Source organism: Triturus cristatus, chromosome 2_2 (genome assembly GCF_964204655.1).
Source record: "Triturus cristatus chromosome 2_2, aTriCri1.1, whole genome shotgun sequence".
NCBI classification, from domain to species: domain Eukaryota; kingdom Metazoa; phylum Chordata; class Amphibia; order Caudata; family Salamandridae; genus Triturus; species Triturus cristatus.
The window spans coordinates 836,290,406-836,434,584 of NC_140582.1; the positions used below are offsets into that span (position 1 = coordinate 836,290,406).

Below are 144,179 nucleotides of genomic sequence, written 5' to 3' on the forward strand. Positions count from 1 at the left end.
CTTACTACCACAATTTCATACATACATACATGTAAACTAGTCTTAAAAATAATTATAATACAATTGTTTTAGGAAATCTAAGAGTGTTAGACATGGCATTCTTGGCATGCTTACCCCTGTTTTGTGCCTCTACCACCTGTACTTTTTTACTGTATGCTGATCTTCATTTTTACAGGTTTTTTAACTTAGGGCATTTTACCACTGCTGTTCAATGCTAAAGTGCTAACTGCTTATCCATGATTGGCATGTTTGATTTAGTGGTAAGTCCCTAGTAAATCAAATGCCCCCCCTTGGCCTGTACTTTATTGTGGCACCCACATGAGAGGCTTACCACTGCAGTGCCTGCAAGTGCAGTTTTAAACTGCAATGTCGACCTGGCAAGTTGCCAGGCCAGGCCCAAACCTTACCTTTTTAGTACATGTAAAACACCCCTAAGGTAGGTCCAAGGTAGCCCCCTGGGCAGGTTGCGGGGTATGTGAAAGGTGGGACATGTATTTGTGTGTTTTACATGTCCTGATAGTGAAATACTGCCAATTTCATTTTTCACTATAGTTAAGACTATCTCTCTCATAGGTTATTATTGGAGCTGCCTTGTAACCCTTTACAAGTGTAACTTTCAATTGGGAAGAGATAGAGATTTAGGTTCCCTGAACTCCTGATTTTAAACTACATCTTACTGTGAAGGTGGTTTTTAAATTGTGTCATTGAAAATGCTACTTTTAGAAAGAGGGCATTTTCTTGCTTTATGTTAGATCTGGGGGTCTCTAGTTGGCAGGGTAGGTACCACTGTCCAAGTAGGGACCCTTGCTTCTAGTCAGGGAAAGGGGGATACACTGTTAAGATAACCCCTGCTCACCCTCTAGGTAGCTTGGCCTGAGCAGTCTAGCCTATCAAAGGCAATGTGTAAAGTATTTGTACCAACACTCACAGTAACACAGTGAAAACACCACAGATTTACTCCACACCAGTTTTAGAAAAATAAGGTATCTTTACTAAAAACTTCACAAGACCAAATACTACAGAAAAACCAACATACAATTAAAAAGGTTACTTTAAAGATAGTTCAAGAGTTTGCAGAAAGTACTCCAGGATGTAAAAATCAGTGTCCTGCACAATGCGACTCTCAATGAACAAAATGCGACACTCTCGTGCCCAACAGTCAGCCAATCTGCACACAGGCACACAGGAAGGTTAAACAGGAGAATAGCTACTTTCTAAAAAGTGCTATTCTCACACAGTGAATTTAAAAACCATCTTGCTAAAAAGATGTATAATTAAATTCTGAACACAAAGATACCAAACTTGGATTTTCTATCTTGCCTTTAGGGGAAGATAGGCATGTAAACACCCTCCCCCATTCTGTCCTATGGGCAAGATAGCCTCTCAGCAGTGAAAAACGAAAATGGCTGTAATTCACTACCAGGGCATGTTACCCACCTCAGTACATGCCCTACCTTTCAGATACACTGCACCCATCCCAGGGGGGTACCTAGGGCCACCATAGGGATGCCTGACATGTACAGAAAGGGAAGGATAAGGCCTGGTCAGTGGTTGCACTGGCCAGGTCGACATGGCAGTCCTGGACTGCACATAGGCACTGCAAGCAGGCCTAAGACATCATTTTAGGGCTACTCCTGTGCGTGGCACAATCAGTGCTGCAGCCCACTAGTAGCATTTGAATTACCAGCCCTGGCACACTCAGTGCACTTTACTAGGGGCTAACAGGTGAAACAAATATACCAATCATGGATAACCAATCAATATAACAATTTATACAGAGAGCATATGCACTTTAGCACTGATCAGCAGTGGTAAAGTCCCCAGAGTCCTATTGCCAACAACCACGGGTCAGAAAAAATAAAGGAGGAAGAAGCAAAACGTTTGGGGATAACCCTGCAAAAAGGGCCATTTCCAACACTTTACCATCCTGTACTTCTGCTTGCTTGTGGAATACACATCTGGTTTAGACTGGCAGTTGGGCTGTTTCTGCATTCAATCTAGACAGTCACACACAGAGAGCTGAGGTGTGTCCAGCATATCCTAATTGCCAAACACCAGGCTGATGTTCTTTCTAAGCTAGATGGTTGGAGGAGTTGCCACTGACACCTGAATAGGGCTGTGCCTGTCCTCTTACAAAGCTGTCTCCATCCCCCTGCAATGTCTCTTCAAAGGGGGAAAAGGGAAATTCTAAATCAACATGTTTAGAACACTTCAGGACTGAGGACTGTGTCAAGAAGAAAGTTGCTGCTTTTGTGTGTGAGCTTCTGGAATCCTAATTATCAAGTTCTCCAAGGGATTTTGTGTGCTTGCCTCATGTTGGAAGTCTCAGGGCCATCAAAGACTTCACCTGCAACTCCCCTGAACTCCCCTGATGGGAATTCTGACCTACAAAGTGGTGCCAACTCTAGTTCTTGGCCCTTGGAGGTGGTTTTGCTGCTTCAAGGGCTGAAAATCCATGCATCACTGTTAGAACAAGGGGTATCTAGTTGGCTGAGGTAGGTACCTTAGGCCAAATAGAGATCCTGGCTTCCACGTCAGGTAAAGGAAGGACACCTTCTCAGATAGCCCCTGCTCAACCCCCTCGGTAGCTTCGCAAGAGCAGCCAGGCTTATCTTCAAGGCAAGTGCGTAAAGTATTTGCAACCACGCTCTCAGTAACCACAAATGGACTCCACTTGAGTCTCATAAAAACAAGTATATGTTTATATAAAAAGATATACGATGAGACCACACAATATAAATCCAACATATACGTATTTGTAATAGTCCTCCTTGCCGGTTATTAGGCCAGCCAGCCCCTGTGGGTTCTGACGATATTAATGCAAACTTCTAGATGATCCAATGTAGTCCTAATGCGATGCTATGCAGTTCGTAATGCAGAATCAGGCACTTCACAATGTAAAAATAATGCAGTTTGTTATGCAACAATCAAGCAGTTCGTAATGCAGATATAATGCAATGCGTAATGCAACAATCAGGTAGTTCGTAATGCAGAAATAATGCACTGCGTAATACACTAATCAAGCAGTTCATAATACAGAAATACGGCAATGATAATGCAACAATCAGGTAGTTTGTAATTCAGAAATAATGCAATGCGTAATACACTAATCAGGCAGTTCGTAATACAGAAATACTTCAATGCGTAATGCAAAAATCAGGTAGTTCGTAATGCAGAAATAATGCAACGCGTAATATGTTAGATTTTTGCGTTTTGTTTAGATAAAAATACGTCATTTTTCCAAATTGGAGTGCTGTCCATTTGTCGTGTTTTCACTGTGTTACTGTAGGTTTTATGTATAAATACTTTGCACATTGCCTCTGTGATAAGCCTGACTGCTTGTGCCAAGCTACCAGGGGGATGTGCTGGGGTTATCTTGGGTGTGTAACTTCCTTACGGGTCCCTACTTGGATAAGGTGCATACCACTGCCATATAAAGACCCCCATTTCTAACAAAGACTAATAATATCAAGCATTTAAGCTGAAAGTTTAAGTAATATACAATGTAACATGTTTTATTTGCACTAGTTATTCATTTGCTATGGTGCATTACAATGAAAGCAACAGAGATGCTAAGTTTCATCAATAATATTTAGGGGAAAGGAGTTGGCCTAATGGCTAGGGTGCTCGACCTCGGACCTGGGGAACTGGGTTCGAGTCTCAGTAATGACGCTGAACATCCTGTGATTGTGGGCAAATCACTTAATCTCCCTGTGCCTAACAAAAAATGAATGTGTGTCCTCATGTAACGTAACTGGTGCTATGTAAGGCACTCTGATACCTGATTGGATTCGGGTCAAGTTCGCGCTATATAAAACTCTGAAAAAAAATTAAAATACATATATATTTGCACAATCATGTGCAAGACTCATTTGCTACAGAGATACACTGCTTCCTATTCCTAATCTTCCATTACCAATTTGTTAAGGTAATCAGTTAATTACATGTTAAACTCATTGTATCTAGATTCTTCTATTTCTACAAATCCAAGCACACTTTACGGTGCTGGTACTTCAACTTTTCAGTGTTGTTTTTCTAGACGTGTGAAAATGCACATTAGAGTTGTATTGTCAAAATCATTTTTTATGTCATGTTAAGAATTAATAGGTTTTATGTGGCATCACACACAATTTCTTCTCTTATCCACCTGGAGAACCTCAGCATTGATAACATCCTGGCAGACATCAGAGCCTCTACCATTCATTGGTCAGGCAAGTCTGGGATCTTATAATCTTAACCTATATATGTCATTAAATATTTCAATAACTTGTTTATCTCACTTTTTATACCTGTATGAAACGTTAAGTGTTTTCTACTGGTGGTGTTTGTTTTTCTTTCTTGTATGTATCACTAATGCCTCAGTATTTATGGTCATATTGTTGTTCATATATTGACTATATTACTTGAACTTAATTGTAATCTCTATACCTGCTTGACCTGGAGATTCTATGGAAACACCTACTACGTGATCTTGGGTTCAGCAGCTGACCTCACAGGGATCTCCTGAAATCAATCCTCGGTGGCTGGAGTTGGTGAGTTCACATAATAATTCCATACATGAACCAACATTTTATTTCATATCTTTCTTTTTGCTCACATGGTGCGAACTTTATCATCTATCTACAGAACAATGTTTATTAAACTACCGTGTTGAAATGTAGACAAAGCTAAAATTGATGTACTACAACTGTTGATATCCTCTTCCAGGTACTGGGATTTTAAGCTCCAGTACCTGGAAGAAGATATCAACAGTTTAAGTACATCAATTTTAGTTTTGTCTCCATGATGAGTCTGAACCATTTCACAACCAAAGGATGGCAGGAAATCTGAGGAGAGAATCCACTCCTCCTTCCAACAACAATGTAAGTGACCAGCACTGCTCCACAAAAAGTAGAGGGGCAGGACCTGCTTGAGGCGGAGGCAGAAGAGATGGACGAGCAGGAGGACATTGTTGTCCCCCACACAGAACATCTCCAAGAAGGCCGCTTCACAGCCGAGCAGCAGTCTTCCTCCTAAGTCACTTCTGAGTATTGGCAATCCTGAGCCATTAGCTAGGCAGCCACATGTGAGAGGTATCACCCTACTTGTAAATACGGTCCTTGTGACAGCTGACACGTATGAATCAGTATTTAAACATTTACTTGTAATGAGGTCCTAAGTTACACAGTTCGAACCTTGAGTTCTCATTATTTTAGTGGTAGGGAACACCGGAAAACAAATAAAAAGTAAGCAAACACAGTCCGCTGTACCTAAATAGCAATGAGGCAGTGTCTCTGAGAAAGTGCATTATTGTATCCATGGTAGTAAGCCTGCCTCATGGGTTTTGGGTTAGTAGTGCTTTTCTTATCAAATATTGCTGTCTTGTGACCCAGGTGTCCTAAGGCTCTGCACATGGTCGCATTTTGGCTAAAACTCAATGTCAAAAGCCAGTTTTACACTTTGCATAATTACACATCATGTTGTCGAAATGTTGCATAGTTGTTCAGAACCCTCATTTTTAGGTCTCGCCTTGCTATCGCGTAAGCGATCGCAAAGCGAGACTATAGGGGCTTTTAAAAGTGCTCCCAAAAAGCGGATTGCATGGCTAGCACGCGCACAATCACGCGCTTGGTGCCGCCATGCACTCCGCTTTTTGGGAGCACTTCAAAGAGTTCGCTCCCTCGCCCCCAAGCGCGCGCGCGCGCGCCACGCTCCGCCGGGCTTGTTTTAATTAACTTCACACGTGGCGCCCATTTCCTAAGCGCCGTGCTTTCAACTTTAAAGCGCCATCTCCCCGTAGGCTGCCCTTCCTCCCACCACCAAACACAGGCTGCCTATGGAATTCACCTTCAACTAGTGTGGCGGCGCGCGGTAACTGTGCGCACAGCCGAGGAGTGCTCTGGCAGGCTTGGCGCCTGGCTCAGCTGTTGTTACAAAGTAACAAGTTACACGCGGGCACGGCGCACTGAACGCCGCTCGGGATTTCGCATACAACTTTATTTAAGGCGGGTCGAATCGGGTCCTCTTTCCTGCCGCCCGAGGCGCAGTCAGCACAGTTCCCAAGAAAAGCTTTGGCGCACCGTTGTGGGAAATTTATTAATCACAGAGTCGAACCCACACTGGCAGCTGAGTGAACTTGGTCGCTGGATTGGTTCTTCAGCTGCAGCCTCAGCCTGTACATAGCACACCGCAGCCCTTAGGTTTAAAGCATGCACTGAAGCTGTGTTGTCATGGGCGGGGCCGCACAGAGAGTCCGAGTTGTGGGCACCAGCTACCAGAAGGCGTGTTACCACTGAAAAGAAGTAAGTGCTGCTTGCAGTGCGTGTTCCTAATTTTTCAACTGAAATGCTGTGTGATTACTGACTTTTTTCCGAAACAAGTTTTAATTATCTTCGAGGCCGCTTGTGAATGTCTTCTCTGTCCCTATGTTTTGCTAGGTGTTTTTATCAGAAACTGTTGTTGCACTGCTCTCTCTGAAGGGTTCTGTTTCTGTAAAAATTTATTTTTTTCCTGTTGGAACAGGATCATCAATCAAGTAAAGTTGCTGTGGGGGCGGGGAGCGAAGCCCGGAACGAATGGTCCAAACACCGTAGTATACAGTTCCCAGCAAACTCTATGATCTTGAGTTCAGCAGGTTGCTCAAATTACATTAATTTGGAAAGCGCCTGTGAGCCCTCCAGACTCCCTTATGCTGCAGTTGCACTTTGCCGGGCTGCCTTCTCCGCCCTCTCTCTCACACATGTGCCTGCCCTGGACTTTTCTTTTAATAATCAGCACTGTCGCTTTGTTCAGTTGGACCAGCCAATCCGGACCGGTCATTACTACATACAGCTCCTAGAATACATTACGTAGTTAATGAAAGTGATTCGAGCAGGGTGCGTGTGTGTGTGTTAATTAGCAAATTCCTTTTTGGCAGAGCGCTATCAGGCAGCTGGTGCTGGTTGTACGGTGTGTCAGATTATAACAAATAGTTACTTACTGTGCTATGGCCAGTCTCAGACCTACGTTGCCCCTGCAGGAAGAGTGTGTAAGTCAAGATCTACTGTTGCACTGACATGCTATGCTATGAAAATATTTTTGCTGACGCAGTCACGTTGCTCAAATGGGTGTAATTTCAGATATTTGTTTCCCTCATCTTATCTGCTTGATTTTTCTCGTGAGAAAGTGTCACTCATTGTCGGTGAAATGTCACTCATAATTACTCTAAAGTTATAGAAATGTCACACATACCAATCTGAAACCTTGGCAGCTATGCTGTCCTCTTCACGCCACACCCAGCCCTGCTCACTACCAAGGTACAGGATTAGCAGAGTGGGCCAGGTCACTGGGATACTCGGTTTTCAGTACTGGCTTCTTTATGATACATCAGTCAATTCTGGCAACTGTACTTCTGGTTCCGTTTAATTAAACCAATTTGATGAACGAACGTGACACCGACTTGTAAAATAAAGATATAGGACTGTTTCGAGGCGTCATTGAGTGGTCTGGTAGTTCTACACACCGCCTACAACAAACTTTTCCCTGCACAGTGAGGCTGACAGTGTCACCTGTCAGGCTTGAAGCTAGTCGGGCTGGGGCAGAGTCAGTCTCATGTCAGGCAGCGGGGCCCTCTTAGAGCTGCGATAACAGAAATAACTGCGGATTTCGGAAGAAATATTGAATCAGTCGAAATTGGAGGATTTGGTTAGCACCACCTCCAGTCAGTTTCTTACAGGTCGTTCTGGCTGGTTAAGGGTCAGCCTCATGCCACACGGGTGTGAAATGCCAGTCGGGCTTCGGAGGAGTCAGCCACACGGAGGCCGCCCCCTGCCGGCCTTTCACAGACTGCAGCCTCGCAAGGACCATCTCCCAGCTGCTGGCAGGAGAGACCAGTCCGTCTCGGCGCCCCAGGGCATCTCTCCAGAGGGCGCCTATTTATAATCTACAAGCAGAACATTTTTAGAATAAAACTACAGGGCACGAGCCAGGGTGGTTAAAAGCTATCCTTCCCTAACCACCCTGAGGTCTGTGGTGAGTGGGTCTGTGCCAAGGGCAGGCTCAACTGGCAGATCTGTACCGCAGACGGAAGGCGCTGCCTGGTGATACGGAGAAGGGGGGAGCACTTGATAACAAGCATTTGCAATGCAATAGGTCTCGCATTTTCGAAACTTTGACCTATTAGTATTGTAAATGACAATGCCTTCTATTATTGCACGTTTTTTAATCACATAAATAAAAGGCATTGTCATTTAAAATGCCAATAGCTCAAAATCTCGCAATTGCGAGACCTATTGCATTGCAAATGCTTGTTAACCACGCATTCATTAAATGAATGCTTGTTAATGGCACCTTTGCTCCTCCAAATATCAAGCTGCAATAGCACACTGTAGTGAATACTTTTCAGAAGAATGTTGAGTTGCAAGGTGGCCTATGGGAGAAGTATTTTGGTCTACATTGTGATGACCACGTAGTGCTCTCACCCTACCACAGATTACTACGCTTAGGTGGTGAGTGAAATTCTAATTTTCTTGCCAACATCTCGGTTATAGGTGTGACCTGCTTGGCAAGTGTTTTGTTGTTGTGCATGATGAGTAGTGGAATGCATGCCTCGTGACACTACGAATGCATAGTTGAGAAAGATCTAGTTGTACACGCGGTTGACCTCCCATAGATAGATGAGCAGTGGGCCCTGCCTTGGATAGTAGAAAGTTGCATTGTGGGTAAGCAACGGCACAGTTTACGCTTTCCTGAAATAAAAGAATGTTTTTTTGCTTATTTGAAAGTCTGATATCAGAAGTACTGTTCAAATACGGTACCAGAGTTATGTCTAACTGAAAGATATTTGATATTTTACATGAACTACGACACATGCATTTTTTACAGAATTGTAAAAAGTAAATTATTGTACCGTCAGACACAGATATTGCACTACATAAAGTTGAAAAAATGTTGCTCATAACTTGATTCAAAGTTAGTTGTATGTACAGTAAATTCAACTGCTGCCACTGTGTAGGTAACCGAGCCAAGTTCCATAAACAAACTGTTCCCTTTTACAATCAAATACTTTTTTCGAGTTAAAGCACACTGGCACCATCTGCTGGACTTGTAAGGAACAGATAGCTGTATATGTCAGGACTTTCCTTAGAACTATACAAGTATACTGCTTTTTCGAAGTCAAATGTTATAATAACATTTCTCTCGCATACCATCACAAACGAACTTGTAAATCCCAACAATACGATAAAAATATGTAAGGGACATAATGCATATTAAACTAAAAAACTTGCTTTTGAAACTCCGGCCTTAGAATACTGTCCTTGCAATGGCCACTGTACATTGTAGCACTGTAAAATCACAACGATTTCACCATTACCCAAACATTTTAAACATGTTGAATATCTGTACTCTTGAATATGGCTATATACATATATGTATACTTTCCGTTATTCCCTGGACTGCTCCAAATACGGAGACGACCCCAGTTTTAGTTCTTAGCGTTGCTTTATTTTGCTTTATTGCTCCGTCGCCATAACACGTTTCGGCTCGTCCGAGCCTTGATCACATGACATGGCAGGATCCGTTTGGGAACATTTTTAAAGTGACAGGTGCATTGTGAACGATTGACATTTGAAATCATAGACATAGAGGAGTATTGGACAGAAATATGTTATACACTTGAATACCTTATATTGATGTTGTGTTTCAACAAAATTTGCAACAGTAATACCTTTTCAAATAATTGTTTTGAGAGTCTGTTTTCAATGTCTCACATACATGCTTGTTGATGAAACAGTTGCCATATAAATTGCGCGTGATACGTTTGTTGTATCATGAATACAAATTTGAATAAATGCATATTGCCTTTCAATTGACAACACCGTACATCAGAATGAAATGTACATATAACTTTACACTAACAATGCAGAAACTGCATGACAAGCACCCCATCCAGAAAAAAGCCGTAGAAGCGTCAATTATGGTTCCAGAGTGGTTTTTATTCTTTAGCCAAACAAACCCAACGCGTTTCGGTGTCTGCCCGCCACTACCTCCTTCTCTCCTGAAAAGAGGCACACCAACACCTACTGAAAGTACTTTCAAGCGCTTTATTCCCCACAAAGATAGGCGCACAGGTAATGCAATATACCAACGCATTTCAGCACTTCTGAGCTTTGATCACAGAAAAAAAGCTTCTCTCTTTCAAATGACCACGTGATTTTTGAAGATGTTAGTCACATTATCTCTTAGGGTGCGCAATTAAAAACAGAAGTGCCTATTTATTAACAGAAAGCAGCATAATTATATTATTAAAAAAACAATGTCTCAATGCTGCAGTCCAATATTTAAATTCATTGTTCAATGCGCATTTCCTCTTTGCAAACCTGCATATCCATGCTATTTTATCTCCGGGTAGCGTAATCCACTCTTAAAGCCAGCAAGTGGAAACATTCCATCTCGTTTCCCTTGCCAGCTCACACTACAGTTTTCATTAGGATTATTCTATACACTATAGTGTCCTTGGGAGCCTCAGGGAGTGCCCAAGGCCCCCGCAGCCACTGCTGTCTCCCCGCATACTGTGGGAGGCTGCATTGCTCCCTCCCACACTAACAAGCTCCTAATGCTGCTCCCTATTCGTTCGAGCAATATTTTGATCAGTTTCTCTGCCTGCATCAATGTTGACAGGGAAACAGATCAAAAGTCCAGTCCCCTTGGGCAGGAGCTTTTTGGAAAATCCTGCCTGCTGGGATTAGACTTAACTAGTTCCCGCTTGACGGTAGATTTGAAATGCTCCTGACAAGTAGGAGCAAACACGTTTTTCTGCCTGTACGATTGTGGGCAGGGAAACCACAATGTCCTAGGGTTAGGCTCCCCGGGACATAGCTTCTGAGCAGGCCCTGGGAGATGACATCCCCATGGCGATTAATGGACCAGGGAGGTGGGCTGCGTGGCCCCCTCCCCATTTATTTAAGTTTAGCAGCTCCGGGGATGGGGTGCCAGGGGCCTTTAGGAGCTCCGGAGGGCGCCCTGTGGCTCCCTCCTCATTTTATAACATTTCATGGGGTGGTCTACTCAGGGCCTTTTGAGTCTTGGGGAGGGTGGACGTGCGGTCTCCTCCCTTTTTTAATACATTGTTGCCACTGGGGTGAGCTCCCCGGGGCCATTAATGGCTCGGGTAGGAGGCCCCCCTCCCCTTTATTTATAAATGTGTCCCTGGGGGATGGGGTTCTCGGGAACTCTGAAGGCTTGCGGAAGGGGGCCCTGCAGACTTCCTCCTCTTTTTTTGATGATGATGGCCCTGAAGGTGGGCTGCCTTTGGCCTATAACTAAGGAATGCATCCTGGCTGTCATTTTTGTTTTTGATCCCATGGAAGTCTCGCAGGATCTCATAATTTTTGCTGCTTTCTTATTTTTTAGCCTGGGGGAGTCCCTCCTGGTCCCCTCATGGGATCTTGGGGGTTAGGGTATCCCTAACATGCCTCAATATGTCTTTTTTTTATACCTTCAGTAGAGGTGACTAAATTTCCGAGTCTTGTAATGGCTGCCAGCAATATTTTTCTCATGATGCTATCAGCCACTCATAGTGCTCGCTCTTGCAGAAGTCTAACTCCCATGGGGGCGAGATGGCCCAAGGGAAATAAAGTCCCCTGGGCCAATCAGAATGCTCTGTTTTTAACTTGGCTCTCCCGCACATTTCTCAAGACACTTGGGGACCGTACTGCCCAAAAATACAATATTTTTTACTCAAAATTTCTCAAAAACTACTAAATGAATTTACACTAAATCACCCAAAAACAATTTGCGGACCAAAATCTAGCTTCCTTCCGAATTTGGTATAATTCCGTTGAGCAGATTTTGATCGAGCCTTGTTTAAAGAAGTCTATGGAAAAATAATCTAGATTTAGAATTTTGGGGCCCCATTTTGTCTCAGTCCCAGATTAATGGATCACCCTGAAACTTTCCAGGAAGGAGCTATGGTGGACGAACTTTTTTTATGGAAAGTTTTGTGAAGATTTGTCAAACTGAGCAAATCAAAAAACTCTCTCTCTCTCTCTCTCTCTCTCTCTCTCTCTCTCTCTCTCTATCTCTCTCTCTCTCTCTCTCTCTCTCGTGATGTCATCAGAGATGTCATCAGTGATGTCATCAGTGATGTCACTGCCCATGGCATGAACGATGCAATATGTGACATCATCAGCAGTGCATTGCGGGCGCGCGAGTTATAGTTAGCAGAACTAACTATAACGGAGAATTTCTATGGTTTTGTAAGAGTGAAATGGCCAGCTAAGTATAACACCCCTGAAACCTATGTTTTTTTCTGTGAATTTCTAAGGTTTTTTAAATGCTAATTTCTAACTATAACGTCTCTGAAACCTATGTTTTTTTCAGTGAATTTCAAAGCTTTTTTAAATGCTAATTTCTAACTATAACGTCTCTGAAACCTATGTTTTTTTTCAGTGAATTTCAAAGGTTTTTTAAATGCTAATTTTTAACTGTGATAGTAGCTATACCTATTTTTTTGTACTGATTTTCTACAGATTTTTAACTGTTTATTTATAAATATTTTATTCATTAAATAACATTATATATTCTTCTGAAAATTACAAAAAAAAAATAAAACTGAAATATTGATTAATTTTCTTGTTTTCATTTTTTATTTTAATTTATTTATATTATTTTCTTTAAAAAAAATTCAAATTTTTTTCAGAGCCGCGCACTCAGAGCGTACACATCACGGTGGGTGCGCACATTCTAGCCGCCATTTTAGAAAAGTCATGAAGGATCCGCGTATGGTGTGCGACGGCTGCGTGTTTTTCAGTTACATCATATTCATTTAATATCACGTGATGTGCGCGATTGGTATGCGACCAGTCTGCCACTCCTGCTCCCGCACATTTGCGACACATGCGCATTACAGTACGAGATTTTTGCGCGGTTGTGGGTCCCGCGTGACATCATATACGTGCTGGGGCGCGCTGGGTGCGCAACTCCCGCAAAAAAAAATTATGTTCCAAAATGATATGTATGTGTCTTTAATATACATATTAGGGCAAGAGATTATGTAAGATATTCATATAAAAAATAATATATTTGTACTTATAATAAATGTATATTATTTTTAAATATATTTTCGCGAAGTCGGGTGCGTGCATCGTGAGTGCAGAAAACCAGGTCAGCAGAGCTGCTGTAGAGCCAGAGAACCAGGTCAGCAGAGCTGCTCTAGAGCCTAAGAACTAGGTCAGCAGAGCTGCTCTAGAGCCAGAGAACCAGGTCAGCAGAGCTGCTGTACAGCCAGAGAAACCAGGTCAGCAGAGCTGCTTTACAGGGAGAGAACCAGGTCAGCAGAGCTTCTTTTAGAGCCAGAGAACCAGAAGAGCAGAGCTGCTCTAGGGCCTAAGAACCAGGTCAGCAGAGCTGCTCTAAAGCCAGAGAACCAGGTCAGCAGAGCTGCTGTAGAGCCAGAGAAACCAGGTCAGTAGTGCTGCTTTAGAGCCATAGAACCGGGTCAGCAGAGCTGCTTTAGAGCCAGAGAACCAGGTCAGCAGAGCTGTTGTAGCACCAGAGAACCATGTCAGCAGACATGCTGTAGAGCCAGAGAAACCAGGTCAGCAGAGCTGCTTTAGAGAGAGAGAACCAGGTCAGCAGAGCTGCTTTAGAGCCAGAGAACCAGGTCAGCAGAGCTGCTCTAGCTGAAACTGACTGACTGACACTGACTGATTGACACTGACTGACACTGATTGACTGACACTGACACTGACTGACACTGATTGACTGAAACTGACTGACTGACACTGACTGACTGCCACTGATTGACTGACACTGACTGACACTTATTGACTGACTGACACTGACTGACTGACATTGACTGACACTGACTGACTACTCTCTACTACTCACGCTCTACTACTCTCCACTACTCTCTCTCTACTTCTCACTCTCTACTACTCACTCTCTACTACTCACTCTCTACTACTCTCTACTACTCACTCTCTACTACTCTACTACTTTCTACTACTCACTCTCTACTACTCACTCTCTACTACTCACTCGCTACTACTCTCTACTACTCACTCTCTACTACTCTCTACTACTCACTCTCTACTACTCACTCTCTACTACTCACTCTCTACTACTCACTCTCTACTACTACTCTCTCTACTACTCACTCTCTACTACTCTCTACTATTCACTCTCTACACTCACTCTCTACTACTCTCTACTACTAACTCTACTACTTTCTACTACTCTCTACCATTCACTCTCTACTACTCACTCTCTACTACTCTACTACTCTCTCTCTACTACTCTCTACTCCTCACTCTCTACTACTCTACTACTCTCTACTACTCTCTCTACTACTCACTTTCTACTACTCTACTACTCTCTACTACTCTCTCTACTACTCACTCTCTACTATTCTCTACTACTCTCTCCTACTCTCTACCACACACTCTCTACTACTCTACTACTCACTCTCTACTACTCTCTCTCTACTACTCTCTCTCTACTACTCACTCTCTACTTCTCACTCTACTACTCTCTACTACTCACTCTGTACTACTCTCTACTACTCACTCTGTACTACTCACTCTCTACTACTCACTCTCTACTGCTCTCTACTGCTCACTCTCCACTACTCACTCTCTACTACTCGCTCTCAACTACTCCCTATTACTCACTCTACTACTCACTCTCTGCTACTCCACTACTCTCTCTTACTCTCTCTACTTCTCACTCTCAACTACTCTCTCTACTACTCACTCTCTACTACTCTCTCTCTACTACACACTCTCTACTACTTGCTCTCTACTACTCGCTCTCTACTACTCTCTAGTACTCACTCTACTACTCACTCTCTACTACTCTCTACTACTCACTCTACTACTCACTCTCTACTACCCACTCTCTACTAATCTACTACTCTCTACTACTCTCTCTCTACTACTCTCTACTACTCAATCTACTACTCACTCTCTACTACTCTTTAATACTCTCTCTCTGCTGCTCACTCTCTACTCACTCTCTACTACTCACTCTCTACTACTCACTTTCTACTACTCTCTACCACTCTCTATTACTCACTCTCTACTACTCTCTACTACTCACTCTCTACTACTCACTCTCTACTACTCACTCTACTACTCTCTACTACCCTCTACTACTCACTCTCTGCTACTCTCTCTACTTCTCTCTACTACTCTCTACTACTCACTCTCTAATCTATATTTCTCGCTCTCTACTCTCTACCTCTCTACCTCTCTCTCTACTACTCTCTACCGCTCTACCTCTCTACCTCTACACCTCTACCTCTCTACCTCTCTCTACACATATGCACATATATATGCATATGCATTTATATATATGTATGTGTATATATATATATATATATATACCTACATTATCTACTGGCGGTCGCCAGTAGATAGTTATAGTTAGGACCGTGTTTCCATAGGAAATCTCAAAATTCTATTTTGAATAACTTTGACGCCGGTTGACGAATCTTCGCGAAATTTTCAAAACTAATGGGGCGCTCCGCTCAGCTCCTACCCTGAAAGTCTCGGGGTGATTCGTCAAGCGGGGGCCGAGAAAAAGGGGGGGTCCCAAAACGCGTTTTCCCCATGCATTTTTCCATAGGACCTTTAGTCGCAGCTACAGCCCGAACGGCTGAACAGAATTACGTGAAATTTGGCAGAGAGGTGGCTATAAGGTCAAGGAAGTGCCTTTTGCAGGTCTGGTGTAAATCTGTTCAGTATTTCCTGAGAAAATAGCATTTAAAAGCATATCAATATCTATACGGGCGCACCGTGCGTGCACGGTGCGCACACCCTGCCGTGCGCGAGCGCAATTCTGATTGGTTGTTAGATGTCTGTAAACATTCGAATCGGTCGAAACCAGGAAGTGTCGGCCGCCATTTTGTCTCTCGCAGTCTGAGGGGGTGAAAAAAAAAGGTGGAGAACGTGAAAAGGGGGCAGAGTGGACAGTTCCCCCAAGGGAGAAAAAAACAATTTTTTTGTTTTTTGTAAAAATCACGAGGTGCGCGCACCTTGCGCGCACGGCACGCACTGCGCACCTCGCGATTTAAAAAAAAAAAAACATTTCACGGTGCGCGCACGGTGAAAAAACCTGAAAAAAAAACCAATTAATAAATACATAACTTAGCATTTAAAAAACCATACAAATTCACTGAATAAACCATAGGTTTCACACACGTTATAGTTACGAATTAGCATTTAAAAAACCTTGCAAATTCACTTAAAAAACCATAGGTTTCACACATGTTATAGTTAGCTGGACATTTCACTCGTAAAAAAACAATGAAATTCCCCCGTTATAGTTAGTGCAGGCAACTATAACTCACGCAACCGCAATCCTCTGCTGATGACGTCAGATATTACATCACTGATGACATATGTGTCTTTATGAAAAATAAATATTTGTAATATATGTATAGCTAAAGATTAATGGAAGAAGACATGGGTAAATAAGTGTCTAAATACAGTGATGTAATATCTGACGTCATCAGCAGAGGATTGCGGTCGCGTGAGTTATAGTTGCCTGCACTAACTATAACGGGGGAATTTCATTGGTTTTTTACGAGTGAAATGTCCAGCTAACTATAACATGTGTGAAACCTATGGTTTTTTAAGTGAATATATATATAATCTGCATATCTATATAAATATGAATGCATGCATACATATACATATATGCATACATATGCATGTTATGTACATGAAAGTTTGAAAAACACTAGTAAAAGCAAAGCTAAAAAGCCACCTGATTGCTTTTACTCAAACGAGGGCGAGACCTATTGCATTTTCAATGATTGTTTACTTTGGTTCCATCAAGAAGGCATTCAGATGTGTCATACATTTGCTATAAATTCTGAATGGTAGCACTCTAGTTGCTCATTAGATCACTGTAGTAAAGCTACTGCTCACCAGGGAAGTCTGCTGCTGGTATTCAAAGTGCATGTTTCAGTCTGCATGTCAGAATTTTTTAATGAAATAGAAGAGGATTTGAGAAGTCAAAATGTGCCCTAATTTTTCTTTCTGCAGCACTAATCATAATTTCTATGGCAAAATGAACCCCCTCATTTTGTTCCTTTGCAAATTAATTGTTTTATGAGTTACCACTTTATTCCAATCAAGATGGCTTCCGGTGTACCATACGTTTATGATAAGTAGGACTGTTAGCGCTCTAGTTGTTCTTTGGAACACTCTGGGAAGCTGCAGTAGAACACAGATGAATCAACTGACAGTCTCTGCCCTTGTTCGATGTACATGTTTTACTGAGAATGTCAGACTTCATTCTCACATGACTGAGAAAGTTAATGTGAATTTACAGAAAATATGCTCTCAATTTAGCTTATAGATCACCTTCCAAACCTCTGTGGGAAAAGCATGAGAAAATAGTTTTCCCTCAAACATGATTCATGATATCCCAGCAGAAGGCTTTTTCACATGGTAAAATCACCTTAGAACATACCACAATTCCTACAATGAGTATGGTACCATCAACAAATGATTTATAATGTAACTAAAGTCTTAAAACCTTCTATTAACTGCAATGCTTTTTAATGAGGTGCTATCATGTATATTGGTCCCAAGATGGCTGCCAACACTTCTTGGATGAAGTGCTGACAGCCAATCAGATCTCACGATGAGATGTGTGGTTAGGCTCCACCCAGATATATATGTGATTTTACTTTTGATTTTCTCAGGAACTACTGAATGGATTTACACCATTTAAGCAAAAGGCACGACTCTGAACCAAGGTCTACCTTTCTGCCACATTTGGTGTAATTCCGTTCAGCAGTTCGGGCTGTAGCTGCGGCTAAAGGTCCTATGGGAAATTGCATGGGGAAAACAAGTTTTGGGACCCCCATTTCTTCTCAGCTCCCGCTACATGAAACATCCCGAGACTTTCAGGATAGGAGCGGACCAGAGCTGGCCAAAAGTTTAGAAAATTTCGCGAAGATTCGTGAACGGGCGCCAAAGTTATTCCAAATAGAATGTTGCAGATTTCCTATGGAAAATAGGTCCTATCTTTAACTACCTACTGGAGACCGCCAGTAGGTAATATATATATATATATTGTAAAAAAATACCCGAAAGCTTTTGAAGATGCACTCGACAGATGTTTCGTTTTGCGGCTGCAAGCAATTTCATCCAGAATTAGGATTTATTGAATTCGCTGACGCTTTTTTCGAGATGGCAAGCCTGTTCCTCACAGGCTGCATGGAATGTGTATGGGAGGTTCCAATCATTCATTTTATACATGCTCTGCCCCACAGTAGGCTACGTTTAGAATGTTTGATTTTTAAGGCATGATGGGACTTGTAGTCTATTTGGAACATAGTATTTTCCTTCAGTAGGCTCTATTACATTCTTCACAGTAAAAGCATGTTCTCCCCTTAGTGGGCCTCCGGATTCGTTGCTGACCCAATTTGTCCCTCTTCTGTGCTTCGGTTAGGGCGTGGACATCGTTCTCACCACGCAGCCTCGCATTCTATTAAGCGATGGTGCAGTCTTCCACGGCAGGGCAGCCATGCAAATTCATACTGTAAACAAATGCCCGAAAGCTGTTGCACATGCACTCGACAGATGATTCTTTTTGCGTTTGCCAGCAATTTCATCCGGCATTAGGATTCATTGAATTCGCTGACGCGTTTCGAGGCAGCAAGTCTCTTCTTCACAGGCAGCTTGGAATGTGTATGGGAGGTAACAATCATTCATTTTATACATGCACTGCCCCCCAGTGGGTTACTTTGAGTACGTTTGATTTTTAAGGCAGATGGGACTTGCAGCCTATTTGGAACATTGTATTTTCCGTTAGTAGGTTCCATCACATTCTTTTCATTGAAAGCATGTTCTCCCCTTAGTGGACCTCCAGATTCGTTGGTGACCCAATTTGCCCCATCTTCTGTGCTGCAATACGGGCGTGGACATTGTTCACACCACGCAAGCCATGCATTCTATTAATCAATGGTGCAGTCTTCCACAGCAGGGCAGCCCTGCAAATTCATATTATAAGCAAATGCCCGAAAGCTATTGAAGATGCACTCGAGAGATGATTCATTTGCTGCTGCCAGCAATTTCATCCAGCATTAGGATTCATTGAATTCGCCGACGCGTTTCGAGGCGGCGAGCCTCTTCTTCACAGTCAGCTTGGAATGTGTATGGAAGGTTCCAATCATTATTTATTTACATGCACTGCCCCCCAGTGGGCTATGTTTAGTATATTTGATTTTTAAGGCATGATTGGACTTGTAGTCTATTTGGAACATAGTACTTCCGTTTAGTAGGTTACATCACATTCTTCTAAATAAAAACATGTTCTCCCCTTAGTAGGCCTCCGGATTCATTGCTGATCCAATTTGCCCCACCTTCTGTGGTGCAATACGGGCGTGGACATCGTTCCCACCACGCAGCCTCGCTTTCTTCTTGGTGATGTTGCCGTCTTCCATGGCAGGGCAGCCATGCAAATTTATATTGTGAGCAAATTCCCCAAAGCTTTTGAAGATGCACTCAACAGATGATTCATTTGCTGCTGTCAGCAATTTCATCCAGCTTAGGATTCATTGAATTCGCCAATGCGTTTTTAGGCGGCAAGCCTCTTCTTCACAGGCAGCTTGTAATGTGTATGCAAATTCATACTGTAAACAAATGCCCGAAAGCTGTTGCACATGCACTCGACAGATGATTCGTTTTGCGTCTGCCAGCAATTTCATCCGGCATTAGGATTCATTGAATTCACTGACGCGTTTCGAGGCAGCAAGTCTCTTCTTCACAGGCAGCTTGGAATGTGTGGGAGGGTCCAATCATTCATTTTATACATGCACCGGTGATGGTGAAGTCTTCCACAGCAGGGCAGCCCTGCAAATTCATATTATAAGCAAATGCCCGAAAGCTTTTGAAGATGCACTCGACAGATGATTCATTTGCTGCTGCCAGCAATTTCTTCCGGCTTAGGATTCATTGAATTCGCCAACGCGTTTCGAGGCGGCAAGCCTCTTCTTCACAGGCAGCTTGTAATGTGTATGCAAATTCATACTGTAAACAAATACCCGAAAGCTGTTGCACATGCACTCGACAGATGATTCGTTTTGCGTCTGCCAGCAATTTCATCCAGCATTAGGATTCATTGAATTCGCCGGCGTGTTTCGAGGCGGCGAGCCTCTTCTTCACAGGCAGTTTGGAATGTGTATGGGAGGTTCCAATCATTATTTTTATACATGCACTGCCCCCCAGTGAGCTACGTTTAGTATATTTGATTTTTAAGGCATGATGGGACTTGTAGTCTATTTGGAACATAGTACTTCCGTTTAGTAGGTTCCATCACATTCTTCTAAATAAAAGCATGTTCTCCCTTTAGTAGGCCTCCGGATTCATTGCTGATCCAATTTGCCCCATCTTCTGTGGTGCAATACGGGCGTGGACATCGTTCCCACCACGCAGCCTCGCTTTCTATTAGGCGATGTTGCTGTCTTCCATGGCAGGGCAGCCATGCAAATTCATATTGTGAACAAATTCCCGAAAGCTTTTGAAGATGCACTCGACAGATGATTCATTCGCTGCTGCCAGCAATTTCATCCGGCATTAGGATTGATTGAATTCGCCAACGCGTTTAGAGGAGGCAAGCCTCTTCTTCAAAGGCAGCTTGTAATTTGTATGCGAGGTTCCAATCATTCATTTTATACATGCACTGTCCCCCAGTGGGCTACGTTTAGTATGTTTGATTTTTAAGGCATGATGGGACTTTTAGTCTATTTGGAACATAGTATTTTCCTTTAGTAGTTTCCATCACATTCTGCACATAAAAAGCATGTTCTCCCCTTAGTGGGCCTACGGATTAATTGCTGACCCAATTTGCCCCGCTTCTGTGCTGCAATACGGGTATGGACATGGTTTCCACCACTAGCCTCTCATTCTATTTAGCGATGGTGCAGTCTTCCAAGGCAGGGCAGCCATGCAAATTCATATTGTAAACAAATGCCCGAAAGCTTTTGAAGATGCACTCAACAGATGATTCGTTTTGCAGCTGCCATCAATTTCATCCGGCATTAGGATTCATTCAATTCGCCAACGCGTTTAGAAGCGGCAAGCCTCTTCTTCACAGGCAGCTTGGAATGTGGATGGGAGGTGCCAATCATTCATTTTATACATGCACTGCCACCCCAGTGGGATATGTTTAGTACGTTTGATTTTTAAGGCATGATGGGACTTGTAGTCTATTTGAAACATAGTATTTTCCTTTAGTAGGTTCCCTTACAGTCTTCACATCAAAAGCATGTTCTCCCCTTAGTGGGCCTCTGGATTCATTGCTGACCCAATTTGCCCCTCATCTGTGCTACAATACAGGTGCGGACATCGTTCCCACTACGCAAGCCATGCTTTCAGTTAAGCGAAGGTGCTGCCTTCCATGGTAGGGCAGCCGTGCAAATCCATATTGTAAACAAATACCCAAAAGCTTTTGAAGATGCACTCGACAGATGATTCGTTTTGCGGCTAGCAATTTCATCAGTAATTAGGATTCATTGAATTCGCCAACATGTTTCGAGGCGGCAAGCCTATTCTTCACAGGCAGCTTGGAATGTGTATGCGAGGTTCCAATCATTCAGTAGGTTCCATCACATTCTTCACATTGAAAGCATGTTCTCCCCTTAGTGGGCCTCGGGATTCGTTGCTGACCCAATTTTCCCCATCTTCTGTGCTGCAATACGGGTGTGGAGATCGCTCCTACCACGCAGCCTCATATTCTATTAAGCGATGGTACAGTCTTTCACGGCAGGGCAGGCGTGCAAATTCATGTTGTAAACATATGCCCGAAAACTTTTGAAGATGCACTCGACAGATGATTCGTTTTGCGGCTGCCAGCAGTTTCATCCGGCATAAGGATTAATTGAACTTGCAGATGCGTTTCAAGGCAGCAAGTCTCTTCTTCACAGGCAGCTTGGAATGTTTGGGAGGTTTCAATCATTCATTTTAAACATGCACTGCCCCCCAGTGGGCTACGTTTAGTATGTTTGATTTTTAAGGCATGATGGGACTTGTAGTCTATTTGAAACATAGTATTTTCCTTTAGAGAGGTTCCATTACAGTCTTCACATCAAAAGCATGTTCTCCCCTTAGTGAGCCTCTGGATTCATTGCTGACCCAATTTGCCCCTCATCTGTGCTACAATACAGGCGCGGACACCGTTCCCACTACGCAAGCCATGCTTTCAGTTAAGCGAAGGTGCTGCCTTCCACGGTAGGGCAGCCGTGCAAATTCATATTGTAAACAAATACCCAAAAGCTTTTGAAGATGCACTCGACAGATGATTTGTTTTGCGGCCAGCAATTTCATCAGTAATTAGGATTCATTGAATTCACCAACACGTTTCGAGGCGGCAAGCCTCTTCTTCACAGGCAGCTTGGAATGTGTGTGGGAGGTTCCAATCATTCATTATATACATGCACTGCACCCCAGTGGGCTATGTTTAGGATGTTTGATTTTTTTGCCATCATGGGAGATGTAGTCTATTTGGAACATAGTATTTTCCTTTAGTAGGTTCCATCACATTCTTCACATTGAAAGCATGTTCTCCCCTTAGTGAGCCTCTGGATTCATTGCTGACCCAATTTGCCCCTCATCTGTGCTACAATACAGGCGCAGACATCGTTCCCACTACGCAAGCCATGCTTTCAGTTAAGCGAAGGTGCTGCCTTCCACGGTAGGGCAGCCGTGCAAATTCATATTGTAAACAAATACCCAAAAGCTTTTGAAGATGAACTCGACAGATGATTTGTTTTGCGGCCAGCAATTTCATCCGGCATTAGGATTCATTGAATTCGCCAACGCGTTTCGAGGCGGCAAGCCTATTCTTCACAGGCAGCTTGGAATGTGTATGGGAGGTTCCAATCATTCATTTTATACATGCACTGCCCCGCAGTAGGCTACGTTTAGTATATTTGATTTTTAAGACATGATGGGACTTGTAGTCTATTTGGAACATAGTATTTTCCTTTAGTAGGTTCCATCACATTCTTCACATTGAATGCATGTTCTCCCTTTAGTGGGTCTCCGGATTCGTTGCTGACCCAATTTGTCCCATCTTCTGTGCTGCAATACGGGCGCGGACATCGTTCCCACCACGCAGCCTCGCATTCTATTAAGCGATGGTGCAGTCTTCCACGGCAGAGCAGCTGTGCAAATTCATATTGTAAACAAATGCCCGAAAGCTTTTGAAGATGCACTCGACAAATGATTCGTTTTGCGGCTGCCAGCAATTTCATCCGGCATTAGGATTCATTGAATTCGCCGGCGCATTTAGAGGCGGCAAGCCTCTTCTTCACAGGCAGCTTGGAATGTGTATGGGAGGTTCCAATCATTCATTTTATACATGCACTGTCCCCCAGTGGGCTACATTTAGTATATTTGATTTTTAAGGAATGATGGGACTTGTAGTCTATTTGAAATATAGTATTTTCCTTTAGTAGCTTCCTTCACAATCTTCCCATCAAAAGCATGTTCTCCCATTAGTGGACCTGCGGATTCGTTGCTGACCCAATTTGCCCCATCTTCTGTGTTGCAGTACGGGCGTGGACATCATTTCCACCACGCTGCCTCCCTTTTTATTAAGCAACGGTGCAGTCTTCCACGGCAAAGCAGCCATACAAATTCATATTGTAAACAAATGCCTGAAAGCTTTTGAAGATGCACTCAACAGATGATTCATTTTGCGGCTGGAAGCAATTTCATCCGGCATTAGGATTCATTGAATTCGCCGATGCTTTTCGAGGCCGCAAGCCTCTTCTTCACAGGCAGCTAGGAATGTGTATTGGAGGTTTCAATCATTCATTTTATACATGCACTGCCCCCCAGTGGGCTACGTTTGATTTTTGAGGCATGATGGGACTTGTAGTCTATTTGGAACATAGTATTTTTCTTTAGTAAGTTCCATCACATTCTTCACATTAAAAGCATGTTCTCTCTTAGTGGGCCTTCGGATTCGTTGCTGACCCAATTTGCCCCATTGTCTGTGCTGCAATACGGACGTGAACATCATTCCTACCGCACAGCCTCGCATTCTATTAAGCGATGGTGCAGTCTTCACCAGCAGGGCAGCTGTTTAAATTCATATTGTAAACAAATGCCCGAATGCTTTTGAAGATGTACTCAACAGATGATTCATTTTACGGCTGCTAGCAATTTCATCCAGCATTAGGATTCATTGAATTCGCTGATGCGTTTCGAGGCACCAAGCCTCATCTTCGCAGGCAGCTCGGCATTTGTATGGGTGTTTCCAATCATTCATGTTATACATGCACTGCCCCCGAAAGGGCTACGTTTATTTAGATTTTTAAGGCATGATGGGACTTGTAGTCCATTTGGAACATAGTATTTTCCTTTAGTAGGTTCCATCACATTCTTTATTAAAAGCATGTTCTCCCCTTAGTGGGTCTAGTGATTCATTCTGAACTAATTAAAATTCATTGGGAACAAAGTTCACAACCGTATTGGAGCACATAAGATGGGGCAAATTGGGTCAGCAACGAATCTGGAGGCACACTAAGGGGAGAACATGCTTTGAATGTGAAGAATTTGATGGAACCTACTAAATGAAAATTCTTTATTCCAAATAGACTACAAGTCCCATCATGCCTTAAAAATCAAACGTACTAAACGTAGTCCACTAGGGGGCAGTGCATGTATAAAACGAACAAATGGAACCACCCATACACATTCCAAGCTGCCTGTGAAGAAGAGGCTTGCCGCCTCGAAAAGCATCAGCCAATTCAATTAATTCTAATGCCGCGTGAAATTGCTGGCAGCCGCAAAACAAATCGTGTGTCGAGTGCTTCTTCAAAAGCTTTGGGGCATTTGTTTATTATATATATTTTATCTACTGGCGGTCGCCAGTAGATAGTTATAGTTAGAACCTAGTTTCTATAGGAAAACCATTTTTTGATTTGCTTATAACTTTGGCGTTGTTTGACAAATCTTTACTAAATTTCCCAAAAACTTCCTCTTTTCAGGTGAGCTCCCATCCTGTAAGTTTGGGGGTGATTCCTGAAGGGAGGGTGAGTAAAAAGGGGGGTCCCAAAACGTGTTTTTTCAATGCAATTTCCATAGGAAACTTTAGACAAGGCTACAGGTCAAACTGCTGAACGGAATTATGCCAAATTTGGCAAGGAGAAAGGGTTTGGTCCAGAAAGCACGCTTTTCGTTTAAATGGTGTAATTCCGTTCAGTAGTTTTAGAGAACTATCAAAATTTACAGATATTGATATTTGAGAATTCTGACATCTGATTGGCTGAAAAGTTACGAGCACGAGCGTGCGACTCATTGGCTGCGAACTGTTGAAACTAGGAAGTGTTGGCAGCCATTTTGTGACTGAGTTGAAAGGCATAGGGAAGAAAAAAGCGAATAATTGTATAAGAGGGTATAGTAGGAACACTGTGGTCTTAGTTTAAGCAGTCTGTACGGTGCAGAGGCAGGGACTTTTAATGTTACTTAGGCCGTGGAAATAACAACGGTGCGCGGTAGTGCGACAAGGTTGTGTAGGCTCTGGAAATCCTGTCGGGAAAACAATGTGCCGTATTGCAACAAGCAGTGTGTAGGATGCACACACAGGTAGTGTGAATGTGCAGTATTGCGGCAATGTTCAGTAGGCAGTGTAACGTGCACACACAGGTAGTGTGAATGTGCGGTATTGCGGCAATGTTCAGTAGGCTGTGTAAATCATATTGGGAAAATAAAAATGCGCCGTATAGCAGCTTTCCTTTAATATAATGCGCAGTAATGTTTACTTATAATGCAGTGTTAACTTTTATCATGGACTGTGTCTTTTTCTTAGATGAAATGTAATATTATGTGAGGGGGCGTGTTCTGTTCCTGTGCCCGGAACAAAATTAACATTTAATTGGCCGAGGTGTTCCAACAACTAGCTCAATGTTCATTGGCTGCAAACCATTGAAAGTAAAAGTGTTGCCAGCCATTTCCTCCCCGTCCACTGAGTAGCAGGGATATCTGATTGGCTGACTTGTTCCAAGCAGGAGCTTCCCAAGGTTCATGTTCGTTGGCTGCGAACCATTGAAAGTAGAAGTGTTGCCAGCCATTCAATCTCCCTCCGCGGAGCACAGGGACATTTGATTGGGTAACATGTTCCAAGCAGGACCTTCCCAAGCTTAATGTTCATTGGCTGTAAACCATTGAAAGTAGAAGTGTTGGCAGTGATTCCATCCCACTCTGCGAAACATCATGGTCATTTTATTGGCTAAAGTGTTCCGAGTACAAGTTTGCTCATTATTTGCTGGGAACCGTTCACTGTTGTGAACCATTTTGTGACGCACTTAAATGGAGTACGGAAAAACAAAGTAGTAGCGGGGAGGGTAGGAACACTATTAACTCTGTACAGTGGTCACAAGGTGGTGGGCAGGGATTGTGAAGGTAAAAATAGTTTTTTATATATTTTAAGGGCCATTTATATAATTGGCGTGGGGTGTGGAAAATAACAGAGTGTGTTCCGGTCTTCTTTTTATTTAGTTTGCAGGTGGGATACTTCCCAGGAGCACTATTTACTTATAATGTGGTGTTTACTTTTCTGACGGGGAGCTGTGGTTGCGCAGCAAAAATTTCAGTCTAGGTTTGAAACTGTTTTTATTAAGCAATTACAAATATACTTTCTTCGGAAACTGAAGCTGTATATATCAAAGAGGTGACAAATAAAAATGCAATTCATAAAATATCCCTTAAGCGTGGCCACACCCTCCCTTTTTTCCTGCTATAGTTTGTAAAAGTGTTGTCCCATATTCTTGATAATATAAGAGGGCGTGACTTACTTTTAGATAAAGTAGAAAAGAAGTGCTACAAGAAACACTCCCACACTACATCATCTGAGGTCAGAAGAACAATAAGAAGTAAAAACAGTTAAACACGAATGATTTAAAAAATAAAATATTTTATAGAGTTTTATATAGCGCAAACTTGACCCGAATCAGGTATCAGAGCGCTTTACATACCACCAGTTGCATTACATGAGGACAAGTTAGTTTTTGTTAGGCATGGGGAGATTAAGTGATTTGCCCAGAATCACAGGATGTTCAGCATCATTGCCGAGACTCGAACCCAGTTCCCCAGATTCGAGGTCGACCGCCCTAGCCGTTAAGCCAACTCCTCTCCCCAGACTTTATATTACATTATATTACATACAAATGTATAATTTTTAAAAATTTCTATTCTGTAGAATTCGGGAAAGTTTGTTGTAGTGCTTAGAGGTCGCTCACTGCTCCGCTAACAAATCACGTACTCCTTTAGGAACATATAGGATAGTAATATAATTATATACACTACTGGTCTTATATATTCCATAGGGAGAAGGTGAATAGGAACCGCAACAGAGAAAAATAGAAATACCCCCCAAAAAATGTAGGGTTTATCAAATATATTCACTAAGAAAGTATGCAAACTAACTTTTTCCAAACTGTAATTTCGAAAAATATTCTCACTGTGAAAATATCTGATCAAGTAAGTTATACAGGTTAGTAAGCTGTATTTCAGATTGGTTACTCCTGGCGGCGATAAATCTCCACTTCCTGTTGTGTGGAAATATGACACTCTATTACAATATACAGAGTATCACTGATGTCACACAAAAAGGAAAAGGAGCATAAACTCATGAATACAAAAGATCAATAATGAAATACTTTTCAGCGATGAATATGTTCAGAGCTTCTTTTCTCCGGGACTTCGAAATCTTTTATCTTCGCGACGACGGGTCATAAACTCCTCTGAGATCATAATGGGTGGTTATTATAATATACATACTCACACTATATGATCCCAAGGGGGAAACAGACTAACACCAAGAGGCTGCTGACATTACATATAAATTATTAGTCTTCGCGTCGACGGGTCATAAACTCCTCTGAGATCATAATGACTGTGAATATTATAATATACATATTCACAGTATATGATCCCAAAGGGGAAACAGATTAATACCAAGAGGCTGCTAACGTTACATATAAATTATTAGTTTTCACGTGGACGGGTCATAAACTTCTCTGACATCAAGTTCAGTGTCAATATTTTAATATACAAAGTCACACTATAGGAGCTCAAAAGAACTAGAAAAGGAACAATGTTTGCTGTATTCTGTCTGTATTCTGTCTGTTTCTGAAAACAAGCTGCTGACGTTACATATAAAATAGAAGTGTTTAAATATTGACAAATAGCTACGTATTATAAATAGCTACTATGCCATAATCAAACAACTTACAACTCTGGTTTTGTTTTGTGGCCGCAAAAGAAGAATCCGACTCTAGAAAAGAGCACCTGCATCACTGAATGGACAAGCGTAAATAACTCACAAAAACTCATCAATCAACGGCGGTGGTTTATATACTTTTTGGTTATTCAGTAGTCTATGGAAGGAAGATGCGGCTCTGCCTATTTAGATATCACGCTTTACAGTTGACATGTGCTCAAGTTTTAACTGTTTAACTTGTGCACGTGTTGGGAAAAGTTACAAAATGTGAAGCGGTAAAGGTTTCGATTTCGATCCTAACACGTATAAGGTCCTTAACATGTACATAGGTTGGAGAGCTTAAAAACTGTTACCCGGCAAACCGTATCATTTCCATTCTCATGACTTCATACATCTATTAATTGCCGTAATTCTAAATAGAAGACATAAAAAAAATTATCTTTAAAAAAAGACGTGCTAATATTTCTCATCACTGTGGTTTTAAATAAAAAAAATGCGAGCATTGGTAAAGCGTGCAGCTACCCCTGGAAAGGTGTGCCGGCGCTCAGAGGCATCGGAAAGATTAAGCAAGGTATTGCCCACAGTGACATAGTGGTGGGCTAACGTGCCGGTGGACCTGGGAATCGAACTGTGAATGCTCTTTTTAGAAGTAAGGTATCATAGCTGCTGCGTCACACTTTTTCCACACTTATATGTTATTTACTGCTAATTAAATTTCAAACATAGTTAAATTATAACTTATAACAGACTACTGTTACAGTTAGACATTGTAATTAGAAATTAGCATTTATAAAACCTTTGAAATTCACTGAACAAACCATAGGTTTTACAGACGTTATAGTTAGAAATTAGCTTTTAGAAAGCCTTTGAAATTCACTGACAAAACCATAGGTATTACAGACATTATAGTTAGTAATTAGCATTTAAAAAACCTTAGAAATTCACTGAAAAAAACATAAGTTTCAGGGGCGTTATAGTTAGCTGGGCATTTCACACGTACAAAACCATAGAAATTCCACCGTTATAGTTAGTTCAGCTAACTATAACTCGCGTCCCCGCAATGCACTGCTCATGACGTCACATATTACATCATTCATGGCATGGTCAGTGACATCACTGATGACACGGGTAAGGTACATAGATGACCTTTTTATTGTTTGGTGGGGGAGTCGCTCCTTGGCTGAGGAGTCATTACCTCACTAAACAAGAACAAATGTAATTTACAGTTCAAGAGCCATATCAGTGAAAAATCAGTAAACTACTTAGACCTAGAAGTAACGCTGTGTTATATGCAGCTTGCCATCACCCCAAGAGCCAGGTGAACAATATCCCATATGAGGAACTATTGCGCCTTAAACGCAACTGCTCGACCCAACAAGATTACCAGCTAGCAAGAGAGGAAGCTTTGGGGAGATTCAAAAGGAGAGGCTACGTCAATTCAATTTTAAAACAGGCAAGCACCAGAGTAGACAAAGTAGAGAGAAGCAATCTATTGGTTGCCAAAGTTCAAGACACTTAACACACGGGTTGACGCACTGAGGTGACAATTTGTCGGTTTTTTTCACTTTTTAGGTCATGGGCTTATGTAGAAACGACTTTGGTGTTTCTTTTTAAACATTGAGCTGCAGGTAAGACGTTAGCACAATGTGTGTGGTTTGAATTCAGTGTCTTTGGGTCATTTAGTAAAACACAGCTTTGTCTTTGTTTTGTTTCAGCAAGTGTTGGTCCTGATGAGAATCCCCGTATGTATGTGGAGGGATTCGAAATGCGTAGACCTTTCCGCTTTTGGCCAATCTATTCTACACAACAGAGTGCAGTGTTTCACAACTATGTTAATTTATGTTTGTTGATGGCCTTGATGTCCATTTACTGCATTTAATTATCGCCTTGTTATAAATGATGTCCATTGAGTATGTTTGATTAGTGTGTCTGAGAATTATATGTGGTTGATTGTTTTATGGAAGTGGTGGTGTTGCGTAAATGATTAAAGCCAGTATATAAGAATGTCGATGTAAATGTTGTAATGTTGTTTTTTCTTCTGATGTGTCAAAATTATGTTTTGATAACAGAGAATAATTTAATGTAATGTGAGAAAATATTTTGGATTAAATCCAACTGAAAAAGTGGTTGCTAGTGACACAGTTTCATTCAGTTCACGGTCTAATTTCTAGTAGAGTTAAGCGCAGCATTGGCATTTTTTTTGTTTCTTGAATGATATTAGGCTTGGCCTTGCTGCCATTTAGCCAAAACCCGGGATTGTTTTTCAGGTTGTCTAGCGGGTGCATACCCGCAAGGTTGGTTGTTAGTAGAAATTGCAGTTTTAGGAGTAGTAGTCTCCTGTGGGAAGCGGTTATATGCTGCGGGTTCCCAATTTGAGTATTTAGTGTTAGTTTGTTTTAATTTTGTTGTTTGAAAGGAAAGTCAGATTGTTTGAGTACTTTGTTTTGTTCGTCAAAATTATGACAGATCGTGACACCTTTGCATACAGTGAAGAACACATATTGAAACTAATAAATGACCCACCATTGTTTGCTTCTGCCGCATTGAGCGCAACAGCTAAAATCAATAATGAATCTGACAGATTTATAAGACTAAAAAAGAAACAAATTAGGACAGACTTACATGGCCATTTTCTAATAGAACATTTGAGGGCAGGAACCATCCCAGGAGGTCTCCAGATACGCAATGTACCAGTTATATTCACGGATGATCCAATTTACAAAAAAGGTTATAGTCTGATCGAAACTAAATGTAGTAGAGATTTAATGGTTCTCACCGTCGAGACGGCACAAAGACTTTCTAAACAGCAATTAGAAGAAATAGCAAGTCTAGAAATTGACATCAAATCCAATCAACTCATCACGGATGCAAAGGCGCTTTTAGAAAAAGTGGAAAAAGAAATTCTAGAATTCAAAGATTATTCGATTAATCAAAAAGGGACTAAATTCGAAAAGGACAAAAAGAATTTCTCATTGGAGAAAGTCTACCCTTATCTTCAAACCGATTTCTACTCGAGACCAGAATCACGAAAATTTCTTCCTGACTACCAAGGTAGATCTAGAAATAATTTCATCACTTTCTCAGAAACATCATCTTCATCCAGTGGAAGTGATACAGAAATTCTAATACCCGCTCGGATTTTAACAGACGAGGCAATTTCCAACAAAACTTCCAACAGCAACCGTATTTTTTAGGAAGAGGCCAACGGAAACCTCGAGGCAGGTCCAGATATACCAACCAGCCATGGGAAATGTCGACAAGGTGTCACAACTACAAGAACTGAATATATCTCCGATTTTCAATTTATCAGAAAAAATCCTAACAGATGTGGAATTTAGTGTATTGGAGAAGGGTTTATCCTTCGTTCCAACAAAGGTGACCAATTTCGTCCAACTAAAGACAGAATTTATTGAGTTTTGCCGAAAGATACGCCTAAAGACCTTCTTTTCAGATAACCCAATAAGAGACAACATAGAATCAACAGGACTAAAGAAGAAATCAATGTTCTGCCCTCCATCAGCAAAAATCCCTAAAGAGGTAATTATGTTTGAAAAAGTTATTTTGTCAGCCATAGCTGAAGTTGAAAAACAGAAAAAGAGATTTACTAAACCAAACATCACTAGAGTCCAGAAAGAGGCTTTGATAGATCCAAAAAATGATTCATCTATAATAATCAAACAAGCCGACAAAGGCGGATCAATTGTCATCTGGGCAATAGAACGATATACAGCAGAAGTGAATAGACAACTTGCGAATGAACAATGCTACAGAAAGATATCAAAAGATCCTACATGTGAATTACAAGGTAAACTTTTTAGCATCCTTCAAAAAGGATTCGACCAAGGTTTTTTAGGCAAAAAGGAATACGAATTTCTGAGAAACAAACATCCTCGCACTCCAATTTTTTATGTACTACCAAAAGTGCATAAAGATCAAAACTGCCCGCCAGGAAGACCAATAGTCTCTGGTTGCGAATCATTAACAGAACCAATCTCGAAATTTGTAGATTTCTTTTTAAAGCCATTCATGCAAGAGGTCAAATCATATTTACAATATACTACTGACTTTCTAAACAAACTAGAGACAATGGAATTGAAAGAAAATACGCATTTTCTAGTCACGCTAGACGTGACATCATTGTACACGGAGATACCACAAGACGAAGGATTGGCGGCATTAGAAACATTCCTTGACAGCAGACCTAAACCTGAAACAGTCCCTACACAATTCATTATGGAATTAGCTACTTTCGCCTTAAAAAATAACTACTTCTGTTTTAAAGATGATTTCTTCTACCAAATAAAAGGCGTCGCAATGGGTTGTCCCTTTGCCGCAGAATTAGCAGTTCTTTATATGTCTAAGTATGAAGACAGATTCGTGCACAATAATAACTCCTTTGCAGATTGTATTGGAAGCTGGGTCCGGTACATCGACGATGTTTTTATGATTTGGACTGGAGAAGAAGACAAACTACAAGCTTTCGTCGATTGGCTAAACAACAGAACACCAGACATTAAATTCAGTCTGAACTACTCCAAATCTAAAATGCCATTTTTGGACGTTGAGGTTTATCCCACTGATGGTTGCCTAGTTACTACACTGTACAAGAAAAAAACAGATAGAAACAAGGCCTTACACTATTCAAGTAACCACCCACGAAGTCTAAGAGATAACTTGCCTTACGGGCAATTTTTGCGAATTCGACGAAATTGTTCATTCAAAGATGAATATTTTTTTCATGCAGAAAACCTAAAGAACAATCTCCTATCCAGAGGGTACCCGAAAAAACTTTTGAAGAAAGCAATCAAGCGAGCCTGGTGGACCCCACGAGAAGCTCTATTGGAAAGAAAAGACAAATCCAAGACTGACAGGATTGTATGCGTGTCAACCTTCGGTCCTACATCTAATTGGTTCAAAAAGATCATTACCCAAAATTGGCATTTGATCAAGAATCTGGACACAACATTAAAAGAAGTTCCACTATTTGCTTTTAAGAAGGACAAAAGCATTGCAAATCAGATAGTGCGAGCAGCACTACCCAAAGCAAAAGGCCTTAACATGAGAAATTTTTTGAGCCTTCCACCAATACAAGGACATCACAAATGCGGCATGTGTGTTTGTTGCGAATCAACCATAGAAGAAAATTACTTCACACACAATGGAATCCACTGGAAACATGAAACCTTTTCCAACTGCAAATCTAAATTTGTGGTTTATGGATTCCTCTGTCCGTGTAACAAGCTATATATTGGTAAGACAAATCAGGAAACTAGGCTCAGAATTCAGCAACACAAATCAAGAATCCGCAAAAACGTACAAAACGCCCCGTACAAATTGGCACCTAAAGAACCATACGGAAAAGGAATTAAAATGTACTATCATCTCTAAAGTTGAGCAGGACTATCGAGGTGGCGATTTGGATGCCAAACTACTAAAAAGAGAAGCAATGCTCATTATAAAATTCAATACGTCTGTTAATGGTTTAAATGAACTTTCTGAGATTTACAATCTGTAATTTTCTCCAGTCCTGAACCCGCTGATTAGACCTTATAAAGTTTTGTCAATACTTTTTTTTAAAAAACGTAATGCAAAAACTACAACTCCCATGAGCCTTTGATTGCAGTGATACCCGAGATCCGGGTTGTTCAAATAGATGCCGGAAATGATTGATTTTCACCCAAACCACCACGGCGTTTGAGTGCCGGAGTGAAGATACATGATCAACTACGATCCCTCTAAGGTAAGACCATCCACCTTTTCTGGTTCCGATAGCAGAAAAATGTTGTATCTACTCGTGAAGACTAATTCCAACGGATTCATCTCCCGTTTTTCGTTCCACTAGAATCGACATAAGTAATTGCAGAGGTCGCAATTCCACTAAGGGCACGCCGAAAGAACGCCGCGAAAAGATATTCTATTGGTGACGCCATTGATGCACTATTACATAGAAGCACAGCAACTGAAAAATTTTAAGGTTTTGTATGCTAAACGGACAAAACCAGTACTTCACCACCATAACAGCTTGACAAGTAAGATCTGCGGTTTTGACTGTATCATGACAATAATCACGTAGCTGCCTCACTTAACACAAGGGTTGACGCACCGAGGTGACAATTTGTCATTTTTTTTCACTTTTTAGGTCATGGGCTCACGTAGAAACGACTTTGGTGTTTCTTTTTAAACATTGAGCTGCAGGTAAGACGTTAGCACAATGTGTGCGGTTTGAATTCAGTGTCTTTGGGTCATTTAGTAAAACACAGCTTTGTCTTTGTTTTGTTTCAGCAAGTGTTGGTCCTGATGAGAATCCCCGTATGTGGAGGGATTCGAAACGCGTAGACCTTTCCGCTTTTGGCCAATCTATTCTACACAACAGAGTGCAGTGTTTCACAACTATGTTAATTTATGTTTGTTGATGGTCTTGATGTCCATTTACTGCATTTAATTATCGCCTTGTTATAAATGATGTCCATTGAGTATGTTTGATTAGTGTGTCTGAGAATTATATGTGGTTGATTGTTGTATGGAAGTGGTGGTGTTGCGTAAATGATTAAAGTCAGTATATAAGAATGTCGATGTAAATGTTGTAATGTTGGTTTTTCTTCTGATGTGTTAAAATTATGTTTTGATAACAGAGAATAATTTAATGTAATGTGAGAAAATATTTTGGATTAAATCCAACTGAAAAAGTGGTTGCTAGTGACACTGTTTCATTCAGTTCACTGTCTAATTTCTAGTAGAGTTAAGCGCAGCATTGGCACTCTTTTTGTTTCTTGACTAACCCTGTTCAACACAAGCCGCGACACGTGGTGCCACTAACCCTGTTCAACAGAAGCCGGCGACACATGGTGCCACTAACCCTGTTCAACACAAGCCGATCCCACATGTGGAACTGTGTCCTGAGTCCTGAATGGCAGTGACCCCAAGTCCGTGGCAGCGACCACAGCACCAGACTCCCTTTGAACAGTTAGGCATATTTCCATATGCAAGGCCGGCGACACGTGTTGCCACTAACCCTGTACAATACAAGGCACGACACGTGGTGCCACTAACCTTGTTCAACACAAGCCGATCCCACATGTGGAACTGTGTCCTGAGTCCTAAGTGGCAATGACCCCAACTTCGTGGCAGCGACCACAGCACCAGAATCCCTTCGATTAGTGATGCGTATTTGCATATGGAAGGCTGGCGACACATGGTGCACGTGGCTGTGGGCCCTTGCTGACCGCTACCTCTGGCCTACACTGCGATCAGCAGGGCTCACAATTCAGATATTGTCACGATTGCAGATGACGCAGTAGGCAAGAGACATTGCTCCCAGTGCGGCCCGTCCGCACCAAAAGCATCACAGGCTCATACACTTCGACAGTGTATTCTATACATATTTAATCTTTTCATGAGACGCCTACGCTGCGGTCAGTAGGGCTCACAATTAAAATTTAATCTTGATTCATTAATTACAGAGTCCACTTGGCAAGTAACTATCACAGCCCTAAAACCTACATAATATCCTTTTAGTATCCTTGCTTCAAGAACTTTTTTTTATCTCAGTTATAGCTTTAGTACAATCACCAAATTCATCTTCAAGTGCAAACGAACGCTCAATAACAGTCTACACTGCCGGCTGCAGAGCTCGTAATTCGAATTTTGGACATGTGGTGCCACTAACCCTGTTCAACACAAGCCGCAACACGTGGTGCAACTAACCCTGTTCAACACAAGCCGTTCCCACATGTGGAACTGTGTCCTGAGTCCTGAAAGGCAGTGACCCCAACTTTGTGGCAGCGACCACAGCACCAGACTCCCTTCAGTTTTATTTGTTGTTGTTTTGTTTAAAGAAAATGTTTTATATGTAAATCTATACATGAATAAAATTCTTGTTTGTCCAACCGCACAGGGACAATTCCGGGCCCAAGAAGGTTGTTGGGGGTATGTTGGTAATGTGGGAAGAGGGTGCGTTACCTGCTGATGTGGGGAGAGGCAGCGTGAAAGGAGTATCTCTCACTGAAAGAACTCCGGTATGTTTTCAGAAATGCCTCGGACAGATGCCAGCTGACGGACTGAATCAAAAAATGGCTTTTCAATGCTTATGTAGTGTGACTTATGAACAGTTCGCACCCACGCTCGCAGAGGGATAACTGCGGCCCGCAGTACTACGAGCCGTCCGCTCTCAAAGGAATAGCAGCGTACTAGCTCACAGAGGTACAGGCACAGCTGCGAGCCGACGGACTGGCTTCTAAAGGCATAGCTGCGAAGTGGTGATATTGGGCAGAGGGAGCGTGAAAGGGTTATCTCGCACAGACCGAGCTGCAGTATATTAAATTGCCCCCGGGACCTTTCTTTTATATTTTCACTCCATGCAAGAAAGTGCGCTTTCTGGACCAAGACCTTTCTCCCTACCAAATTTGGCGTAATTCCGTTCAGCAGTTTGACCTGTTGCCTTTTCTAAAGTTTCCTATGGAAAATCCATTGAGAAAATACGTTTTCACACCCCCCACATAGCTACCTGACGCAGGCATACTCGCTGTTGGTGTGCAGGTTAGTGCTCTAGTTGTCAACATGTCACGGCCACTCCCTGAGGGCAGGTTTGCACACACACCACACCCATCCGGCACATGTGTCACAGCCATGTGACCATGGATGGCAGACGCTCCACGGGTCTCAATCATAAAGAGTCCATGAAAAGTTGCGCAGAGGGTTAGTCGCACACTGAGCTGTATGGGCTCTCTCTCTCAATCTCTTCCTTCCTTTCCTTCTGTCTCTCTCACTCTCTCTCACTTCTCCCTTTCTCACTCCCTTTCTTTCCTTCCCTCTCTTTTTCTCTCTGGCCTATTTTTCCTTCTCTCTTTCTCTGTGTCTCACTCCTTTGATATGCGTATTACACACGTCCTTATTTTGTGCTTTATTTTCCAGGCTGTCGTCGACATTGATGGACCCGACAGGAGTCTTCCACCTTGTTGTTTTGTGTTGAGTTTGTGAAATTCAGTTTATCCTCTATATGTACGTGAACGGAAAAATAAAGTTTACATTTTTTTTTAAAATTCAATAAAGTTTTTGGTTTAAGTTTAAGTGCTGTGTGACTCTTTCTCGTTCTTATTACTGTTATTTGGTGGTGTCCACCATGGTGTTACATTTTGGGGCAGTTATCGCAGGAATACTGGTGATGTCTGCAGTTTTCATCAGCTTCTGAATACTGTGTTAGATTTATGTCAACTTTAGTTGCATTAAAGTGCTGATAATGAGATGCAGAGTAGGCGTTCCCATGCAAAAACACATGAGGTGCACCTTTGCGATTTATTCTAAATACTAAAATACTGTATTGAATTGCACTGTGGTAGTGGGTGCATTTACAGTGTACACACAAAATCACTGAAGAAATCTCATTGTATGTATATTGATTTGGAATAGTGGGTCAAGTGCTGGATCTTGACAGGATACACTGCCCAGTTAGTTTATTTTTTCTGTACACGAAAAAACCAAAGCACAACTTTCACAACGAAAGGCAAAAACTGGGATGCGAAACAAATTACGGCGATAAGCCGCGTTATCACCAGGGATTTTACACCTGCTTTCTGCTGGTGTTAAGCAGGACGACTACCTGCAGCATGAAAGGGAACACAGCCAAGAGCCACACCGGAACACCCACAGGTGCCATAGAGTCAATGAGCATGATACACGGATACCCATGAGGGCCACAACACTCATCGCAACAACCCCAGGACTGCCAACGTCCCCCGAACCCGCATCTGAGCAAGTGTGTCCGTGTGGTCATTGTGTTAGCATGATGGGCACGGGCCCTGCAATATCACAGTGTGGGCTGTCTTCAGCGGACATTACCATGTCACCTCAGCGTTGGCAGTGAGCCTGGACATGTAGCTATGCATGCATCCTTCTGCATGCACAAGCGGCGTGTGCTGGTCCGGCGTACACAGGTCAGCGCAGGGGTGTGCCTATACGGCAAGGGGAATGGGGTGTCTCGGACATGTTCATGTGCAATAAGTGCGGTAAGTGTGTCCCTGTGTTCTGGTGTGGCTGCCACAAGGGCCGCAGCAGTCGATGTTGTAAAGTGGCATGCACCACCTCCAAACGGCAGTGTCACGGTGTGATTGGAATGCCACAGGACATGCGCGAATAGGCATTACAATGGTGTGCCGTAGGAGTGCATGGGATACAACAGCGCAGCGTGCAAAAGTGTGGGGGCTCGTGGGAGGGAGGAGCAGCTGTTTGGCAACGTAACACACAGTGAACCCGCCCATATGCCACGTGCTGGGCACTACATTCATGATGACCAGGGTCGCAGACATTCCACAACACCCACGGCCGGCCTTTTTACACATCCTGTATGAATGCAGCTGGAGAAGTTACTGTAGGGATGAAAGGTTCTTTGTCTGAGCTATCTTGCGCTAACACATCTGCTGCTCTGAGAAGGAACTTGCAAGTGGCAACCCCCCCGACAGATACGATAATATTTGCATCCAACTCCCACACTATGCACTGCCTGATTTGAGAACAACGAGTACACATCCCACACTCAAAAGTCCTTCCTCGTAGTTAGCGTGCGTGAAATGGCCTTCACACGTACTCCCACCACAACCCTGCCCTGCACCCATTGCACGCAGACCCAGCTCATTGCACCAAGCTGTGCCATTTCATACACAAGACGGGCACACGGCAAGCCAGTGCAGCTACAAGCAGAGCCACTGACACAATAGCAGGGCATCCTGAACACACGGTCGACTCCATTCACGTCCACCTATACCTTGCACGTCTGCTGCATGTCCTGGGTGCTCTGCCTTTGGCAGTGCTGCAAATATCTTACCGGCTGAGCTTCTGCATTGCGGACGTAACCAGCGTTCAACCTGTATTGCAATGTCGCACGTGCCTATCTGAGTGGTGCATGCACATGTGCCTCTCCAACGTGTGGGTAGCTGACATGGATTACGAAGGATGTGTGCATCCCCTGTTGGCCCACGACCAGGAGTGTCATGGTGATGCCCGTTTATGGCATGCATAGATGTTTGGCATGCATGTTGGGAACTGGGCCTTAGAGATTACACGTGTCATAGTATGCAGTGAGCAAATTTACCCCCTTCCCGATTCTGCTTTAGTGCACATTGGGTACAGTGTTTGGAGTCAGCACACCTGTCCCGGTCAGCTGATGGATTAAGTCGATGACATGTCAAATATTGTGGCCAACCATCACTCATTAGAGATAGTGGCTTACGCAGCTGCACTCACGTTCATGGACAAGTGACAAGGTACCTGCAACCATGACTCGATGTGCCACATTACATGTGTCCCGCCGCATCATTGCACGTTGTGCATCTGGTCACATGTCCCAAGATGACAGTGGACATGGCTGCATTGGCGTCAACTCATGTTCGAGGTGCGGACAACCAATGCTGCTTGACACTGACGTGTGTTGGTGATGGACTACGCAGAGGTGAACATGGATGTTTTCCTACATTCCTTATTCAGGCATGCTACTGCATTTGTCTTCATATCGTGGCACTACTCTTGGCCATACTAGCACGCACTTTTTTAAATAAAGTTTCCACATTTTCATTTGTCTCCAAATGTGTTGTGTCTTCATTTGTATGCCAATGTGTGTGTCACGGACTCTCTGGTTGCCTGCCATACTTGAATTGCTACCCCATCTGGACTGTGGGTTTGTACATATGCGTTCTCATGTGCCTGTTTCACGCAGACGCTTTTGTACGTTTATCCGCCACAGGCGACTGCATTTGTGTCCTGTGTTCGATTGTGCGAATGTTTGTGTTTGGACAACATTGTGTTGGATGTTGGTGTGCTCTGCTCCTTATGTGTGTATGCTGCATTGTGTGTGAGATGTCCCTTCATGTGAGGTTTTGTTCACCCTTATCCCTTTCAGGCAGTGTGGTTTTCACTTCTGTGCTTGTTCAGTGGTGTGATGTTGGCGGGTTGTGTGACTTGTGCTCCTTGTTGGTGTGTTTCATTTTAGCCATGGTTTGTCTGTAGTTGTGCTGTACTTAATTCTGCATGTGTGCCATTGTGCCCATCTCCTCCCGTCCCCCCAATCCCTGCTTGTTCCTCTTCCTGGTGCTGTTGTGTCTGTAATTTTGTTACTCCACACATGAATACATGTAAAGAACAAATTAGAAAAGTTCCTTGATTCTTTTAGATTGCAAAACTTCTCTCTATTGGTTATTTTTGAATTTTCCATATAAGCAGTTTTTTTAATATTCAAGGACACTTAGAAGTCAGAAGTGCAACTTATTCTATCAACACACTTTCTAGTACATTCTACAACACATGCAGGTTAAAAGTTCATATATTTTTTTAAACCTAGCGGTATATTTTTGCAACATTTTCTCGAACATTTAACGGCATGTGCAGGTTAAAAGTTTACGATTGTTTTAAGTTCGAACAGTACCTTCCAAATGACAGTAACAGGTGTGGTTGAGTTGACCAAATTTTATCCTATGATGTGTACTCCACGTTTAAACTGCTTTTTCTTAACCAATCACAAAGATGCTTTTCCACAAAACGAATGTGCACCCTACTTTTAAAAAACAATGCTTTTCATCTACCAATCAGTTATTATTTGGAATGAGAAAAAAAGTAGTTCCCCACCTTTAAACATATCTCTTATTCTACGAATGGACAGCATGAGCTACAGACATCTATCCATACTTCCCAGCCATACCTTCAAAATGCTAGTGTGGATCATTGGACATAGCTATGTTTTCTGGTGTAAGAGGTATGCAGAACAGAGACGTATTGACTTAGACCTAGGTTTACAAAATGTGGACATTAAATGGTTTGGACAGAGAGGATTGAAGTGGCACCAATTGTTGCCTTTGGTTAAAACCTGTTTGCATCTCCAAAACCCTGACCTCATGATTGTGCACTGTGGTGGAAACGACCTAGGCACATTGACTGGTGTAGGTTTGGAAATGCTAATGAAAGACACCTTTCGACAATTGATGTTGCTTTTGCCTCAAACTGTCTTTGTATATTCCAATATATGCCAAAGACAGAAGTGGAAATGGTCAAACCAATTTTGTCCTCAGATTGAAAAATCTCGGAAGAATGTCAACAAAGCTATGTCTGCATACCTCAGAGACCATAGAATGGGGTCGATCTACAACAACAAAATACATTTGATATAGCTGATATCTACAGAAGTGATGGCGTACACTTCACAGATCAGGGAAATCGAGTTTTTCTGAATAACCTGAAAATGTGCATCCGCACCTATATATATAGCTCCCACTAATAAACACAAGGGCTCTTTTTAGAGCCCCCTTATATTCCCAATATCGGTTCACAGAGTGACAGCTGCGATCCGGCTAGCACAGGGAGACATGTGGGCCATCGGGGCAGGCTCGCAGAGGGAGAGCTGCAGCCCGTCGGCTCAGCTCGCACAGGGAGAGCTACGGCCCATCGTCTCGCAAACGCACACCAGTGTGCTGGCTCGCCGAGGGAGAGCTCGGGTCTAACTCGCAAAGGGACACCAACGGGCCAACGGCCCTGCTAGCAGAGACACACCTATTACCTCCTTGTTAGTCTTCCTCGCCACATGACTAACAAAGTGAGCTTCAGCTCCACACCAGAACCCTCCAAAGCAACAAAAGTCAGCCTCCCATGCCTCCCATCCCTTCCCAATATGGCCGTCCCATTACACCCTTGACCTCTATAAGAGGGGGCCGGCCCAACCCATCAGCCTGTTATTTTAGTTCTGCACACGTTTACTCTCCGGATGTATCGTCAGGTAAGTGGTGCCTGCTGTAGCAGGTACGTGGGTCTGGGGTTGCAGGTCCAGCTCTAGCGGACCAGGGGATCTTGGACCTTTTTCCCCCCTTCCTTCCCCCGATGTGTTTGGGTCGGTTAGGCTCTGCTCCAGCGAGCCAAGGGTTAACAGGGGTGGGGGCGGCTGGGGTACGGAAGGTGGGGGTCAGTGCTCTGCCGCGCCCCCGCTCGCTTGGACCTGGGATGGAACTTTCGCGTTAGCGAGAGAGCGTTGCCTCTCAGGATGGCCAGATATCACAGATTTGCTGGGATAGTCTCTTTTACTCTCTGTGCCCAGTTCCTGCTCTGTGTCCGAATGTTTCTGCCCGCCTGTCCATCGTGGCACTTCGGCGGCGGTACTGCATGGCGTTTGTGAACCCGCTGTTGGCGCACTTATTCTTTGTTTTGCGCCATTCTCCTGGCGCTCGTTTGCTTTGGTTCTCACCGTCCGCCTGCCCCTCAAGGCGCTACAGCGGCCAGTGGCTGTGCTGTGCAGCGTTCTCCCGGCTCTCGTTCCCTTTGGTTCTCACCGCCCGCCTGCCCCTCGAGGCTCTACGGCAGGCGGCAGCTGTGCTGTGTAGCGTTCTCCCGATGCTCGTTCCCTTTGGTTCTCGCCACCCGCCTGCCCCTCGAGGCGCTGTGGCAGGTGGCGGCTGCACTGCGTTCTGTTTGCCCCACAGTTTTTTTGCTAGATGTTTCCTGCATCCCGTGTGGCCCGGCGCTCTTTCATCACGCCACCCGCCTGTCCCTCAAGGTGCAGCGGCGGTGCTGCACGGCCCCTGTCGCTTACCGGGTCTCCACAGAGTTTGCGGTCTTGGAGTGTGTGACACCTGTTGTCGGGATCGTCCTCCTGGGGCGGGGTCACTTGTGCGTTCCCGCGCTGGTAGGTGTAGCAGGTCATTTTCCGCCCATTTCTGCCTACCCGGGAGGTTCCGTACTGGCCCGTTCCTCCTGGCTGGTGAGTTTGGCTTCGTTTTTTGTCTTCATCTTGCCGGCAGTACCTGTTGTGTGCCCTGTATGATTGCAGCTCGGTGTATATGCGAGCCTCACGCTGTCCTCCTTGTGGCTTTGCAGGAGTTCGTGGATCAGTGTCTTTATATCTATGTCCCGCACGTATGCGCTCCATGATTTCCTCATGCTGCGTGACTGTAATCCTGTTTTAGGACTGTGGGTGTAACGCATCCAGAACGCCTCTGCACGTCTGATCCTCAACATCCCCCGCAGCAGCCACATCACACCCCACCTGAGAGACCTGCACTGGCTCCCCGTCAACAAGAGGATAACCTTCAAGCTCCTCACCCACGCACACAAAGCACTCCACAACACCGGCCAGCGTACCTCAACAGATGACTCAGCTTCTACACCCCCACCGCCAGCTCCGCTCCACTGACATTGCCCTCGCCGCAGTCCCCCGCATCCAAAGAGCGACTTCCGGTGGCAGATCTTTCTCCCACCTCGCCGCCAAGACCTGGAACATCATCCCCACCCACCTACGGCTGACCCAAGACCTACTGACCTTCAGAAGACTCCTCAAGACCTGGCTCTTCGAGCAGTAGCAGCACCCTCCACCCCCAGCGCTTTGAGACCCTCACGGGTAAGTAGTGCGCTTTACAAATGATATGATTGATTGATTGATTGGGTGTCTGTGGAGCTTGTTTTGTTTTTTGCTCTCACTCTACTGTCACGTTTCAGCCTGCTCTGCTGGTTCAGGCATCCACTCGGTGTGCAATGTGGTTTTGTTTGCCCCCTGGATATCCCGGGGTTGACGATCCTGCTGCTATGCGCTGTGTGTTGAGGGTCCAGGTGTTCGGTTTATGCCTTGCTCTGAGCCGTTGTGGCTTGGTTTTCTGAGTCCCTCCCGCCATTTCGGTGGTCTCGCTCGTGGGTGCGCATTGGGATGTTGCAGTCTGGCCATCTGACTGGAGCGTTCGCTCGTCTTCCTGGGTTTCTGGATGGTCTGCTTCTTACTACTAGTGTGTTTTGCAGGTTTCTTATTTTTTTGTGTGTGGCGCCATCCCGGCTCCATGCAGGGACTGGCAGTTGCCCTGCTTGTCCCAGCTTTGGCCCTTCCTGGGTTTCCCCCCTGGGGTGATGGTCCGACAAAGGTGCTTTTGCTCCCTGGTTGGTCTTGTGCCTCTGGTGGCTCGGGCTCGCACTTTGGGCTTTGGGCCTGCAGTCCTTAAGTCCAGTGGACTCCTGTTCCCACCTGATCCCGGTTGTTAAGCTGGGTCTGATGGCTCTGTGGACTAATGCGTCTACTGCGGGGGCCTGTGTTCGACCTCATGTTCACAGGTTCAACTCCCGGCGGGTCCACTCAGCCTTTCATCCGTCTGAGGTCAATACAATGAGTGCCATTGAGTTGGGTGACGACATACATCTGTTATTCAGCGCCAGCCTGCCCATAGTGGTGTACATGCGCTTTACAAATACCCGTATTCTGTGCGGGGTCTGTCCCGGTCGATACCTTGTTGGACGTCCTCCGGGGGTTTCCGGGGTCTGTGGGCTGTGGCGTGTCTGATGGGGGCGGGCTGTGGTTGGCGCCTGTCCGTCCGTCTCTGGGCTGCATGGGTTGTCCCCTGGTGGTCTCTGGCTTCCTGATGGCTTCCTACTGTTGCCATGCTTCTCCTCGCCTCCTGGGGGTCGGGGCTTTGTTGTGGTCCTTTCTGTTGCCTCTCCTCTCATCCTGGATGGCTTGGTTCCTTGGGTCCTGCCCTCTCCTGGGCCTCTCCGGTTGTCAGTTATTGGGCTCCCCTGCTCGTGTCCATGGAGCTGTGGCTCCCGCTTGGTCGGGCAGGGAGTTCAGCGCCCGCCTCTACTGGGGTGGGCGTTCTCTACTTTTATTGCAGCAGGGGCGGCTCTAGGCTCATGGTGGCCCTGTGCAGGGAGCGCATGTAGGGGGCCCCGGAAGAGGGGGTCCGGGCGGGCCGGAGCTCAGGAAGGTGTTTTAATAAAACGTCCAGAAAAGGCGTTAGATGACCAGTAACATGGTAACAGAAAAACAACGTTTACTTTTTGAGTGCTCATCACTTGGATACTTTGTTTTAGAATCTGGGTCTCTGGAGGGACCCCTTTCAACAAGAAAACACGTTGCGCATCCGTAAGAGAGTTTGGCCACAAAGTAGGATCCCTCCAATCACATAAATCATATTCAGAACACGGGTCTGTAACATGGTCTTGCTCTTTGGCTTTCTTTTCAATACCAGCATCATCCGTCTGTAAACTCTGAACCTCCTTCAGAATGCCAGATGTTGATAGACCGATGAATGATGTTTCAGTTTCTCTGTCTGAGGGTCTTTTGTAATAATCCTCATCCTGAGTTGGTAATTGCTGCATGTTTGTATCAATTTCAGAGTCACCTTGTTCATTTTCATTGGTCTGCTCATGAGTATCATTCTGCTCATGAATATCATCATTTTTTTGTTCTTCTTTATGGTCGTCAGCGCCTGTTTTACCTAGTGCATCAGCAGTACTCTGGCCAGAGGATTCTCCATCTTTAGGTTTCCCTTGGGTGATAAAATTCAGGATTGCTCCTTCCTGTGACACTACGAAAGCCTGCTGAGCCACCTTTCTCTTTCGTTTCAAATAACCAGATTTGTGTACTCGAATTCTCTTCATTTTGCTTGCAATGCAGCGGGCGAGGCTAGCAGTGGGTAGGGAAAAAAAGAAGACAATCAGCAGTGGCGGCTGCTGAAAGATTTTGATGTGTCAATTTTATTTTCTTGCAAAAACAACAGTTGATGGACAGAATGCAGAACAATGTCATACATTCACCCCAGTACAGAGATCTGGGCCTAAATCCATTGTTTTTTTGCTCACCACACCACCCCAGTTCAGACATGGCCATATGCAAATCAGCCTTGACCCTGTGCCTCATGGGAACAGTCCAGCCCGAACTGCCAAGCCATGTCTTCCCTGGACTACACAATGAAGGACCAGCATACCTTAATGAACAAGTGAATTTCCACCAACCTACCACGAAAATATGTTCCAAAACCATCTCCCTAGCAGCCACCCAATGCAGCCGCTGATAAAACAGTGGAGGCCGCTACTTCTCCCACCTGGCAGTGAAGACCTGAAAACCCTCCCCCTGCACCTCAGAGCCTCACCATCGCTCCAGCAGTTCAGGAAGGACCACAAGACCTCGCTGTTCAACCAACAAGCAGCATGATCCAGCAGTATGAATCCCACACCGCCTCGAGACCCTTATGTGTGAAGCAGCTGAGCTTTACAAACCCTGACTGATTGATAGTAATTACCCTTCCCACTACATGTATGACACATTATGAGGACTAGCCACATATGGAAGGTTTATTTGAAGAGTGTTATAAAACTATAGGGTAGATCATGTGACTTGGCATACAAGGTCTGTTTTCTCAGTCCACTGAGAACAGTAGAGCCTGGAGAATAGTTCATGATCTATTTGGGAAGTGACCTTAGCAGGAAGAGAGTAAGCTACATTGAAATCATGGCACACAGAGACCTGTCTCAGTACGTCACTAACTGATCCTGAAGACAGCCTACAGGTAACCAAAGACTCGTCCACTTTACCACATTGTCAAAAGACAAAATACAATATATTTAATTAAGGTTTCTTGTATAGTGCCATATTCCAGCAACCAGTTCTGCTCGCTTTCAGAGCACCTATTAAACAAGGATTAATTACAGTGAGTCCTAAGGCTATGAAAAGGCACTAGAGGTTCACTGAAGCAAAATTAATGTGCAAGGAACATCCAGTCAGGAGACAACTTTCAAGCAGACGTACGAATCACTAGCACAGCGTACCAACGACCCCATGGGCCGTGGCATAAGCAAGGAAAATGGCCCCTTTGGCTGCTGCTCAGGAAGTAAAATATAGCAATTATCAGGGTTCAATGGGCCCCTGAGGGTTTTGGGTCTCAGTACCACTGTACTTGCTGAACCAATGGTAACTATGCCCCTAGTATGGACAGAGAAGGCTGCTTCACAAATTGCAAACTGAGGACTTGTTAAACTAGTTTTCTCTGCTAGTCACATGACAAGCACTGGAATGTAATTAAAGAAATGATCAAGAAGCCAGTCTCCTACCAAGGTCTCTGCAAAAGGGCATTAGATTGAGTTAACATGGGTAGGCACTGCCATCCTATTCCAGGCGTCCATCCATAGGTGCTTGCATTTCATGTCTGCCTCAACACCATATAAACAGACATAACCAAATGCCAAGTACATTCGAACACTCTATGTTTTAAAAGATTTGTGCAGGCAGATCCACTCATTAGATCACAAGTATCAGCTTCATACTCTGTTTTCATGATTGTTGATAAGTAATTGTAATCATTTTAATGGATCCTTAACAATACGTCTAACACCTCGTACCCTGCTCTCCTCTTCCCCCCAATACGACCGTGCCTCCCAAGTTACACCTCCAAAAGTCACCATGCCTCCCCTCAGCCACAAGTAAACACCGCCCCTGCACTCCTGACTCACTCTTCCCTTAACATACAGCGCCGATCTGTACCACTCCCTACCCCTGGTGCACGGTGACCACCTCTCCGACCCGCGCCCTCTCAGAGATGAATCGTGAGAGAGAGGCTCTCTCTCACGATTCATCATGCCCTCCCTTCCCATGACCACCAGAATACCTCCAGCTCGCCACCTCACATGGCTTACCTCCACCCAGACCCAAAGCACACACCATCTACAATAACATCCTCACCCAACCATCCCCACGCCCCCGGCTCCTCACCCCCACGGGCTGGGATACATTCCTACGCCTGATCTGCCCTCCTCCCCAGAGCTCCCCACACCCTTGTCCAATGGCTCACCTTCCCTCGGGTTCACTCTGCAGTGGCACACGCTGACCTCCTCACTCCCCCTCACCATGCCCTGACCCTCGGGCTGCTCACCTCGCAGCTGGCACCAAAGGTTGCACACTGGCATGCTATCCTCTGCAAGGCGGCCTTTCTTGCCCAGGGTCTCTAGGCGCGCCGGTGCATGGCCTCGGCCGGTCTCGGTGCTGCTCGCTGGGCACGGGTGCTGCCACCCCTCCTGCCGCCAGTGATGCGTGGTGCTTCTGTAACCCCTTCGCTGCAGGACTCGCGGGCACTGCGCATGCGCGCGCATGCGAGCCTCCGGAGGTGCCAGATCTGGACTATTAAAACAAGCTCGATTCTCCTGGAAAAAAAGTTCTAAACAAGCACAAGACCTACCAGAAGAGCCCGAAACAAGGCCGACCCCACACAAAGACGAGACTGGGTTAGAAAGGAAAAGCGTATAAGAACAACCATTCAGCGTGCATCACATTGGATTTAGCACGCCTCAGTCGTTCATGCGCCAAATCCCTGCCAGGGGCCACCACGAATATGTATTGTATCCGATTCCTCGTGGTGGCCCCTGGGGTTTGGTGGCCCTGTGCAGGTGCACAGCTTGCACATGCCTAAGGCCGCCCCTGATTGCAGGGTTGCTTTTTGGCGGTCTCATTGCTCCTTCTATGGCAGGTCCTGTTCATCTGGTTTCATTTGGCCTCCCGGCTGTTCCAGTTGGGGTTGTCTGCCTTGGTTGGGGCCTTCCTCGGGACGTGTTTAGGATCTTGACTGGCGGTGTTTCCCCAGTCTTGGTGCCTCTGGCCCTTTTCCTTGGTTCCTTTCTACTGCCCCGGTGTCTCCCTTCCCACCCTGATTCCTGGTGCAGCCGGTGGTCTTTCTGTTCTGATGCCTCCTTCCCGAGTGTTTGGGGGCATGCTTGGGTTCCCGATCTGTACTGGGTCGGTGAGTTCCCCTGAGGACGGGTTTCTCGTCTGGCTTCTGTTTTCCGTTCCTTGGCTTCCCTACGGTTTTCTCCTGCCTTGCTGGGGCTTCTTTGTTGCTATTCTGGGAGGTTTGTCCCCTTGCCTGTCTGTTTGATTGCGTCTGGTTCCGCTGCTCCATTCCTCTGGTGGTTTCGGCTCTCTCGCGGGTGGTGATCAGCCTGCGGTGTTGCTGTGTTTGTCGGACTGCGTCTCTCTTTCTGCTGTGGCTTTTTTTGTTGGGTCACTGTGGTGGGGATGCCCTCTGTTCGTTCAGTTCCTCTCTCTGGGCTTTTGCTCCCCTCTCGCTTTTGGCTGTCCGTTGAGCAGTCTTGGTGTGTTTGGACCGGCTTGCTGCTTTCTGTTCTGGGCACTGTTTGCTGTTGCTTTTGGCTCCGTGCAGTCTGGTTCCGTGCCTTCTCTGTCCTCCTTCGGCTTTTGCTTGGAATGGATTTTTCTAACGGCATTTCGTATCTCTTGGGTCCAGGTTTTTGGCCTATACGGTGTCTTTCTGTCCCGGGCTGGTTCTTCCGGCTCGTGGTTGCCTCTCTCTTGGGTGGTCCTTCCACTCGTTCTGATCTGTTGGGTTTGCCCTCTTTTGTGTGCATCCCATTCTGGCCTGTTGGTTTCTTGTGAGTTTCCATGAAGCCGCTTGTATTTGGTATATGCTCACTTTGTTAGTCATGTGGCGAGGAAGACTAACGAGGAGGTAATGCCTGGTTACTTACCGGTAATCTTCATTACTCAGAGTATGGTCTTCCTCGCCACATGAGTTCCCATCCCTCCCTCCCTGCCTGGCTATCGGCTTCATGTTTGTGCTTGGTAGTTTCAGGCTGATGGGTTGGGCCGGCCCGCCTCTTGTAGAGGTCAAGGGTGTAATGGGTCAGCCATACTGGGAAGGGATGGGAGGCATAGGAGGCTGACTTTTTTTGCTTTGGAGGGTTCTGGTGTGGAGCTGAAGCTCACTTTGTTAGTCATGTGGCGAGGAAGACTATACTCAGAGTACTGAAGATTACGGTAAGTAACCGGGGCATCACCTAACGGACTGGCTTGCACATGTACAGCTAGGGACACAACGGCTCGCAGACGCAGACCTGTGAACCGACGTACTGGTACTGTTTTATGCTTTAGGGTAATACAGTGGTGTTTGTGTACTGTAGGGGGTTTGTGCTGGAGGTAGCGTTTTAGGGTTTAAGGTAGTGCAGTGGTGTTTGTGTAGTGTAGGGGGTCATGCTGGGAGTAGTGTTTTAGGGTTTACGGCAGTGCAGTGGTGTTTGGGTAGTGTAGGGGGTCATGCTGGGAGTAGTGTTTTAGGGTTTTTGGCAGTGCAGTGGTGTTTGTGTAGTGTAGGGGGTCGTGCTGAGAGTAGTGTTTTAGGATTTAGGGTAGCACAGTGGTGTTTGTGTAGTGTGGGAAGTCATGCAGCGAGTACTGTATTAGGATTTAGAGTAGTGCAGTGGTGTTTGTGTACTGTTTGGGGGTTCATGCTGGGGGTAGCGTTTTAGGGTTTAAGGTAGTGCAGTGGTGTTTGGGAAGTGTAAGAATCGTGCTGGCGGTAGTGTTTTAGAGTTTACGAAAATACAGTGGTGTTTGGGTAGTGTAAGGGGTCATGCTGGGAGTAGTGTTTTAGGGTTTAGGGTAGTGCAGTGGTGTTTGTGTAGTGTAGGGGGTCGTCCTTGAGTAGTGTTTTAGGGTTTATGTTACTGCAGTGGTGTTTGTGTACTGTAGGGGGTCGTGCTGGGGTAGTCTTTTAGGGTTTAGGATAGAACAGTGGTGTTTCGGTAGTGTAGGGGGTCGTGCTGGGGGTAGTGTTTTAGGGTAGTGCAGTGGTGTTTGTGTAGTGTAGGGGGTCATGTTGGGAGTAGTGTTTTAGGGTTTACGGTAGTCTTGTGGTGATTGGGTAGTGTAGGAGGTCGTGCTGGGGGTAGTGTTTTAGGATTTAGGGTACTGCAGTGGTGTTTGCGTAGTGTAGGGGGTCCTGCTAGGGTTAGTGTTTTAGGGTTTACGACAATGCAGTGGTGTTTGGGTAGTGTAGGGGGTTGTGCTGGGGGTAGTGTTTTAGGGTAGAGCAGTGGTGTTAGGGGGTCGTGCTGAGGGTAGATTTAGGGTTTAGGGTAGTGCAGTGGTGTTTGGGTAGTTTAGGGGATCGTACTGACAGACTGACTCACAGAGCTCTGAGCCAACGGGCTTCTAAAGGCATAGCCGCAACCTGGTGATATGAAGAGAGGCAGCGGAAAGGCATAGCTCTCACTGACACAGATGCCAGGGTTGCCTCACAGAGATAAAACTACGAACCCGATGGCTTCTACACGGAGAGATGCGAGCTGACGGAGTAAATCACAAAATAGCTGCAAACACTTCCTGGTTTCAACCATTCAAAGCCAATAAGCCGCAAGCAAGTGCTTATAACCCCTTATAACCCCTCAGCCAATCACATGTCAGAATTCTCAAATATCGATATCTGTAAAATGTGATATTTCTCAAAAACGACTGAACGGATTTACACCATTTAAACAAAAGCTGTCTGGACCATCACCTTTCTCCCTGCCAAATTTGGCGTAATTCTGTTTCACCTGTAGTCTTCTGTAAAGTTTTGTATGGAAATTGCATGGAGAAAACATGTTTCAGAACCCTCTTTTTTCTAGGGGTGGGCGGAATTTGCAAAATTGCCTTTCGCAAAATTTTGCAAAACGGCAAAAAGATTTTGGGCTTATTAGTGCTTCCCGTTGAGGTTTAATTTTTGGGACAGGAGCATCGTGCCAGAATGAATCCTTCCCTGCATGTTTATCCAAGAAGATGCCACCGTTTTGTCCAATACCTCTACCCGAGTCAACTGAAGTACTTTCTACTGGCTAATCATCAGTAAGTGCTACCTCGTTGGGTAAATGCATAGTCCGTTTCCTACACTACAGCTGCGTAAAGGGCCAGAAGAGTTGTCTTCAATGACCATGTGTGCCTGTAACTTTGACACCGCGCCAGTGGGCGCCGGGGTCCCTTGAGTGAGCTGTCTATCATAGTGGGGAAAGGGGGGGAAGACGTTGCACACCGCTAGTGTGTGTGGGGCCAAACGGGCGGGGCTTCTAGGCCAGTTCACATGCCTCTTGTTTATAAAGGATCAGAGCAGGGTCTCTGAGGCAGACAAGGAGAAGGAACCGCCTTGTCACAGGAAGTACACGAGGATTGCGCTCGAGATAATCAAGGATGCAAAGACCACCGGCAAGGATTACAGCTAACATTTCAGGGTGGAAATGGGGAGAACTGACATCTGCTTAACCACGCTCACGAATTCTACACGAGGATTGCGTGCGAGAAAATGAAGGATGCAAACACCACCGGCAAGGATTACAGCTAACATTTCAGGGTGGAAATGGGGAGAACTTACATCTGCTTAACCAGGCTCACGAATTCTACACGAGGATTGCACTCGAGAAAAGGAAGGATGCAAACGCCACCGGCAAGGATTACAGCTAACATTTCAGGATGGAAATGGGGAGAACTGACATCTGCTTAACCACGCTCATGAATTCTACATGAGGATTGCGCTCGAGAAAATGAAGGATGCAAACACCACCGGCAAGGATTACAGCTAACATTTCAGGGTGGAAATGGGGAGAACTGACATCTGCTTAGCCACGCTCACGAATTCTACACGAGGATTGCGCTGGAGAAAATGAAGGATGCAAACACCACCGTCAAGGATTACAGCTAACATTTCAGAGTGGAAATGGGGAGAACTGACATCTGCTTAGCCACCAACACGCTCACAAAGTTTTTGGCAGATTAATGCGTTCCAGAATTTGAGCTTCAACTCGGGCACCTGTTTTATTTATATCTTTATTAAGTGCTTCCTGTTGAGGTCTAGTGACAGGAGCATCGTGCCAGAATGAATCCTGCCCTGCATATTTCCGTTCCACCGCGGATCGCGGAAGTTTCGACATTTTCGCGTTCCGCGCGGAACACGAAAATGTCAAAATTTCACAATTTCCGCGAGCGGAACGGAAATTGTCGCCCACACTTAGTTTTTCTCAGCCCCTCCTACATCATTCACCCCCAAACTTTCAATATAAGAGCTAATCAAAAAAAGAGAATCTTTTGGGATAATTTCATAAACATTCGTCAAACAATGCCAAAGTTACAAGCACATAGAAGGCTCCAGAAGGGGGCCGCACAACCCCCCTCCCAACATCAGTGAAGCCCCGGGGCTGCACGGACCCCAGCGCACCCCCGCAACCCCTGCAAGCCCCTGCTATTATTTTTTAAGAAATACCCCCGGAACCTAGCCCACCCAAGGGCCTCATTAAAATGAAACGCGAGAACCCGCGACCCCAGCGCAAATTATTTCCGATTTATTTTTTATTTTTTTAAATTATTTTTTGGGCCCTGGGGGTCCTTCTGGGACTCCCTGAGCAGGACTAGGGTGTCAGGGTTTTTCTACCCTGCCCCCTTCTCTTATTTTATACCTTTGTTTCTCCGTTTTTGGGTGACTCGCGTCATTGAAGCGAGAGCAGGTTTCCCTGCTCTCGCTTCAATGAAGCAAAGCAGAGTCTGCAATGACAGGGGCGGGAGACGCAAGGCTCCTGCCCTGTCATCGCAAACAGCAGTGTCCCAGGGGTGGTCACCCTGGTACACTGCAGGAGTTGGCCCTGGAGGGTGGCGGTCCTCAGGGCCATCAAGGACTCCAGGAGGGGGGCCCCCCTCCTAATGTTTGAAAAGCACCAGGGAAGTGGCAGCCCTGGGGGTCCGTAACGGACCCCCGAATTTAAATTTAGAGTGCCCCAGGAAGGTGGTGGTTCCCGGGGCGTGTGGGCCTAGGGGGTCAGGGTGTTTCTACCCTGCCACCTTTTCTTGTTTTTAAACATTTTTGTCAATGTTTTCTTGTGAGTCACAAGATGTCTGGCAACACTTCCTGATTTGGAGTATTGGCAGCCAATTAGAACGAAGCTCGTGGTCGGGCGGGTTTGAGATCCCTCCTTGGCCACAGATATTGAAACTTTTTCTTTTTCTAATTTCTCAGTAACTACTGAACGAATTTACACAATTTAAAATAAAGGTATCTTTCTGAACCAAGACCTACTTTTTTGCCAAATTTGGGGTAATTCCGTTCAGCAGTTCGGGCTATAGCTTTGTCTAAAGTTTCCTATGGAAAATAACATGGGGAAAATGCATTTTGGGACCCCCCTTTTTTCTTGGTCACCCACTTGAAGAATCACCCCAAAACTTTCAAGACCGTAGCTGACCAGAGCCGGCCACTGGTTTTGACAATTTTGCAAAGATTTGTCAACCGGCGCCAAATTTATTTGGAAAACAATAAACGCTTTTCCTATGGCAACTAGGTTAACTATAACTACATACTGGCGACCGCCAGTAGGTAATACATATATATATATAGATATATAGATATATATAAGTATGTGTGTGTATATGTATATATCCACACACACACACATACATATATGCATACATACGTACATACACACATACTTACCTTAAATATACTTACCTTGCGATATAAAGGCATGCGTGGTTAAGGTATATTCGTGGTAAAGGAATGCGTGGTAAAAGCATTGTGTTGTGAAGGCAATGTGTGGTAAATGATGCGTGGTAAAGACATTGCGTGGTAATGCCTGCATTGTAATAACATTTACACACTCAAGACCATGAAGAGCATCCATTCAAGAGCCTCAATGGATCCTTGCCCCTTACCGCATGTTCCACAGAGCAGCTGCCATCATTGCCCCCCAGCTTCGCCCACCATCAAGTGCTCCATCAAAACCGCCACCTTCCCCGATGACTGGAAACACATAAAGATCAACCCCCTGCTGAAGAAGCCATCTTCAGACCTGAAAGACATCAAGAACTTCAGACCCATCTCCCTCCTCCTCTTCCCAGCCAAGGTCATCGAGAAGGCCATCAATGCCCAACTCTCCGAGTTCATCCAAGTGAACCACGTCCTGGACACCTCCCAATCCGGCTTCCGAAGCAACCACAGCACGGAGACAGCACTTCTCGCCACCACCGCTGCTGCTTCAAACAGGGTGAGACCACAGCCCTCATCCTACTAGCCCTCTCAGCTGCCTTCGCCACCGTCTCAAACTGCACCCAATAACGAGACTCCACGATCCCGGCACCCGCAACAAGGCTCTGGACTGGATCTACTCCTTCCTCACTGGACGGACCCAGCGAGTCAGACTACCTCTGTTCCTTTCAGAACTCACAAAGATCAGTTTTGGAGTGCCCCAGGCTTCCTCCCTGAGTCTCACCCTCTTCAATGTCTTCTTGGTCTCCCTCACAGCCATAGTGAGAAGCCATGGACTCAACATCATCTCCTATGCTGATGACACCCAGCTGATCTTATCCATCACCAATGAACCCAAAACCTCCAGAACCAACTTCCACAGTGGAATGAAGGTCATTGCTACCTGGATGAAAGACAGCTTCCTCAAGCTTAACTCAGAAATGACTCAAGTACTCATCCTCGGGCCCACCCCTTCAGCTTGGGATGCTCTGGGATCTCCCCCCACCATGATGGACCACACATGCAACCTCTGCATCATATTGAACTCATAGCTCCCTATGAACCACCAAATCAACACAGTTTCCTCTGCCTGCTTCCACACGTTCTGCTGCTTTAAAAGACATTCAGATAGATCCCCAGAGGATCCAGAAAGACGGTACCCCATTTACTCATCACCAGCAGACTCGACTACGGCAACACACTCTACGCCGGCGTCACCCAGAAACAGCTCAAGAAACTACAGAACGTCCAAAATGCCACACCCAGACTGGTCCTCGACATCCCCGGCCAGAGCCACATCACGCAACACCTCCAACAACTCAGACGGCTCCTAGTCTACAAGAGAATCACTCTCAAGCCTGTCACTCATGCCTACAAAGCTCTACATGATGAAGGGCCAGCATACCCGAACCACCTCCTCATTTCCCACGTACCCGCCAGACAACTTTCCCTTGCCTCCATCCACAGGATCCACAAGACCAGAACCAGACCTACCTTGCCTCCAAGACCTGGAACACCCTGCCCCTTCACCTTAGACAATCCGTGTCGCTGACCCACTTCAGGAAGGACCTCAAGACCTGGCTCTTCGAATGATACTCCACCCAGTCCGATCAGCAGCCCCCCTCCCTTAGTGCCTTGAGACCCTCATGGGTGAGTAGCCATGCTATACAAGACCCTGATTGATTGATTGATTGATTGATTGATTGATTGATTGATTGATTGATTGAGTGCTCAAAGTGGCTGGCACCAGTGTTATTGGTAAAAATAGAGACTAATACTGACATATGTCTCTGTGTAGATCAATGCGACCTCAACCACCAATTATGGATTAAAAGACATCACTTACCCTGCATAAATGATATGTAAAGTACCATGGGACATGTTGTCAGCTTTAGTGTCATCGATTTATCCATGGCATACCATCAGGTAGATCTATATTCAGATTCTAGGTCTTTGATGGGTTTTACTCCTTTATGGGCAGTATGCTATTTGGACTTGCCTTGGTAACAGCGGTTTTTCAGAAAATAATGTACAAAATCTTAATGGGGGTCCCAAACAGGATGTGTTTCTAAGATGATATCATGGTTTATGGTTCATCAGGTTCAGAACATAATGAAGTATTACATATGTTGAGTCGCTTTAGTGAGGCAGGACTCACCTAAAAAGAGACAAATGCCAAATTAGGGTTAGCTCAGTAGTCTACTTGGGAGATACTATATCTAAAGGACGATTCAAACCTAAACTGAGTCTCCTTGATGCAGTTAGGAGAGCCTCTGACCTACCAATAAGGAAAAATTAAAATCACATATAATCTTAGAGAGATGATACAAAAAGAAAAATACATTGTATGGGATGAGAAGTGCCAACAATCTTTTGAGCATGTAAAAAATTACTTTCTCACAGCCCTTTCTGTAGGAAATATTGAGTCTAACAAGAAAAATTTCTTAACTACTGATGCCAGCAATAAGGGTCCCAGAGCCACATTATTTCAAATAGTTGAAGAAAAAGAGAAGTTAAAGACTTTCGTCTCCCGCACCTTGTCAAAGTCAGAATGTAATACTCCATATTTGAGAAAGAAGCCTTTGCCTATTTTTCCGCAATTAGACATTTAACATTTTTCCTTTGGAGTATCTAATTCACATTGAGAAGAGATCATAAAATAAACACATTTTTATGTTTTCAATTAAAAGTGCCGAGCGCAGCATTACCCGTATTGCAAAACATGTCCATGGATTAGAAGGGTTTTGTTACAGAGTTGAATGTTTCCCACAGGAATAAAATCTGGCCGCCTATTTCCTGTCAAGAGCACCATTAGAAATAGAGGATAGTTAAGAGGCCAATGAGATGCCATATCTCAAGATAAATGGAGGGAATTGACCAATAAAGATGACAAATTAGGCCAACTAAAAAAACACATTGTACATGGTTGGCCTTTGAAATATAGGGCACTCAATGATGAACTGAAGGAGTATTGGGGGTCAAGGATTAATTGAACATCATAGATGGCTGTTGAGAATGGACACAATCATTCCTCCAGTATCTTTACAAAACAAGATTGTGGATCTGGTGCACAAGGACCATTTAGGCAGAAGTCTAATGAAGTCTAGACTAAGGTAAAATTATTGGTTCTCTAAAATGGACACCAAAATAGAGTTTAAAGTAAAAGATTGTAGTAGTTGTGCTAACAGTGACAAAACAAAAATTAGCGGGTTTGATCCTCTAGCTCTAGTACAAGTTCCAAATAAACCATGGAACAAGTTAGCATTAAACATTATTGGTCCTATAAATAAGAAAGGAGTCAATAAATGTTTTATGTTTCTTTTAATTGATTACCAGTCACATTGGATTATGACCAGGATGATACATTTTGCCACACCAAATGTACTGATTGATTCCTTAAGAGATGTGTTTGCTACAAATGGAAAACTAGACACATTAGTTACCGACAATTGGGTACAGTTCACCTCACAGACCTTGAAGGAGTTTTTTATCTGAATTATCCATTATACACCGGAAAATAGCCTTATGTTGTCCTAGGGCAAATTACCTTGTTAAAAGGGCTAATAGGATGTTAAAGGAATGTATTCAACGTGCCTGGTAAATGGTCAACCTGTAGAAAAATCCATTCAAGAAATGCTATGGTCATGCCATACAACCCCTAACTTGAAAACTGGAGTAGCCTTATTTGCATCCCTGAGTCCAACTACCTTGTAGAAAAATGTGCCCCTGTTAATGGGAGGAGGTGTTCTGAGTGCATGATAAGGAACATCAAGAGAGCAAAATTATAGATTAGCAGCAAAGATGCAAAAGATAGTGTGAATATAAGCATGGAGTGAAGGGCCAGCATTGGAAAAGGTAAGGATAAACAGGAGTTACCATCAAACGCAGAGAATCAACAAATTGAAGAAAGAGGCACAAGTGTGCCCTGTTTGCAGAAGGATATTATATGACATAACGTTTTGTAATGGATTACTGTTGTAGAGTGCTGTTGTCAATGGCAGGTCTAGGCAAGTTTTTTAATTCTGTCGGCGAAATTGGAGGAATTTGTTAATTCCGCATTACTCTTGTAATGCTGAATTACTGATAACTTCCACAGTTCTGCAGGTCTACAGTGGTTGATGAACCGGAGAGACGAATGGAAAAGAACCTCTTGCTGTCTCTGCTTGTTGAAAATGGTTCGATTTGTAGAATCACAGTGGTATGTATTAATATTTTGTGAACAAACCGAATTCCAGTTGTAAGCAATTTGCAAATGGTATTGAGTCCACAAAGGATCCCTTTCCCTTTGTAAAGGAGCAAAACACATTTTTTAGGAGTCACATGGACCACTGCTTACTCATCACAGACATGGTGGTCTGCTGACATTAGAAGGTCAGCATTCCTGTGATGGCGGCGATTCCTGCCACATATCTACCTTATTAATATTCATGAGGTAGGTCAAACTATGATAGGTAGGTCGAACTGTGACCCACTATAAGTGTTTTTTGCCAAATTAAATACATAGGTCCATTCACAAAATAAAACACTGGCCATGAAAATACTGACAAATTGTGACCAGTATTATACGATTAGTTCTATATATAAATACTTTCCGACTGACATCGTAATGAGGCCCTACATTTCTGCACTTTTTGCACTAGCCTATCTTATACTGTAAGCAATTCCAGTTCAAAATAATGTGCATATCCACAGTGCTTTCTGTCACAGACTGGGACCTCATAGCACTCAGATGCCACTGTTCACCACTGCACCACCTGGTACTGAATTATGTTTCTCTCTGGTTACATACAAAACATTTGCAGTAATTGCATTAAAATCGAACAGCTCCATATCATATTTCATGGGATGCTGACAGCTTGAAGCTTCTGGAGCAGCTGGAAATCCCCACACATCATTCATAACACATACATAACATTAATCTAACTTTGAAACAAGATAACCCCTGGCATTTTGAAAAAATACCAAGCCTCTTTTGTATATTAACTGGAGTAATAGCAGTGACCTAATAAGGTTCAAGCACATGCTGCAGAGATCAGATGTGTGAACTGTGCAGAGTTTGAGACAAAGGAGGATATGTACAAGGAAGTCGAGCAGAGAGTCGTTAGCCTTCCTGGCTTAACCCCTCTCTCCTCCACTTCTGAAGTGCAAGGGGGCACCATATTTACAAGAATATGGTGCAGCCTTGCGATTACTCCTGCGATGGCACTAAGTTAAGCAACTTAGCGCCAATGCAGGCACCCTTGCAAGGGTGTCTGCATGCAGGGGACGATTGTTTGTGTAGGAAGGTGTCCCTTCCTGCACATAAACAATCCTAGAAAATCCATGATGTCACTTTCATGCGTGCTGCTTCATACGGCACACATGAAAGTAACAAAATGGCTTTTTAAAAAAGTTTGTTTATGTACAGGAAGGGAAACCTTCCTGTACATAAACAATTTATGGCATTTTGATTTTTCCATGTGCCCTGCACAAGGCAGCACACATGGAAAAAGCAAAAAAGAGGAGAAATAATGCATTTCTCCTCATTTTGCCATCTTGAGACCAGTTTTTACCTGGTCTTAATTTTGGTGCTTCCTCCCATGTACACCACCCTTGTACATAGCGGCCAGCGTCATAATGAATGGATGTTGTGGTGGAACACCCACTGCAACAGCCGCTTCTCACCCCTTTCACGCTAACCATAGCGTGAAAGGGGACCTTATGTACAAGGCAGCGTTAAGCTACATTAAGTGGCTTAACCCTGCCTTGCACATAAGGCGCAGCCCCTATCGCCACCACAACGGCACTATATGTGACATTGTGGTGGCGATAGGGGCTTGTACATACGCCCAAGAATGAGTGACTCACGTAGGTTGGCTGCACCATACTCTCTGCAGTGCTCTGTTAATCCACAGCTTGATTAGAATTTTAACAAACATAAATGCATGCATGTATTTACATGTTTGACGTTGGTAGACAAGTTCTCTTCTAACAGACAGACGTCAGAGGCATCTTGGGAGCCCCAGCATTGGGGATATACCTGCGGAGGAGATGTGGCCTTGTGGCTAGAGCAGCCAACCCTGGAACCAGGTTCAAATAACCAGCCTCAGCGCAATGTCCTGTGATTTTAGGCAATTCACATAATCACCCGAGCCTAAATAATAAGCGTACCATGTTCTTGTGCTCATGTAAAGCGCTTTAATGCCCCCGGCCACCTTCATGCTATGTAAATCTGCAAATAACCCTGTAGGCATTTCATTCTCACTGGGAGGGGATAGTGGGTGGCGCTGTCCCCGTCGCACAAAAACAGAGCATAAAGTTAAAAGGGTTAAAAGATTGCAAGACAAAGGAGGAGGCATCTGATCACATCTACCATGAACTTGTTATATATAATGTTTTTTCAGTACTTACTGGTAGAGGGTGGGGGGGTGAGGCTAGGGGGCCCATTAGGATGTTGGGCAGTGGAACTGCCGCGGCGCTGGTGGTGCGGAAAAATGCCTTTTTCCGCCTGCGAGCAGCGGTCCTAATGCCTGCCATATTAGTATGACCAAACATAGCCCATTTCCCGACCGCCGCGGTGCGACGCGCGCTGCCATCAAAGTGCCCCCGACACCGCGGTGGTGGGAGCCAATGGAGACTCACCGCCGTGCGGAATGACGTCTGCCCTGCTCCATAAATTAGGATGACTCAAGCCAGCAGACGCACCCCAGCGGAGACATCACTCAACCAGAGACGGCGGAAGCTCGACAGCGGAGCGCGAAACCAGAGTCCCGGTCACGACCGCCATGGACCCAGCTCTACACCTGTTTCCGGTGCTGTACCTGCTTCATCACCGGGAACTTAAGGACCACCGCGGACGCCGCCGCAGGTACGCAACAAAACAAACACAGCTCACAACACACGGGCTGACACAGGGTCCAAATCCACATCAGACACCCTAGAGGGGACAGGGACACATCCACAAGGGCACCTACACATAACCCACCTGCCACAAAGTCACCCCGCTGCATCCTGGACACACAGCTACCGCCACCTTGCAGTAAAGTCCTGGTCACGTCACCGCAGCGGCGAACACGCAAATACATGCGCACAATGCATAAGGCAGGGCCAGTGCCAGGCATGGGCAGGTCACAAAGACCACAGGGACACACCCCCTCCCACCACACAATAGCACACCCCATGAAGGCACATGCCATGTGCCCCTCCTGTTCACCCCATGCACAACAACAAGCCAGGTCAATACACACCCTGCACCACACAACAAACAATCATGGAGACACACACTGCAGGAGTGGCTGCACAGGAACACACAACACACAGTACAGTAGCACAGGGCCTGGGAAACACACACACCACCACAACACCACACTCGGGGGAACTAGAAATTAGGACAAGCAACAAATGAACACATACAAGGAATTAACATCCAAATGGACACACAGCCTGCACAGTCACACATACATACCACAGACTGACACACATACACACACCACATGCCAACAGCAATGGAGCACAACAAATATGGAAACCAAGGTGGGCTGCACACAAATGGAAAGCCATGGAGACACACAACAAGCATGTGTACATCACATCAACACAAGGAACAGAGCACAACACCCTCACACCATCAAAGCACACATGGCTGTCACAGTCAGTGAACTCAAACCACAGACATCTCAGTGCAACAACACAGGGAGACAGCAAGGCAAACCACGTATAGGCACAAGGATGAAAGGAAGGCCCTGAAGTCAAACTGTGAACAGCCACACATCCATACAACTACTTCACAGGAGTACACCAGCAGCACTACACACAGGGCCCATCTACACACCTCAGGACTGACAAATACCAGTAAGAAACTACACACATACCCCCCTCACACCAGCAGCACACAACACCAATTCCAAACACACTGAAGGTTGGTAATACCTGGCAATCAATACATACACAAACAACCACACACCCTGGGCTCAGCCACAAACATCACACACACACCCACAGGGATGCCACCACAAATGTGTAAACAAATACAACAGACAAACACAGAACCCAACAGAAACACACACAGAGCCACAACAACAACAGACATGCCCTGTGCAGCTAAACTGGGGAAAGGCCATGGGAGCACAGACACAACAGGAGTGCACAACCTCATCACTCAGGAACAATGCACAGACAACATACCACAGCACACACAAGAAGTGCACCATCACAGAACAACACAGCCACAGCAAACAAACAACAGATGCACAGGCAGAACAATCACATAGCAAACACAGCAGGACATCAGGGGATGCACACCAGGCAATCACAAGGCAACATACACACACAGCACTGCAGGCACAACAAGCTGTGTGTGCACACCAAGCATACCAGACACATACAGACATCGGTGACAGAACAGCAACCCACACAACCCCATACAGCACAGCACAAAGACAACAGCACACCCAGGAAGTGAAGCAAAAACACAAACAACACACATACATCCAACACAACACCCACTAGATGCACAAGTCTGGGACACAAAGGTGGAAACAACTTAACCAGAGGACTGGGCAGCACACACAGTTGAACTGCATAGAAGCAACCATGACTGACAAACAGCACCAGAACATCACACATGACCCATTGGGGAAATGCCCTGAGTGACACATTGACCCTGGACAAAGAACTGCACCACAAAGCACAGTGTCACAAAAGAAGTCATGGGGAGGCAAACACACATACAAACCAAGGGGACAGCTCACAACAAAGTGAAGTGTACTGCATGTCAGTAGGGGACATGGCAGGAGTGTACCATACGCAAAGAGAGGGAGTGCAGACCCACAATGGGTAGGCAGCTGAAGTACAGATTGGGGATGGTATGACAACTGTTAGACCTGGCACCTTGGCGTGAGTTTCCCTTCCCCTTTTTGCTGGTGTTGTCCGCTCAGGGCACTGCGCCACGGCTAATCCGTGCCGCAGTGCAAGTGCTCCCTAAGTAAAGTGTACCTGTAATTGATGTTCCTGATTGGTTTATTGGATTCACTGTCAGTCCCCAGTAAAGTGCACCAGGGGTGCCAGGGCTTGTGAATGCCAATGCTGCTGGTGGGCTTGCAGCGCTGGTTGCGCCACCCACAGAAAGCGGCTTTGTAAAATGTGTCTAGGGTCTGCCACCGCAGACCCTGCGTGCAGTCTGGGACTGTCGCGCTGACTGCGCAAGTGCCCCCACTTGCCAGTCCCTAAACCTTCCCTTACCTACATATTAGCCACCCCTCTGGTAGGCCCAAGGGCAGGGTGCATTGTAGGCATAAGGTAGGACATGCCCTGATGTGTGTGGCATGTCTTAGTAGTGAATTACAGCCCTTTTCGTTTTTCACTATTGAAGGCTACCTGCTCTCCATAGGCCAGAATGGGCTGCTGGAGTCACTACACGCTGTGACCCCAGTGGACTCAGAGAGCATGGTAGAATGTCAAGTTTAGTATGCCTGAACTCAGAATAATAAAATACTTCTTGTAGTCAAGTTTATTTTAATATCCTGGGTTTGTAAATACTACTTTTAGAAAGTTAGTATTTACTGACCTGGCCATTCAGTCCGCCTCTGCTGTGTGTATGTGTTCTGCCTGGCAACAGTAAGGAGCAGGGTTGGGGAATCCCCAGAGACAGGTTGGCTGCCAGGTGGTGGGTAGAGAGGTGACACCTGGATGGGTGGGAGGAGTACACCTTGACTCTTGAATAGACCTGTGCTCTGCCACCACAAAGCCGGCGCCGCCCCCTGTGGAGCGGCTGATGTCTCTGCCCTGCTGCTGAAAGGAAAGAGCAGAGTCACCATAACAAAGTGCTCCAGAACTGGACTGAGCCAGGCCCAGGCCCCCTGGCGCTAAAGAACAAAAGAATCATGGTATAAAAGTAGGAGCCTGGCTCCTAAGAAATCAGAATCCTGTTTACCACAAAGAACCTCTGCCCGACTAGAAGGAGAAGAAGACGCTGGAGGAGCTGGCCTGCTGCTTGCCTTGCTGAGAAAGGAGAGGAAGAGACTTACTGAAAAGACTTTGCTACTTTGTGCTTGAACATTCTCCAAGGGCTTGATCTGAGCTTGCCCCCTGAACTGAACCCCAGGACCAGTGGGTTCTCTGTGCTTTTGCTCGTCCTCCAATTAGAGCCGTGTGTGCATCCCGCTGGAAAGAGACTGCGCCCCTCATCGCCCCTCCTAGGGCCGTGACACTCAGAAGCTTGCCTGCCTCAAACCCGTGAGAGCCCCGCTCCGTCCAGAGCCGCTCTCTGTCCCCGGGCCAGGTCGCCTGCATCCCTGTCACCGCCTGCTACTGGAGCGCGCTGACCGCGCTATCACCCCTCCCGCCGGAAACCGCCCGACGACTGTGATCTACGCCGGGTCATCCAGCTGCACTGACCGTGCCCTGTGACCCCGCTTCGCTATCCCCGGACATCTCAGGCCGCGCCGCCCCCGCTGTGGAGACCCCGCTGCACCGCCGTGCTAAAGGGTCGCTGGCCGCGCCTGCCTACTTGCCCACACCTGCTGATTGAGGACCCAAGAACACTTCCGAAGCTGAGAGTCGCACCGACCTGTGCCGACTCTCCACATCACGAAAGAAGTTCCAGTATCGGGCTCGGGGCCCGCAACGCCTTATTTCCCCGTTCGCAGGAGCCGATCGCTGTGGGTACTGGAACCACAAGTAACATTTGCAAGAGACCGCAAAGTATCCATTTGAAACTACGAACAAAGAACATTTGCCTGCTTTATAACCTGGTGGCATAGCGAAAACGTTATTGGTCTTGTGATAAGTCTGCTGAGATATATATACCTATTTTTACATAAAGAAGCGTATTTTTTATATATATCCAAGTCTGGTGTCCGTTTCTGGGGGGATTGATGTATTTACTGTGTGTGTGATTGTAAGTGCTTAACCAACAACGCCTGAGGAATCGCCTTGGCTGCTCACGCCACGCACCTAGAGGGTGAGCAAGGGTCATTCGCGAGGGGTTATCCTGCGCCCTGACGTGGAGGAGAGGGTTCCTGCTTGACACAAGGGCAACCTTGCGGCAACCAGAGATCCCCGACTCTAACATTGTTGGCAGCGGGTGGGATTTCGGATTTGCACTTGTAATTTGCATACAGTGAATTATTAATCACCAGATAGTGAGAGCAGACCAAGTAACACAGCCACAGGTTTTCATTTTTGGAACTTTGTTGAGACATCTGCCATTACTGCAACCATGCCTAGCTCACTCTCCGCTGGAAGAGCACTCTCTGTGATTTCTGGAATAGATGAGGTGGATTGGGAGAGACTGGAAGGCTACTCGATGGAGCAATTGAAAGGCTACAGTGTAAAATTCCGAGTCCCCCATGCTGGATTCAAGAGGAGGGTCCAGTACGCCAAGGCGTTGAGAGCCTGGAAGGAGTCACGAGACCCACGGAATGCGGGGGACATCGTTCCACCCGACAACCTTGAGGAGCCCAGCAGAGTCCGGTCGCCAGAGGAGCTGGCAGACAGGGCAGCAGACAGGGCACATGCAATGGAGATGGCAAAGTTGGCAGGACAAATGGAAATGGAAAAGCAGAAGTTGGCCCTGGAGGCACAACAACGCCAAATGGATCATGATATAAGATTGAAGGAGTTGGAGCTGAAGGCGAAAAGTTTGGATACCGCTCCTTCTGGTGGCAGCACTCCACCGGTGCAGGTAGAGTCCAAGGTGTACATCCCCAAAGATGTAGTAAAGGAGTATTTTAGAAAGGATGACATAGGGCAGTGGTTTAGAGCCTACGAGGTGGCCATGTCTTCACACCGGGTCCCTGAGAAAGACTGGGGAGCGGGGTTGTGGGGAAGGTTCCTTGCGGAAGGGCGTGACACACTGTTAGATTTGCCCTTAGACCTCCAAGCCTCATACCCCCATATGAAGGAAGCTTTAATGACAAGGTATGGGTTAACTCCTGAGCTATATAGACAGAGGTTCAGGGAGACTAAGAAGATCCCTGAGAGTACGTATGTGGAGTATGTGACCTTTTTCTGCAGAGCGCTGGATGGTTGGGTGAAGGGTAGCAAAGTGAATGATTATCAAGGGCTGCTTGATTTAATTGCATGGGAGCACTTGTCCAGTCAATGTTTTCCTGAGCTACGCCAGCACCTGATTGATAGCAAGCTGTCCAACCCGAGGAAGCTTGCTGAGGAGGCGGACCGCTGGCTCAGCACCAGGGTCCACAAGGGTCAAGTGGGAGACTCCGCCAAAGGTGGGCAGGGTCCCCAGCAGAAGAGTGGGGGGGACAGGGGTAAACAGAAGGGGTTCCAAAAAGGCCCCCAAAGTAATTCCCAAGGGAAGCAGCAGAAGGGTTCTCAGCCTCCCCCACCCCCGCAGCAGAACGGGGCCCCGACAGGTAGACCTGTTCGAAAGGGGCCCTTCAATTGTTATAGGTGTGGTGACCCGGGTCACATTGCCTCTGATCCTAAGTGTCGCCTGTTTGGTAAGACCGCACCCACTGGTGCTCCACCCCGGCAAGTAGCTAGTGTTAACTTTGGGGAGGAGGTAGCAGTCCCGGAGGGTGGGGGTCCCGGGCAGATGACCCTAGTCTCGCTAGGAGACAGTGAGATGGTCCCTGAAACCTACTTACCCTCTAACACTAAGAAATATGGGCAAGTAGTGACCATCAATGGAAAGAAGGTTGAGGCTCTTAGAGATACAGGAGCCAGCGTGACCTCGGTGAGGCAACACCTGGTGTCTCAAGAGCAGATTGTACCCAATGCCTACTGTAGGGTTGTCAATGCTGACAACATAGAGAGTCGTTGTCCAATGGCTCAAGTTCCCTTTGAGTGGGGGGAGGTCTCTGGTACTCTACAAGTCGCTGTGAGAACTGACATGCCTGTAGACTGTCTGCTAGGAAACGACCTGGAGAGCTCCCCTTGGGAAAAGGTGGAGAAGACCACGCATCTGAGGATGGTGGGTCTACCCGACTGGGCGTGCGTGACCACCCGGTCCATGGCAGCCAGTAGGGGTGTTGAGAGGGTCCTGGAGCCTGAGGGAAAGGTCCAGGAACCGGCCTTAGGGAGAAGGCGCAGGAGGCGCGGGAAGCCGGCCCCCGAAGTTCCCACGGCCCAGGAGGAAGCAGACCCGGAGGGGGATGCTCTGGAGCCTACCGGGGAACAGATTGCCGAACTGGGAGACCTGCCTGAGCTGACCCATTGGCAGCAAGAAGGAGGTCCCTCCAGGGAGGAATTCTGCAGGGAGCAGAAAGAATGCCCTTCTCTCGTGGGTATGCGGCAGCAGGCTGCAGACCAGGCCAATGGTGTTCAGGCCAAAACACACTACGTGTACTGGGAGAGTGACCTCCTGTATTCCGAGCCTAAGGCTGCTGAACCTGGGTCAGCCCGTGTGCTGGTGGTACCCCAGAAGTTCAGAACCTTCCTACTGGGGCTGGCTCACGATGTGCCGTTAGCAGGACATTTGGGGATGGACAAGACCTATGACAGGCTTGTCACCCACTTTTACTGGCCCCAAATGCACAAGAATTCAGATTCCTACTGCAGAACCTGTCAGACTTGCCAGGCAAGTGGTAAGAGCGGAGGGAAGCACAATGCTCCTCTGCAGCCCTTCCCCGTGGTCGGTACGCCATTCCAGCGAGTGGGTATTGATATTGTGGGGCCTCTGGACCCCAAGACAGCCCTGGGCAACAGGTTCATCCTGGTCTTGGTGGACCATGCCACCCGGTACCCTGAAGCCATCCCTCTGAGGACAGTGACGGCCCCCGTGGTGGGACGGGCACTGATGGGAATTTTCTCCCGAGTGGGATTCCCTCTAGAGGTGGTGAGCGACAGGGGGACCAATTTCATATCCACATATATGAAATCCCTGTGGAGGGAGTGTGGGGTAACTTACAAGTTCACCACTCCTTACCACCCCCAAGGAAATGGGTTGGTTGAGAGATTCAACCGAACCCTCAAAGGCATGATCATGGGCCTGGACGGTCCGATGAGGCGTAAGTGGGACGTCCTCTTGCCATGCCTGCTCTTCGCTTACCGAGAGGTGCCACAGAAGTCTCTAGGATTCAGCCCCTTTGAGCTTCTGTATGGTCACCCGGTAAGAGGACCTCTGAGTTTGGTAAAGGAAGGCTGGGAGCAATCTCCCAGGAAACCTCCCCAGAATGTATATAGCTACATGCTGGCCTTCCGAAACCAGACTCGGCGTTTCAGGCAACTTGCTGAGGCAAATCTGGAAGCCAGCCAGGAGGAGATGAAGCGGTGGTACGACCGGAATGCCACTCTGGTAGAGCTTCAACCTGGACAAAAGGTGTGGGTCTTGGCCCCAGTGGAGCCTTGTGCACTTCAGGATAAGTGGACAGGTCCATTTGAGGTTGTGGAGCGCAAAAGTCCTATCACCTACTTGGTGGACATGCAGTCTCCCAGGAACCTTTTGAGGGTCCTACATGTTAACCGCCTTAAGCCCCACTTAGAGAGGACCGAAGTGGGCATGCTGCTGGCCACTGATGATGGAATGGAAGAGGAGACCGAGCCTCTTCCTGACCTCTTAGTAGCCTCTGAGAAAGATGGGTCAGTGGATGGAGTTAACCTCTCACCCACCCTGACGCCCGAACAACAGGAAGATTGCCGCCACTTGCTGGGGCAGTTCTCCGATAGATTCTCCCTGGTTCCTGGTGTCACAGGTTGGTGCGTCCATGATGTGGACACAGGAGACAGCTTACCTGTGAAGCACAAGGCTTACAGGGTAACTGACAGGGTCAGAGCTTGCATCAAGGAGGAGGTCTCCAAAATGCTTGCGCTAGGGGTGGTTGAGTCCTCCAGCAGTCCTTGGTCCAGCCCCGTGGTCTTGGTCCCCAAAGCTGCTGCGCCGGGAGCCACACCTGAACTCCGGTTCTGTGTGGACTACAGAGGACTCAATTCAGTGACGAAGACTGACGCGCACCCCATCCCCAGAGCTGATGAGCTCATTGATCGGCTGGGGGCTGCCCGGTTCCTCAGCACGTTTGATTTAACGTCTGGGTACTGGCAGATCGCCTTGACCGATGGGGCCAAAGAGAGGTCAGCATTCTCTACACCAGATGGGCACTTCCAGTTCCGAGTCATGCCATTTGGGATGAAGAATGCCCCTGCCACCTTTCAGAGGTTGGTCAACCAGGTACTGGTTGGGCTGGATGCGTTCAGTGCCGCCTACCTGGATGACATCGCAGTGTTCAGTGCCACCTGGCCCGAACACCTGCACCACCTCTGGGAAGTGTTGATGGCTCTGCGCCGAGCAGGCCTCACGATCAAGGCAAGCAAGTGCCAGATCGGGCAGGGTTCCGTGGTGTACTTAGGACACCAAGTGGGGAGTGGCAAGGTGGCACCCTTGCAACCCAAAATTGAGACCATCCTGGCTTGGGAACCCCCCAAGACGCAGACCGCAGTGAGGGCCTTCCTGGGGCTCACTGGGTACTACAGGAGGTTTGTCAAGGGCTATGGAACGATTGTTGCCCCCTTGACAGAGCTGACTTCCAAGAAGCAGCCCAGGAACGTGATTTGGACTGACACCTGTCAGAAAGCTTTCGACACCCTGAAGACTGCCATGTGCACGGCGCCCGTGCTCTTGGCCCCTGACTTCTCCAAGGAATTCCTAGTACAGACAGACGCTTCAGAGCATGGTGTAGGGGCTGTTCTCTCACAGATGACTGAGGAGGGCTGGGACCAACCCGTAGCCTTCATCAGTAGGAGGTTACTTCCACGGGAAAGTAGGTGGAGTGCAATTGAGCGAGAAGCATTTGCTGTGGTCTGGGCGCTGAAGAAGCTAAGACCCTACTTGTTTGGGTCTCACTTCCGGGTTCAGACGGACCACAGGCCCCTCAGATGGTTGATGCAAATGAGGGGTGAGAACCCGAAGCTGTTGAGGTGGTCCATCTCCCTACAGGGTATGGACTTTACGGTGGAACACCGTCCTGGTACAGATCACGCCAACGCTGACGGTCTGTCCAGGTATTTCCGCCTTAGTGACGAGGAACGAGGAACCCCCTGGGCAAGGGTAGTTCTCCCCACATTTCAGCTGGAGGGGACACGTGTTAGACCTGGCACCTTGGCGTGAGTTTCCCTTCCCCTTTTTGCTGGTCTTGTCCGCTCAGGGCACTGCGCCACGGCTAATCCGTGCCGCAGTGCAAGTGCTCCCTAAGTAAAGTGTACCTGTAATTGATGTTCCTGATTGGTTTATTGGATTCACTGTCAGTCCCCAGTAAAGTGCACCAGGGGTGCCAGGGCTTGTGAATGCCAATGCTGCTGGTGGGCTTGCAGCGCTGGTTGCGCCACCCACAGAAAGCGGCTTTGTAAAATGTGTCTAGGGTCTGCCACCACAGACCCTGCGTGCAGTCTGGGACTGTCGCGCTGACTGCGCAAGTGCCCCCACTTGCCAGTCCCTAAACCTTCCCTTACCTACATATTAGCCACCCCTCTGGTAGGCCCAAGGGCAGGGTGCATTGTAGGCATAAGGTAGGACATGCCCTGATGTGTGTGGCATGTCTTAGTAGTGAATTACAGCCCTTTTCGTTTTTCACTATTGAAGGCTACCTGCTCTCCATAGGCCAGAATGGGCTGCTGGAGTCACTACACGCTGTGACCCCAGTGGACTCAGAGAGCATGGTAGAATGTCAAGTTTAGTATGCCTGAACTCAGAATAATAAAATACTTCTTGTAGTCAAGTTTATTTTAATATCCTGGGTTTGTAAATACTACTTTTAGAAAGTTAGTATTTACTGACCTGGCCATTCAGTCCGCCTCTGCTGTGTGTATGTGTTCTGCCTGGCAACAGTAAGGAGCAGGGTTGGGGAATCCCCAGAGACAGGTTGGCTGCCAGGTGGTGGGTAGAGAGGTGACACCTGGATGGGTGGGAGGAGTACACCTTGACTCTTGAATAGACCTGTGCTCTGCCACCACAAAGCCGGCGCCGCCCCCTGTGGAGCGGCTGATGTCTCTGCCCTGCTGCTGAAAGGAAAGAGCAGAGTCACCATAACAAAGTGCTCCACAAAGAACCTCTGCCCGACTAGAAGGAGAAGAAGACGCTGGAGGAGCTGGCCTGCTGCTTGCCTTGCTGAGAAAGGAGAGGAAGAGACTTACTGAAAAGACTTTGCTACTTTGTGCTTGAACATTCTCCAAGGGCTTGATCTGAGCTTGCCCCCTGAACTGAACCCCAGGACCAGTGGGTTCTCTGTGCTTTTGCTCGTCCTCCAATTCGAGCCGTGTGTGCATCCCGCTGGAAAGAGACTGCGCCCCTCATCGCCCCTCCTAGGGCCGTGACACTCAGAAGCTTGCCTGCCTCAAACCCGTGAGAGCCCCGCTCCGTCCAGAGCCGCTCTCTGTCCCCGGGCCAGGTCGCCTGCATCCCTGTCACCGCCTGCTACTGGAGCGCGCTGACCGCGCTATCACCCCTCCCGCCGGAAACCGCCCGACGACTGTGATCTACGCCGGGTCATCCAGCTGCACTGACCGTGCCCTGTGACCCCGCTTCGCTATCCCCGGACATCTCAGGCCGCGCCGCCCCCGCTGTGGAGACCCCGCTGCACCGCCGTGCTAAAGGGTCGCTGGCCGCGCCTGCCTACTTGCCCACACCTGCTGATTGAGGACCCAAGAACACTTCCGAAGCTGAGAGTCGCACCGACCTGTGCCGACTCTCCACATCACGAAAGAAGTTCCAGTATCGGGCTCGGGCCCGCAACGCCCTATTTCCCCGTTCGCAGGAGCCGATCGCTGTGAGTACTGGAACCACAAGTAACATTTGCAAGAGACCGCAAAGTATCCATTTGAAACTACGAACAAAGAACATTTGCCTGCTTTATAACCTGGTGGCATAGCGAAAACGTTATTGGTCTTGTGATAAGTCTGCTGAGATATATATACCTATTTTTACATAAAGAAGCGTATTTTTTATATATATCCAAGTCTGGTGTCCGTTTCTGGGGGGATTGATGTATTTACTGTGTGTGTGATTGTAAGTGCTTAACCAACAACGCCTGAGGAATCGCCTTGGCTGCTCACGCCACGCACCTAGAGGGTGAGCAAGGGTCATTCGCGAGGGGTTATCCTGCGCCCTGACGTGGAGGAGAGGGTTCCTGCTTGACACAAGGGCAACCTTGCGGCAACCAGAGATCCCCGACTCTAACAACAACACTCACAACATGCCACACTGGAGGCAAGAAGGCACCATGTGACAGCAATGCATGAGAAAACTCAACCACAATGGCAGTGTGGAACAGCAGGTCTGCACAGTCTCCACAAACAGCAACAAGACACATGGCTGTGCAACAAAACACAACACTGACTTGCCAGTAACACTCTGCATATTCACAAGTGACAAAAACAAAAAGTAGGAGTCAGACAGAGAGCTGCACAGTGCACAACATACAACTCACACATGGGCATACAACCACATCCACAGGGATGAACAATCAAAACAACAGGCACACAACTCCTGGGTGACACATGTGTGTAGTTGACAGTGCAGAGGCATGTACACATCAACACTCCCCACAAACTCACCCCCTTCACACTGCACACTACCTTGCCATCCAAGAGCACAAATGGAAAGTAATCCATGGGACTAGGATGACTGGCCATCACAAGTTGACCAAACACATACACCACTGGGCACACATAAAGGAAGAACAAACATACATGATGACCCTGGACAGCCTGCCTTCAATACTGTTTGCAGAAAGCCACTCTGTGCTGGCAGTGCCCCCCAACCTGGCATGTGTACAATATAGCCAACATGAACTAATTAAGTAAATGACTACTGCTAACCATTCGAAACTGACACCATTACCCACACAAGTATCTGGGTCAAGAAGAACTGAAGACCCTGTCACCCCTGAAAAAAAGAGAGTAAGTGAGCCCAAACATTGACTATGTTGAAGTGCCACACAGCCCATGTGGCACAGTAAACCATTTACACACAGCAAAATAACTTTATTCAGTAAGGACACTGACAAAATAGACAACAGGAGCAACTGTCTTTATTCACATATTGCACAGATAGGTACCATGAGAAGAGAAGAGCAAGGCACAAGATGCAGAGCATGTCCATAAGAAGCTGCACAGGCAGGGGGCACATAGCAGTGAATGACAAGGCCAGTGGGCAGGATAAAGTGCAGACTGGGTCCATGAGAAGCTGGACAGGGAATAGTTCAACACAGCAAAGAGCAACAAGGCCAGTGGCCAGTTCAGGGTGCAGAGTATGTCCATAAGAAGCTGCAAAGGGAATAGTTCAACACAGCAAAAAGCAACAAGGCCAGTGGCCAGTTCAGGGTGCAGAGTATGTCCATGAGAAGCTGCACAGGGAATAGTTCAACACAGCAAAGAGCAACAAGGCCAGTGGCCAGTTCAGGGTGCAGAGTATGTCCATGAGACACTGCACAGGCAGGGGGCACACGGCAGTGAACGACAAGGCCAATGGGCAGGACAAAGTGCAAACTGAGTCCATGAGAAGCTGCACAGGCAGGGGGGACACAGCAGTGAACAACAAGGCCAGTGGGCAGGACAAAGTGCAGACTGAGTCCATGAGAAGCTGCACAGGCAGGGGGCACACAGCAGTGAACGACAAGGCCAGTGGGCAGGGCAAAGCGCAGACTGAGCCCATGAGAAACTGCACAGGCAGGGGACACACAGCAGTGAACGACAAGGCCAATGGGCAGGACAAAGTGCAAACTGAGTCCATGAGAAGCTGCACAGGCAGGGGGGACACAGCAGTGAACAACAAGGCCAGTGGGCAGGACAAAGTGCAGACTGAGTCCATGAGAAGCTGCACAGGCAGGGGGTACACAGTAGTGAACGACAAGGCCAGTGGGCAGGGCAAAGTGCAGACTGAGTCCATGAGAAGCTGCACAGGGAATGTGTGTGACTGTACCTTTCCAGGGTCAGCAACACAGTCAGGGGGCAACAATGTGAAGTACAGGTCCACCTGTGTGAGAGACAGGTGTGTGAGGGTGACTACCACTCAGACTTGGCTGTCAGGCAGACTGGGAGCTGGCTGTGTCTCGGGGACTGTCGGGGCACTTGACAGGGAAGAGAGCGTAACAGCTGAGGTAGAGCTATCAGTGGCTTGGCAAGCTGGAGGGCTGCTTGGACCAGGTGGTGTAGTGGCACGTGGAGGTGGAGTCATGCAGACGGGAGACACGGTGTGGCTGGGAGATTGTGGAGGGGTGCCCTTCCACTTCTTGGGGATCCTAAATGGCTTGACTGACTGTGGATCAATGGGAAGTGGTGTGGGCACAACAGGAACACTCACCACCACAGCTGCTGCAGGTACAGGCACTGGAAGCCCCTCTGTTGATGTGCTGGACCCAGCGGAACGCATTCCCTGGCTTCGCCTCTGCCCCCCTTCCCCTGTTTACTAGGTGTAACCCCTACAGTGCCCTCCGGCCCCTGCTTCACTGGGCTTGGAATGGGAGTCAAGTGGTTGGTGATTCTGCCTTGGAGCCCTTCCTAGGTGTACCCTTGGCATGCACCACCTCCTTGATGGGCACAGGCACTGTATGCTTCTCTTTGCGAGATGCTTTTGGGGCAGGAGAATCCTTGGATGGGGATGCCACTGAGGCATGTGCGCCTGAGGTCTGCTGCTTTGCTTTTTGTCCACTGGTGTCGCCTGATGGACATTTCTCCCTGCGCTCTGGGGTGCCTTTGGTCTTCTGTGGGGATGGGGTCTGCGCCCGGGACCTCTTGGGTTGCTGCTGCTGTGTGCTTTGTGTGCTGTATCGTGACTTGGACGTATGTGGACTGTGGTCACTATCGTCAGACGTGGCCACTGCCAGGGGGGTGGACATAGGGACCGGAGCTGGACTGTGAGTATGTGCCTGTTGCAGGGCAGGCGTCACTGTTGATGACAAAGCCTGAACTGTCCGGTGCAGCCCACCCACATCGGAATGTATGCCCTCCATGAAAGCAACCACCAGGGCCAATTTCTTGTCATGATCAATTAAGGCATTGAGGAGAGCTGTCTGGCCTACACACAGCTGGCGCAAAAGGTCCACAGACTCAGCACTGATGGCAGCAGGGGGGACAGGGGCAAGGGCAGCAGTGCCAGGGGTGAAGGACACTCTTCACCTCTTACTGAGGCGGACACGGGCAGCACCAGAGGAAGTGGCTGGGAGGGTGGGCAATGGCTGCTGTGTGGTGAAAGTCAATGCAGAGTCCCCGTTTCTTTTGCCCTTCAACATGGATGCATCCCCGCTGGCGTCGGAGGATGTGGTGCTTTGCGTTTCAGGCTTGGATTCCTCCAGAAGACTCCTGTCCCCCTCTGAGGCGCTGGTGACATCTGTGTCAGTGGGCTCCTGGGCAGCTGTTGTGCTAGTTTCACCCCCACTGTTGTTCGTCTCCTGTCCCTCCATGACCACAGGTGATGCTGCATGAGAGAGAGAGATGTAGGGTCAGGTCAGTGGCAGCAACAGAACAAACATATGCAAGCAATGCATGACAAAAGTTGACCAAATCTACATGTTGCACACCACCCTGTGCAATCACATTGTGCCAACTCACTATATAGACTCAAGCAGTGCCTGGAAACTGGAAACTCAGGCATGAGTGAGCCATGTGATGACCACACAGCACAACACCCTGCTTGTGGCTCTGTTCAAACAGACACACAACTAGCTCTGAGCACACCTAGGGACATGATGGGGGCACAGTACTTGTTGCCAATGACAGATCTGGATGGAACAGGAGGGGACAACACAGACCCAGACTACAACATCACAGTCCACAATGGACATTAGCCCATGCCACCCACCATGTCGTACCCTGGGGACAATATAATGCTGCACATTGCTGTAAGATGTGTCGGCCTCCCCAATCTGGGTGCATGCAATGTACGCATTGATGTACGCACAGTCAGATCGGGCACACTGCCGTTCCCTCCCATGGGATTCCCAAGACTACCCCAATGCAGTAGAAACACAGAATATAATGTGAAGGCACAGCATCCAAATCACCTTTGTCAGTACAGGTATGGCAAATGCATGCCACCAATGTGAGAAGGTGGCCTGATATATGCTGTCCACTAGTTCTAGTGGGCACATTATATCAGTCCAAACAATCCCTTATGGTGAATGGTTAAAGACAACCTTTATTGAAAGCTATCCTAGTGGTAGATATGGAGAGCAGCCTTCAGGCTAAGCCTTGAAGGAATGTAAAGCAGCTTGTTTTACCAGTCTATAATCTCTTGAGAGATCAAAAAAAGGACAAGCGCACCAGGTATATATTAAAAATATATGTATTTAAGATAGAACACACCCCTCTAGTCTCTTTATGAGACTGAAGTCCGAAGTACTTTGTTTACAAGTTAGAAAGTATCAGTAATATCACAAATACACGTTTGGGCCCTAGGGACATACCAAACCATATACCAAAAAAGTGGTATAAGAACCACTACTGGAATAGACACAAGGCCTAGAGCCTGTAGAATCGCTGGGACCCCAAGGAACCACCCAAGGTAGTGACACAGGGGACCCACAGGGACTGTATGCAGTGTGTAAACACAACCACGGGTTCCCGTTAACTGCTATGGGCAATGTCGCGGTTGGAAATTTAAAGATTAGGGACACTTAGAATCGAGTCAGGACCAAACTCTTTTGGACTTAAGAAGTTCTAGGGCTAGCACCCATGGGAGCACCGGAGAACTCAAGTTACCTCACCCAGGGAAGCCGGGTGCATAGGTGTCTTTTGGTGTCGGGTCGCGTCATCGATTTCAATGGAAGCCTGCAAAGAACTGCTGCTGCCATGAAGAGGAGAAGTGTCCGAAGAGATCCAAGCCTGGATCTAGGATGGAAGGATGGAAGGAACCTGAAAGCAGAGGGGACAGAGTCTGGGTCACTAGCCAGTGACCGAGGGCAGGATGGACCCATGCAAACAGATGTCGGGCGCTTCAGGTGAGTTGATGGGTGTCTTGACTCTTCAGCCACGAGGTCCAGGAGGCGTTGATGAAGTCCACGAGCCGGATTCGAGCTGTCCCACAAAGTTTGTCGAGTGCTGTGGAGTCGGCAACCAGAATGGACCCAACAAGCCTTGGCAACGGCAAGCCACAGGAAATCAAAGAAAGGACTGCGGTGCAGACCAGCAAGGTCTGAGGGACTCACCCAGCAATGGTATGTCAGGGTACGTCAGGAGCAACCAGGAAAGCCCAAATAGAAGAGGAGTTGCCTTCGTGGGGACCTGCTAGCCAACAGGCTAGTGATCGCAAAGGAGCCTGGAGCGGTCGCACTTGAAACTGGCCCACGGATCACTCGTTCAGTGGAGGCCAGCAATCTTCGGTGCACGAGGTGCTCAAGGCTGGGGCTACTCGAAGCCCAAAGCGCAACTTAGAGCAGGACCAGGAAGATGCTGTTGCTGCAAAAGGTCACGGTGACCAGGGGTCACGGTTCCACGTCACCCACGATTGCCACAGGCCCCAGCTTTGCTGTGGACTCAGGGTAGCCTAGGGGAAGTCTGGAAATCCACCTCTGGTGATGCCAAGACTTCGGCATCCGGCGGGAGCTTCAGCGATGCAGACCAGTCAGTGCCTGCCAAGCAGGGGAGTCACTCCTTGACCCCAAGGGAGATTTCTTCAGTCTTCTAGTCAGGATAGAACGTTGAAGGTCCAGGATTTATGTTGCAGAGTTTCCTCCAGGGTAATCTAAAGTCGCAAGGACTGGGTTCCCATACTTATACTAAGTTTGGGGGTTGGACATACTCTAGGGACCCACCTATGGGAGGGTTTGGGAAGAGGGGTGGTTACACCCATTTCCTTTATCCAGTTTCACGCCAGAGCAGGGTTAGGTAGCCCCTGCAACCGGTTTGAACTGGACTATGCACAGGGACACCAAGTGTGCCCCCAGAGCAGGACTTCAAAGCACCAGAGAGTGCTCCCGCCCAGCCCCAATACACATCTGCCTGTCTGGGGAGGTGGTTACACCTCCCTTCAACAGGAAACCTATTGTCCAGGCCTCCCCTGCTGGAGTTTCGGTCAGCAGCAGGAGGCCAGACCCGTGTCTGTGGAGGAGGCATCCATTTTGTGATGCCAGGGCTCAGGAAAGTCCTGCCGGGTGTGCCCAGTGTGAACATGTCTTTCCCTCTAGAAGGGTGGAATGCTACCCCCAATGCCAGAACTGGCAGGGGGGTAGTATTCCAAAGTGTTTGACACCAAACACGACATGTTTTGATGCAGACATTCCAAAGTTAGCATTTACCGCGAGGTTATAATGCACTTAAGAGTATATGGTATGGCTGTATCACAGAACAATAAAATGTAGGACTAGTCAGCGCACTCACACTTTTAACAGTAAAGCATCAAATCTTGAACAAAGGAATTCAATGAAGTTAAACTTAATTAGACAAAATATGGCATTCAAACCGGATCAAAGGCAGCCAACCCAGAAGTACAAAAAAAGAGACAGGTGGACTACCACCCGTATTCCGGATGCACAGCACTGAACAATGTTTGTTAATATCAACTTGCACATACGTTAGATAAATTAGGAAACAAAATACAACAGCACTTATGCTAATAAACAAGTTTTATGTTCATTTGATTTTTTATAAAGAATCATCAAGAAACAATAAATTAATAAGTGAATTTTTCACACATGACAGTTAAACTTGTTTGCATAAACAAGAACATGGCTATTAACCAATAATGTTTAACTCAAGAACATCAGCAAAAAACATAACTGAAAATTATCACTGTTACAAATCCTGCCCAATGCATTTCAGGATTATCAAGAATCCTTTCTTCAGGGGCGTCTGTAAAAAATAAGAGAAAACACCAACTTATGTTGATACGCTGTGGTCTAATAAGCAAAGTTTAAGCGCAGAAGATGCAACGTACATGACCAAAGTGGTGGAATCATGCTCATACGTATGTAACTCAGACAATTGTCTTTACCAAATAAAGAAAAAGTTAAAAAAAATCAGTGCGCAAAAATTCTCTGGCTGACCAAGTGTGCAAAAGGACAGGCAGAGTGAATAATAAAGGACATGCTGAATAGATCAAACCAATTACCCCAAGCCGAAACGTGAATAAGAAAGCAGAAAAAATGCTCCTAGGTGCTGGTGATGTAGCACTTACTTGTGTGCCAAATTCTTCAATAATGTTGCTGATGAGTGATTATCGAGCAACCCCAATCAAAGCCTAATGAATCGACTGTGATTCTGAAAATAATGGGAAAAGCGCCAATTATGAAATGACTAGTGCGATGAAAACAAACACAACACTGTGTGCTTAATGTTCTCACAGTGAATTGTGCCCTCGAGACCTTCAAGTGCAACTATATCTGTCGTCTTTAAGCAAACTGCCAAAGCAAACGAAAACTTTGTAAGACCCAAAAAAAACAGTTCTGGTAATCTCAGCAAAGAGAAACAAGCACCACTTAAATACCTGAATGTAAAACTCAACCGCTTCTATGTAGACTTGATCCAACACTGAAATTACAAACGGGCTATGACATGATGGCACTTGACCAATGTTGTACAATGAAAACGCACAACCTACGAGAAAAAGAAACAAACACCACGCTGTTGAATATCGCGTTGGTAAGCCTGTGTACAGCCGTTTCTCAAAACCTGAATTAATGTACAGAAAATAAAGTCCTGCTTACCACTTTTACTCCGAAAGATAGTGAAAATTATTCCGATTGAAAACACCGTCTCTAGGGGAATTTTATGTCAAGACCGGAGGCTCCTATTATGCTTACTTTTCTTGCTTTATTCCCAATAGCAGCAAGATAAAACTACGACTCCCAGAAGGCTTGGAGAAAGAACTACCAGCCAATGGGAAACAAAGAAACAAATACTGACCAATCACAACCAAGGTAATAGTATAAGGTCTATCGTGACTGCGAACAGCCCTCTTTTCTTGCTGCTCGCAGTCAAGATAAGTACCTTTTATGTTATTACCATTAATTGTGACTTAAGTTTTGAATTGTGCTTTGTTTATTTTATCACTAGGCTTTACAGCGTATATTCGCTGCTTCTGTTACCTCGCGCTCCTACGCGAGTTCATGCCTTCGGCTTTACCGTTCCCCCCCACGCGCTCTCCGCGCTTTCCCTGCCCCACACGCGCCTCTCTCACCGCTCGCTCTCTTCGACGGTGGCGCAGCGCTTTGGAACCTCTCCTCAGCTTGACGCAGCTGTTATCGGCTCACGCTTCGCTTCCTCAGTATTTGTGGTTTCCTGTTCCCTGGATTACACGCCCCTAGAGGGAGGAGTTTTCCTCATTTTCACACGCCCATTATTCTTTCCTCACAATTAACCCTTTCTCTTCGGGTTTGTGCAGTTTTCTCTATATATTTTCACCATGCAAGTTTCAAATGAGCCAAATGATAATGAAGGTGATGAGTTTAAGGAGGATTTAAGTTCTTTTATTAATTCCTCTGTGGAATCTGCTGTTGAGGCTTCTATGAAGCGTTTTTCCAAGACTATGGAGAATTCTCTTTTGAGCTTAATGACCAAAGCAATGGCCCAATCTGCGGGGGATAGCAGAAAACTTACAGTGGTACACTCCAAGGTTTCTTCTTTGGCGTCAAAGGTGGTTGGTGAGTCTTCCTCACATATGACAGAGGACGTGGTTCCTCCCAGGCCTCCTGTTCAGGAGGGGTTAAAAAGTCTAGCTGGCAAGCGTAAGGCCAAGTCCAACAACCTGGAGGTACCACAGAAATTGGTCATTTCTACAATTTACGATACAGATGACGATATGGGTGACGCCAATGACCTTGATGATGTTTTTGACATAGTAAACCCATCGTCCCCTCCTAAGAAATTAAAAGTGGATGCTTTTGCATCGGAGCAGGTGCTTGACCCAGAGGGTACGCCCCTTTTTGACCCTGCTTCTATCAGACACCCCAATTCTACCGAATGGTTCCCTATTGATCACGTGGGAGAGTATATCACCTCCAGACTTCGTCTGCCTTTAGACAAAACTGTAAGAGCTAAATTAAAGTCCGAGTGTCCGAAGCCCTCTCTCCCTTCTCATATAACTTCTACCCCTGCTATCGATCAGCCTCTCCTCACTTTCTTCTCAAAGTTTGGCAAGGACCCACGCAAAGGGGTGGACAAGGCTTGGTCTTCCTGCCAAGACAAACTGCTTGATTTAGTGGGACCGTTGGCCCGCATTTTCGATTTGGCTGAATCAGCTCGCCTGGATGGCTCAGAACTTAATCCAGAAGACATTTCACTGTGGGTCCAACGCGCTTTTTGTCTCTTGGGCAACACTAATGCGGCCTTAACTCATGAGCGCCGCAAGGGCCTCTTAATCAAATTAGATCCCAAGCTGGCCAACCTTGCCCCCCTTGATCCCGGTGTCAAGGCCGATGGTCTTCTCTTTGGAGATTCGTTAGTGAGAGATTTAAGTCGGTTCGTCACCACCTTCGCCTCCTTGGATAAGGCGCAACAGTCCATCAAAAAGGTCTTCCCGTCTCGGGTTTTTGGCAGGGCCGGAAGAGGCAGGAGCCGCTCTACCGGCCGTGGATTCCAGTCCCAAGGCTCCCGTGGTGCCTTCAACTCCAACCAACAGGATTTCAAGCCCCAATTTTACCCCCAAAGAGGCCGGGGCTACAGAGGCAGGGGCCAACGTGGTTTCCGCCACAACAACAACAACTCTCAACAAGGTGAGTACAGTTATTCCTGTTGGGGGTCGTTTAGCTCTTTTCCTTCACAGGTGGCAGACTCTCACGGCAGATCCATGGGTTCTCGACACCGTCCAAGGTTATCGTATCGAGCTTTACGCTCCTCCTTTTCAACACGTCCTTCCTGCCCCTCTAGTGTTCTCAACAGAAATGTCCCTCCTGGTCTCCTCGGAAATCCAGGCCCTTCTCTCCAAAAGAGCTATTCTCGTTTCCCCCTTCGATCCCTCAGGTTTCCTCAGCACCCTTTTTCTTGTTCAAAAGAAGAACAAAAAGATGAGACCGGTGATCAATCTCAGATTTTTCAATCAGTTTGTGGTTTATCGCCACTTCAAAATGGAAACAATTCTTCATTTACGAGACACCTTGCGTCAAAACGATTGGATGGTCCGCATCGATCTCCAAGACGCGTATCTTTCTATTCCTATTCACGAATCCCACACGAAATTCCTCCAATTTCAATGGCAAAACGTCACTTATCGTTTTCGATCTCTGCCCTTCGGTCTTTCTTCAGCACCCTGGTGCTTCACAAAGGTAATGAGACCCGTTGCGGCTTATCTAAGATCTCTGGGGATCAGACTCATCATCTATCTCGACGACATTCTTCTCATGAACCTAGACAAACTGGCATTATTGAGCGATCTCAACACTACCCGCTCTCTTCTGTTGGAATTAGGCTTTCTCCTCAATTTAGAAAAGTCCTCCCTCATCCCGTCTCAGAGTATGGAGTTTCTGGGGTTCCGCATAGACTCTCCCTTGGCTTCTCTGTTTCTTCCACAGTCCAAGATCTCCACGATTCAAACGGAGATTTCCCAGGTTCTGCGCCGTCCTCTCATTTCTCTCAGGACCCTTGCGAGAATAGTCGGCCTTCTATCGGCTTCCATTCAGGCTATCTTCCCAGGTCCCCTTCATTACCGCGCTCTTCAACGCCTAAAGATCAGGCATCTTCGACAAGGTCTCGCGTATTCCGATCACATAGAATTAGATCTCGAATCTCACTTGGAACTGCAATGGTGGTTAAACCATTTGGAGGCCTGGAACGGTCGAACCATTTTCGCTTCCGCCCCAGATCTTGTATTAGAATCCGATGCAAGCCTGACGGGTTGGGGCGCCCGTTGTGGACCAATATCGACTGGCGGTACATGGTCAAAAGAGGAGTCCAAATTGCACATCAACTGTTTAGAGATGCTTGCAGGCTCCTTTGCAATCCAGAGTCTGGCAAAAGACAAAGTAAGTTGTACCATCCTTCTTCGCATGGACAATGTTTCTGCGGTTCGCTATATAAACCATCTCGGTGGCACAAAATCGAAAGCTCTAGCAGATCTAGCAAAAAGTCTTTGGGAATTTTGCCTTTCCAACAAACTATCGCTCTCTGCGGAATACCTCCCAGGAGACCTCAACGCTGTGGCCGATTGGCATTCTCGCTTCCTCCGGGATTCCAGCGATTGGAAGCTTCTTCCCTCCGTGTTTCTCTCCCTCTCTCAGTTGTGGGGTCCTTTCTCAATAGACCTCTTTGCTTCCCGACTCAATTCCCAGTTGCCTCATTTCTTCAGCTGGCGTCCGGATCCTTTGGCTCTGGCGACCGACGCCTTCCTCCAAGATTGGTCCCTTCACCTCAATTATGCCTTTCCTCCTTTTCTGTTGATCAACAGAGTCCTATCGCAAGTGCGTCGCCAAATGACGTCTCTGGTGATAGTAGCTCCCTTTTGGCAGTCCCAGATTTGGTTCCCGTCACTCCTGGAATTGGCGGTAGACTTTCCCGTCCTTCTTTCTCCTTTCCCCAATCTTCTCTCGGACCCTCAGGGCAACCCCCATCCTTTAGTGGTCGACCAGTCTCTGACGTTGTCCGCCTGGAAAATCTCCAGCCTTCCTCTTCTGATTTCGTCATTTCACAGGAAGCTTCAGTCTTTATTAGTCGGGCATGGGCCCCAGGCACCTCCAAGGCTTACAAGTCCGCCTGGTCTCTTTGGTCAAGCTGGTGTCTACAAAAATCTGTCGATCCCGTTTCAGCCTCTTTAAACTTTATGGTTAATTTCTTAGCCTCTGAGGCTAGCTCCGGCAAATCCTATCGTACCATCAACCTATACAGATCTGCCATTTCTCTCAATCATGCCCACATTGATGGAAAACCTGCGGGGGCTCATCCCTTGGTATGCAGATTGCTAAGAGGAATTCGTTTTTCGAAACCGCCTTTGGCTAAGTATTCTAGTTTATGGGATGTCAATTTGGTTTTGCAGTTGTTTTCTGACTGGCCTGACAATTCTGCTCTTTCTTTGAAAATGATTTCAGCTAAACTTACTATGTTACTATGTTTAATTTCCATTAAACGAGTATCTGATGTGAAAGCCTTAGATGTTTCTTCTAGACAGTTTACTCCTACCGGTGTGATGTTTCATATTCACAAACGTACCAAGACCAATTTACATTCTGTGTTCTATCCCTATTTTCCCTCCAATCCCAAACTGTGTGTAGGTCAATGTTTAAAAGTTTATGAAAATAAGACCTCTGCTCTCAGGACTTCCTCCAGCTCCCAACTCCTGATTTCTTTTCGTAAACCCTTTCATCCTGTTTCTGCTGCTACTTTGGCCCGTTGGGTTCGTTGGGTCATGTCCCTGGCCGGTATTGACGTCTCCGTTTTCGGAGCTCATTCCACTAGAGGAGCCATGGCTTCTAAAGCCTTTTGGGCTGGCTCCCGTCTGGAGGATATCCTGAAGTCAGCAGATTGGTCTAATGATACAGTGTTCCGTACATTTTATTGCAAACCTGTTCTTACTGCTTCTTCTTTGGTGGTTGATATGCTTTAAACAAGCATAATAGGAGCCTCCGGTCTTGACATAAAATGTAGATTTTCCTAATAGATTATGACGGAAAGTCTTAATTTTATTAAAGACACGGAGGCGAGTATTATCCCGCCACAACACTTCTAACTGGTGTTCTCCCTCCCCACAGGAACTCCTGCGCTGCCACCGGCATCATCCTGAGGTCATCATGAATTCTACCACGATCGTTCCTTCTGTGACGTCACCTTCCGTCCTTGGATTTGACCTTCTCTCCGAGTCTCCTCTGGTGGTCTTCGGAAAAGAACTTTTTACGTGGACTTTGACTTTATGCATTTTGTTCTCTGTTTCTCCTTTATTTTTGCATTCTCTGTAATTGCTCGCATAAGAAAAGAGGGCTGTTCGCAGTCACGATAGACCTTATACTATTACCTTGGTTGTGATTGGTCAGTATTTGTTTCTTTGTTTCCCATTGGCTGGTAGTTCTTTCTCCAAGCCTTCTGGGAGTCGTAGTTTTATCTTGCTGCTATTGGGAATAAAGCAAGAAAAGTAAGCATAATACTCGCCTCCGTGTCTTTAATAAAATTAAGACTTTCCGTCATAATCTATTAGGAAAATCTACATTTCCTGCCAAAAAGCTAACGGGTAACACTGATAGCTTATAAATGTTGCCGACTGCGTGTGACGTACAACCACGGAGCTCAACAGAGAGAAAGGACTGAACTGATAACAAAGTGTGGGCGCCGTCTTAAGTAAGAATCACTGTTCAAATCCGAAAATACATGCTGAGGCTGAGCCTGTGTATACTCCATTTACTAAAGACATCCATATAACACTAAATGAAAAATGAAAGAAAATAAATGAGCAATACTACCGCTACCAATGCTTCCAAGTACAACATAACGTAGAAAATACAGTGAACTGCTGCTCCGTGAATGCCAATAATGGAATGAACGTTAATTACGATCAAGCCAAGTACAAACACAGCGCACGCTGTTTGACAAATAACTACCTGATAAAAGACATGCGCAACAATCCAAATGAATTAAAAAACTGAGTAAATGAAATGCTTGTGTTGTTAAGCAGAACTTGAGGCTAGCTCGATCTCTAGAGATAATGAAAAAATGAAAACTGCTAATGAGAGCAGGGCCTGTGACTGGAAAGTGGGTGGAAAAGAAAAAGATATAATAAATAAATAGTGAAAAATAAATAGTGAAAAATGAATAATGAATAATGAATAATAAAGAATAAAAAATCGTTTTAAGATGAATAATTGTCTGAGAACAGACATACTAACAATCTAAACAGAAAATTACAGAAAACATTGCATTTCAAGTTTATCATTGAGTTCGTGGGCAATAACGTGGAGATATTTGGTCCACCACACCTCTCTCTGGGCTAGTGCCTTAGTAATGTCCATTCCGGGTTGGGGAGAGATTATCTTAAGTATCATGAATTTAAGTTGAGCAATGGAGTGTTGATGTTGTAGCCAGTGTGTCACAAGATGTGACATGAAGCTTTTTGTGCGAATAGAATTTTTGTGTTCTGAGATTCTGATCTTAAGTTTACGTGAAGTTTTGCCGACATACAGTAATCCGCATGGGCATTTAATAGTGTAAATGACGATACTGGTGTTACAATCCCCATTATATTTAAGTGAAATTGTTTTCCCTGAATGGGGATGATTGATTGTGTTACCTAATATTGCATTGTGGCAATTAACACAGTTGAAACATTTGCGCATACCAGTGAATTGTTGATTCACTGTGTGAGTTTGTTTCAATAACTCCTTAATATTTTTGCTGCGTGTATATGCGATAAGTGGTGCCTGAGCAAATACACCATTAAAGTCAGGTTCATGTTGTAAAAGTTCCCACCTAGATTTAATAATTTTTCTGATATTCACCGAATTAGTGGAAAATTTAGACACAAAGACTTGGCGATTTGGACTGGTTTTCAATTGCTGAGAAAGTAATTCTGTGCGTTCTTTGTTGCTTGTTTTTTCCAATGCTAGTTCTAACACTTGTTTCGGATACCCACGCTCCCTGAATTTATCACATTGCTCAGACAAAGCTGTATCTACTAATTCATAATAACTGGGAATATGGCAAATTCCGCAGCAATGATGGTGAATGAAAGCTGGAATACAGCAATAGGTTATTCCTGTCAGTTGGTTTAGAATACACTGAAGTCACTAGAGAATGATCAGTTTTAGTTATTAGTACATCCAGAAATGACAGTGCCTTTTCACTAACAATCACGCGATAATAGGTGGGTTTCCTGCAGCAGGCAAAGATCTGCGTGGGAATTTTCTAAACATGACAGGACAGCCCTACGTTTAACTGGATTGTTAAGACCCCGGACGTTCATGGTCAGTATCTTAAGTGTGGTGGGTGGCATGATATGTGTCGAATGGGAGACACTGCAACTGTGAGGCGTCGTGTAGTGTGGCCCCGGAGTATCCGGTGTGTAAACGAGTCAGGGACACGGGGGCGCAGGGGGTTGCACTAACCCTAAAGGAATGGTGGAAGCGGAGCACTAACTTCCCTCTTTCCTCTACCTACCCCAATAAAACCAAACAAAAAGAACAAACTACCATATTAACTGGAAATATATAATCCATCACTCGTCTGTGATTGGTGAAAAGTCATTGGAGTGTGTCCACCAACAGTGGAAGAAAGCCCCCCTCCCGCCAAAGATCTGGATGCAAGGAAGGAAGTCTCTCAGGTACCGTGCGTCAATCGAATCAGCCAAGATTAGAACCAGAAAAGTCTGTGGACACAGCTTCCAGCGCCGATTGTCGACCCTTCGTAATCTCCGCAGCTGGTGGTTTCTTAAGACGGTGTTTACAACCCTGTTGACGCCATTGAGGCCCAGTGTTCTCTGTTCCTGTCATGGAGACCCCCTCACCTCCTTCCTCTTCCGGGAGGTCCACACCTAACAATTTGCTGGCCTCGGACAGAGAGCGCAGTTGGTACAGCTTGTCATCCTTACGGAACACCAAGCGGAAGGAGTGACCCCAGCTGTAAGGAATGTTATTGTGCTGGAGGTGTGTCGTAATGGGTTTGAAGAGGCGCCTTTTTTGCAGCGTGAGAGCGGATAAGTCCTGGTACAGCACCGGTCTGTGTTCACGAAACTGCAAGGGGTGTAATTGACGTGCTTTTTGCATTGTCAACTCCTTAGTGCGGTAGTCCTGCACGCACACTAGAATGTCCGACGGGGGAGCCGACGGCACTCTAGGGGGACCCACCCTATGCGCCCGATCTATACCCAAGTCTGTGTCCAAAGGTTTGTCCAGGATGTGGTTGAAGAGCTCCCTCGCGTAAGTGAAAAGATCCCTTGAGGAGTCATCCGCCTTCACTCCCCTGATCCGGATGTTGTGGCGACGGGAGCGATTTTCAAGGTCCTCAAGGTGGACCTGAAGATCCACCTGTTGATCGTGCAGTCGAATGATCTCCTGCTGTAGGTTCACTATCTCCTCGTCCCTTCCATCGCTCTTGCCCTCCAGATCTGCAACCCTCTCGCCGATTCCATCCATGTCGCGGCGGACCTCTTTGAGCTCAGACGTGAACTCTTGCTTGAAACTTTGGATATCGTCCCGCAATGCGACAAACATCGACTCCAGAAAGGCCTTGGTGATGGGCTCCGATCCCCCAGCCCCTGACGCCCCCTGTCCCGCACCCCCGGAGTCCGCAGCAGCGGCCATCTGTCCGACCGGGGTCTTGGAGAACAGATCTTTAATAGTTTTGTCCTGCCGCTTCCTGGAGGTGGACATAGCGCTTCCCACGGGGCTTAAAGAGTGTCGTGAAAAGGTCCTATCCCCTTTTCACCAGTCATCCGTCGGGGGACGGGACCCAGCTGATTCCTAGAAAGGTGGCGCAAGACCCAAAGTTTCTGCCTCCACACAAAGCTGCTCCAGCGTTCTCAGCACACCTGTGGCGCTCCTTCCCTTGGACCCTGTAGGCATGTTGTATTTCTTGAATGCACCCGCCCGAGCAGCACTGCTGTCCTCTGGCTGCCTCCGAGCCGCTAATTCGAGCATCAATCTCCTTGTCTCTTCCAGCAATTCGGTGTCTGCCCTTTTATTATTGACAGGTACGCTGCCCGCCCGTCATGCCCCTGGCACACCAGGCCACGCTCTCCTTTGTGCGGCGAGGGCCAAACGCGGCGCTACGATCCCAGGGGGTTGCCGGACTGCGGGTCCCCGATGTCCAGGGTCCCCGCGCCAGCCGTGAATAGGCCCCAGGTGATTACGCCATTACCGGGGAGGGGGGATAAAGCACGTGACAGGCCTCCGGCCTCCGCCGCCCCTTTCCCAGCTCAGTTCTCCCAGACAGTGGGTTTCTCTCTGGCGCCGCTCGTCTTTGCGCCCCGCTGTATCCTGCTCCATAGTGTCCAATGCCTCAGGTCGCGCTCGATGCCGGCGGTGAGGGCCAAACTCTGCACTCCAATCCCAAGGGGCCACCGGACTGCGAGCCCCAGACCCCTAGAGTCCCCGCACTGTCCGCGACCAGGCCGCGGACAATGGCAGCGTCGCTGGGGGGCTAGCACACAATGAGCCTCCGCACTCCGCTGTCCCTGTCCTAATTCAGCTCTCACAGGGTATGAGTCACTCTCCTGCGCTGCCTGACCTCACGTCCTTCCGCGCTCCTCTCCGCCTCGTCCAATGCCTCGGCGCGCAACTCCCAGCCTTGCAGTCCCTCGCCTATGTGTCGGGCCCAGGACCAGGCCCCGCGGCGTGCAACGGGCCTGCTGCTACTCCATCTCGGCCCCAGCGCCGCTCCCAGCCTTTCAAGATGGCGGGCCGGACCTGGACGCGGTTGCGGCACCGCGTTACGAGCTCCTGTTGTCCCTCCCCTCCTTTACAGCCACTACTCCTGGGGGTCTCCGCTGGTCGCCTTCCACTCTAGGCGCGAGAGGTCTCCGCCGCGGCCCCCCGGACCTCCGCTGCTACCGCCGGCTCTGGCCTCTCCTGCGCGGTCTCAGTGCCGCCGTGCACCGTCTTCTTTCACCTGCTCCGGAAACAGCCCACGGTCGCCGTACTCTTCACCACTGCAGGCATTTCGGGTCCCGGGACTCTGGGGGAAGCAGATCAGGTACCGTTGATGCTAATGACAGCCTGGTGGCCGGTGCTGAATTCGACCTCGGCGGGAGCTCCGGAGCAGGACGACTGCTCACTCCGCCATCTTGGCTCCACCACATTCAGGTATTTAAGTGGTGCTTGTTTCTCTTTGCTGAGATTACCAGAACTGGTTTTTTTTGGGTCTTACAAAGTTTTCGTTTGCTTTGGCATCTTGCTTAAAGACGACAGATATAGTTGCACTTGAAGGTCTCGAGGGCGCAATTCACTGTGAGTACATAAAGCACACAGTGTTGTGTTTGTTTTCATCGCACTAGTCATTTCATAATTGGCGCTTTTCCCAATATTTTCAGAATCACAGTCGATTCATTAGGCTTTGATTGGGGTTGCTTGATAATCACTCATCAGCAACATTATTGAAGAATTTGGCACACAAGTAAGTGCTACATCACCAGCACCTAGGAGCATTTTTTCTGCTTTTTTATTCACATTTCGGTTTGGGGTAATTGGTTTGATCTATTCAGCATGTACTTTATTATTCACTCTGCCTGTCCTTTTGCACACTTGGTCAGCTAGAGGATTTTTGCGCACTGATTTTTTTTAACTTTTTCTTTATTTGGTAAAGACAATTGTCTGAGTTACATACGTATGAGCATGATTCCACCACTTTGGTCATGTACGTTGCATCATCTGTGCTTAAACTTTGCTTATTAGACCACAGCGTATCAACATAAGTTGGTGTTTTCTCTTATTTTTACAGACGCCCCTGAAGAAGGGATTCTTGATAATCCCGAAATGCATTGGGCAGGATTTGTAACAGTGATAATTTTCAGTTATGTTTTTTGCTGATGTTCTTGAGTTAAACATTATTGGTTAATAGCCATGTTCTTGTTTATGCAAACAAGTTTAACTGTCATGTGTGAAAAATTCACTTATTAATTTCATTGTTTCTTGATGATTCTTTATAAAAAAAATCAAATGAACATAAACATTGTCTATTAGCATAAGTGCTGTTGTATTTTGTTTCCTACTTTATCTAACGTATGTGCAAGTTGATATTAACAAACATTGTTCAGTGCTGTGCATCCGGAATATGGGTGGTAGTCCACCTGTCTCTTTTTTTTGTATCACAGAACAGCCAATAGGAAGGATTTCCGAAAGCTGCAGAGGGGCTCAGCTCATGCTTGGGCACCTTCTCACACAAAACAAAGAACCCTGCCTTCAGGATTGTCAAGGCCTGCCATAGGAGTGGCTTATAGGTTTACATGTGTCTGCATATATATGTGGATATAGGTAGCCTATACCACTGTAAGGGGTGCAAGCACACCCTTACCCGGGCTGCAGTAGCAGACCTGTGGTGCCATTTTGGAGTGCTTCCCAGGGGTGACATAATCCATGCGTCAGCCCCTGGTAGGCCTCTGAGGTACCTATGCCCTAGGTACATAGTATACCATATACTAGGGGCTTATAAGGCACTCCAGAATCCAATTCGATATGTACTTAATGTACATGCAAACCATTTTAGAGAGGAAGCAGCTAGGCTGTGGGCCTGATTAGCAGGGCCACAGCCAGACTAAGGTCGAAAAACAGTGAAACACCAGCAAAAAGTGGGGGTACCCATGTGAAGCAGATCCTACTCTCCTACACACACACCCAAACGCAGGGACATTAAACTAACCTTGACCAGTTGAGTCCTCATGTTCTAAGTGGGAATACGTAGAGAGTCCATCTGCATTGGCATGGTTACTCCCAGTTCTATGTTCCACTGTAAAGTCCATCCCCTGTAGGGAAATGGACCACCTAAGCAGTTTGGGGTTTTTACCCTTCATTTGTTTTAGCCATAAGAGGGTCTTATAGTCTGTCTGAAAAAGGAAGTGAGTACCAAACAAGTATGGCCTCAAGTTCTTCAGAGCTCAAACCACAGCAAAGGCCTCCCTCTCAATGGCTGACCAACGTTTCTCTCTAGGGGTCAGCCTTCTGCTTATGAAAGCTACTGGCTGATCCTGACCTTCCTCATTCAATTGTGACAGTACAGCCCCTACCCCCAATTCAGATGCATCTGTTTGGACAATGAACTTCTTGGAGTAGTCAGGAATCTGCAGAATGGGAGCAGTGCACATGGCCTGCTTCAGGTTATCAATTGCCTTTTGACATCTAGCTGTCCACTGAACCTTTTTGGGCATCTTTTTAGAAGTTAAGTCATTCAAGGTTGTCACTATTGATCCATACCCTTTGACAAATCTCCTATAGTACCCAGTCAGGCCTAAGAAGGCTCTCACCTGAGTCTGGGTAGTTGGAGCAATACATTCCATTATGGTCTGGATTTTGCTCTGCAATGGTTGAACCTGGCCTCCACCTACAAGGTGGCCCAGGTACACAACCTGACTCTGCCCTATCTGGCACTTAGTAGCCTTGATAGTGAGGCCTGCCCTTTGCAGGGCCTCCAAAACATTCCTCAGGTGGACCAGGTGATCCTCCCAGGTGGAACTAAAGACAGCAATATCATCTAGATATGCTGCACTAAAGTCTTCCAGGCCTGTAAGGACTTGATTCACCAACCTTTGGAAAGTGGCACGGCATTCATCAAACCAAAGGGCATTACCACAAATTGATAGTGCCCGCTATAGGTAAAAAATGCTGTCTTTGGCTTTGCATCATCAGCTAGTCTGATCTGCCAGTAGCCAGCTGTTAGGTCAAATGTGCTTAGAAACTTGGCTGAGGCCAAAGTATCTATTAGCTCATCTGCCCATCAGTCCTGGTGACTGCATTGAAACCCCTGTAGTCTACACAAAACCTCATCTCTCTTTTCCCACGACTGGTGTGAGGTTTTGGTACCAGGACTACTGGGCTAGCCCAAGGGCTAACTGAGGGTTCAATCACACCCAGATCCAACATCTTTTGGACTTCTGTCCTTATACAGTCCCTGACATGGTCAGGTTGCCTGTAGATCTTATTCTTCACAGGTAGACTGTCCCCAGTGTCCACTTCATGAGTGCACCAGGTGGTCTGACTTGGAGTCAGTGAAAACATATGTCTAAACTGGCTGAGAAGGTTTCTGCAGTCAGTTTGCTGCTGGGCAGTGAGGCTGCCTGCCAAGGCTACACCATCAACTGACCCATCATCAGGGTTCTGAGAAAGCAGGTCAGGGAGTGGGTCACTCTCTTCCTCCTGTCCTTCATCAGTAGCCATGAGCAAGCCCATGTCTTCCCTGTCAACATATGGTTTAAGTCTGTTGACATGAAGTACCCTATGTGGACTCCTAGAGGTTCCAAGGTCTACCAAGTAAGTAACCTCCCCTTTCTGTTCAACAATAGTGTGGGGTCCACTCCACGTACCCTGCAGAGCTGCTGGGGCCACAGGCTCCAATACCCACACGTTCTGTCCTGGCTGGTAAACAGTCAGTACAGCCTTTTGGTCATGCCAGGCTTTTTGCAGTTCCTGGCTAGCCTCAAGGTTTTTGTTTGCCTTCATGTACTCAGCCATCCTGGAGCGGAGACCAAGTACATAGTCCATTATGTATTGCTTTGGGGGCTTGAGAGGTAACTCCCATCCTTCCTTCACCAAACACAATGGACCCCTGACAGGGTGTCCAAACAAAAGTTCAAATGGGCTGTAGCCAACCCCCTTTTGAGGCACCTCCCTGTATGCAAATAAAAGGCAGGGCAAGAGCAGGTCCCATTTTTCGCCTAAGCTTCTCTGGGAGTCCTTTGATCATGCCCTTTAAGTTTTTGTTGAATCTCTCAACTAAACCATTGCATTGTGGGTGATGGGTGTGGTGAACTTGTAGTTCACTCTACACTCCTTCCACATAGCAGTCAAGTAACTAGACATGAAGTTTGCATCCCTGTCAGATACTACCTCCTTAGGAAAGCCTACTCTTGAGAACACACTCAAGAGAGCTCTTGCTACTACTGCTGTGGTGGTCGTGAGGGGAATTGCTTCTGGATACCTGATGGCATGATCCACTACCACCAGTATAAATCTGTGCCCAGATGCTGTTTGGGAATCCATGGGACCAACAATGTCAACCCCTACCCTTTCAGAGGGCACCCCCACAACAGGTAGTGGTATCAGCGGGGCCTTTGTAGCGCCACCTGCTTTGCCACTGGCTTGGCAGGTTACACAGGAGCGACAAAACTCCTTTGTGTCCTCAGACATGTGGGGCCAGTGAAAGTGAGGAACAATTATGTTCCAAGTCTTGTTCTGGCCTAGGTGTCCTGCTAGGGGAATATCATGGGCTAGTGTCAATAGGAAACCCCTAAACTTCAGAGGTATAACCAACCTCCTGGATGCACCAGGCTTGGGGTCTCTGCTCTCTGAGTATAGGAGTCCATCATCCCAATAAACTTTATGGGTGCCACTAGCATTCCCAGCAGCCTCATCAGTAGCTTCCTTTCTGAGGGGTTCAAGAGAGGGGCAGGGTTTCTGCTCCTGGCTCAGATCGGACCTGGAAGGGCCCCCTGTCCCCAAGAACTCGACCTGGTCAGGTTCAAGCTCATCTGGGACAGTTCCTTCTTCAGGCTCAAGATCATCTCCCTGAGGAGAATGATCAGCATTCTGAGTCAGGTGGGAAGGCTCTGCCTTAACCCTACTGTTCCTCCTCTTGTGAGGCACCTGGTCCATTATTCCAGAATCCAGGGCCTGTCCAGCTTTAGGCATTTTGGCCTGTGACCTAGTCACAGCAAAGACATGAACAGGGATCCCTAACATTTCTGCATGTGTCCTGAGCTCCACTTCAGCCCAAGCTGAAGTCTCTAGATCATTTCCAAGCAAGCACTGTACTGGTAGGTCTGCACTTACCACAACCTTCTTAAGGCCAGTTACCCCTCCCCAGGAGAAGTTAACAACTGCCAGAGAATGGTCTGTTCTGACATTGGTAGCATTGGTCACTTGGTAAATTTCTCCAAGTATAATTTGCCCAGGATCCACAAGATCCTTTGTCACCATTGTGACACTTGCTCCTGTGTCCCTGAATGCCCAAGCTTCTACTCCATTTATCAAAGGCTGCTGTCTCTATTTGTCCAAGTTACTGGGACTCACAAACGGGGACATATCCATGCCCCCATAATTGACAAGCACAGCCTGAGTTGGTACTCTGACTAGGCCAGAGTCCATCTCAGAACCCAGGGTCAACCCTACTACACCCTTATGCTATGTATTCCCACCACCAATTGTAACTGCACTAGGTGGATCAGGTGTCTTAGGGGCATTGGTGGTGGCTGGAGTATTTTCTTTGGCCTTGGTGCAGTCACTGGTCCAGTGAGTTTTTTGATTACAGATTTTGCACCAAGGTTTCTTTAGGCCTTTCTCTTTGTTAGCCTGTGAATACCCATCTGAAGAAGATTTTTGGGGCCCTTAAGAAGACTCCTGGTCTTTACCCTTGTCCCCACCCTTGTCAGAGTTTTTGGAATCTTACTTCTTTGGGTCACCACCTTGGTTCTGTACCTTCTGCCTCACCCTGGTTCTGACCCATTTGTCTGCCTTCTTTCCCAATTCTTGGGGAGAGGTCAGATCAGAGTCTACCACGTACTGGTACAACAGCTGATTTTGACAGTTATTAAGAATCTGCTCCCTCATTATCAGATTGTACAATCCTTTGAAGTCACACACTTTACTGCCCAATAACCAACCCTCCAGAGCCTTAGCAGCACAGTCAACAAAGTCAACCCAGTCTTGATTTTGTGCTTTTTGGGTGTCTCTGAACTTTAACCTGTATTGTTCAGTGGTTAGGTCAAACCCATCTATTAGTGCACTTTTCAAGACTTTGTAATCATCAGCATCCTCTTCTCTTACAGTGAGGAGCTAATCTCTACCTTTGTTTGCAAAGGAGAGCTATAAGATTGCTGCCCACTGACCTTGAGGGACCTTCTGTACTTTACAGGCCCTCTCCAAAGCAGTTATCCATTTGTGGATGTCATCCCCACTCTGGTAGGGAGGGACAATCTTACTTAGGTTTCTATGGTCATAAGACCTCTCCCTATCTCTAGGGAAATTGCTGCCAGCAAGGGACTCTAGTACCTCATTTTTACTAGCTCTGTAGAACTCTAGGGCTTCCCTATCTAAGGCCATCTGCTGCTTTCTGAGGTTGAACTTGTCTTGCTCATACTTCAGCAGTCTCTCTCTCCTCTCCTGGGAGGTTTCCCCCCCTCTGTGAGAAGAGACAGAGGTCCCTCTAGAGGAGTTAGACTGGATAGATCCCCTTGACAGAGATCTATCCATTCTAGCCCTGTTGTCAGGCCTACCGGGAGGAATAAAGGAAGGGGCATTATTGTCATCTCCTCATCCTCATCCAGGAGATCTGGGTTCACCAGTGTCTGGTCATTATCACCAGTCTGGTCAGCATCAGAGGTAGGGTTTGGGGAATTTCCACGCCTAGGCCCACCCTCAGGTGCTGACCCACCCACACTGGGGTCCATCAGGCCCACTAGGCCCTGTGATATCATCCAGCTTAAGTATCTTTATGAGATGCTGGGTGGATGGACTTTTGCCTGTCTTCAGCTTCCTAATTGAACATAAGGCCCTTAGCTGAGCAAAGGAGAGATCCTCATATTTATAGGAAAGGAGCTCACTGGTTCCTGGTAGGGACCCACTGGTTCCTGGCTGGTTAGACATTACTAATGTGGTGTGGTATATTGCACTACCTAGACTAGTGTGGCCTACTAAACTCTCTTGAGTTGTAGAAAGGGTGTGCTATCCCTTAACACACAACTCTAAGTTCAGTAGAACTTACTGAAGCTAAACTTGATATTATATGTACCTTAGGTACATTTAGTGGTTTTCAGTTGATCAATTCAATAGAGATTATCTGGTAAAACAATAGCAAGCTGGAATCCCATACGCTGCACACCAATGTGAGAAGGTGGCCTGATATATGCTGTCCACTAGTTCTAGTGGGCACCTTGTATCAGTCCAAACAACCCCTTATGGTGAATGGTTGAAGACAACCTTTATTGAAAGCTATCCTAGTGGTAGCTATGGAGAGCAGCCTTCAGTCTAAGTCTTGAAGGAATGTAAAGCAGCTTGTTTTACCAGTCTAAAATCTCTTGAATGATCAAATGAAAGGACAACCACACCAGGTATATATTAAAAATATATGTATTTAAGATAGAACACACCCCTCTAGTCTTTTTATGAGACTGGAGTTCGAAGTACTTTGTTTACAAGTTAGCAAGTATCAGTAATAGCACAAATACACGTTTGGGCCCTAGGGCCGTAACAAACCATATACCAAAAAAGTGGTATAAGAACCACGACTAGAATAGACACAAGGCCTAGAGCCTGTAGAATTGCTGGGACCCCCAAGGAACCATCCAAGGTAGTGACACAGGGGACCCACGGGGACTGTATGCAGTGTGTAAACACAACCGCAGGTTCCCGTTTTATTCTATGGGCAATGTCGTGGTTGGAAATTTAAAGATTAGGGACACTTAGAATCGAGTCAGGACCAAAGCAGCAGGTGAGGGGTCTCTGGCAGCAGTCCCTGGAGGCAGCAGCAGGTGAGGGGTCTCAGGCAGCAGTCCCTGTAGGCAGCAGCAGGCGAAGGGTCTCAGGTATCAGTCCCTGGAGGCTGCAGCAGGTGAGGGGTCTCTGGCAGCAGTCCCTGGAGGCAGCAGCAGGTGAGGGGTCTCAGGCAGCAGTCCCTGAAGGCAGCAGCAGGTGAGGGTCTCTGGCAGCAGTCCCTGGAGGCAGTAGCAGGTGAGGGGTCTCAGGCAGCAGTCCCTGTAGGCAGAAGCAGGTGAGGGGTCTCAGGCAGCAGGCTCTGGGAGCAGTGGCAATGTGAGGCTCACTCTCACTTATATATAGCCCTCTGGGGTCATTTCAAAGGTGCCAAGGTACCGCAATTGGTGGTGCAGGTCTGCCTCTTTCAAATGCATCCAATGACCGCCTCCGCGGTGGCAGAGCATGCCTACCGCGATCTTCAAAATTGCATCATGCCTCCGCTATCGAGCTTCACATTGGCTCTAGGGCAAGCTCCATGGCGGTGACACACCGCAGGAGCCCGGGGTGCGCTACCGCGATGGTGCATCTTTCAAATGCAGCCAATGTCTGCCTCTGCGGTGGCGGAGCACGCCTACCACGATCTTCAAAATTGCATCATGCCACCGCTATCGAGCTTTGCATTGGTTCTAGGGCAAGCTCCATGGCAGTGACACATCGCAATGGCCTGGGGTGCGCTACCGCGATGGTGCATCCTTCAAATGCAGCCAATGTTTGCCTCTGCGGTGGCGGAGCACGCCTACCGCGACCTTCAAAATTGCATCATGCCACCGCTATCGAGCTTCGCATTGGCTCTAGAGCAAGCTCCATGGTGGTGACACACCGCAGGGGCCCGGGTGCACTACTGCGATTTTAGCAGCGGAGCATGCCAACCGCCATTTCCACATGTCTCCATGCCTATGACTACCGCACTTGTGTGAATGGGGGTGCTGGTGACACACTGACGGGGCAAGGCGGTAGCTTCCGTGATATGGGTGGTGGAGCATGCACACTGCCATATGGGCATGTCTCCATGCCTATGACTCCTGCACTTGTGTGAATGGGGGTGCTGGTGACACACCGCCAGGGCCAGGCGGTAGCTACCGCGATATGAGTGACATGCATTGACACGAGGCACTGCGATTTGGGTGGCAGAGCATACCCACAGCCTTATGGGCATGTCTCCATGCCTATGACTACCGCACTTGTGTGAATGGGGGTGCTGGTGACACATCGCCGGGACCAGATGGTAGCTGCCGCGATATGGGTGGTGGAGCATGCCCACGGCCATATGGGCATGTCTCCATGCCTATGAATACTGCACTTGTGTGAATGAGGGTGCTGGTGACCCACCGCCGGGGACAGGAGGTAGGTACCGCGATATGGGTGCCATGCATTGACATGAGGCACTGCGATTTGGGTGGCGGAGCATGCCCACTGCCATATGGGCATGTCTCCATGTCTATGACTACCGCACTTGTGCGAATGGGGGTGCTGGTGACACACCGCCAGAGACAGGTGGTTGCTACTGCGATTTGGATGCCATACATTGATACGAGGCTCCACCATTCATGCGGCGGAGCATGCCAACCGCCATTTCTCCATGTCTCCATGCCTATGACTACCGCACTTGTGCGAATGGGGGTGCTGGTGACACACCGCCAGGGACAGGCGGTTGCTACCGCGATTTGGATGCCATACATTGATACGAGGCTCCACCATTCATGCGGCGGAACATGCCAACCGCCATTTCCACATGTCTCCATGACTACCGAACTTGTGTGAATGGGGTGCTGGTGACACACCGCCAGGACCAGGCAGTAGCTACTGCGATATGGGTGCCATACAATCGCAATGCCGATCTGTCAAACATCAACAGGGCACAGTGCCAAGATGGTCAATGGAACATCACTGTGCACACGAGGCAAATCTTCCATTTACTCCACTGATGGCTACACATGCCATGTTTGTGTGTGGGTGTTTCGTAGATTGGCCTGTACCCACTCACATGTCACTCATGAATTTGATGTTGGTGTAGGCATGATAGTGCTGTTCTGGACTCTACAATGTGTACACATGCCAATGTGTTAAGGTGCAGTGACAATCACAGCGATGCTCGTCTCAATGAATAATGAACTATGCGGCATTGCCTCTCATGTCTGCTCATGCACACATTCGTCATTCCAGCGCCCACTGTGGTCATTGTGTGGTGGATGTGTGCCAGGTAGTGATGACGAATTGAGGTGTGACAGGTACAGCAGCTAGATATGAGACAGTGGGTTAGATTAATTACACATTTGATAGATGCTATACTCCCATGCATGCTCATTTGAAATGTGGCCATATCCCTATGTGCATTCACATTGACCTAGGTGGTGTTTGAGGTACTTGTCTTGTGTAAGTTGACAGGTGTGGCCTTTGTGTACATGAAGGTGTCCCTTCATGTGAGCTGGTCTGTTAGTCAAGATTGATGTCAGTCATTGTTGTCGTTGTGTCATCCAGAACGTGATGTGCTATGCACGTCTCATGATGTATTACATTAACATGTGTTCACTATCATCTGCAATAGGAGGAGGTCACATTTGATTCGTCACTTGACGGTGCTGAAGGACATGGAGGATGTTGCGTTCATATGGAAATGCCACCTGGAAAGAGCCACACGGAAAACTCTTTGTGTTCTGTTGGAGCCCCACCTGCAGCCCCGTAGGACATATCCAACACCTTTCTCCCCTACTTATAAGGCGATGGCAGCCCTGCATTTTTTCACTACTGGATCGTTCCAAGAGATAGTGGCCAACGCTGGTGGGATGTCACAACCGATGTTCAGCATGGTGCTGCCTGATGTACTGTCCGCCATGATGCTATACAAGGACAGATACATCCATTTCCCCAGGGGTGCTGAATTGCCAGCTGTGAAGGGAGACTTCTATCCCCTTGGACACATCCCAAATGTTGTTGGTGCCATTGATTGCACCCTTGTCAGGCTTGTGTCACCACAGGCAAGTGAGCACATTTACCGCAATCGCAAGCATTACCACTCCATCAATGTGCAGGTGGTGTGCCTGGCAGATATGACCATCTCCCACATGTGTGCCAAATTCCCAGGCTCGGCCCATGACTCCTACATCCTGCGGAACAGCATTGTGCCCCAGCTGATGGCTAATCTTCTTCCCGAGCGTGCATGGATTGTGGGTGAGTATGCCTAGTCGTGTGGTGTGCTGGGTTTGTGACCTGCTGCCCTCAGCGTCTGCGACATTGCAATGTCTATTTGTGTTTGTCATACCTAGGTGACTCTGCATATCCCAACCGTCCCTGGTTGCTGAGCCCACTGCGGAATCCCAGGTCCCCGGCTGAAGTCAGCTACAATGAGGCCCATGGGAGGACACATCGTGTGGTGGAGTGTACTTTTGGTCTGCTCAAGTCACGTTTCCGCTGCCTGGACAAGACCAGAGGTGCACTGGCATACTCGCCCGGTGTGTCAGATTGTAGTGGCATGCTGCATGCTCCACAACCTAGCCATTCGCAAGGAGATTCCCGTGCTCCTGGATGATGGTGAGGACTCAAGGCACCAGTCTGCAAACCAAGCCGTGTCCAGTGATGAGTACAGTGGAGAGGAGGAAGGTTTTGACCTGCATGAACAGCTCATCACCCGCTACTTCACTTGAAGGTGGGTGTGAATGTGCAACATACCCATTGTCTGCTGATATTGCTGTTGTCGTGAAGGGGCATGTGAGAATTGTAGCAGCAGCCAGTTGTAGACTCAGTGGTGGTTGGCAATGTTTCTGGGACAGGTCATTTGGGAACATCTACAGGACGTGTATGTTGACACTTGTTGCCCATTGTGACATGTGCATGTTGGGTTATCCTGATGGTAGGGGTTGTGTGATGTCTGTGATGTCACACCCAGACCAGTGAAAGTAGTTCTGTTGTGTTTCCCTTGGTGCCTTCGACTTCTCCTTGCCTACATACAGCCCATGCTCCTGGTACATTGTGATCATGTTGAAGACTGTACATCCTGCAATAAAGACGGAGCAGACATGACAACATATGTGTAAGGATATTTTATTTGCAATGGTGAGATGCGAGGGGGGTGTACATTTCCATTGGGGTTGGGGTGGAGCAGTGAGTTGACAGTTGTGGTAGATGAGATAATCAAGTAGTCACCACAGTGCTGTGGTGACCCAGTCCAACAGACAGATGCCATTCACAAGGCAGTGTGGGGAAGGACAGTCCAAAAAGTCAATGCAGACGTGGAGAGGGTTGCCATCATGGCTGGCTCCTTGACTGGTGTCTGGCAAGTGCTTGGCCTCCAGATACTCCCAGGGTCTTCTTGGGACAGCCCCTTCATTGTTTGGCAGGGGGGCCCTGCTGCAGGGCCAGTGGGGTCTGAGGACTCACCCCTCTCTGTGGGCGCAGGGGAGGATGGTGAACTGTCATCGTGCAGCCCACCAGAGGGAGGTGGAGGTGTTGTCTGAGGCGCATGCCTGTCCCTTAGTACCGCCACTTGCTGGCCCAAGAGGTCCACGATTTGTCCCATGCGGGTGTTGATGGACCTCATCAGCAGGATGAGCTCGTGCAACAGTTCGTCCGACTAGCATGTTCGTCCCTGGGCCTGTTCGTATGCACCCAGGACTCTGGAGATGTGTTCCAGGGATTGGGTCCCAGCCTCCTGGTGTCTATGGGTGACCCTGCCCCTCCCACCTGCCCTGCTGCCATGGACCTGTTACCTCACCACTGTGGGCACCCGCATCCTCTCCCTGCCCTCCTCCATCGGTGGTGTGTGCTGGTCATCCTCTGGGACAGGGAGGGTGTTGCTGGCAGCCCTGGTGGTGGTGGTGGTGGCAGTGGCCGCACAGTCCGTGACAGAAGGGGTCTGCTGAGAAGTTGTTGTTGGCGCAGATGTGGTGGGGGGACGATGGGTCCTGGGACCTGTTGCTCCCTGGCACACCAGATGGGCTGGCCTCAAGCTCATTGTCCATGGAATCCTGGGAGTGAACATCCGAGAGTCCATGTACCGGGGGGGGGGAGACTGGCTCTGCAGGTTGCTGGTGTTGTCCTCTGCAGTGAGTTCTTGGTCACCTGTGGGTCAGATGGGAAATGGTCATTGTAGTGCACCCGGCAAGCTTTGTGTTAGCTGTGTGTCATTCACTTTTTGTACACTGCACAATTGACAGATCATCACATTGTTTACCATGCGACCCGTTCACAATTAATGATTACAGGGATTTGTTGCCATCTAGGGCCTGGCACAACATGTGTTTAATTGTGAGCTCATTGTTTATTTGTCTGACCTGGCAGACGGCACATCTGGCCATGGACTGGCCATTGCCATCTCCTGCATACCTTTGTCCTGTCATGTGCATATCTTGATTTGTACCACCACACATGCTTTCATATTTTTCGAATGGTCCTTGTTGCACTTGCCCCATGGCGATGCACATGTAACTAGGTGCTGTGCATGATTGTGCCCTGACTTTCTTCTACTTGTGCATTGGTCTGTCACACTTTGGTAGCTATGACAGTTTCCTTAGCTTACCTGTGTGCACACTGTGCTTGGCAATGGGGTAGGTATGTCTCTTTGTGCAATGAGAGGGCTGGCGTTTTCATATGGCACCATTTAATTTGTGACAAATAGGTGGGTGCACGTATTGGCTACTTACCTGTAAGTTTGTTTGGTGTACTGTTCTGGCCTCCAACTGCTTCTGGGTGGGGGAGTGCTCTATCCTGCTCAGGTGTTGGACAGAGGGAATGTTGGGAGTAGTAGTGCAGGCCTCCCACCCACAAACATCCTCACTGTGAAGATGGCTACCTACCTGTAAGTGTGATGAGGGTGATGTAATGGCTTCCAACTGCTGGTGGGGTAGGGCTCCATCCTGCTGAGGGGTGCAAGGGTGAATGGTGGGAGTAGTGATACAGACCTCCCACCCACAAACACCCTCACTGTGAAGATGGCTACCTACCTGTAAGTTTGTTTGGTGTACTGTGCTGGCCTCCAACTGCTTCTGGGTGGGGGAGTGCTCTATCCTGCGCAGGTGTGGGACAGAGGGAATGTTGGGAGTACTAGTACAGGCCTCCCACCCACAAACACCCTCACTGTGAAGATGGCTACCTACCTGTGAGTTTTATGTGAGTTGTGTAATGGCTGACACATGCTTCTGGGTGGAATGGTGGGAGGGATCCATCTTGGTAGGCTGTGGGACAGGGGGCATGTTGGGAGTAGTGGTGCAGGCCCCCCACCCCCAGACACCCTCCCAGGGAAGATGGCTACCTACCTGTGAGTTTGATGTGGGTTGTGTAATGGCTGACACATGCTTCTGGGTGGGGTGGTGGGCGGGATCCATCTTGCTAGGCTGTGGGACAGGGGGCATGTTGGGAGTAGTGGTGTAGGCCCCCAACCCCAGACACCCTCCTAGGGAAGATGGCTACCTACCTGTGAGTTTGTTGTGGGTTGTGTAATAGCTGACACATGCTTCTGGGTGGGGTGGTGGGAGGGATCCATATTGCTAGGCTGTGGGACAGGGGGCATGTGGGAGTAGTGGTGCAGGCCTCCCATCCCCAGGCACCCTACTAGGGAAGATGGCTACCTGCCTGTGAGTTTGATGTGGGTTGTGTGATAGCTGACACATGCTTCTGGGTGGGGTGGTGGGAGGGATCCTTCTTGCAAGGCTGTGGGACAGGGGGCATGTGGGAGTAGTGGTGCAGGCCCCCCACCCCCAGACACCCTCCCAGGGAAGATGGCTACCTACCTGTGGGTTTGATGTGGGTTGTGTAATAGCTGACACATGCTTCTGGGTGGGGTGGTGGGAGGGATCCATCTTGCTAGGCTGTGGGACAGGGGGCATGTGGGAGTAGAGGTGCAGGCCCCCCACCCCCAGACACCCTCCCAGGGAAGAGCGCTACCTACCTGTGAGTTTGATGTGGGTTGTGTAAAAGCTGACACATGCTTCTGGGTGGGGTGGTGGGAGCGATCCATCTTGCTAGGCTGTGGGACAGGGGGCCTGGTGGGAGTAGTGGTGCAGGCCCCCCACCCCCAGACACCCTCCCAGGTAAGAGCGCTACCTACGGGGGAGTTTGATGTGGGTTGTGTAATGGCTGACACATGCTTCTGGGTGGGGTGGGGGAGGGCTCCATCTTGCTGATGCTGTGGGACAGGGGGCCTGGTGGGAGTTGTAGTGCTGTCTGCCTGTACACATGCATCCATGGTAATGTTGGTAGCTATGTTTGGGGTGAATGGGAGTGGATGAATGTTGGATCTGTGAGCCATGTTTTTGTGAGTGTGTGGTGCAGATAGATGGAATGTGTCCTAGGTGGTGTGGCTTTGTAATAGTGCAAGACAGTACATATCAGTGTGGTGGTAGTCATTTGTTTGTACTTACCACCCTCCACTCTACCTGGCTACTCCTGTGAGACTCTCTGGATGCAGTATGACAAGCACCTTCTCCTCCCATTGTGTAAATGGTTTTGGTGGAATGGGAGGGCCACCGCCAGTCCTCTCAACCAGCTCACGGTTCTTGCTCCTCCTCTCCTTGGCCACCCTCTTCAGATCATGCCACCTCTTCATGATCTCCTTTTTTGATCTTGGGGTGGTCCCTACTGCATTGACCCTTTGGACTATCCTTGCCCACATTTGTGTCCTTGTGGCTAATGGTGTCTGTTTGACCAGGGTACCAAAAAGCTGTGGTTCCACTCTGACTATCTCATCCACCATAACCTTCAACTCACTGTCAGTGAATTTGGGCATTTTCTGTGTGGACATGGTGTGTGGTGTGCAAAGTGGTTGTGGGTGCAGGAGTGTGAGTGGTGGTTGTGGTTGTGCTGTGTATGGTGTGTGTTGTGCAGGGGTGTTAGTTGTGCAGGTGTGGAGGTTGTGGTGGTGCTGTGTGTGGTGTGGCTAGTGATGTTGTGTCCTTTGCCTCTCTGTCAGCTGGGGTATGTGTCCCTTCTCTCCTGGAGTATTGCAAAGGATTGTGGTCAGGGTAGGGGCTGGTTTTATCCTCAGCTATGTGGGTGTGTCCAATTGGGGTGTTGCTGTCAGGTGTGTTGGCCTGGGATTTGTATTTTTCTTTTTGCCATGTGGTTGTGTCATTGGGGTGTGTTTTGTGTATTTGGGGGGCATGGCTGGTTTTCTGTGTGCACTTTTTGGCGTTCTTGTGGGTTTTTTGCTTCGTCCGCCATATTTTTTACGGATTGTCCGCCACGGTGGCTGTGCTTCAGCTCTTCTGCTGGCTCTCCCATTCATCCCATTGTGCGACCGTGGCAGTCGGAGACAGCATTACGTATCACGGGACCGTCGGGGATATCCTAATTTCCGGTGCGGTGTCTCCGCTATACTTGCGGCGGGTTGGTGTTTTCCGCCGCGCATTCGACCGCCACGGACGGATTTTGGCCATCTCTGCCCGCTATGGGCAGTTTTTCATGGCCTCGTTCCACCGCGGTCGTTTTTTTTGGGTGGTTGAGCCTAATTTGGCAGCCGGTTTTCCCACGGTGCCGGCGGGCGGTTGTTTCCCGCTTCCATGGCGGTCGGGGTGCTTTTCCGCCCGCCATCCTAATGGACCTCTAGGTGTCAGCAGCCCGGGGAGACTTGGGTTTGAGTTTGTTCAAATGAATGCCTGGGGGTTCCAGGCCAGGGGCTTTAAATAGTGCCGCTTAGGCCCTTGCATGCCCATGCAGGTTTCAAATGAGCTTGAACCAGATCAGACTAGAATCAGGCATACAGAAGCTCTGAGAAGACCCAGACTAATGTCATGTGGGCACTTCAAGGGCTTTGTCTTTGGTTATTCAATATCTCGATTGGTCTATTTTTTCTCAAATTCTAACATTAGCCCGCTAGGGCCTTGGTTATGTTCTTGAAACTAACTGATTAGAAATGTAAAAGTCTGTACTTTAGTTAGGACAAAGTATAGTTATCTTTCATAACTTCATGAAAAGGTCCCAACTTTAGTAAAATAATGCCTGATACTGCCAGCCAAGCTCAGTAGCGTGACCTGACTCCTTAAATTGACCTCTGCAAGGGCTATGGTATCAAACTAGGAAAAAGTTTAAAAAAAGGATATCTCAGACAACTGATAGCTCAGTTTGAGAAACACCACCCAGAACTGGTAGCCCAGTATGAGAATGGTGATAATACCAATGAAGATGATGCTAAGAATGGACATGAGCCAGTCTCCTCAAATACCTCTGAGACTCCCTCAGATGAGGACCTCATGCTAGAAAGATTGACCAGGACACTGAACTTAGAAGCTCAGCTCCTGGAAATAGAGATGCAAAGGAAAGAGATGGGCCTAGGTCTTATCTCTGGTGGCAGCAAACAAATAAATAGAGAGAATCAAGGTTCATATGACTCAGAACTCCCCCAAGAGATTGTCCCTAAATATTCAGAAGGTGATGACATTAATGGTTCACTGCATTTGAGAGAGCCTGTATAGCAAGAAAAGTAGCTAGAGAAAGTTGGGGCTTCTCTCTTGTGGGAATTATTCTCAGGAAAATACAGGGATAGACTCCTGACATTGAATGAGAAGGATGCTGTGTCTTATGGCCTCATAAAGGGTAACCTGATTGAGGGCTTTGGGCTCCCCGCTGAAGTATGCAAAATAAGAATCAGGGAGACTCAAAAAACCCAAAGTCAGTCCTGGGTCTTTTTTGTTGACTTTTCAGTGAAAACACTAAGTGGTTGGTTAATAGGTAACAATATGCATGATTATGACTGACTTCATAATTTAATAATGAAAGAACATCTGCGTTAGTAATTGGGTTTCTGGTTGGCTGGGGTATGAACCTAAGCCAGGCAGAACCCACAACTCTAGCCAGGGTAAGGGAGTTACACACACAAGATAACCCCTGCTCACCCCAACTTTGCCAGAGCAGTCAGACTTATCCCAAAGGTCATGTGTAAAGCCTCTGTGAAACACACAAACACCAGTGACACAATAAATACACCAGAAAAAAGACTACACAAATATTTTATAAAAATATGTTTCTGTATTGCATATATACATAGATCAAAACCACATAAACCAGTAATCACTTCGTCTACTAGGCAATTGTCAAAACATCACAGTTAGTGCAATAAGATGAAGACTTATACGGTGCAAACATCATGAAAGCACCATCCCTGCACATTCAAGGTAGATACTGAAATAATACTCATAATCCTGACACTGCAAGGTAAAAATGACATATCATAATATCAGGACAGAGAATGCAGCAGTTTGGGTAGGGGGAGACAACACATGATCACCATAATTACAGGAATCACTAAATACAGACATAAACAGGTTGCAGTCAAACCATAGCTGTAGGACACCTGTGCCTCTCTTATAAGTGATGCAGTAATTTGGGCTACCCTGCACTCCTTTTAGCTATATTACAATGAGTGTAGCATCTCACAATGACTTTAAAAAATGTGGCCAGTTTCTCTGGGTTAATCGAGGACCTCCGTCGAGGTTTACCCCGTACGCAGAAAATAACACAAGAAGTGCCTCACATGTTACATTTTGCCAAGGAAGAGGGGGCACCAATGTAGGCAACGTTGCGGAGAGACCTCGGGCCCGATCCACAGAACTAACTTAAGACAAAATCCTAAATTTACTACCATTTTGGTATTCACAGAAGGCACTTACTCATTTTGGTATTCACAGAAGGCACTTACTCATTTCGGTATTCACAGAAGTTAGGAGTCCTAACTTTAGGACTCCTAAATGCCTTCTGTGAATACCGAAAGGCTTAAAATTAGGATTTTTCTCAGTTTAGTAGTAGTATAGTTAGGATTCCTAACTTTAGGACTCCTAAATGCCTTCTGTGAATACCGAAAGCCTTAAAATTAGGTTTTTTCTCAGTTTAGTAGTAGTAAAGTTAGGAGTCCTAACTTTAGGACTCCTAAACTGAGAAAAATCCTAATTTTAAGACTTTTGGTATTCACAGAAGGCATTTAGGAGTCCTAAAGTTAGGACTCCTAACTTCTGTGAATACCGAAGTGAGTAAGTGTCTTCTGTGAATACCAAAATGAGTAAGTGCCTTCTGTGAATACGAAAATGGTAGTAAGTTTAGGATTTTGTCGTAAGTTAGTTCTGTGAATCGGGCCCACTATCTGGCCCCCATGCACTGAAATACCAGAGGCAGCTGCCAGCGACCACATGGTGCAGCTGCTGAAGACAATGGCAGCCCCCCAGGGCCGAAGTTCTAGGGGGACACAGATCCACCTGCAAAATGAAGAGCTGCACTCACCACTGCAGCCCCGGGCCAAGTTACTGCATACCATTGTCCCAGGCGCGGCTTGTCACACACTGTCAGCGGGGCCAAGTCACTGCCCCAGTGTGTGGCTTGACGAGGGCGCTCCTCCTGCAAAAGAACTGGGTAGTGCAGGACTGTTTCATGGCTTCCCCCAGCCTGTCTCTGGTCTTGGGAGAGGAGCAGAAAAACAGTGCTTCACACTAATGGTGGGCAGTAAACTTTGCTCCGCCGGCAGAGTTTTCTGAGTTTTTGTCACACCGCTTTCTACTTGGAACGCAGAGTTTGGCAAAAAACTCTGTGTTCTGCCGCAGCATAGCACAGTATCCCACCCACCACCACAACTGCCTTTAACTTATAAATAATAACTAACTGATTCATTTCCTTTGTTTCATGTTGCTTCAGGTTTCAGATTGCTTATGTGTGAAATTTTCATAATTTCAGTGTAATTATGAGTGACATTCAATGAATATGAGTGACACGTTCTTGCGAGCAAAAGCAAGCAATGAAGTTGCGGCAAACATAAATATCTGACATTACACCCATTTGAGCAACTAGAAGCTCTAAGATCATCTTAAAACTGCAGCAAAACACCAGAAATGGAAGGGCACCAACTTTTCAGGATGGCCTCGTAGTGATAAGTGAATGCCAAATTGCTGGTTATTTATGCAAAAGAGCACATAAAGAAGTGCACCACAGCTGCAGGCCAGGCTGCTCAGTCCCGCGTGGGAACCGGTCAAGCCCGGCCGTCAACAGTCCCCGAACCAAGATGTGAGAGGCCACAAACATGAATTATCATCTGCTTATATCATACATTAATAGATACAGACAGTCTGAGTCAGGTGAGTGACTCACAAACTCAAGCCGTCGCAGACAACAGCACCGGGTATTGACTCAGGGCAAGAATCAGAGTGAGGCTGATGTCACTGTCTCCACCGCCCCTCATCCTGCCTGCACTGCACGGTGTACCATCATACCCAGTCTGCACAGCCTCATGTACCTTCCACAACACTTGCTGCACAATACCTTTTCCCTCAAATCCTGCCTGCGTAGCCCTGTGCACCATCAGACTCTGCCTACACAGCCTGTTGCACCCTCACACACTGCTTGTATTAACATGTGCATCATCATATCGTGCCTGCACAGCCTCTTGCATTTTCCTACAGTCAGAGACCCTTCCACCGTCATACTCTGTCTGCACTGCCCTATATTGCCTCATACACCGCACAGTCCTGACATGGTCATAATCAGTCTATTGCGTGGCTGCGTTTTTTTGTGTAAATAATAAAAGTTGCACTCTGTGCAGACACGTGGCTGGTGCTTGTTTTGTACACTGCAGGCAAACTGTGAAGCTGAAGCACATAATTTGGAACTTTATTACCCGCAACTAACTAAACTTATTGAATGATTTTAATTTAAAGACAGTGGCCTGACTTAGATTCTCTGTCCACCTAGGCTGCAGGAATACTTGAATTTCATTTGCGACAACCCAACCGCCGGCTGCTAGGCCAATGTGAGCAGCTGCATTTCTTCGTATACCCTGGCCTCTTGGCTCGCCTCTCTCAGGGTCTGTGCCAGATGGCGAACTCAACCAAGTCCCGCCCCCCGAGAAGTCTTCCAAGCAGCACACACTGCGAGCTGCCTGCCTGTGTGCCATACTATTGTTAAAATAACAGCAGCGCACCGGCGAAGGCTGCTGCGCCTTGACAGTCAGCCACTGGCACTAATATGCACTAATATGCATGACTTTGCATTTCAGTGTGGTGATGTGGACCAGAAAAAATGAAATGCGTTAGTCTAAAGCCTGATGTGTGAAACTTGGCAGGGCTGGATATGCAATTAGGAACAGTAAATCCTCACTCCCCTGTATGCACTTGTTTTTTAATATCCTGTCTTCTATTTTCTTATACCACAATATTCTGAGGTCGATATTTAGTAGTAAAACCAGTCACATCAATAAAGTAAAAAAAAAAGCACCAAAAAGCATTATCTGCTTTAAAACCTTACATGCAGTAACTTTTTCCCTAAATGTATTCAGTAGAGTATATACCTATGATGCACAGCTCTTATGTTTGGTAATAGCTGACTGAGAGGCATGCCACCCAGGGCTTTAAGTGGGATGAAAAAACTGAGGGGTCTCATGAAAGGGCGTGGCCAATGTAATTAAGGGCGGGCTTAAGCACTAAAAATCTGTGCTTAGCATAGTGTGTGTTTGTTTGTTTTATTGGCATTTATATAGCGCATGGCTACCCAGGCGCATCCCATCCCGACTTGTATTTTGCTGGTTCTGTCATTGCATCCAGATATATGATACAAGACGGAAGTCCTCATCCTCGGCTCCACTCCCTCGGCGTGGGACGACTCCAGGTGGCCGACCGCACTGGGAGCTGCACCAACACCCACCGACCACGCACGCAACTTAGGGTTCATCCTCGACTCAACACTCTCCATGACCAAGCAAGGCAACGCCGTCTCATCCTCCTGCTTCAACACCCTCCGCATGCTCTGCAAGATCTACAGGTGGATCCCCACTGAAATAAGAAGAACGGTCACCCAGGCCCTCGTCAGCAGCAGACTGGACAACGGTAACGCCCTCTACACAGGAACCTCGGCCAAATGACTACACGCCTCTGCATGCTTGATCCTCGACATCCCTCGCCGCAGCCACACCACACCCCTCCTAAAAGACCCGCACTGGCTTCCTGTCAACAAGAGGATCACCTTCAAGCTCCTCACCCATGCACACAAAGCACTCCACAACACTGGACCGGCATACCTCAACAGATGACTCACCTTCTACACCCTGAACCGCCAGCTCCGCTCCGCCGACCTCGCCCTCGCCACCGTCCCCCGCATCCGAAGAGCGAGCACTGGTGGCAGATCGTTCTCCCCCCTCGCCGCCCAAACCTGAAACACCATCCCCATCCTCCTACGGCAGACCCAGGACCTACTTACCTTCAGGAAGCTACTCAAGACCTGGCTATTCGAGCAGTAGCAGCATCCCTCCCCCCAGTACCTTGAGACCATCACGGGCGAGTAGTGCGCTATACAAATGTATTAATTGATTGATTGATTGAAGTAATATCATACCCATAACAAGTCAGGACTATTGGCTTTGTCAATGGTTGTTAGTTGCATAAGATAAATAGGCAGCAACTATGGCTTGTATATAATATTAAAAAAGCTTCCACCTACAGCCCTGGTGACACCACAACAATGTTGCTGCTCCAGAGTTTGAAAAAGAGGAGGAAAATCCAGAGAGAAAATGACTCTCTTTAAAGGATGTCACTTTCCCTCCAACGCTCACCTGCCATGACCTCATGCTGTAACTTCTCCACTAGTGAGAAGTAAGCAGTGTGAGCACGAGCACATCAATGTGTCTGCTGTCACTATGGCCCGGAAAAAATGGACCGCTTCTGCCAGGGCACAAAACAAATACCCGTTTCGAGGCCCCCTTTCAAAAACTGACGGTGCTCAGCACCAGTAAGATCCGGCCCACTTAAAAAGTCCTGATGCCACCTAAAAATATACTTCTGGCTACAGGCCAGGCCTGTCTGAGAGACAAGTTTGGCTGCAAAACCCTGCTGGCATGTGGCATTTGGCCCTGCACAAGAGTTTGCCAACTTTGGTGGATTCATCAAAGGAAAAGGACCCAGGCCGGGGAAGGCAAAGCCGGACCCAATAGAGGCCTAGGGTAAAACGCCGGCCGGCGGCGGGACCCCTCCATGCCACGCCCCCGCAATCAGGAAAACCCGGCTAAGCCGGGGAGGGCATGATAGGCCCAGAAACAAAGGAAGCTCCCACCCCCAATCAGGGGGCGAGAAAGGTAGGCAAGGGGGATATTAAAAGGGGCCCCAACGGCCCAGGAAATTCAATTGCAAGGCTCCCCCTCGCTAAGAAGAAGAAGAAGAAGCCCACCCACCCACACCTATGGATACGGGCGTCGCAGCCGTAGGGGGGGAAGGGTAGCGGAGCTGACACGAGGAACCTAGTAGAGAACGAAAGTACTAGGAGATAGATGAAAGGCTCACACAGTGTCCTTGGATGCCTCACGCCAGGGGCACTGGGGGAGCCATTGGGCGGCGTGCCGCCAGAGAAAGAACAGAGATGACACTCCCGCAGGACCCCGGGGATGCCTCACGGCAGGGGTACAGACGGAGAAGATGACAAGGACCCAGCCGCAAGAAAATAGAGTAGATGCTCAAGTAAGGTCCTTGGGATGCCAAACGGCAGAGACCCCTGGGAGAAGGGAGGGCCCCGAAAGGATACAGGACGAGCGGGACGGCACTTGCAGCCCGGGCATGCCCAGAAAGGGACACCCTACAAATCGGTAGCAGGTTGAAGCCTAGACCCGTGAATCGAAACACAGGGATTGGGGCCCCTCCCTCCCCTCCCGGGCAATTGGGGCGGCTGGGTCCAGAATGTGAACAGAGAAAAGAATGAACAATAGATAGAAGTGAAACATGGTCGTTGAAGGACTATAATAAGACCATGAATGTTGAAAGTTGAAATATGAAGATTTCCTGTTACAAAATGCTTGTTGTAAAAAAAATAAAACTGCGACCTTTTCAGGCACCAAGAAGTGGTCAAGTGCTGATTAAGGGAAAAGCGCGCAGCGATGGCAACAAACAGGGGGGAGCGGGGAGGGAGTGCTCGCCGCCTGGACGGGGTTCGGCCATGGATTTGACCACCTGCTGCCCTTCGCCCGTGCAGGACGTCTGCAGAACCCAGCCACATACCAGGGCCTGCTGCCAATCCCGACTGTGCACGAGTGTAACTTACAAACCAAATGTATTGCCTGTGACCGCACCATATTTATACAACTAAAAGCACAGTTAATAACAACAAAGACTCAAAAGACAAAAAGCATGTGTAATTCCATCCCATACATCATGGCTAATGTCATTATCATTGCTGTTGCGCGATTTCTAGATTCAAAAGTAAATACAATTTGGGTATTTCCGTTTTTATTTTTTTTAATTCTACACGACACTTGCAGCACCACTTACATTTATTTTCCGAGGACAGGTCTGCGCGCGCGTCAGCCCGTGTGCGCGAGAGTATGTGTAAAATACATAAAGGACATTTAATGGCTTTCTTTTCACATAACACAGCTTTCTCTTGCCTGCGAGGCGGGTATCGATCTCACTTTGTAAAACTGAGCAGATCCAGAGATTCATCCAAGCTAAGTATTTTCTTGCTGACGTTTCGATTTCTGATATAAATCTTAGCAGTCTTCTTGGAAGTCCCCTACAGGGAAATTGGCAATGTGTAAAACAAATCACATGTGTCTAAAATGATTCATTAAACCAGGAGACTGAGAGAGCACTCTGACAGATTCCTCTTTTTCACCTCATTTCAGGCTGTAGTAACAATGTGTTTTCGCTGTCATAGCGTGCTCACATTTGCTTCGAAGGGCCTGATGCTGCGAGATTTGTTAAAAACCGAATCAATTCTCTCATAAAACATGTCTTCAAATGAATAGACCACTCTGAGTTTTTTGGTTTAATTAGCTGGATACGCGTACATATTTTTACTCACATTTTAGTTCTCACTGCAGATAGCTTGAAAGTGGGCTATGGGACAGCTCCCCCTAACCATGGCTTCCATGAGTGTTTAATGGTGTGTCATTGCTTAGATGGGCTACCCTTAAAACACATTGCATTTGTTTATGGCTACATTGTCGGCTTACTAGTCCCATCAGGTATTGGTGATGGACTTCAAGTAGTCACATCTCGCCTCTCCTCACTTAATTCTTAATTTCCCTTACTGCTCTCTCTCTCCCTCTCTCTCTCTATATATATATATATATATAATATATTCACTGAAAAAAACCATAGGTTTCAGGGGTGTTATAGTTAGCTGGACTTATCACTTGTACAAAACCATTGAAATTCCCCCGTTATAGTTAGTTCAGCTAACTATAACTCGCGCGCCCGCAATGCACTGCTGATGACGTCACATATTACATCACTCATGACATGGTCAGTGACATCACTCATGACATCACTGATGACATCTCAAATGACATCACTAATGACATCATCCAGTGAATGTGTGTTTTTCTGAAAATTAAATATGTTTTATATATGTATATCTCAAGGTCGATGGAAGAATAAATGGGTATATAAGTGTCTAAATGGATGATTTGTTTTTGAAAAATTGATTGTGTAACTGACTGATTAAGTGTATCATAGTGAATACATGGCTTAGTGAGTAATGTTTAAATATGTAAATATCTGTATCAGTCTCTCACTTTGTGTATAAGTGGCTGCATGGGTTGGTGAGTAGCTACATGGGTGTCTATATAGGTTATTAGTTGGTTTTTTGAGTATCAGTCTGAGTGTCTGCATGGTTCGGTGGGGGGTATTACGTAGTGCATAGGTGCATGAATGAGTGACTCACTCTTTGTATGTGTTGAAGACAGCATGTGTGCAGGACTGTATGGGTGGATGAGTGTGTGTATGGGTGTGTTAGTGAGTGAATGACTGTCTCAATAGGGTCTTTATGAGTAACTACATATGTTTTAAACTAGTATATGTGACTATTGGTGTATATAAGTGAGTATATGTGAGAGTGAGAGATTGAAAGAGTTCCTGTATGAATAAGTATGTGTTTCTATAAGTGATTGTTTAAAAGACTAAGTATGTGTAAGTTTCCGTAGAAGTAAGTGTGGTGGTGTGTGTATAACTGTATATGCAAATAAATGTATGTTTGATTCTTTATTAGCATGAGTGACTATGTGTGTGAGTAACTCTATGGATGAGTGGCATTGTGTGACAGGATGGATAGGTGTATGAGTACATTTGATGAGTGAATACATGTATGAGTGACTGTATAGGACTGTTGGTGAATGAGTGGATGTGTATGTGGATCTTAGAATTACTGAAGAGGTTGTTGTAACTGGTATTGGTATGTCCATTGTTTTGAAAAGTTTAGTCTCTATTTTTGAATGTGTGTATCAAAGGTTATATTAGGGTGAGAGGAGGTCTGCCACTCTATCACAAGGATGATGTCATCAGTGATGTCATCAGTGATGTCATTTGGGATGTCATCAGTGATGTCATGAGTGATGTCACTGACCATGTCATGAGTGATGTAATATGTGACGTCATCAGCAGTGCATTGTGGGCGCGCGAGTTATAGTTAGCTGAACTAACTATAACGGGGGAATTTCAATGGTTTTGTACAAGTGAAAAGTCCAGCTAACTATAACACCCCTGAAACCTATGGTTTTTTCAGTGAATTTCTGAGGTTTTTTAAATGCTAATTCCTAACTATAACGTGCCTGAAACCTATGGTTTTTTCTGTGAATTTCAAAGGTTTTTTAAATGCTAATTTCTAACTATGCCTACAGAGATAGGGCATGTGAAGAAAGAAGAAAAAATGCACAGAAAGAAAAAAAAGAAGTGCAGAAAGAAGCAACAGAAGTCCTCAAAGACGAAGAAAAGTGCAGGAAGAAGGATAACGTGCAGAAAGAACAAAAAGAAGAGCAGAAAGAAGCCTTGTTGCAAAATCATCCTGTACCCTCAACTTTTTCAGACGGATACTGGTGGTAACTGAGTCTGACTAACCAGTCCTAGAGCCAGTGCTATGTTAAAAGACACTTAGAATACAGTGAAAACACCTACATGCACTAGGGAACATTATGCGTTGGGGTCCCCCTGTGATTAGCATGACCTCCTCTGTAAGCCCCTAGTATATAATAGGGCAGGGGGATTAAAACTACCTCTTAAAACAGGCCACAGGGTGTTTTTGCACACGTTAACTCAGGCCCCGTCCCCTCCCTTCACCACTGTGTAAACACGCCCTGTGTCCGTTTTTAGTTGGGAGATTAAGTTCATTTGAATCCTGAGGGTCCCTAGGGTCCAACTAGCCCACTAGGTACCTCCAGTAAGTGCCACAGAGCTGCGTTGCAGAGAGGTGTAAAAAGTGGCACGGCCTGGACCACCTCTCTGCAATGCAGCTCAGTGGCGCTTACTGGAAGCACTTGGTGGGCTAGTTAGCCCCCATTGGCCCTTAGTATTGAAGGAAAATTATATCCCCAATTTAAAACGTGCCATAGTGCGTGTTTGCACACGTCACCTCAGGCCCTGTCCCCTCCCTTCACCACTGTGTAAACTCGCCCTGTAGCTGTTCTAAGTTGAGAGATTAAGTCCCCTTGAATCCTAAGGGTCCCTAGGGTCAAACTAGACCACTAGGTACCTCCAGTAAGCGCCACAGAGCTGCGTTGCAGAGAGGTGTAAAAAGGGGCTTGGCCTCAGAACACCTGTCTGCAGCGCAGCTCCCTGGTGCATACTGGAGATGCCTGTTGGGCTAGTTGGCCCTCAGGGACCCTCAGTATTGAAGAGGAATTAATTCCCCAACTTACAACTCGCCAGGGGGAGCGTTTGCAGAGTGCTGCAAGGAGGGGGCGTGGCCTCCGGCACGATGCCAGTCTTTTATTTATTTTAATTTTTTAAGAAGGGGGACTGTGTGGTTCCCCTTCTTATTCTAATTTATTGGCCCTGATGACCCCATCCCCCAGGGCCTGTCTCCTAATTATATTGTTTTGACCCCAATCCCCAGGGCCGGCCACTGTTTTTTATTATTGTTAAAAAATATATATTTATAGACACACCTAGGACATGCTGGACAAACCGTACGTACCTATCACCATGAAGATTTGCGTGATATTCATTAAAAGGCGACTATGCATACAATGAATCCACGTGGAATGTATTTACACCACTAGTGAAGCTCTGACATGTCTGATGCCCTACCGTGCCTAATCCCGGTAGACACCCTTGTCTGCTGAGTGCCACACACCTCTGTGTTGTATTCCACTAGCTAGTGCATATGCTATGACACTCTCTAGCCCATGTGCACTGTAACACCAACCCGTGAATATGTCATGCCACACTTGTCTTCGCACGGGTTATATTGCCCCATCTAACGTGCCTTACTCGATGCCTATGTTATAACGCCCAGTGCTATGCCATACATATTACAATCTGGGATCCATATCTTTGTCACAGTGCATATGCAACGTTACACTCCCCAGCACATATTTTATATTACAACTTTAGAGACTAGTTAGGTTACACAACACTGCCCTGTGCATATTACACTCCAAGGCGCATATCGCATAGCACATGCTAGTGCCTGTGCTATCTCGCGCTCTCCAATGAATCTGTCATTGCGCACAATGTATTGCATATTATATTTCACGCCCGGTTCATCTTATATCACACTTTTTGGTGCATAGTTTATACCATACACTATATCTAGTTTTCATTTTCAATCGTGCTCTCAGGACTATGTTCTATATAACACTGTGTTCACCTACCCTTTTCACGGGCATTACATTTTGCGATAGGGGGTGGAGGGTCAGGGGGTGTTTCTGCCAAGTGAGCCCGGAGTCACAGTCACAAACGTCCTCTTCTTCCTGAATAAAAGTGAGATTATGCTGCATACTTGTTCATATTTTAAGTAGTTCGCACAGACACACGTTTTAAAAACAATAAAGTTCCTAATACCCGCCTTCTCTGAACAGTTAGCTTGCTGCCCCATCCCCCTCCTCCCTATCCTCTCTTGTGTGAATCCATGGACTAGCCTCCTCCCTCCTGGCATGCATGGTCTGATGTGCTGCCACTGCCCTCAATTTAGTATGATGTACCAGTCCACTCCTCCTGCCCTCCATTGCCCAATTCTATGCCCCATCATTGACCTCCTGCTTAAACTCTATGCTTAGCTTGCTGCCCCTATTCTCCTTCCCCCTGCCCTCCGATGTCTTTGTGTATGCCCCTGCTCCATCCTTGTTGCCCACCATGTTCCATGGACCTGCCACTCCTATCTACTCTGAGTGTTCTGTTGAGCTGCCACTCCCCTCCACCTGCCTAGCATTGTCAGATGACTGTAACCTGTCCCTGCCACCTCCACCCTGCCTGTCCACATGCCATGCCCCTATCCTCTTCCTCCTGTCCTACATGGTCCATTGTACTGCCACACCCTTCTGCCCTCCCTGGTCTGTTGTGCTGCAACTGCTCCTCCTGCCTGCCCCGTGCGGTCTGTTGTGAGGCCCCTTCCCCTGAACTTTCTTATCTGTGCACAGGTCCTGACCCTCCCTTCTATCCTCCATCGTCCTTTGTGCATGCCCCTGCACCCTCCTTCTTGCCCATCATAGCCATTGTACTACCACTAACCCTCCCACTTGCCATGCATGGTCTTCTGTGCTGCCATGGCCCCTCCCACCTTCCCTGTGTGGTCAGTTAGCTGCCCCTGAACCCCTCCCACCTTCCCTCCATGGTCTGTGTGTATGCCATCACAGTCTCACTGTTGCTCTTCATGGTGTGTCTTGCTTCTGGTGCCCATCCTGCCTGACCTCCATGGCTATCTTGCTGTTCTTGCCCTGCACCCTTGCCCCCAGCCCTCTGTTTACATGTGCAGACCCCTACTCCCTCCCTCCTGGCTTGTCTGTTCCATTGTAATGCCCCTGATCCATCGCTCCTGCCCTTTATGGTCTGTTATGCTGCAGCTTTCTCTCCTGTCTGTCCATTATGGTCCTACCTCTTGCCCCTTCTCTGTTGTCCATGTGCATGGTCCTGCTTTCTATGGATTGTTGTGCTGCACTCCCGTCCCGCATGCCCTGTGTGGTGTATTGTGCTGCTGCAAACCCTGATGCCTGCCCTGCAGGGTCAGTTTGGTGCACCTCTCCATGTCCCTCCTGTCCTCTGTTATCCAAGTCCATGTCCCTACCCCATTTCCTTCCATGATCCAATGTACCATACTTGCGAACATTTTGAACTTGGTAAGAGGGAGTTTTGAAAAAAAACGAGGGTATTGATTTTCCCCTTTGAGTTACATTGAAAAAGAGGAGATTGTAGACAGGAGACAGATAAAATAAAGCCCATTTGAGCTTAAAAACATTGGACGTTTCCTGGCTGAATCGGGTCTGTTGGCATGTATGGTTGTACTACCATTGCCTCTTCCTTCTGCCCACAATGGTCTATTACATTGCCACAGCCTCTCTTGCAAGTCCTGTATTGTTGGTTTGTTGCCCCTGCCCCCCTTTCCACTGCCCTCCATAGTCTGTTGTGCTGCCACGGCCCTTCCTGCCTGCTCAGTGTGGTTAAATTGTTGCCTTTGCACCCTCCTACCTGCCTTCAATTTTCAGAGTCCGTGCCCCTGGCCTCTGCCTCTCAACAGTATCCTAATGAACAACTAGATTGCTAACATTCTATATTTATTACAAAAGTGTGGAACGCCTGACGTCATCTTGATGTAATCAAAACTGTAATACTACATTACCTAGAGCATTTCCTTTAGAAATTACATATATGAGAGGGTCTTATTGGCATCAAAATTATGGTTAGTGCTCTAAAAGACTAAAATAAGGACATGTTTTCTGAGTTTTCAAATAGCGAGTAAGCACTTTTAAATTATTTGTTACCTTTATGTTTTTTATCCAGTTGACCACTTGATTAAATGTTGCACTTAGGGGAGAGGATGTGGTGTTACTTCCAGAACTGCAGACTTTGCAACTGGGGAACCAGGTTGGAGTTTCTGCTTCAGCTCGACATTCTGTGATTCTGGTCAAATCACTTAGTCTCCCCATGTCTACAACCAAAATGAATTTGGGCTCTTTTGTCTCCGGTGGCCATCTTGGGAGATTTATTTGTTATGAAGTTTCCTAATTTCCTCATGTACTGCAGACTCCTCAGTAGGAAATGCTTTCAGTTTTTTACTTTGATTCCATCATGAAGGTATTCAGAAATGTCACACATTTGCCATAAATTCTGAATGTTAGCACTCTATTTGCTCATTAGATCACTGTAGTAAAACTACTGTTCACCATGGAAGTCTGCTCCTGGTATTAAAAGTACATGTTTCAGTCTGCATGTCAGAATTTTTTAATGAAATAGAAGAGGATTTGAGAAGTCACTCAAAATGTGCCCTCATTTTCTTTCTTCAGCATTAATCATAATTTCTATGGCAAAATGAACCCCCTCATTGTGTTCCTTTTTAAATTAAATGTTTTAAGTGTTACCAGTTTATTCCAATCAAGATGGCTTCAGGTGTGCCATACTTTTGTCATAATGAAGACAGTAAGCGCTCTAGTTGTTTTTAAGAACACTCTGGGACATTCTGTCATTGGGCTATACTTGGGCAACATTTGGGTGATTTTTGGGCTACATTTGGGCTCTTTTGTCTCTGGTGGCCATCTTGGCATACTTATTTGTTATGAAGTTTCCTAATTTCCTCATTTACTGCAGTCTCCTCAGTATGAAATACTTTCAGTTTTTTACTTTGATTCCAAAGGCATTCAGATGTGTCACACATTTGCCGTAAATTCAGAATGTTAGCACTCTTTTTGCTCATTAGATCACTGTAGTAAAGCTACTGCTCACCAGGGAAAACTGCTGCTGGTATTGAAAGTGCATGTTTCAGTCTGCATGTCAGAATTTTTTAATGAAATAGAAGAGGATTTGAGAAGTCACTCAAAATGTGCCCTAATTTTTCTTTCTGCAGCACTAATCATACTTTTTATGGAAAAATGAACCCCCTCATTTTGTTCCTTTTTAAATTAAATGTTTTAAGAGTTACCACTTTAATCCAAGCAAGATGGCTTCAGGTGTGCCATACGTTTATCATAAGTAGGACTGTTAGCGCTCTAGTTGTTCTTTGGAACACTCTGGGAAGCTGCAGTAGAACACAAAGGAATCAACTGACAGTCTCTGCCCTTGTTGGATGTACATGTTTAACTGAGAATGTCAGACTTCATTCTCACATGACTGAGAAAGATAATGTGAATTTACAGAAAATAAGCTCTCAGTTTAGCTTATAGATCACCTTCCAAACCTCTGTGGGAAAAGCATGAGAAAATATTTTTCTCTCAATCATGATATCCCAGCAGAAGGCTTTTTCACATGGTGAAATCACCTTAGAACATACCACAATTCCTAAAATGAGTATGGTACCATCAACAAATGATTTATAATGTAACTAAAGTCTTAAAACCTTCTATTAACTGCAATGCTTTTTAATGAGGTGCTATCATGTATATTGGTCCCAAGATGGCTGCCATCACTTCTTGGATGAAGTGCTGACAGCCAATCAGATCTCAGGATGAGATGTGTGGTTAGGCTCCGCCCACATATATATATGATTTTACTTTTGATTTTCTCAGGAACTACTGAACAGATTGACACCAGACCTGCAAAAGGCACATCCCTGACCTGAGGACTACCTCTCTGCCAAATTTCAAGTAATTCTGTTCAGCCGTTCGGGCTGTACCTTGGACTAAAGGTCCCTACGGAAAATTGCATGGGGAAAACGCGTTTTGGGACCCCCCTTTTTTCTCAGCCCCCGCTTGACGAATCCCCCCGAGACTTTCAGGGTAGGAGCGGAGCGGAGCGCCCCACCTATTTTGAAAATTTCGCGAGGATTCGTCAACCGGCGCCAAAGTTATTCCAAATAGAATGTTGCGGATTTCCTATGGAAACACGGTCCTAACTATAACTATCTACTGGCGACCGCCAGTAGATAATATACATATATATATATATATATTACCTACTGGCGGTCGCCAGTAGGTAGTTATAGTAAGAACCTAGTTTCCATAGGAAATGCATTTTTTCTGATTTGGTGTCGTTTGACGAATCTTTGTGAAATTCTCCCCCCCAAAAAGTCTATCCAGGTCAGCTCCTATCCTGAATGTTTGGGGGTGATTTGTCATTCATGACATGGTCAGTGACATCACTGATGACATCACTGATGACATCTCAAATGACATCACTGATGACATCACTGATGACATCATCCACGTGAAAATCTGATGCACCTCCTCACACTCTGATATAACCTTTGATATATCCACACTCTAAAATAAAGAGTATCATTTTCAAAACCATCGACACACCAATACCAGATACTACATACGCACTCACTGATTCCTAGGTCTAGACACACATCCACTCATTCACCCATAACGTCCCTCATACATGCAGTCACTCATGAATACAATACTGTCATATGCACTCATACACCTGTACAGACACTCACACTGCACCAATCATTCATTGAGTTACTCACACACCTAGTAAGTCATGCAAAGAATCAATCACACTTCCATTTACTGACATATAGAGTTATACACACAACAAATCACTTATTCAAACACATAATTATTCTCTTATACAATCACTGATACAAGTAAACACTCATATATACAGCCACTCTCACAATCACTGACTCTCACATATAGTCATTTATATACTCCAACTCTCACATACACTGCCTTTTACATATGTAGTTACTTGGACATGTACCACTGAGACATTCATTCACTCAGTAACACACCCATACACACACTGAACCACCCATAAAGATGTTTCCACATGCACTGTTGAGCCCATACAGCCAGTGAATCAATCACTCAGACATGTATGCACAGTCACACACCTCCCACGCACCCACACACCCACACACACACTAAGGCACCCATACAAACACTCTGGCAACCAATCAATAACTCATATAGACACTCATGCAGCTACTAATCAACCCATGGAGCTTCTTATACAAAAGCAAACAGACTGATACAGTCATTCACACACTTTAGTCACTAACCCATGCATTCAATAAGACACAGGTAATGACTCACTTAAACAGTCAGTGACGTACCTACTAAATCCTCCATCCAGACACTTATACACCCACTCATTCTTCAATACACCTTGGCATATATGTAAAACATATTTAAACTTTATAGAAACACAGTTACTGAATGATGTCATCAGTGATGTCATTTGAGATATCATCAGTGATGTCATCAGTGATGTCACTGACCATGTCATGAATGATGTAATTTGTGACGTCATCAGCAGTGCATTGCGGGGGCGCGAGTTATAGTTAGCTGAACTAACTATAACAGGGGACTTTCTATGGTTTTGTACGAGTGAAATGTCCAACTAACTATAACATGTCTGAAACATGTGGTTTTTTAAGTGAATTTCTAAGGTTTTTGAAATGCTAATTTCTAACTATAACATGCCTGAAACCTATGTTTTTTTCAGTGAATTTCGAAGGTTTTTTAAAGGCTAATTTCTAACTATAACATGCCTGAAACCTATGGTTTGTTCAGTGAATTATATATATATATATATATGAAGGCTCCTGTCTCCAACGGAAACATACAGCACTCGCAGGGTTCCATCAAAAATAGCTTCATTCATGCGAGGACGCGTTTCGGCGTTTGCCTTCCTCTGCTCGCGGTAGAACAAACAACAGCATGGATATCGACAATGTCTTTTTAAAATGATAGATGAATTCTCATTGGCAGCCGTGTCTGAATGGAGGAAGGGGATTGGTTGCTTGTATCCCAATAGTATTACCCTCTGTTGGTGGTCAGGAGTTTTTTCTTCTTCTATGCGCTGCGAGAGTCCAATTGAAACAATTACAGTCTGAATGACAATAAATGTTTACAGTTTGTTCCTCCATATGGGCACCCTCGCAATTCACAATGTTCTTAAAGGTCCTCCACTGCCTGCTGTCATTCATTAACGATACCCTTGTTACGTTGTACAGATGATTCGCAAGACGAACCCTTTGTCGGCCATGAAGCTTCACGGAACATGACGCTGGAGTCGGTAGATCGCCGTATCCCCAACAGTCTGAATGGCTGGCGACAGCGTCGACGTCAGTCCCAAAGATGCCTACATGGCGGTGCACATCGCCGTGTATAAAATACTGTGCTCCATTATCCACCTTAGGGCGTACTGCACTCTTTATATATACTCACTAAAAAAAACCATAGGTTTCAGGGTGTTATAGTTAGCTGGACATTTCCCTCGTACAAAACCCTAGAAATTCCCCCGTTATAGTTAGTTCAGCTAACTATAACTCGCGCCCCCACAATGCACTGCTGATGACATCACATATTACATCACTTATGACATGGTCAGTGACATCACTGATGAAGTCATCCAGTGAGTCTGTGTTTCTGTTAAGTTTAAATATGTTTAATATATATAGGGAAAGGCCTATGGAAGAATGAGTGGGTGTATAAGTGTGTGAATGGATGATTTTGTAGGTACGTGACTGACTCTATAAGTGAGTCCTTAAACGTATCTTACTGCAGACTAGTGACTAAACTGTGTGAATGTCTGTATCTGTCTGTCTGTTGGTGTATTAGTGGCTGCATGGTTTTGTGAATAGCTCTATGAGTGTCTATATGGGTTATTGATTGGTTGTCTGAGTATCTGTATGGGTGCCTGAGTGTTTGTGTTGGTAGGGTGTGTGTGCATAGATGTGTGAGTGGGTGATTCTATGGGTGCATGGTTTTAAGAGTGCATCTGTAATGGACTGTATGGTTGGCTGAGTGTATGTATGGTTGTGTTAGTGATTGAATGTATATCTCAGTGGTACATGTGTGAGTAACTACATATGTGAAATGCAGTATATATGTGTGTGAGAGTATATAAGTGGGTATATGTGAGAGTGTGTGATTGTGAGAGTGGCTGTATGGATGAGTGTGTGCTTGCATCAGTAATTGTATAAGAGTGTAAGAATGTGGTACTATTTTTATGAGTAAGTGAACTTGTGTGTGTATAATTGTATAGGTGAGTAAATGGGAGTGTGATTAATTATTTGCATGACTGACTAGGTGTGTGAGTACCTCTATGGATGATTAGCGGTGTGTGAGTGTCTATATAGGTGTATAAATGCATATGATAGTCCTGTACGGAGTGACTGTAAGTATGAGTGACTGTACAGGTGAGTGTGTGGATGTGTGTGTAGACCTAAGAGTCAATGAGTGGGTATGTAGTTATTGGTATTGGAGTATCTATGGTTTTGAGAATGGCCGTCTGAAATTTTGAGTCGGTGTATCAAAGGTTATATTAGGGTGTGAGAAGATGCACTCATTTATTACATGGGTGATGTCATCAGTGATGTCATCAGTGATGTAATCAGCGATGTCACTGACCATGTCATGAGTGATGTAATATGTGACGCCATCAGCAGTGCATTGCGGGGGCGCGAGTTATAGTTAGCTGAACTAACTATAACGGGGGAATTTCTAGGGTTTTGTACGAGGGAAATGTCCAGCTAACTATAACGCCCCTGAAACCTATGGTTTTTTTAGTGAATTTCAAAGGTTTTTTAAATGCCAATTCCTAACTATAACGTGCATGAAACCTATGGTTTTTTCAGTGAATTTCAAAGGTTTTTTAAATGCTAATTCCTATCTATAACTTATCTCTAAAGCTATGATGTTTAATGATTTTCATTTGATTTCTACATTTTTCTATTTCAGTATGTCAATTCCTTTAATTATGTTTTTTTAAATACTTTTTTATCACCATTTTTTAACTGATTTGTTCAATTAATTCTTTTAAAAATTAAAAAATATTATTTGTTTTATTGTTTTATTTTTAATGTAATTTTTTTGAAAATATATTTTTATATTTTTTAAAATATTTTTTAAACTATATTTTCAAAACTTTATTTTTTATTTATTTTTCCCATTTTTTGGGGATTTGCGCACCCTATGCGCACCGTTCTCGATCCCTGCGCGAAAGCATCCGCGTACGGTATGCGTTGGGTACGTGTTTGGTGCGCGAATGCAATGCAACCGGTACGCGACTCCAAGCCTATACGCGACACGTACGATGCACGTTACGCGACGCTTGCGCGCTTCCGCGATACGTCATGTGCGTGTATGACGCGGTGGGTGCGCGAATCCCGCGAAATATTTTACATTTTAAAAACCATATATATATGTATTACATGTGAATATTAATTGAAGACAAACTCTAAACTACTCATAAAAGTGATATATTTTTACTTCTAATCCTATATTCCTTTTAAATTCAATTTTGCGGATAAGCGCTGGGTGAGTGCAATCATGTGACCTGAAAAAAAGAGATTTGATTGGTTCACTACACTTCCTATTCTAACTATTGTAAGACCCCACCCATTTCAATCATTCTTCTTTGACCTTCTTTGGAGGAGCATCTCTCTGCAGAGAAGAACTTTTTGGGGGAGATTTCCACAGCTACCATTCTTTTTCTTCTAAAGAAAATGGCTTCTGGACAGCAAGCACCATCTGATTCAGAACATTCTTCAGATGATGGGTTTCTTCCAGAAGCTCCTCGCCCTCAACGATATAGTTCAGTGGTATGGAAATGTTTTACCTTTCCTGATGGAGAAACAAAGACAAATGCAATGAAGGTAACGTGCAAAATTTGCCAGAGAGTCCTATCAAGGGGAGATCCAAATAAAAAATACTCTTGCGGGACCGCAAGCATGATGAAACACCTCAGGACTCTCCACCCCATCAACCTGGCAAGGGAAGAATGCAGAAGAATGCGTCACAACCCTCCGCCAGCAGTGGCATGTACATCTACAGCACCGCCAACTTTTGTTCACCCGGACATACGTCCCGAATTTGGACAGCTTAAAATTAGTTGCATTAAATGCAACAAACTGCTGTGTTACAGTGAGCAGTCCGTTGAGCTTATCTGCAGGGCGCAGAGAAACCATCACTGTTAATTTTTCTTTTTTTTCCTTAAGTTCACTTTTTCTTCTTTATGTTCCCTTTTTTGTTTAAAAAAATAAATAAATCACAAAATCGTTGAAAAAAACATAAAAAAAATATAAAAGAAAAAAGAAGAAAAAAAAGTTCTTCTTAGAGCTAACTTACCTGGTTTAAAAAAAGAGCTATATTTGTGTGTTAGTGTGTGAAAGTTTAGATGAATGTATGTGTAGTATGTAATTGACTGAATGAATGCATTAGTAGCGTATGGTGAATGTATAAGTGCAGAATTATGAGGAAGTGCTGCAGCATCACACGGTAACCTCTTTAACTGCAGTGTGCTGTAGTACTTCCGAAGCACAGGGATGCAACATATGTACATAAATATGTTGCAAATCTATGCTTCTCTCTGCACGGCTGATTAAATTGCAGCCATGTGGTGACACAGGCACCCTTGCACCATAGTGCAAGGATATCTATGTCATGTGCTGTTTGTTTTTGTGCAGAAAGACACACCTTACTGCACAAAAACAATCAATAAACGCATTTTTGTCCTTCAATGTATGCTGAACATTTTAGCATGCATTGAAGATTTAAAAATGAGGAGAAAAGAAAACAATTCTCCTTGTTCTGCTTCCATACACCAATTAGAGAATGGTGCAGCATTCACACACATATCGAGATTTATGATTTCTGATAAATCTGGAGATGTGTCTTGTTCTATGAGTATTCAGCGCAATCATGCACAACAACACTTATAGAACACCCTTTTAATGCAATGTGGTGTGTATGATGAGGTTGTATTTACATGGAGTCGAAAAAGTACACAGAGTGCCTTTTCCTCTCTTTGTAAATATGAAAGAGTGTCTTGCGCAATAACTATGTTACAAAAAGTGACATATTTCTGTTTTTAAAATTGCTTGAGAATGATAGAAGGTAAGCACAGAGTTTTGTCTGCAAAGATGCTCAAAGAAGAATGATTGAAATGATTGCGGTCCTTCAATAGGTACAATGGGAAATATTATGAACCACTCAAATCTGTTTTTTTGGAGGTCTCATGATATCCGATGACAGAGAGATTTCAAAACTACATAGGTATAAACAGAGTGTTTTTAAAAACGTGTTAAAACTTTGTAGCTTCTTGCAGATTTGCCCATTCTGCATACTAATACTTAGTTAAACTTCCCTTCACAGTAATAGAAATTAAAAATGGTATACCTTTTTTTTCAGATGTTTTTTTGCAATGTAAATTGATGTAAATTGCTTATTTTAGAATTAGGATCTGTGAAAGAAAAGAAAAAATTGTTATTACACGTAATAATACATTTTTTAGAACACAGCATAATTTAAACAAAGTAATTTGTTTGCCTTTTTTGCTGTTCTCAGAATATATTGAATTTCACTAGAAATAGTGATTTCAATCGTACTCATCACTTAACAGCGGGCAAAACAAAAAAACAATCAAAAAGATTGTTTTAAAAAACCCAACATGCACTTCTCAGTAAAATACCAGAAAATACAAATCACACATATATGAAATGCTTATGGCTAACAACATTTTATAACTTTAACTTATTAAAACTGTAAATGATGTCGCTTAAAAATATTCACTGAGTCAATGAGCACGAAAAGGTCCATAATTCAAACATATACCTTTCCTTGAGGCCAAATGGTATTTTTGCACTCCTTTTTATGTAAATTGGCCAATGGTAGTCCTATTCAATTATTATAATAAATTCCTCAGAGAGTGAATTATCTTCCTAAAACTTTGACTTTAAAAATATTAGGTAGGAATTTGGTAATTCCCTAGGCAAACGTTGTTTGAAAACCAACTGGGAATCATTACAAAGTGTCCAGCCTTTGTCACATTTTAGATAGGCAGTGTAATGTCCAGATGTGGTGGAAGGACCATCATGGAAAATTATTGCAATTGCTACAAAAGTCCTTCCTGATATTGATAGTTGTGTTGCTACACACTGCTTTATTAAAGTATTCAATTTTCTTCCATCAGCTGTACAACGTTGCATCATTAAAATAATGTACTGTCCATATTTTGTTAAAAATAATGTGGATAATATTTCTGATTTACATTGGCTACACTCCATGTTTTGATTTGCACCTTTAACTAATTTATTGAAAGACACTGATTTACAGTCTGGTAATTTTAAATACAGAAATCTTTCAGTGTCTACATTAGTGGTACATGTATACACGCAATTTTCACAATGATGTTCCCATTTGTAAGAAAGGCCAAAAATATTTTCTATTTCTACACCTTCATTTTCAAAAATGGTAAGCATATACATAAAAAATTCCTGAGCATCTTGTTGGATATTTTGTGTAAATTGTGTAGAACCAGAACACACATCCAAAAGATTACGAACATCTGAAACAGATTGTATTTTACTTGTATCTGTTGTCAATTTTTCATAAACGGAATGCAACAGAGAACAAAATCTTTTTTGCCGATTCTGCATAATTTGTTCTTGCAAACCTTCAAGATAAAAAACAACATTGACCACTACATTAGCATACCAGTTGACACCTGAAATATTTTCAAACTGATAACCAACAATCTCTTCAACAGTATCCAATTTCTTTTTACTTGCAATTATAACATTATCTTGTTCTTTTCCCTTCTCGACACCTTCAGAACAGATATTCTCAAACCTTCTTTTTCGACCAACCATACGCTTTTCAAATACAGGATATTGACCTAAATTTGGAGCATACACCCTTCTTAACCTATTATACTCTTTTACACAGTTTGCATCTCCAGTAACCTTTGTCTCATCAAAATGAATCAAAAACAAATCACATAATGTTCTGACTCGCGACAAAGCAACATATGCCATACCCTTTTTAAATACAGTAGATCCAATGTTCACCAATGCACTGTCTACACTTAATCCTTGAGATTTATGAATAGTCACTGCATATGCCAGAGAAAATGGAAATTGTTTCCTACGGACATATAGGGGCATATTATCAAGAGAGGCGATACAATTATCGCCGCTAAAGCAGCGATAATGTGCTTGATAATATGCTCTATGGAATTCCAATTGAAGCCCATGTTAGATGTGAACGACATCTAACATGGGCTTCAATTGGAATTCCATAGAGCATATTATCAAGCCCATTATCGCCGTTTTAGCGGCAGTTTTCTGCCGACAAAGCGGCGATAATTTTATCGCCTCTCTTGATAATATGCCCCATAAATCTTTAACAAGAAAAAAACTAACTGAACAATTACCAATTTCTTTAACTTCTTCAATCTGATCAAATTTAATTTTTAAAAATTCAATTCCTTCTTTTTTCTGAAAATTAACAAAATCCACCACTTTACCCATTGTGCCATTAACTAACCCTTTTTCTACATCCAAATTACGCCTTAAAATTACCCGACAGTTTACACACGCATATGGTGTCTTTTCTAAACCAGCTGTTTTAGATATTTTTTTTTCTAAAGAATCCAGTTTTGTTTTCAACCTTCCCATCAAAATAATAGTGATTCCTTCATGCTCTATTTTATCGATGGCTTCCATTTTTATAATTTCTTAATTTTCCAGTTTTAATAGTTCTTCGTTGAATATGGAACACTCGCGCAGTGTTGGCATTAAACAGATCACTGATTTATTTTCAGCAATTTTCATGTACACTTTTGCAGGAACTACATTTTCATTTGGAAACACATTGCAAAGTAATCGACTTTCCAAAGCTTGTTTGCCATGTTTTGTAAGAATTCCAATTCTTATATCTTGAAGAATACTTCCATATTCAGCATCATTTGCCTGTCGCATATTTGTTGTCAGTTCTTTGTATTCAAAATTAGTCCAAATGCTCACATTACCAACACTACCAAGAGACTTTCTGGTATCTTCATGTGCAAGTGTTTTAAATACCGGTTGTCCTTTTACCGGAGTCAGTTGCAATAGATCTCCAAAAACTATGACGTGTTTTCCTCCAAATAACACGTCATACTCTGTTTTAAGAATTTGCTGCATTCTTAAATGCACCAAGGCAATCATCAAGTTTGAGACCATGTTCACCTCATCAATAATGAGAAGTTTCATTTTCTTCAAGACTCTTGAAACTTCACAACAAGCTTCTCCAGATAGCTTGTGGTATTCCAATTTGTTCTCATGCTCTACTGGTAACATTAGTAAACAATGTAAAGTAATTCCTTTAATGTTATGTGCTGCCAACCCAGTTGGAGCAGTGACAACACAAGACAAATGCGACTCAGTTGTTTTCTGCAGATAACTTGTAATTACTTTAATTAAGAAACTTTTTCCTGTTCCAGCTTGACCACTCACATACATTCGGATAGGTTGAAATGATGTACATGAGCACCCTTTCTTTTCATGAAGTAATCCATGGTCAATCTGCTCTTTCACTTGTTGATATATTTGTTTCTGTTCAACATTTAGTTGTTCTTCCAAGTTTCCTAACTGTATTACATCTTCTTGATCTTGATACATTGCTGTTTCCACCTCATTCATGGCAGTTGCTGCTTCATTTTCAACAATTGGTTGTCCAAGTGGATCTTGACTCAGTGCAGCAGAACTTTGACTGTCTTGAGAACTGTCTCTAGCAATCTCAGCTGCAATTGTAGCTTCTTGATCAATTTCATCAGTCAACATTTTCACATAATTTGCAAAAGCACTGCATTGTATGCTATTTTTACAAGCAATAAATGAATCTTCATAGCTCTGAAAATCTCCAAGTAATTCCAGTTCTGAACGCCATGGTTTGAACATTTGCAAAAGGGCTAAATAGTAAAATTCCCTTTTGTCAGCAGTGTTGCAACTCAGTTTCCTGTGATTAATTACATTTCCTTTCCTTTGTTTCACCAGACATACCTCGGAACCAATCACTGCATATTTTCCATCATTGATGTTCTCTGTAGTATTCCGTTTAAAAGTGTAGTTTTGCAGCACTTCATAGAGACACATGTTCTCAAGATCATGACTTCTGTTTGGGTAATATGTGTCCAACATATATTGTTTTCAAGATATCTGTACTTTCTGGTTCTTTTTCTGCTAAATATTAAATTTCTTGATTTCAGTACCCGATTTCGCATTCCTGCAAGACCTAGACTCACCCAAATGATTCTTCTACTTTTGGAATATAGACTTGCAGATGATAACCAATCTGAACATTCATATGCTCCAATTTCACGATGCGATAACATCTTCAAACTGAAACTGTATAACTTCTTACTTAGTCTTCTCGTGAGAAATCTCTTCCCACATTTCTTTCAATTCAGTCTTTTCTGACTTAGTAATGTAGGACGTTACATATCGAGCAACAGCAATGGAATTGTCCGCAACATACTGAATATCCATGTTAGCGTTCCACATGGATAAAATAACTGGATTGTAGTCATTTATGTATTTTGATCATCCGCTTCTTCTTAGGTTGTAGGTATTTTTCAGAGACTTTCTTGTGATGGCATGTCGCATAGCTGACAAAAAACTGTTCACTCTTCCTTTGGACAATACAGGACGTGGAAATCCAAAACGACATTTGGTATAGAACTTATCCTTTGACTTGTACTTTCGTCGACAGTATTTTCCACATCGATGGCATCGAACAGTTTGATCTGAATCTGTTCCAAATTTGGGGGCGTCCTTGATCCATAACAACATATGTATATGAGGTGCACCTCTTGCTTGATACTCCTTTCTCCAAAAGAAATCCACAACTTCTCCAAGAGGAGGATTCTTTTTATTGCAGATGAAAGACATCATAGCTTCAAATCTATGATTGAAATATCTGCATACATTAACAGGATCCAAAGAGCACAATTCTCCAGGTGTCTTGTATTCAATATTATTTATATTGGAATTTGCCTCTCGAAGAAATTCAAGTAAATCATCCCAAGCATACTCAGCACAGCTTAGTGTAACAAACCATATAGGAGTTCCCATGTTCCGTAGCATACATTTCAGTTCTCCATGACGACGGTACCAATATTCATTAGTCCCACGCTGACATGCCATCAGATTAATCAACTGAGATTCTAAATGATCCTCTCTCTGATACACTTTATCCATAAAATCCTTTGCAGTTACATTTTGAAGATGCATTCCAGTTTTTAAAATGTGATTTACTGCATATGAAAGTCCAGACCAGTCACTTAAAACAGAAGATGAAACATATAAGGGATACATTGTCGAAATCTTGGATCTTCTGCATATAATCTTGTTGTCCAATATTCAGATGCAGGAATCTGCACAGGACGTTCATCATATCGTCCACCTTTTCCTGTTGGAAACAACTGCGGGAAACAACAAGCTTCCAAGCTCTCTTCCCATACACTCATGGGACTTCCTGTTGCTTTTTTCATTTGGAACAACTCAATCGTATTCCCCATCACCTCTTTGGAATGAAGTGGATGTACACTGTAATGTTCATAGATTTCTTCACATCTGGACATGTCCACTTTTTCTATTTGTCCACTTAATGTTTCAGTATCTTCTGCTAAATCTATTTCTTCTTCTCCTACAAACACATTTCTATAGTACTCATTATTTTTTAACAGATACAATGATGCCTTTTGCACTTTTCTGACATCAACTAACTCTTGCCAGATTTTCTTATTCTTAGTAGGAACACCATTAACTAGAATGACTAGTGGCTCATTTTCTGCATGGTCTACACCAATAGGTTCAATATTATTCCTTAAATCTAACGGTAAATACACAACTCTTCCTTTCAATCCTCTTTGCAACTCTGATGGAGGTAATTTACCTGTTTTAGGCTCCATACGAACAATAGCCTGAAACGGGTGAACACATTGAATGAGAATAGACTCATACGTATTTAAATCTATCAGCTCTGGAGGAATAGCAACCAACTCTAGATTATTATGAACAGCTCTAGCAGGCATTTTATTCTCATCTAATTTGTTATAACAATATTTGCAAATACACTGCTCAGATCCTAAATCAAAACAATCCTCTACCAACAAATAATTTGCAAATTCCATCCACTTATCATTATCTTCTATTTCACTTTTTAAATACAGATTGACACCCCTAGTCTGATTTTTATAGTGACTTCGCCGACAACAAATACAAGAAATATTTGGTCTTTCACCTGAAATTACCTTAAACTTTGTGATTTCATCCTCAATTTTTTTTTTAATTACGGGTTCTACATAGTCTTCAACATTTTGTTCTACTAATGTGTCAGTTTCTGCACTCTCTTGCTGAGGACCAAAGTAACAAAACTCAATATCATCACAAACCTTCTTCACATCTGATACTGAGCTACGCAAAAGAGCACTGTTCAACTCATTTAACTTTAGTGCTGGACTTTTCGCATAATACAATCTTCTCACTAACTTCCGCATTTGAGTATGATGTACTGCCAGCATCCTGAAATGGTGAAAAACACTTTGACAAACTTTCCTAGAAACACAAGCCAGAGAATGACCTTGCAAAGCAGTATTTTTTCTCACTCTGCAAGGGTCTAGTCCTTGCAACACCTTAATCTTTTGTTTAACACTTTTTTTACTATATGCTCGTAAAAAATGACATAATTTATTAATAGATTCCTGTCGTACACTACAAATACTACTGCAATCCCAAGTGTACACAGGGTGTTTAGGACGTCTCCCTAGAACTTCATCAGCTATCACTTCTTCTGCATTTCTTTCAACCATTTTCTCTTTCTCAATTGGACAACCATCTCTAACCTCATAACCTCTACCACTGGTGTCAACTGCATACAGTAATTTTTTGCTCTGTAAATAACTCTCTTCATTAGAGAAAGGCTCTGAACTGGAACTGTGTTTCCATTCTCCCAAAAAAAATCACAACTTTTTTTCTATTAATTACTCTTTTCCTCCTACTTTTGACCTTCATTGGTTTATCTAGTGATCGAATTCTGTTTAATACTGAAATGAATAGTTTCCTTTTTACTTCAAAAGCCTTTTCAACAATGTTTTCAATATGCTTCTTCTTTTTATAAAATAGAGCTCTCTTTTTATATTTCTTCATATCTTTCAGCAAATTATGTACTACTCTCTTGTAAAATATTTTTTTGCGGAATTCCTTATACTGATTTTGCCTTCTTTTACCATACTTTGTCTCCTTTGACTGAACATTTGCTTTTTTGCTTTTCCTCTTATTTAGAATTGTTTTTTTTATAGTTGAAGCGTTCTCAGTGGTTTCAGCATTCTGTACATTCTGTTTGCTCCTACAAACATTTTTAATAAATTGCTTTGTGATCTTACCAGAAGATTTTTTCTTTTTAGCCACATTATCTTGTACATTGAACACTTGTGGTTGGTGTTTCTTCAAGTAATTCTCCTGTCTCTGTTCTTTTCTTTTTCTGGCATGATTTCTCTATTTTAACGTTGAAAAACAGTATCTGTAAAAAAGAATCACAAATAAAAGTATATTAATTACTTTCAAATTTATACTATTCTATTACTGTAGAAATACATTTTATATAAAAACTGACTAAGAAACTATAGCCCTGAAGCACAAGTGTAACAATGGTTAAAACACTACATGCATAGTGCATACTATTTTTAAGCCGTTCATGCCCTAAAGCCTAACTCACTAAAAGACTACATGCTAACTGACTGAATGATTACAGTACTATAAGGAGACACACTGGGTGAGTGACAGGGTGTTTGATAGAAGTGTATGAATACTGACATGGATATTGATCGTATGAAAGACAAGTGTGCAGGTGATTAGAGACCTACATGCATAGTGGACACGTGTTTGAATCCATCCATATGATAAGGCCTGTCTCAGTCCAATAGTACTTGCATACTGACTGAATGGTTTGAGTATTGCAAGGAGAGTGCCCGGATGAATTTATAAGTATTTGTATTTTGGTGCAGTAAATACATTAGTACATGGTGCTGAATAAGTCACTGGAGAAGTATAAGTGGAGTGACAGAGTGTTTGCGGGAACTGTATAAATACTGTCTGGGATATTGAAGGTGTGATAGACAAGTGTGTAGGTGGCTAGAGACATACATGCATACTGGATAGACGTTTGAAACAGTCCATAGAGTAACAGTTGGATCACTGCAAAACTACCTGGAAGTGTATGAATACTGACTGGGGAATTGAAGGTGTGAAAGACAAGTGTGTAGGTGGTTAGAGGACTGCATACATAGTGGATAGGTGTTTGAAGAAGTCCATGTGCTAAGGCCTGGCTCACTGCATGAGTACTTGGGTACAGACTGAATGATTAGAGTACTGCAAGGAGAGTGCCTGGGTGAATTTATAAGTGTTTGGGTTTTGGCACAGTGACTGGATTAGTCCATGGTGCTGAATGGGTCACTAGAGGACTGCAAGGGGAGTGACAGGGTGTTTGCTAGAAGTGTATGAATACTCACTGGGGAATTGAAGGTGTGAAAGACAAGTGTGTAGGTGTTTAGAGGACTGCATGCATACTGGATAGGCATTTGAAGCAATGCATGTGCTAAGGCCTGCCTCACTCCGTTACTACTTGAATATTAACTGAATGTTTACAGTGTTGCAAGGACAGTTCCTGGGTGAATACATAAGCAATGACTGGCTTCTAATTCTACCAAAACTTGAGAACAGGAAAGTTTTTAAGCAGTTATGTGTATTCAAAGATATGAAGTACCCAAATTCTTCTCTCTCAGTGGTTCCCAAATGCACACATACTCACAGTGTGATTCTAGACAAACAACACTATCCCTAGGAGTTTACCAAAACTCATTCACTACTGTGGAAGGGGTAAGGGGACTGCACACAATCTCCATATTTCAGTACTGCACTTTACTGTCAATGCCTGACTCATTTTAGCAATGCATAAGCAAAGACTGGCTTCTAATGCTACTGAAACTTGACAACATGACAGGTTTTAAAATAGTTATCTGTCAGCAAGTACATGATGTTACCAAATGCATCTCTCACAGTGGTTCCCAAATGCACACAGACTCACAGTGTAATTCTAGACAAGCAACACTATCCCTCGAAGTTTAACAAAACGCATTCACTACTGTGGAAGGGGTAAGGGGACTGCACACAATCTACATATTTCAGGACTGCACTTTAGTGTCAAAGCCTGATTCATTTAATCAAAGCACAAGCAAAGACTGGCTTCTAACACTACTAAAACTTGACAACAAGCCAGGTTTTAAAACAGTTATCTATCAGCAAATACACAATGTTACCAAATGCTTCTCTCGCAATCCTTACCCAAATGCACACAGACTCACAGTGTGATTTTAGGCAAGCAACACTATCCTAAGAGTTTACCAAAACTCATTCACTAGTCTGGAAGGGGTAAGGGTACTGCACACAATCTACATATTTAAGTACTGCACTTTAGTGTCAAAGCCTGACTCATTTAACAATGTATAAGCAAAGACTGGCTTCTAATGCTACTAAAACTTGACAACATGACAGGTTTTGAAACAGTTATCTGTCAGCAAATACACGATGTTACCAAATGCTTCTCTCACAATCCTTACCCAAATGCACACAGATTCACAGTGTGATTTTAGATAAGCAACACTATCCTAGCAGTTTACCAAAACTCATTCACTACTGTGGAAGGGGTAAGGAGACTGCACACAATCTACATATTTCAGGACTGCACTTTAGCGTCAAAGCCTGACTCATTTAATCAAAGCACAAGCAAAGACTGGCTTCTAACGCTACTAAAACTTGACAGCAAGCCAGGTTTTAAAATAGTTATCTATCAGCAAATACACGATGTTACCAAATGCTTCTCTCACAGTGGTTCCCAAATGCACACAAACTCACAGTGTGATTCTAGACAAGCAACACTATCCCTAGGAGTTTACCAAAACTCATTCACTACTGTGGAAGGGGTAAGGGGACTGCACACAATCTACATATTTCAGGACTGCACTTTAGTGTCAAAGCCTGACTCATTTAATGAAAGCATAAGCAAAGACTAGCTTCTAATGGTACTAAAACTTGACAACAAGACAGGTTTTAAAACATTTATCTGTCAGCAAATACACAATGTTACCAAATGCTTCTCTCACAATCCTTACCCAAATGCACACAGACTCACACTGTGATTTTAGACAAGCAACACTATCCTAGGAGTTTACCAAAACTCATTCACTAGTCTGGAAGGGGTAAGGGTACTGCACACAATCTACATATTAAAGTACTGCACTTTAGTGTCAAAGCCTGACTCATTTTATCAATGCATAAGCAAAGACTGGCTTCTAAAACTTGACAACATGACAGGTTTTAAAATAGTTATCTGTCAGCAAATACATGATGTTACCAAATGCTTCTCTCACAGTGGTTCCCAAATGTACACAGACTCACAGTGTGATTCTAGACAAGCAACACTATCCCTAGGAGTTTACCAAAACTCATTCACTACTGTGGAAGGGGTAAGGGGACTGCACAAAATCTACATATTTAAGTACTGCACTTTAGTGTCAAAGTCTAACTCATTTTATCAATGCATAAGCACAGACTGGCTTTTAATGCTACTAAAACTTGACAACATGACAGGTTTTAAAACAGTTGTCTGTCAGCAAATACACGATGTTACCAAATGCTTCTCTCACAATCCTTACCCAAATGCACACAGACTCACAGTGTGATTTTAGACAAGCAACACTATCCTAGGAGTTTAACAAAACTAATTCACTACTATGGAAGGGGTAAGGGGACTGCACACAATCTACATATTTAAGTACTGCACTTTAGTGTCAAAGCCTGACTCATTTTATCAATGCACAAGCAAAGACTGGCGTTTAATACTACTAAAACTTGACAACATGACGGGTTTTAAAACAGTTGTCTGTCAGCAAATACATAATTTTACAAAATGCTTCTCTCAAAATGCTTACCCAAATACACACAGACTTACAGTGTGATTGTAGACAGACAACTATCCCTTGTACAAAATACATTGACTAGTCTACAAGATCTAAGGTGACTGCACACATTGCACAAAATCTACTACTACAAGCAGCGATGGACACAATCAGAGATGTACATTTAACGCTTCATCCGCATTCATTCCGTTGGGAATTTTGGAACTGTAGAGGATGATGTAGCGTGATTTCAATCTCCTAAGGGCTATTTGTCTATTGCCTCCCCTGGAATTTTTGGGGATGGTATCTACCACATAGAAGGAGAGATCTTGCGCCTTGCCATTGTGAGCCGTGTTAATATGTCTTGCATCGGGTAGGTAAGGTCGTTGTTCGTGATCGCTCTCAGGTGTTGTAAGATACGTACGTGTACTGGGTGGATGGCACTACCCACATATCTTTTCCCGCAAGTACAAGGTAAAACATATACAGCAAAATCCGTTTTGCATGTGTAATGTCCTATGATGACATACGGGGATTGCCTAAACGGTAACGTGACCTCTTTGGTGTTGATGCCGTGCCTACAAGCGTTGCATTTAGTGCATTTAAAAAACCCTTTGGGTGACTTAAGCCAAGAGTTCACAGATTTTGTTCAGCCTGGGGCGTTGTTGACTATCTCCTGCCTCATAGATTTCGCTCTCCTGAAGGTGATTTGGTTTTTTTTGCTTACAGTAGCTCCAAGAACGGGGTCATTTTTGTCCGAGTTCCAATGCCTGTAAATGATTTTTCGAACTTGGGCATGATAGGCATTAAAGCCAGTAACTAATCTCGGGGTATTGATGGTGGGACACTCCTTAGCTGTCACAGAGGTGCCTGTCTCCCTAGTTAGAAGCTCTTTGCGGCTTTTGATTGCTACTTTAGATTTGGCTTTGGCGAGGGTTTCTTGGCTGTATCCTCTGAGGGCTAGTCTGTCACATAGTTCCCCTGTGGCTTCTTCAAGACCGGTGCTAGTGCTACAATTGCGCTTCATGCAGAGGCATTCAGCATAGGGAATACTGGCTTTGAGGGTGGTAGGGTGGAAACTATGTGCATGCAGTATAGCATTTCCTGCTGTGGGTTTCCTGAATGTTTTGGATTGTAGTTTGTCTCCTTCGACATACAACCCAAGGTCTAGAAAGTGTATACTCTCTCTGCTCATGTTACAGGTAAAGCTAAGATTTAAAGCATTGTTATTTATCTCTTTAGAGAAAGCTGTGGCACTTTCTACAGAACCTTTCCACAGTATGAATATATCGTCAATGTACCTGACGTACATTCTTACTTGTTCTGAGAACGTACCAGGGTGCATTGCCATGAGTACCTGCTCCTCCCACCAGCCCATATGCAAATTAGCATAGCTGGGGGCGAAGCAAGTACCCATGGCAGTACCTTGCAGTTGTTTATATACCAAGCCATCAAAGATAAAGACATTGTTTTCCAAGCACATTTCAGCCATCTGCACAATCATCATAGAATGCTGAAACATCGGCATAGGTCTTTTGCCCAGGAAGTAGTGTAATGCATTCAGTCCATCTATATGTCTAATGCTGGTGTACAGGGAGTTGACATCCAATGTCATCAGCAAATTGTCACTTTCCCATGTCGCATCATAGATCTTTCTGAGGAAATCCCCTGTGTCCTTGATGTAAATATATATATCAAGGTATATTAGAAAATAACCATGCCGAAATAGGGTGACGAACAATAAAGTTGCATTATCACAGCATGCAGGGAGCTTCCATTTTTTTTTTTTTTAGCTTAATACATGTGATTTGGGATATGTAACTTTGAATGAAGGAAAACCTTCATGCCAGCATTGTGCAATTAGATCTGAAACGCAATAACTATAAACAATAAAAAGATAATCAGAAAACAACTATGTAATCCTAGGTGGTAATGTGTACATTTTCCTAGGAAGCAATTGGGAAAATATCTAGTTCCAAAATAATATATTTTTAATTAGGCATAAATAATTGCCATTTCTACAGTCTGGTGGCCAGTGTATAAAGGCATGCAAATGCTAATGCGTCCACACATGAAGACCAGGTGTTTATGGAGTCTTTCTACATTATTCAGTCTTTTAGTATACCTGTGAAAGGTATCTTCCAAACACATGAGTGTTTTGGGATACAGCCCTTTATGTGAAAAAGCAGTCTGTTTCTTGCTAACCAACGAGTTTCTTTTAGATTCCTTTAGGCTTTTGTCCGTGGTAATTTCAAGCCATTACCAAATCTTATCCTCTGATATGACAAAGCGGCCACAAATGTAAGGCTTTCCCAAATAATTCATAGATTCCCAAAAATGCTGACAGTTCCCTAGGAAATTCATCACCATGTATTCCCCTGCAGAGCCATCTCTCTTGCGCATTGCTGAGGGGATCAGACCAAGTAAATGTTGAAAATAATGATCATGTAAAGAGGAGTGAATAGGCATCCATGCCACATTTCGCTGTGCATGTGCCAATGTTCTGTGTCCTACATCTTCTCACGAAAAAGTGCCAAATTAACTTGTAGCTATCATTAAGATCTTTCCTCTTCCAAATGCGTTGGAGTGTAGTAAGCATTAACAAACATATCATCATTTGCTATTGTAAAGAATGGCTCTGAAATTTGAACTTCAGGAAGATGGACAAAGTTGACATACACTATGTCCCCTCAAAAGTTTTTCTCTTCTCCAGTTCTTCTGTGCATCCAATGTACTTTAGGTCGAGCACTCGAGACCTCTTGTATATACTTTTGTATATACTTATTATATACTTATATGTGTATGTATTTTGTGAGCTCTGGAGATCAGCCCTAGGACTTGTCTGCTTCCGCTTACAGACTTTTTTTTCTGTTCAACTGCCTCTATTTAACTGTCTTAATAGAAAACGACCAGCAGAGGTCAGTAAAATACCAGAATTACTTTCTGCTGAGAGACTTTCTCTTTTTAAATTTTTCTGGTAACTGCCTCTATTTAACTTTCTTGATAGAAAACGACCAGCAGAGGTCAGTAAAATACCAGAATCACTTTAGCATTCTCTGGATTCCAGTCCATAGAAATTGTATTCCAGGAGCACCCGTAGGCAATAATATTTTTTTTAAATCTTGTATTTTCAGTGATATGATCACCGAAGGCCATGATATTATATTAAAAACCGAGCTTTGGACTATACCATTTCCCGCTGAAAGGTAATATTTCTCTCCATGTGTTCCCATACCTGGCATCACACGCAGTTTGGTACTTACTTTCCCTCCATGTTAAAGAACAGTAGATGTTTCAGCACTCAGGCTAATGTGCTGCATAGTTAAATACATATATGGTCGCAAAGGCGAGACCGATTGCATTGCAAATGCTTGTTCTGTGTAGTCTCCTGTCCTCTCATATCTTTTTTAACTTCTATTCTTCTTTCCTAACAATTATTGGTGAGTACTCAATAGCTAGTGTATGAAAATTTGCAATAATCAGCTTCGCCAACTGCCAGTTCATCATTCTCCACGCAAATTACCTTTTTAATTTTTAGTACTGGCTGTAGGCCAGACATATTTTTTCCTCAAAAAGTGTTTGAAAAATATATATAAATATGAAAATAGGGGCTTTTACTCAATCCTATTCCTCTGCTAGTATTAGGGTCCATGACACAGTTGCAATATCTGTAATGAGGGTACTGCATGCTCTGTTTTCATTCTCTCTTCTTTGGTCTCATTCTTTGTCTTCTCATACTTCCACTTCTTTCAAACTATTATGCTCTCTTCCTATCAATTATCTAGCATTCCTACTATTTCACTTCAAAGCTTTTTTGTCTCCCTCAGTCCTTCTATGAATCCAGTGTACTTTTTAGGTCTCGCCAGAGCCAGCGCGCATGCGTTGCTCTGCGAGGCTTACAGTAAGGACTTCCATCTCACACATCTTTTCCTCATGTTGTTTTTTTTCCCGGCCAAGCATTTGATTGGCCATTTGCGTAAGGCTTCCACAAAAGAAAGCACACAAATGGCCAAAAGTTCGGGTATGTCCCGCCATATCTAAATGTTCCCTCCCATAGACTATGTGTCTCGGGAGCGAGCGCAGTCATCAGCGGCGCGCAGTGTGCCAGCTGGACGGCAGGCTGGATTCCAGTATCAGGTTACTTGTTTATATTGAGTAATGGCCCCAAGGCACAGTTCGATAAATGCAAAATTACCAAGTTTTTAACCCCGTCTTGGAGAACTTGGGGAATCCTTCATTTTCCCAGAAATATTCTGGGATCGGAGATAGAATAAAAATATGCCCCCTAGACTATTTTTGGGAAAGTTGCACTTTGCCCAAATCTTCTAGGACTGGTGTTAGGTTCGTAAATCTAACCTCCGGGTGCCTGCATCACCCGTTGCTGCTCTGAGGGCTCTACTATAGAACCCACTCGTTGCCCCAGCACTTTCCCCAACACCTTCATTTTTGGGGTAGTAATGTCCTGATATACCCATTCAGTGGTGCCCATCGCCTCGCCGATACCGTGTCATCTGGAGACGGACAGCGCCTGCTGAGCCCCCTTGCTGCCTGGGCACTTCCTCCCAGGGACAGCGTCCCCCCGGGGCATATTTAAGTTTGGGTTCACAATCCTCTGTTTACTCATGTTTTGGCAGCTCTCCTTGCTGCCAGCCTTTCTCTGCGCTCTGAAAACAGGCACATTGCTGACATGGCAGTCATCGCCCTCCGTGGAGCAGGCTCCACCCACAGCACTGCTCACAGACAGGAGGCGCTGGGGTCTGCGCAAACTGTGATAAACACCAAAAAACACCCATGCCCATAAAACTTGGGTCTTTCTTCAAGGTCTAGTTGGAGAAAACAAAGGAACATTCAAAAATAAACTTGTATTGTTAACGTCTTCAAATTATATTAAGATTTCAGGACCCAATCTTGTATTCCTCCCGGTGTGCCTCACATTTAGGACAAATGCATGCATTTATATTTCATGAGGCCGCAATCAAGTGAACTCTAGGACTGATTTTGTACAACTAATTTATGTTTGTATATTCCATTTCGTATCACTTGCTTTGGTAGAACAATATTTCACTACCCTGAGAGAAGATTCTGTAATGCACCTGTTCATCTCAAGTCAACGAGATACCTTTAAAATGTGGATGAACGAAAAACAAATATATTTCTCACATCATCCTTTTCTGTACTAATTAACTGCATACCAAAAAACGTTGTTTGACATAATATGGTGGAAACTTTGCCCTGTGTCAGCTCAACTTCTAATTTAGGCTAGCTACCAGACAAAATGTGGTCAAAACTAGCGTTCACAAGTTTTTTCAAAAGTTATAGCTGCAAAATAACCAGACTCCTTAAATGCAAAGAGAAGCACAGCCAACATTGCCAAAAGCTCCCCCAAATCTAAAAAATCTTGTCAAACTTGACTACTTAAGACGAACACAGCAGAGGAAACATATTGATAA

At 45.4% G+C, this 144,179-nt stretch overlaps 1 protein-coding gene across 1 annotated transcript; it reads left to right on the forward strand.

Annotated features, from left to right (window-relative positions):
* Positions 1-31,449: 31,449 nt before the first annotated feature.
* LOC146862852 (uncharacterized) lies at positions 31,450-84,991 on the forward strand. The gene is made up of 5 exons (XM_085643116.1): positions 31,450-32,011; positions 32,951-33,081; positions 80,494-81,823; positions 83,879-83,988; positions 84,788-84,991. The coding sequence occupies exons 1-5, from the start codon at positions 31,450-31,452 to the stop codon at positions 84,989-84,991; spliced, it is 2,337 nt and encodes a 778-aa protein (XP_085499242.1).
* The last annotated feature ends 59,188 nt before the right edge of the window (positions 84,992-144,179 follow it).

Excerpts from the sequence above, each read along its gene's own strand:
- LOC146862852 (XM_085643116.1), top strand. The coding sequence starts at position 31,450 with ATGGGAAATGTCGACAAGGTGTCACAACTACAAGAACTGAATATATCT. Across the intron at positions 32,012-32,950 it reads TCCTACATGTGAATTACAAG|AAAACCTAAAGAACAATCTC; the intron begins GTAAACTTTTTA and ends TTTTTCATGCAG. Across the intron at positions 83,989-84,787 it reads CTGCGGGGGCTCATCCCTTG|GAACTCCTGCGCTGCCACCG; the intron begins GTATGCAGATTG and ends CCCTCCCCACAG.